This window comes from Pelophylax lessonae (genome assembly GCF_965119305.1).
Source record: "Pelophylax lessonae genome assembly, chromosome: 9".
NCBI classification, from domain to species: Eukaryota; Metazoa; Chordata; class Amphibia; order Anura; family Ranidae; genus Pelophylax; species Pelophylax lessonae.
In genome coordinates, this window is record NC_138776.1 from 45,582,522 (window position 1) to 45,704,417 (window position 121,896).

At 45.1% G+C, this 121,896-nt stretch overlaps 1 protein-coding gene across 1 annotated transcript; it reads left to right on the forward strand.

Moving 5' to 3' along the window:
* Positions 1–12,432: 12,432 nt before the first annotated feature.
* On the forward strand, positions 12,433–121,163 carry PDCD4 (programmed cell death 4). Its single transcript, XM_082269248.1, has 12 exons — positions 12,433–12,560; positions 55,380–55,458; positions 64,598–64,888; positions 70,810–70,904; positions 75,850–75,963; positions 89,952–90,173; positions 91,750–91,847; positions 95,330–95,447; positions 99,090–99,197; positions 103,099–103,209; positions 114,538–114,677; positions 120,449–121,163. The coding sequence occupies exons 2-12, from the start codon at positions 55,416–55,418 to the stop codon at positions 120,507–120,509; spliced, it is 1,401 nt and encodes a 466-aa protein (XP_082125374.1). The 5' UTR covers positions 12,433–12,560; positions 55,380–55,415; the 3' UTR covers positions 120,510–121,163.
* The last annotated feature ends 733 nt before the right edge of the window (positions 121,164–121,896 follow it).

Here is a 121,896-nt window from a genome sequence, read left to right on the forward strand (position 1 = left end):
GTCAGTATGAAGAATGCCCCTTACATTGGTGGTCAGTGGGAAGAATGCTCCTTATATTAGTGGTCAGAGGGAAGAATGTTCCTTACATTGGTGATCAGTGGGAAGAATGCTCCTTACATTGGTGACCAGTGGGAAGAATGCTCCTTACATTGGTGATCAGTGGGAAGAATGTTCCTTACATTGGTGGTCAGTGGGAAGAATGTCCCTTACATTGGTGATCAGTGGGAAGAATGCTCCTTACATTGGTGGTCAGTGGGAAGAATGTCCCTTACATTGGTGATCAGTGGGAAGAATGCTCCTTATATTAGTGGTCAGTGGGAAGAATGCTCCTTACATTGGTGGTCAGTGGGAAGAATGTTCCTTACATTGGTGGTCAGTGGGAAGAATGTCCCTTACATTGGTGATCAGTGGGAAGAATGCTCCTTACATTGGTGGTCAGTGGGAAGAATGTCCCTTACATTGGTGATCAGTGGGAAGAATGCTCCTTATATTAGTGGTCAGTGGGAAGAATGCTCCTTACATTGCTTATCAGTGGGAAGAATGCTCCTTACATTGGTGATCAGTGGGAAGAATGCCCCTTACATTGGTGGTCAGTGGGAAGAATGCTCCTTACATTGGTGGTCAGTGGGAAGAATGCTCCTTACATTGGTGGTCAGTGGGAAGAATGTTCCTTACATTGGTGGTCAGTGGGAAGAATGTTCCTTACATTGGTGGTCAGTGGGAAGAATGCTCCTTACATTGGTGGTCAGTGGGAAGAATGTTCCTTACATTGGTGGTCAGTGGGAAGAATGCTCCTTACATTGGTGGTCAGTGGGAAGAATGCTCCTTACATTGGTGGTCAGTGGGAAGAATGTTCCTTACATTGGTGGTCAGTGGGAAGAATGCTCCTTACATTGGTGGTCAGTGGGAAGAATGTTCCTTACATTGGTTATCAGTGGGAAGAATGTTCCTTACATTGCTTATCAGTGGGAAGAATGCTCCTTACATTGCTTATCAGTGGGAAGAATGCTCCTTATATTAGTGGTCAGTGGGAAGAATGTCCCTTACATTGCTTATCAGTGGGAAGAATGCTCCTTACATTGGTGGTCAGTGGGAAGAATGTCCCTTACATTGCTTATCAGTGGGAAGAATGTCCCTTACATTGCTTATCAGTGGGAAGAATGTTCCTTACATTGGTTATCAGTGGGAAGAATGTTCCTTACATTGGTTATCAGTGGGAAGAATGCTCCTTACATTGGTGGTCAGTGGGAAGAATGTCCCTTACATTGGTGATTAGTGGGAAGAATGTCCCTTACATTGGTGGTCAGTGGGAAGAATGCCCCTTACATTGGTGGTCAGTGGGAAGAATGCTCCTTACATTGGTGATCAGTGGGAAGAATGTTCCTTACATTGCTTATCAGTGGGAAGAATGCTCCTTACAATGATAGTTAGTGGGAAGAATACTTATTACATTGGTAGTCAGGGGGAACAATGCCCCTTACATTGGTGGTCAGTGGGTAGAACGCTCCTTACATTGGTGATCAGTGGGAAGAACAGTCCTCAAATTAGAAGACTGCCCCCTACAGATAGCTAAAAAGATAATTGGCACCAGTGATTACCTATCTGAGAGGCAGAAATTGCTGATTACTCAAAGAACCCCTAACAACCCCTGAAGGAACCCTGGAGGAGAAAGGTCTTATGTTTAGCTGGGTATGCACATACCGAAAATGAACCAGTCCAGCAGTAACCGTTCAAATTTTGGTATGTGTGTAGCACTGTGTGGTCTAACAACTGGCTTCTGTCAAATGGTCTTGCTGGAAAATCAGCATTCGATCAGCATTTGCAGCCAATGTCTGCAGAGTTGATCTGTGTATTCTGATGGGGGGAGGAGTCTCCCCTATCATAATACAATAGAAAAGCAGGGGAAATCCCTGATCCCTGTACAGTACGTTAATGCAGGGGTCTGTAAATTGTTTTTTTTTTTTTTTCATTCCATCCGCCTGGTTGAATGAAAGAAAAAAAAAAAACTCAGTGTGCAGTGTACACCCTGCTTAAGTTTTACTGTGATGTTTACAATGGAATGTTTCTTTCATATCAAGTAAAACAATATGTAAATATTCCACTCCTTTGTTTGCATTTCTTATTGAGAGAAAGTAAAGGTGTGAGGAACTGGATCACTTTATTTAAGGTAAAAGCGCCTAACTGTTATGCTGGCCATACACGTATAGATTTTCGTCCGGAAATTTTCGTTTCAAGAAAATTCGTTTGATTTTCTAATCGTTAGTGGGGTTAAATCGATGTCCTTTTTCGACTGCAGCAACGGGAAAATTCGTAGGGGCAGAAGGGAAAACTTTTCTCGATCAACGAATTTTCGGGCAGTGTATGTGGTAATCGTTCAGAAATTACATTCATTTTAAAATGAAATGTTAAAAGCAAAAGACAATTTTCGAACGACATTCGTCTATTCAAAGAATGTTCAAAGAATGTTCAAAGAATGTTCAAAGAATTTTCAAAGAATATTCCCGGCCGAAATTCTGTGCGTGTATGGCTAGCATTACTGTTCTTACGTGTTCCATCTGATGTAATAAGCTGATGTAAGGCAGCACACTACAGAACAGGGACTTTTTGAAGTAAATCACCAAAGTGAAGTGTGTAGAATCAAGAATTCGTTATTGTACGTCACATCTAGTAAAAAGCCAGCCTGTTTCAGGGAAACAAAAGGCCCTCCTCATATACAGGTGCATCTCAGAAAATTAGAATATCATCAAAAACCTAATTTATTTCAGTATTTGAATTCAAAAAGTGAAACTCATTATTTTCAGTGGATATAGAAAGTCTACACTCCCCTGTTAAAATATGGGTTTTTTCCTACAACTTACCTGTAAAATCCATTTCTTGGAGTACATCACGGGACAAAGAGCAAGCCATATTCATTACTATCTGGGTTTTATGCCACCTATAGGTGAATGGACACTGGCAAACAATTAAGACAGGAAGTCCCCCTCTATATAACCCCTCCTATACAGGAAGTACCTCAGTTTTGTAGAAAGCAATAAACATCCCAGACAAGATGGGAGGGACCTCTGTGTCCCGTGATGTACTCCAAGAAATGGATTTTACAGATAAGTTGTAGGAAAAATCCATATTTTTTTATCATACATTAAGAGACATGGAGAAGCCATATTCCTTACTATCTGGGACGTCCCAAAGCAATGCACTTGAGGGGAGGGGGACACTATAAGAAAACACTGCAAAGGATCTACATAAATGGCAATATTGCTGAGCTAACACTTACAATAAATCATAACATAAATTTATAAAAGAGCGGAAAGCAGCCACACAAATCCGGAATAATATACAGATCCACATAGAAATATTATATATGACGCGGCGCTACTCCTATAAAAAAAGTCCCAAAGTGACTGGACCAAGCAGTCCTTTAATGTCCACTCCAAGCAGGAAAGGTGGAAAACTATAGACCCGGAGAACCGCCACCAAGCACACTGATCACACCGCCTCTTACCAAATGACGGTGACCTCCATTACAGAGATCCGATATGGCCAAATGTATAGAAGCAGAAAGCGATCCTCCTTCCAATGATGCAGGGCTCACATATTCCACCATATAAAAATGCATAAAACAAAGAGCAGGACACTTTCATAGCGCAGACTGTCTTTAACTTTTAATGGCACATCAGATTAAGAAAACTTACAAGATAGGTAATTAAAACAGGCATCTTAGCTGTTAGACGGTGTTCACCTCCGTGTGCCGTGCTGTGTTCCGAAAACCGCCAAAAGGATGGCCGCTGCGTCTCCTCCGTACCAGCGTGCGTCACCGTGAGCGCCACCAGACGTGTTTCGTCATCAACAGACGTCGTCTAGGGGTGTGGTCTCACGGCGTACAACGCTATAAATAGTGGTGGAGGAGGGAGGAACTCATAGAACAAACAGGAAACCGGACATGAACATATGCGTTCCAAGGACCGGAATTTCCCTACAACCGGATATAGCAAATTGTATCGAACAAACCAAAGATTGTTACCAACCAATGGGCTCTGTGATATACAAGTCAATTAAAACTTCAGATTATATAGCATGGCAAGATCCCTCCAACCATACTTTGGAGGACAATACTAAAAATACAGAAGACATTAATGCTGCCAGGACTTTGTGATTGTAATTTTATTTTTAGCTGTAGACTTTCTTGGTTTGGTCACTTTTGTTCCTAATAATAGAAATGGATTTACATAATGAGTATAAAGATTGTGTAATGCAGTAAATTGCCGTCTTTCATTTTAAGAGAGATTGCACACTTATTTTGTATATTCATTTTTTTTTCCTGTAGCCGGAACTATTTTTTGCTGCATTCCTTTTTTTTTTTTTTACACTAAGCGCAATTGTTTAGTTTAATGTCTGACAGGTAGTGAGGAGGCGTTATGTTGCCTCCTCACCGCCTGATTTAATCACTTGCCGCCCATAGGACGTCCTCAGGTTAGGCAGTGGTTATACCGGGATGATACCTGCACCTACAGCCTTCATCCTGGTTTCAATCTTTTCAGCTGGAGATTCCCAGTAATGCAGAAGTGACCTGAGTGGCCAATTAGCCACTCAATCACTCCTGCAGGTGGCAGAAGGGAGTCCCACCCCCCTCCCGCCTCTGCTGCCACCTTTCCCAGGCTCTCCTGTCCCATCGCGGAGCCCAGGAGTGCTGCGGCCGGTGGTGATGGCAGCACTGAACATAGAGGGAGGTACTGACATTGTTTCTCTTTGTAACCCTGGAAACCGCGAGCGACGAGTAATTTGTCACTTCAGGTTCCGCTTCTTTGTTCAATCAGACTGATCTGTGTTTGATCCGCTGCATGGGAGGCTAAAGGAGAGATTTGGAGTCTAATAGACCCCAGATCTCTCCATAAAGAGGACGTGTCACAGCCAATGCTTTCACAAGGGATGTTGTTCAAAGTGTATTGAATAAATAAATGTAAAAAAGATGTAAGCGCCCCCGTTGCACCGTGCTTACACGCAAATGCAAATGCATATGTAAACGGTAATCGCACCACACGTGAGGTATTGTCACGAACGTCAGAGCAAGAGCAATAATTCTAGCACCAGACCTCCTAACCTGTAAAGGCCTTTAAAGCATCACCTATGGAGGAGTTTAAGCTTGTAGTCAGTCGCCATTACACGAGCAGACGCAATTTTAAAGTGTGACATGTTAGGTATCTATTTACTCAGTGTAATTATATATATATATATATATATATATATATATATTGTATATATTATACAAAAAAATTGGGCTAACTGTACTGTTTTTTTTTTTTTAATTAATAAAGTGTTTTTTTTTTTTTAAAAACTTGCGTTTGAAGAACCACTGCACAAATACCGTGTGACATAAAAATTTCAACACCCACCAATTTATTCTATAGGGCCTCTGCTAAAAAATAAAAATAAAATAATGTTTGGGGGTTCTAAGTTATTTTCTAGCAAAAAAAGTAGATTTTTACATGTGGGAGAGAAGTGTCAGAATTGGCCCAGATGGGAAGTTGTTAACCTAGTAAATGTCCCACAATTGTGTGTGCTGTGATGCGGCCCCATAGATTTGCATTGGTTGCATTCAGCAGCAGTAATGCCCAGTGAATGCAACGTGCTATTTTATTTTGCTGCAGCCGTGGAGTGTGTACAGCCCTGAGCTGTAGCATGCTTGGGTACTGCAGGGTTATACCTCCCCCTAGCTGCATGCTTGGGTACTGCATGATTATACTGCCATCTAGCTACAATTGGGTACTGCACGGTTATACTGCCTCCTAGCTGCATGCTTGGGTACTGTACGGTTATACTGCCCCCTAGATGCATGCTTGGGTACTGCACGATTATACCTCCCCCTAGCTGCATGCTTGGGTACTGCGCGGTTATACTGCCCCCTAGCTGCATGCATGAACAAAGCCCTTAAGCGGAGCCCCACCCAAAAGGGGAAGCTCCTCTTGTTTGCATCCTCCCCGCCACATTTGGCACCTTTCGGGGGAGGGGGGGGGGGTGGAGGCAGAAACAGATACCTGTCAAAACCAGGCATCCGCTCCCAAGGTAAAGGGGCTCACTTTGATGTAAGGGAGGACGGGGAGATTCTTGACATCTGATGGAAGAGGGTTGCGTGGCTCCCAACCAGAAGCGTACCTAGGGTCTCCAGCACCCTTGGCGAGGGGCTGAGAGGGAGGGGGTGACAGAGAGAGAGAGAGAGAGAGGGAGGGGGTGACAGAGAGAGAGAGAGAGAGGGAGGGGTTGACAGAGAGAGAGAGGGAGGGAGGGGGTGACAGAAAGAGAGGGAGAGAGAGAGGGAGAGGGTGACAGAAAGAGAGGGAGGGAGGGGGTGACAGAGAGAGAGAGGGAGGGAGGGGGTGACAGAGAGCCAGAGGGAGGGAGGGGGTGACAGAGAGAGAGAGGGAGGGAGGGGGTGACAGACAAAGAGAGAGAGAGGGAGGGTGTGACAGAGAGAGAGAGAGAGAGAGAGAGAGAGAGGGGGGGGTGACAGAGAGAGAGAGGGGGTGACAGAGAGAGAGAGGGAGGGGGTGACAGAGAGAGGGAGAGAGAGAGGGAGGGGGTGACAGAGAGAGAGGGGGAGGGGGTGAGAGAGAGAGAGAGAGAGAGAGAGAGAGGGAGGGAGGGGGTGACAGACAAAGAGAGAGAGGGAGGGGGTGACAGACAGAGAGAGAGAGGGAGGGTGTGACAGAGAGAGAGAGGGGGTGACAGAGAGAGAGAGGGAGGGGGTGACAGAGAGAGGGAGAGAGAGAGGGAGGAGGTGACAGAGAGAGAGGGGGAGGGGGTGACAGAGAGAGAGAGAGAGAGAGAGAGGGAGGGGGTGACAGACAAAGAGAGAGAGGGAGGGGGTGACAGACAGAGAGAGAGAGGGAGGGGGTGACAGAGAGAGAGGGGGGGAGGGGGTGACAGAGAGAGAGAGAGGGGTGTGAGAGAGAGAGAGAGGGAGGGAGGGAGGGGGTGACAGAGAGAGAGAGAGAGGGAGGGAGAGGGTGACAGAGAGAGAGAGGGAGGGAGGGGGTGACAGAAAGAGAGGGAGAGAGAGAGGGAGGGGTGACAGAAAGAGAGGGAGGGAGGGGGTGACAGAGAGAGAGAGGGAGGGAGGGGGTGACAGACAAAAAGAGAGAGGGAGGGGGTGACAGACAAAGAGAGAGAGGGAGGGTGTGACAGAGAGAGAGAGAGAGAGAGAGAGAGAGGGGGTGACAGAGAGAGAGAGGGGGTGACAGAGAGAGAGAGGGAGGGGGTGACAGAGAGAGAGAGAGGGAGGGAGGGGGTGACAGAAATAGAGGGAGAGAGAGAGGGAGGGGGTGACAGAAAGAGAGGGAGGGAGGGGGTGACAGAGAGAGAGAGGGAGGGAGGGGGTGACAGAGAGAGAGAGGGAGGGAGGGGGTGACAGACAAAGAGAGAGAGGGAGGGTGTGACAGAGAGAGAGAGAGAGAGAGAGAGAGAGAGAGAGAGAGAGAGAGGGGGGTGACAGAGAGAGAGAGGGGGTGACAGAGAGAGAGGGAGGGGGTGACAGAGAGAGGGAGGGGGTGACAGAGAGAGGGAGGGGGTGACAGAGAGAGAGAGGGAGGGGGTGACAGAGAGAGAGAGAGAGAGAGAGAGAGAGAGGGAGGGAGGGAGTGACAGACAAAGAGAGAGAGGGAGGGGGTGACAGAGAGAGAGGGGGTGACAGAGAGAGAGGGGGGGGGAGGGGGGTGACAGAGAGAGAGGGGGTGTGACAGAGAGAGGGAGGGGGTGACAGAGAGAGAGAGAGGGAGGGAGGGGGTGACAGAGGGAGAGAGGGAGGGGGTGACAGAAAGAGAGGGAGGGAGGGGTGACAGAGAGAGAGAGGGAGGGAGGGGGTGACAGACAAAAAGAGAGAGGGAGGGGGTGACAGACAAAGAGAGAGAGGGAGGGTGTGACAAAGTGAGAGAGAGAGAGAGAGAGAGAGAGGGGGGGTGACAGAGAGAGAGAGGGAGGGGGTGACAGAGAGAGGGAGGGGGTGACAGAGAGAGAGAGGGAGGGGGTGACAGAGAGAGAGAGAGAGAGGGAGGGAGGGGGTGACAGACAAAGAGAGAGAGGGAGGGGGTGACAGACAGAGAGAGAGAGGGAGGGGGTGACAGAGAGAGAGGGGGGAGGGGGTGACAGAGAGAGAGGGGGGTGTGACAGAGAGAGAGAGGGAGGGGGGTGACATAGAGAGAGAGAGGGAGGGGGTGACAGAGAGAGAGAGAGAGAGAGAGAGAGGGAGGGGGTGACAGAGAGAGAAAGAGAGGGGGTGACAGAGTGAGAGAGGCGGTGACAGAGTGAGAGAGGGAGGGAGGGGGTGACAGAGTGAGAGAGAGGTAGGGGGTGACAGAGTGAGAGAGAGGGAGGGGGTGACAGAGAGAGGGAGGGGGTGACAGAGAGAGGGAGGGGGTGACAGAGTGAGAGAGAGGGAGGGGGTGACAGAGTGAGAGAGAGGGAGGGGGTGACAGAGTGAGAGAGAGGGAGGGGGTGACAGAGTGAGAGAGAGGGAGGGGGTGACAAAGTGAGAGAGAGGGAGGGGGTGACAGAGAGAGAGAGGGGGGTGACAGAGAGAGAGAGAGACAGAGAGAGAGAAGGGGGGTGACACAGAGAGAGAGAGACAGAGAGAGAAAGGGGGGGAGGGGGTGACAGAGAGAGAGAGAGAGGGGGGGGTGACAGAGAGAGAGAGGGAGGGGGTGACAGAGAGAGAGAGGGAGAGAGAGAGGGAGGGGGTGACAGAGAGAGAGGGAGTGGGGGGTGACAGAGAGAGAGAGGGGGTGACAGAGTGAGAGAGGCGGTGACAGAGTGAGAGAGAGGGAGGGAGGGGGTGACAGAGTGAGAGAGAGGGAGGGAGGGGGTGACAGAGTGAGAGAGAGGGAGGGAGGGGGTGACAGAGAGAGAGAGAGGGAGGGGGTGACAGAGAGAGAGAGAGGGAGGGGGTGACAGAGAGAGAGAGAGGGAGGGGGGTGACAGAGAGAGGGGGGTGACAGAGAGAGAGAGAGGGTGACAGAGAGAGAGAGAGAGGGGGTGACAGAGAGAGAGAGAGAGGGTGACAGAGAGAGAGAGAGGGGGGGTGACAGAGAGAGAGAGAGGGGGGGTGACAGAGAGAGAGAGAGAGAGGGGATGACAGAGAGAGAGAGAGAGAGGGGATGACAGAGAGAGAGAGAGGGGGTGACAGAGAGAGAGAGAGGGGGTGACAGAGAGAGAGAGAGAGAGGGGGTGACAGAGAGAGAGAGAGAGAGAGGGGGCGACATAGTGAGAGAGAGAGAGAGGGGGCGACAGAGTGAGAGAGAGAGAGGGGGCGACAGAGTGAGAGAGAGAGAGGGGGCGACAGAGTGAGAGAGAGGGAGGGGGCGACAGAGTGAGAGAGAGGGAGGGGGTGACAGAGTGAGAGAGAGGGAGGGGGTGACAGAGTGAGAGAGAGGGAGGGGGTGACAGAGTGAGAGAGAGGGAGGGGGTGACAGAGTGAGAGAGAGGGAGATAGAGAGGGGGGTGACGGAGAGAGGGAGTGAAAGAGAGAGGGGGGTTTCACAGAGAGAGAGAGGGGGAGGTGACAGAGAGAGGGGGGGGGGTGACAGAGAGAGAGGGAGGTGACAGGTCAGCCTGTCCTTCAGGCTAGGAGTGGAGAGGAGGTTGAAGGTGCTGAGAGGCGGTACAGGCTCCTCTGACAGCTCAGTGCAGTCCCCATCCCCAGCCGGCTGCCGATTAATGATGTCACGGTCATGTGACTGCTGACCGCCCATTTGTGTGGGCGGAGGCAGAGCTCCGGAGAGCCTGCACTTCCGCTGTTATGCCTGGAGTGGACATAGGGCTCCGGGATTGGAGCCACACACTGCCTGGGGGTGCAGGCCCTACGGAGGGTGCAAAAATCACTGCTAACACTGCCAATTTATGCGCCCCCCCCTCAGCCTGCGCCCCTGGCAGTCTGGCCAACCCCATGGTACACCCCTGCTCCCAACTGTCCCCGATTTTGAGGGACTGTCCCTGATTTGGAACAAACTCCCTCTGTCCCTCTTTGCTCCTCATTTGTCCCTCATTGTGTTCTGATCTGTAAAGTTTTATATAAAATGCTTTTTATTTTTCAAAAAGTGTTTCCCAGTGCTAAACCTTTCATCCAATTTCTAAATTGCTGCATTTGTAAATTTTAAAAGCCAATATACAGGAATCTGAGTGGTGGTAAAAAAAAAGCACTTGTGGTTTTAATTAATCATATTTTTTTTATAATTCTCCTATAAGGGGGTGTGTCCTATGCTTACATACTTTTGCTAATAGGTGTCCCTCGTTACCATCTCAAAAAAGTTGGGAGGTATGGGGTTGGGATACTCTGGATGTCTAGTATTGCAGACACAACCGGCCCTTTGCAGGCATTAATAATGCTGATGCGGCCCTCGATGACGTTGAGTTTGACACCCCTGGGTTAAAGTGGAGTTCCACCCTAATTTTATACTTACCTCCATCTTCTCGCTCCGGGTCACCTGAAAAACAAATGGATAATCGCAATTTTTTTTTTTTTTTTACTTGCCTTGTAGAGAAAATATACTTATCTTACTTTCTTCTTCCTCCCCTCGGCGGCCACGGCGATTCGTCACTTCCTGGCTTTTGCAATGATTCCTGGGAGCTGAACGTCCTCGCTCCCAGGAATCATTGCGCCTGCCCCGACGTCAGTTCTGGCACGCGTGCGTCATTCCCTTCTAAACAGCTTCTGGGCATGCCAGAATCTGTGGAGGGATGATGCCCGGAAGTGACGTCGGGGCCGGTGCAGTGCATCGTGGGACCGAAGAAGAAGGAAGAGGACGCCGAAGAGGATCGCGCTGGCTTCAAGCTGCCCACACCTGAGATGGCAGCGCTGGAGAATACTTTTTCAAGGTAAGTATTTCTCCTAAAAGGTAAGTGCAACCTGGGACAGATCAGAGGCTATCCATTGTGGAATGTACTAGCCCTGACTGTCCCGGGGGTATTTTTTTTTTTTAAAAATGTGCACTGGGTGGAACTCCGCTTTAAAGCATAACAAAAGGCAAAAACTTTTTTGGATAGAGTAGAGAAGGATTTGAGCCCCTGTCAGGCTTTATTGCCGTCTGTACCCCCGTTAGGGAGATTCACCCCATCTTTATTTGACCTGTTTACCATTATCAAAACTGAAAGTAAAAGAAAATCCCAAATTTTGGGGTGTCACCAGAACAGGAATAAAGTGTTAATCCTCCATTGGGGACACTAGTTCTGGTAACACACCAGGGATTTCCTCTCACTTTGGAGGGATTTCCTCCCACTTCCTGTTTGGATATGGGACAGGAAGTGAAGAGAAATCTCCCCCATTGGACCTTTTAAGGCCCCTTTCACACTAGTGGACCGTTCAGATCCGCCTGTCAGTTTTTTAGGCAGGTCTGAACGGCCCCCCCATGCATCTCTATGGGGCATCGGATGTCAGCGGACACGTCTGCTGACATCCGATCCGGTCCGTCAAATATGGACAGATGGAAACCCAATTTTCCATCCGTCCAATGGATCGGATCGGATGAGAACGGACAGGCGGTCCGTTCTCATCCAATTCCCCATAGAGGACAGCGGGGACCTGACAGCTCTGTCTACACAGCGCAGAGACAGAGCTGCCATCCGCCTGCTCAGTGGGGGATCGGTGGATCGATCCCCCGCTGAGAAAAACTGAGTCCGCCGACGGACTCCCATGTGTGAAAGGGGCCTAACAGGGGTTATCACCCTTACTTTATCTAAAATGATTAAAAAAAAAAAAAATTGTCCTTGTGAGCAGTGTCCCTGGGAACAAAGATGAGGGTAAATTCTGCATTTCTGGGTTGTCACCAGAACAGGAATAGAGGGGAAGTCTTCCAAGGGGGACACTAGTTCTGGTGACAGTGGCCTTTGAGGAGATTTTGTGCACTTCCTGTTGAGACTACATAACAGGAAATAAAGGGAAATGTCCTCAAGAGGACACAAAAGGCAAAAAAACCTCCCTGGACTGTTTTTTTTCCCAAAAAGCTTTATTGAACAAAGTACACATTAGCGAAGAGTACAACACGTTTTTTACCCCCTCCCACTTAACCCAAGGGTATAAAAAAAAAAATTGTGATTTGAATAATACTCAAATGATAGTTATAATACTCTCCTGAAAGTGAAAACATAAACACATTGATAAAGCCATAGCAGCACACACAAATAAGAGGGACATTTCCAGGGACAAGCCTCACACGTACCTGAGGTAAACAAAAAATGGCGCGCAGGGTCAGGTGACCACACGGAGGGGGCGGGGTCCGCGTAAATTGACATCTGTCAGAGTCATCGCAAAATGGCCGCGCCCGCCCCTCTCTCTCCACACGCATCGAACCCCGCCCCTTTTTCCTTCCCTCAGCGTATAGACACACCCTCATCTCCGCCCCGCCCACAGCCACACGCCTCTGCTTTGCTACTGGTCGGTGTGGGCTCACACCTTTTGTTTGCGGCCAATGGCGGGCGCCTCCCCTCTCGGGCACGTGATGCTGTTACTGGGCAGACGTGTTGAGGGAGGACTTGAGGGAGATCAAAATAAAAACAGAGTCCGGGCAGAGCGGAGTGAGGTGAGCGAGGACGGGGAGACACCAGGTGCCTGAGGGGGGTATAGGGGTACAGCTGCTGCGCATCCTCTGCAAAGTATAAGAAGGGGGTGTGTCTGGTTTTATTTTCTGTGGCACTAGAAGTCCCAGCATGCCCTCTTACCTCATAGGCTGGAGGTGAAGTTCATAAGTACCTGTCAGGGCATGCTGGGACTTGTAGTTCTAGCTGCTGTGTCCGGGGATATCTGGTTCTGCAGGAACAGGAGTATTCTGGGGCTTGTTCTGTAATGCAGGGTATATAAAGCATGCTGGGACTTGTAGTTCTACCACAGCTGGGAGCAGAGCATGCTTGTACTTGTAGTCCTCTGATTAGCACGTGCTGGGTATGCTGGGAGGTGTAGTACTGTCAGCACTAGGTGCTGGGCTTGCTAGAGCTTTTGCAGTACCCAGATGCAAGGATTGCTGGGACTTGTAGTTCTGCCTGGTGTGTCCTTGGATGTGTAGTTCTGCAGTATCTATGGTAACTGGGTGTCAGGGCATGCTGGGACTTGTAGTTCTATGGCAACTGGGTGTCAGGGCATGCTGGGACTCGTAGTTCTATGATAACTGGGTGTCAGGGCATGCTGGGACTTGTAGTTCTATGGTAACTGGATGTCAGGGCATGCTGGGACTTGTAGTTTCTATGGTGACTGGGTGTCGGGGCATGCTGGGACTTGTAGTTCTATGGTAACTGGGGGTCAGGGCCTGCTGTGACTTGTAGTTCTATGGTAACTGGGGGTCGGGGCATGCTGAGACTTGTAGTTCTATGGTAACTGGATGTCAGGGCATGCTGGGACTTGTAGTTCTATGGTAACTGGGTGTCAGGGCATGCTGGGACTTGTAGTTCTATGGTAACTGGGTGTCAGGACATGCTGGGACTTGTAGTTCTATGATAACTGGGTGTCAGGGCATGCTGGGACTTGTAGTTCTATGGTAACTGGGTGTCAGGGCATGCTGGGACTTGTAGTTCTATGGTAACGGTGTCAGAGCATGCTGGGACTTGTAGTTCTATGGTAACTGGGGTCAGGGCATGCTGGGACTTGTAGTTCTATGGTAACTGGGGGTCGGGGCATGCTGGGACTTGTAGTTCTATGGTAACTGGGTGCCAGGGCCTGCTGGGACTTGCAGAGATAGGATCCTGGCCCAGGTCTAGGCACTGAGGGTATATAATGTGACATGTATACTGGTAGTTGATGGGCACACTGGTTTGGATGACCCGTGTTGGACTCTTTGTTATACGCAGAGCACTGTGTGTGCAGGGGATGGGGTGTTGCACTCACTGGGGGATGACTGTGTGCTGTGCAGGGTTTTTCCATATGCTGAGGGGGCGTGTCTGTTATGATCTGTACTTGTTTCTGTATGAACCGGGTGCAAACCAAGACATGTCTGTATACAGCAGCCTTTCTCAACCTTTTTAACACAGAGGAACCCTTGAAATACATTTCTGGTCTCGGGGAAACCCCTGCTACAAAATGTAAAAATCTACAACCAATGACACCTTACTGTGACAGTCAGTGGGAAGAATGCTCCTTACTCTTCTCATCATTGGGAAGAATTACCCCCTTACAGATAGCTAAAAGGAACAATGGTGTCATTGGGAATTTATCTGAGAGGCAGAAATTGCCCATTGCTCGGGGAACCCCTAGCAACCTCAGGAGGAACCCTGGCCGAGAAACCCTGGTCTACAGTAACCAATCAGCTTGCAGCTGTCATTTTTGCCCTGCAAGTGTGAATGGAGGATTCTGACTGGTTGATGAGCAACATGTTTCTTTACACAATCCATAGACTGAGCGGGGATGTATGTTATGTGCAGTATGTGTTCTCAATACATTGTACAATTTGGGGGGGGGGGGGGGGGGAGGAATGTTATCTTGATGGCCTGATTGTCATGTGTTTTCTATACAGTGTACAGTAAACCCCCCTCCATTGCGGGGGTTACGTTCCGGACCCAGCCGCGAAAAGTGAAAATCCGTGAAATAGAAAAACCCTATTAAAATGCATTGTAGGCATGTTTACTGTCACTGTACGTGTAAAAGCATTTTAAGGTCTTTAAACACACTTTTAAAACAATAGAAACTCATTTAAACACATAAAAGATACTAAGAGACATCGCAAGAGCTATGAAAAACACAAAAATATTTCATTTTTAATGATTTATATAGTAAAATAACATTACAAAAAAAAAAAAACACGAATTACCAGGACCGCAAAAACTGAACCGCGATGGAGCGGGGGTTTACTGTATATTAGAAGGGGGGATGGGGGAGGGATTATCTGTTTATTGAATACATTGTAGAAGGACTGATTGTCATGTGCACTCTATACATAAGGGGGCGTGTCTGTAATTTTATTTTAATTTTATTATTATATAGGATTTATATAGCGCCGACAGTTTACACAGCGCTTTACAACTTGGGGGTAGACAGTACAAATACAATACACTTTTAATACAGTAGGAATCGGGGGGCCCTGCTTCGTTAGAGCTTACAATCTAAGAGTAATTTTATTTGTGTTTTTTTTTTTTTATTATACGTGGGGAGGATGTATGTTGTGTACAGTATAGGCTCGCTATACATTGAGAGGGGTTATCTATAGTGCATTCACTACATACATGTACAGTTCCCTTTCCATACAATGATGGGAAGGGGGGGGTGTCTGTATAATGTATAGTGTGTATTGCAGATGCTGAGTGTATATGCATGTGTGTGTGTGTGTATGTGTGTATATATATATATATATATATATATATATATATATATATAATGTTTGTGTGTGTGTTCTGTACATTACCAGTATGTGCTCCATACAATACCAGGTTGTCCTCCATAGTCTGCAAACTCAGTACCGTTAGTCTGCATTCACTCGTATCATTTTATGAATGCGCAGATCACGCTTGCCTTGTTAGGTATTATTAATGATGCCCCCAAACAAAAAAAATAACTGCGAATGCAGGCATAGAAAGGGGGCGTGTCTGTGTAATACATAACGTGTTCTGTGCTCTCTCTACATTAAGGGGGCGTGTCCTTGTAAGATCTGTACAGTGTGTTTGTTTCCATTCATTGAGGAAGGGGGCGTGTCTATGTAAAGTACTGCGTGTTTTTGTCCAGACTAAGTGGGTGTGTTTTATGTGCAGCATGTGCTCTCTATGAAGGGAGAGGGGCGGGGGCTGTTATCTATAGTGCTCCATACATTGTGTGTTGTGATCATTACAATGAGGGCAGTTCAGTAAGGCACTGACAACACTTTATTCTGGCGCTGTGGATGTTGTCAGAAGCCTTGTGCCAACTTAATAAAAACCTTGCAAAGTTTTCATTGTTGATACTGACGTGTACGGCGGACTCACACCACTTCCCTGAAGAGATGCATGGAACTGTTTATTATTATTATTATTATTATTATTATTATTCAGGCTGCATTCACATGTCAGCGTTTGGATCGCGGGCAGAATGCCGCGATTCCGCCCGCGATCCGGAGATTATTGCAAATCGCGGGATGCCTGTGCGTTGCCCGTGATTTGCAATGGCACCCCAAACGCTGAGCGATGTTGCCGCAATTTCCGCCTGCCGAATCGCGGTAACATCGCGCAAAAAAAAATTGCGGGACGCTTTACGCCCAAAAAAGTACAAGAGCTTCTTTGGAGCGTATTGCGTCCCGCGATTTTTTTTTTTTTTTTGCGCGATGTTACCGCGATTCGGCAGGCGGAAATCGCGGCAACATCGCTCAGCGTTTGGGGGGCTATTGCAAATCACGGGCAACGCACAGGCGTCCCGCGATTTGCAATAATCTCCGGATCGTGGCAATTATGCCCGCGATCCAAACGCTGACATGTGAATGCAGCCTCAGAATTTATATAGTGCCAGCAGTTTGCGCAGCGTTTTACAACAGGAGGGCAGACAGTGCAGTACAGATACAATTCAGTTACTTGAGAAATCAGAAGGCTCTGCCCATTAGAGCTTACAATCTAAAACCCCTCTGTCAGAACTGCAACAGAAACATATACACCTTACAATAAAGGGATTGTAAAGTCTCAAAGGTTTTCACCTTTACAATGATTGTAAAGTCTCTGATTTTTAAAAAAAAAAAAAAAAAAAAAAGCATGTCATACTTACCATAAGCCTCTGTGCAGTTGGTTTTGCACAGAGCAGCCCAGATCCTCCTCTTCTCAGGTCCCTCTTTGGCTCTTCGGGCCCCTCCCTCCTGTTGAGTGCCCCCACAGCAAGCAGCTTGCTATGGGGCACCCAAGCCGAGCTGCAACTCCGTGTATCCATTCAGACATGGAGCTGCCGTTCGGTCCTGCCTCCTCTCTCCTGATTGGCTAACTGACTTTGACAGCCGCTGGAGCCAATGGCGCCACGGCTCTGTCTCAGCCAATCAGGAGGGAGAGTCCTGAATAGCCAAGGGACTTGTGGATAGAGATGGTGCTGGGGAGGCTGCTGCACACAGAACACTTGTCTTAATGCATAAAATGCATTAGGATAAAAAAATCTTCTGAATTTACAACTCCTTTAATGCATTCTATGCATTAAGGTGAAAAACCTTTTTTTGCTGCTGCTGCGAATGAGCCCATTCGTTCCAGGCCGTGCACAAGCCCAGCAGCTCTAGCCACTGGCTCTCATCTCAATAGAAAGATTAATAGCAGCAGGTGCCATTGGCTCCCACTACTGTCAATCAAATCTGCGGGGGGCAGGGCCGAGTCCCGCTGTCTGTGTCAATAGATGCAGCAGCAGGACTCGGGGGGGCGTGACTGCATGGGTGCCCCCAGGAAAAGCAGCTTTCTGTGGGGGCACCCAATGAGGAGCCAGGAGTGTCGCCAGGGGAACCCTGGAGAGGAGGAAGGAGGCTGCTCTGTGCAAAACCCTTGCAGAGAGCTGGTTAGTATATAAGGTTTGTTTTATTTAAAAAATTCAAACCTTTACAGCCCCTATAATTTTTGCAAGTTCCACCCTGCCGCTGTCTTACAGGTTTTTTTTTTCTCCTTGTCCAGGGGTTTACAACCTCTTTAAGCTTTTCTTGCTCTAAAGGTGCCGATAATGGCTGACCATAAATTCATGTTAATTTAAATTCATGATATTAAAAAAGTTGAATATAATACAATTTCAAATATATATTTTTTAAAAAACATTTTTTTTCGGCCAAATGCATCCTGCATTTTCAGTTTCGCCACCAAAATTTCCATTTGGCGCACCTTCCCTTTTTTTTTTTTTTTTTTTTAAACTCGTGGAAAATGCATCTTGCCCTCCTGCCTTGTTTCTAGAATGTTGCTAAGACACTGACAGCGGTTAGGCTACATTCACACCTGAGCGTAGCGTTTTCACGCGTTTTTACCACAATTTTTTTTACCGCGATTTACAGGCGTTTTAACAGGCGTTTTTTGTGCAGGCGTTTTTGAAGAGAGACCAATCTGCCCAAAAAGAAGCTTATGTACTTTTTTGAGCATTGGGCGTTTTGCTCACAGCGTCAAAACGCTCAGATGTGAACAGGGGCCATTGAAATGAATAGGATTTGTCTTGTTGGGCGTTTTGAGAGCTGATCCTAGAGCAGAAAAACGCCCCAAAACGCCTACATGTGAACGGAGCCTCATTCACTAGGCTGCATTCACATGTCAGCGTATGCATCGCGGCGCAATTCCGCCCGCGATCCGGAGATTATTGCAAATCGCGGGATGCCTGTGCGTTGCCCGTGATTTGCAATAGCACCCCAAACGCTGAGCGACGTTGCCGCGATTTCCGCCTGCCGAAGTGGGAGTGTCTTAGCAATGCCCTAGCAACAAGGCAGGGTGGGATGTTGCCATCTCTGGGAGTTTTTCCGTCAGGCTTTGAGTTACATAAATAGCCTACATGTATAGCAAAGGCATTATTCAGCTTTGCTGAAATCTGCAGTTTGTTTTTATCCGGCACCCCATTACCTGCATCAGCTGTTGTGTTTTTTTTTTTTTTTTTTTTTGGTAAAGGTGAACTATGCCGTAAAGTGGGCTTGCTGTTTATGAACTGTACAGTATCAGTATGTTCTTTCCATACATTAATAAAGAGGGCTTGTTTGTGTAAGACATGGTTGTGTTTTTGCCTACAGTAGGAAGAAATGTATGTTATGTACAAAGTGTGCTCTCTATGAATGGCGGGAGCTGTTATCTATAGTGTGCTCCGTCCATAGATTGCAGGGGTGTGTCTGTTGTGAACAGTACAAGATGTTCTTTTCTGTGTAGTAAATGGTGTGTTTTCCCATAGGGAAGGGTATACGTTATGGAGAGGTGTGCCTTTTATGAACTGTCCTGTTCCATACACAGGAACAGACGTGTCTGCATCATATGACTTGTATTTACATAGACTGAGCTATGTTTATATGTACAGTATACATTAACCACTTGCCGACCGCCGCACGACTATCTACGTCGGCGGTCAGCCCCTCACAGGCAAACTAACGTAGGGCTACGTTGCTTGCTTGTGAGGGTCTAGGGAGCGAGCGCGCGCCCCCGGAGGCGCGCTCCCGCGTGGTCACGGACCCCCCCCCCCCCCCGCGCGTGTGACCAGCGGACCCGATGTCCGCCGGCCACTCGGCGATCGGCGGGGGAGAGGGAGAATGTCAGGCAGCTTGTGTAAACAAACTGCCTGTCATTCTCCTCGCTGCAAAGACACTGATCACTCGGATCTAGTATGTAGATCCGTTGATCAGTGTCCTTACAGCTAGAGCCACAGCCAATCACAGTAGAAACCACGCCCCTAGGGACACACACAGCCCCTCCCTTCCAAATAAAGTTAACCCCTTCACTACCAGTGTATTTTTACAGTAACAGTGCATATATATAGCACTGATTACTGTAGAAATGTCACTGGTAACCCCAAAAGTGTCAAAAATGTCAGTCAAGGGTCCGATCTGTCCGCCGCAATGTCGCAGTACCGCAAAAAAAATCGCAGATCGCCGCCATTACGCGTTAAAAAAAAAAACAACAAAAATTACAAAAATCTTTCCCTTTGTTAGTAAACGCGATAACTTTTGCGCAAACCACTCAAAATACGCTTTTTTCGATTTTTTTTTTTTTTTTTTCTACCAAACATAGGTAGCATAAAACAAATTGGCTGAAAATTTTTAAAAATTTTGATTTTTACATTTTTTTTTGGGGGAATTTCATATAAAAAAATGTGAAAAATATTGCTATTTTTGCAAAATTGACGCTCTTTTTTTGTTTATAGCGCGTGATCAAAAAATCGCACAGGTGATCAAATACCACTAAAATAAAGCTCTGTTTGTGGGGAAAAAAAGGACGTCAAATTCGTTTAGGTACAGCGTTGCACGACCGCGCAATTGTCCGTTAAAGTCACGCAGTGCCGAATCGCAAAATACCCCCTGGTCGGAATGGGGGTAAAATCTTCCGGGGCTTAAGTGGTTAAGGGGAGTTGGTGTTACCTGTCATTTCCTTTTTATTGAGGGAACATGTCATGTATTGTGTGAGTTTCCATAGGCTGAGCTGGTGTGTTTAGTTACAGTCTGCAGCGCCTTTTGTTTTCTTCCTATCTCTACATTGCGGGGGCAGGTATATGATGTGCAATATTTTCTCTCGAAGTATACTGTGAGTGTGTTTTTAGAACATCATATCCTTTTTTTATGGGGTTGGCTATAATGTACATGACTTGCATTTTTTGGAGGTGTGTTCCTGTGTCCCTCGCAGTGCATTGAGGAACACGGGTCCCACCGCTCTGTTTATGATCTTGCTCTCGGTACGGCTTTGCTACAACCTGAGGCTTATTATTAGTAGGAGGGGTGATCCTGGGTTGGTCTACAGCAGGGGTCTTCAAACTACGGCCCTCCTGTTTTTCAGGAACTGCAATTCCCATCATGCCCAGTCATGGCTGTGAATGTCAGCGTTTTACAATGCCTCATGGGATGTGCAGTTCCGCAACAGCAGGAGGGCCGTAGCTTGAGGATCCCTGGACAGGTTTCTTTTTATTTATTTGTCAGTAACCAACTGGCCTGCAGGTGGCAGTATAACCTAAAGGTTTAAAGTGACATTAAAGTGGTTGTAAACCCACTTTAACCACTTGCCGACCGCCGCAAGTAGATTTACTGCGGCGGTCAGCCCCTCACAGGCAAAGTGACGTATGGGTACATCACTAGCCTGTGAGGCTCTGGGGAGCGAGGGCGCAGTCACGGACCCCCCCCCCCCGCGCGTGTGACCGGCGGACACGATGTCCGCCGCTCACTCTGCGATCGGCGGGGGAGAAGCCGCCTGTCATTCTCCCCTGTGTAGAGACACCGATCATACGGTTCTACTATGTAGGACCGTTGATCAGTGTAACTACAGCTCAACAGACAGCCAATCACAGTTAGAATCACGCCCCTAGGGACACACACAGCCCCTCCCTCTCAAATAAAGTTAACCCCTTTACTGCCAGTGTATTTTTACAGTAACGGTGCATATATATAGCACTGATTACTGTAGAAATGTCACTGGTAACCCCAAAAGTGTCAAAAATGTCAGTCAAGGGTCCGATCTGTCCGCCACAATGTCGCAGTACCGCAAAAAAAATCGCAGATTGCCGCCATTACGCGTTAAAAAAAAAAAACACCAAAAATGACAAAAATCTTTCCCTTTGTTAGTAAACGCGATAACTTTTGCGCAAACCAATCAAAATACTCCTTTTGCGTTTTTTGTTTTTTTTTTACCAAACATAGGTAGCATAAAACAAATTGGCCGAAAATGTTAAAAATTTTGATTTTTACTTTTTTTTTTTTTTTGGGGAATTTCATATAAAAAAATGTGAAAAATATTGTTATTTTTGCAAAATTGACGCTCTTTTTTGTTTATAGCACGTGATCAAAAAATCGCACAGGTGATCAAATACCACCAAAAGAAAGCTCTGTTTGTGGGAAAAAAAGGACGTCAAATTCGTTTAGGTACAGCGTCGCACGACCGCGCAATTGTCCGTTAAATTCACGCAGTGCCGAATCGCAAAATACCCCCTGGTCGTTTAGCAGCCAAATCCTCCGGGGCTTAAGTGGTTAAAGACTTTTACCTATAGGTAGGCCTATATTAAGGCTTACCTATAGGTGCTATAAATATCTCCTATCATGCACAGTTTAGGAGATATTTACAGTGCATGCAGCCGATGATGTCACCGGCCACCCATGCCGTTTCTTCAGAGCCCTATGCTGTGAACAGTGGCGCATGCGCGGGAGTGATGTAATCGCGCTTCTGGCCAATCAGATGGCCGGAGGACGTGAACAAGGAAGCAGGACGGCCGGACATGTTGGCCGCCCTGTCGCTGAGCGGGCGGCACTGCGAGGGCTTCGTTTTAAGGTAAGTATTTCATAATGAGCTAGTTTGCGATGCATACTAGCTCATTATGCCTTTGTAATCCTTTACAGGATTTTTTTTTTTTTTTTTATGAGGGTTTACTTCCTCTTTAAGGCCCTGTTCACACCTGAGCGTATTTCGGCTAGTAAAACGCTCCTCTCCTGAAGTCTCAAAATGCCCAACAAGCAAAATCCCATTCTTTTCAATGGCCCCTGTTCACATCTGAGCGTTTTGTCTTTAGAAGAAAAATGCCTGAAGCTCAAAAAAGTACATGAGCTTCTTTTTTGGCTGATTACAAGCATTTTTGTTAGATGTCAATGCCTGCCTCCAAACACCTGTAAAAAGCCCAAAAAATGCCTGAAAACGATACGCTCAGGTGTGAATGGAGCCTAAAGGTATTTTTTGAAAATAACAAACATGTTCTACTTGCCTGCTCTGTGCAGTGGTTTTATACAGAGCAGCCCAGATCCTCCATTTTTCTCAGGTCCTCCTCCTGTGTTTCTCCTCAGAGTGCCCCCATAGCAATCTGCTTGCTATGGGGGCATTTGTGTGTGCTCCATCCTGAGCCCCGCTCTGTGTGTTTTTTTTTAAAGATGCACAGACTGGGGCTTAGCCTTGTCCCCAGCTCCCTTCTCACTGGCTGTGAGCAGTGATTGATAGCAACAGCAACCAATGGCTCCTGCTGCTGTCTTATCCAACCAGGAGTTGGAGACCAGGGAGAGGCAGCCACTCTAATGCACTTTGCTGGCTTGGGTAAGTATTTGGGGGGGGGGGCATACTAAAGTAGTATGTATAGAATGAATGAAGGTAAATAACCTTCGACATTCAGAACCCCGTTTAAAGCTGAACTGGGGAATGAGGCTAAATCTATCCTTGCAGTTGCCCCCCCCCCCCCCCGCACGGGTTACATGCTTGTTTAGTGTAGAGGTACATAGATACTTGCCTTATTCTCCACTCTGCCATGCATCTTCCATCCATGTGACTGGTGGTCCCCCACAGCATCCTCCTGTAAGCAGTTTCAGGCCAAGGTCACCTCACTTGCAATGCAGAGTTAATAACTAATTATTAATGATTAATGACTCTAAGAGACCCACCCAGCGCTGGAGTCTAACCTTTGCACCCCTGGACCAAACAAGCATTAATCCCTTGCAGTGTGGGGTTGGGGGGCCTCTACAGGGGTAGAGCTTGTCTTATTCCCAAAGTTTAGCTTTAAGATTTCATGTGTCCTTCAGTGGATTCCAAAAAAGGATTTTATGGTGAGTATAAAAATTCTATTTCTCTCTTGAGAAAAAAACCCTCCAACACATTGCCACATGTGCTGCACTTTTATGACATGACGCATGCCTGGGAGTCCGCCATGAACTCCCAGCAGCAGTTTGATTTCTGTTGGCACTAATAGTTAACTCCTGTTTGTCACTTTTTTCATTATTCAAAAATGTCGGTTAGGCATGTTGCATAACCAGGAACGACCTGACCGCACTGTTTCTAGCAAGAGGAAAAAGCATTGGAATAGGTCCAAGTTGGGAGAAGAAAATATCTTGAGGCACTAAATAAACTCGCTTCTGACATCTATTGACTTCAGTTTCCCATTCCATTTACAACATTTTGATCTTTTTCACGTCTTTGTAAAATGCCAATTATAATATTAGACAGGAGACCATGCAGGAAGAAAGCCATTTTAATTAGGGTAGCCCATCCTTGCAAGTGATGTTTTAGATCTGAAAATTGCTTGAGGTGATTGAGTGAGGATCGAACCATCTGAATTTTCTCTACTAGGGAATACACCTAATTGTTTGAATTGTGCATCAACCTTTTTAACCACTTTACGACCGCTCACAGTAATATTACTGCGGCAAAGTGGCTCGTTATCGTCTGACGACGTAGTACTACGTCGTCAGAACTCCCCCTTCTGGGCGTCGCTTTCGCGCCGCCGGAGGCTCGCTCCCGCTGTTTTCATTCACAGTGGGAGTCGGGCCAGGGGAGGAGCAGCAGTGATCGCCGCTGCTCTTACACGATCGTCGGGATCGAGTCTGGAGATCCGCCCGCTGTGTGTAAACACAGCGGGCGGATCTCCATAGTGACAGGGAGTGACAGATCGGACTGTTCAGCATAGCTGGACATCCGATCTGTCCATGACTCACTCAGTCACCTCCCCCCCCTACACGTCAGTAAGCACCAGGCATACATTAACCCCTCCCTCTCCAATAAAATTAACCCCTTCCCTGCCAGTGTCATTTTTACAGTAACAGTGCATATATATAGCACTGATTACTGCAGTAATGTCACTGGTACCCCCAAAAGTGTCAAAAATGTCAGTCAAGGGTCCGATCTGTCCGCCGCAATGTCGCAGTCCCGCAAAAAAAATCGCAGATCGCCGCCATTACGCGTTAAAAAAAAAACCCCCAAAAATGACAGAAATCTTTCCCTTTGTTAGTAAACGCAATAACTTTTGCGCAAACCAATCAAAATACGCTTTTTTTTTTTTTTTTTTTTTTTTTTTACCAAACATAGGTAGCAGAAAACAAATTGGCCAAAAATTTTTTAAAAAAATTGGTTTTTACATCTTTTTTGGGGGGAATTTCATATAAAAAAAATGTTAAAAATATTGTTGTTTTTTCAAAATAAACGCTCTTTTTTGTTTATAGCGCAAAAAGTAAAAATCGCACAGGTGATCAAATACCACCAAAAGAAAGCTCTGTTTGTGGGAAAAAAAGGACGTAAATTTCGTTTGGGTACCGCGTTGCACGACCGCGCAATTGTCAGTTGAAGTCGCACAGCGCCGAATCGCAAAAAGTGGCCTGGACGGAAGACAGCAAAATCCTCCGGTGGTTAAAGGAGAAGTCTGGTCTAAACCTACTACCATCTTCATTCTAAGCCCTGTACTGTCTACCCTTTAAAGGAAAGATGTCTATACTTGCCTAATCGAAGGCCGGCCATACACGGTTCGAGTCTCTGCCAGTTCAGCAGCAACCGGCCGAGATTCCAACCATTATTGGACAGGCTGAATTGATTGATCAACTTGGGTACAACCAGCCTGCCAGATTCACTTGCGATTATTGCAAGCGGCTGCTATAGCCCCTAATGATAATTATTCTCCTCCCGGTTGGGGTGGGGGGGAGAAGACAGTTGCTGGGCAGGAGATTCCCCTGTCGACACTGTGTTGATGGGGGAATCGTACGACTTTCTTTTCTGCAACCCATATTTGCAGGAAAGAAGTTCGCTCAGTCTATGGACTGCCTAAGGGTGCTCTGGTCCGGTTATGCGATTGTCTCCCAGCACTGGCTTTAAGGGAGAGGAGGGACAGTGGACAATGGATGCCCTATAGTGTTTATGGGTAATGTCACTATGGCGTCCAGGCTCTGCAGCCGTTGTTGCATCTCTACTCTATACAGAAGCCAGACGCTGGGAAGATCATTTGACCGGACTGCGATCGGCGGGGTAGAGGGAGAAAGTCAGGCGGCTTGTGTAAACAAGCTGCCGGTCATTCTCCCCTGTGTATGAATGATGATCATACGGTTCTACTATGTAGAACCGTTGATCACCGTTCATACATCTGAAGCCACAGCCAATCACAGTAGAAAGCACGCCCCTAGGGACACACATAGCCCCTCCCTTTCAAAAAAAAGTTAACCCCTTCACTGCCAGTGTATTTTTACAGTAACCATGCATATGTATAGCACTGATTAATGTAGAAATGTCACTGGTAACCCCAAAAGTGTCAAAAATGTCAGTCAAGGTGTCCGATCTGTCCATCGCAATGTCGCAGTACCGCAAAAAAATCGCAGATCGCCGCCATTACGCGTTAAAAAAAACAAACACCAAAAATGACAAAAATCTTTCCCTTTTGTTAGTAAACGCGATAACTTTTGCGCAAACCAATCAAAATACGCTTTTTGCGATTTTTTTTTTTTTTTTTTTTCTTTTCCTCCCCCCCCCCCCCCCCCAAACATAGGTAGCATAAAACAAATTGGCCGAAAATGTTAAAACATTTTGATTTTTACATTTTTTTGGGGGAAATTTCATATAAAAAAATGTGAAAAATATTGTTATTTTTGCAAAATTGACGCTCTTTTTTTTGTTTATAGTGCATGATCAAAAAATTGCACAGGTGATCAAATACCACCAAAAGAAAGCTCTGTTTGTGGGAAAAAAAGGACGCCAAATTCGTTTAGATACAGCGTCGCACGACCGCGCAATTGTCCGTAGTGCCGAATCGCAAAATACCCCCTGGTCAGGAAGGGGGTAAAATCTTCCGGGGCTTAAGTGGTTAAAGCGTTTTGTTACCCCCAACACTTTTATATTTCTGATATGTCTGCTGTACCATGTACTTGTATGAGACTGTCTCCTGTTCTTTGTATTGTTTCCTTTATGTGAAATCCCTGATGTTCCTGCCAGTCCCTAAGGACCACACTAAGCAGGAGAGCACAAAAGTGTCAGTGTCCTAACTGTCCGTCGCAATATTGCAATTGCTGATAGCTGCCATTACCAGGGCCATCTTACCGAATGGGCACGCTGGGCAGTTGCCCGGGGGGGGGGGCCCCCATCTGCCCAGTGACCCAGCCCCAGTCAAGCATTAGTCCAGATTCCTGTGTGCATTCCCGCTGCCGAACTTAGCAGAAGGCAAGCGCCTGTCGGCCCTGCGCTGCTGTCAGGCCACTTGGGCCGTGGAGGGGGAGCCCACAACTGCAGGAATGCCTGTCCACCTCCCCGGGAACAGGAACACACAGGACAGTAGAGTCTGACTCCCGTCCGTGTGTGTTCACCAGACCCAGTCGCCAAACTTATAAGCTGGCATTAGCCTGGCACTGCTGTACCAATAAATATCACCTTTATCCATAATTTGCATTTTTATTCTTGTAAATGATTGAGTAGGCAGGGCCCTAGTGCATTGCATTGCCCAGGGTCCTTTAATGCTCTGAAGGTGGCACTGGCCATTACTAGTAAAAAAAAAATCAAAAAAAAAATCACATAGTTTGTAGACGCTATAACTTTTGCGCAAACCAATTAATATATGCCAAAATAAAATAAAAAATAAAATGTCATACTCTGTGTAGTGGTTTTGTACAGAGCAACCCTGATCCATTTTTCTTGTGTCCCCCGCCAGTGCTCCTGGCTCCCCCCCCCCCCCCCCCTTGACCAGTACCCCCAATGGCAAGCTGATTGTTATTGGGGCACTAGTAAGTGCTCACTCCCAAGCCTTCTCTATGCGACCATAAGACACAGAGCAGCGGCTCAGCTCAGCCCCGCCCCCTGCTCTCTCATTGGTTCACTGGCTGTTATTGACAGCCACTGGAGCCATGGGCTGTGTCTCAGCCAATGAAGGGAGAAAGACCCAGACTATCCAGTGCACATCACTGGATAGAGATAGGGCTCAGGTAAGTATTAGGGGGACTGTGTGGGGGGGGGGAAGCATACATAAAATGCATGAAGGTTAAAAAAAACCTTTAGCCTTTACATTATGAAGTGAAGACTAATACTTCAGACAATTTGAGGGGACTCAGGGAGTGTACCCGTTTTCCAACAGTGACTTTTAGGCTCCTTTCACACTTGTGCGAATTGGGTCTACAAAGTCGCATGACAAGTCGTACTCCATGTATACCGTTCATATCTGCGTGCTTTCACGTCGCAACGACTTCAAAGTAGTTCCTGCACTACTTTGGTCCGACTTTGATGCATTTTGAGGTCCATAGACCTCAAGATTACCCAGGTATCGCTTCAAGTCCAGTCAAAATCGTGTAAAATTAAAAAAAAAAAAAAAAAAAAAAATTGCGTGACTTTTAGGGCGTATAATTTTGAAAGGGGCCTTAGGCTGAGCAGATGACTTGCTGCCTGTGACTAGTTTTACTTAAAGCTATTGTAAGTCTTGTGTTTTTTTTTTTTTTCTTTTTTTTTTTTTGTGTATTTTTTGGAAAAAAAATACACTTTTTTTTTTATTAAAAAAAAAAAAATAAGAAAACGGTAAAGTAAGCCCAATTGTGTTCTAAAATGTGAAAGATAATGTTACGCCAAGTAAAAAGAAACCCAACATGTCATGCTTCAAAATTGCGCACGCTCGTGGAATGGCGACAAACATTAGTACATAAAAATCTCCATAGGAGATGCTTTAAAATTTTATGCAGGTTACCAGTTTAGAGTTAGAGGAGGCGATACCTCACATGTGGTTTGAACGCCGTTTACATGTGGGCGCGATTTGCGCATGCGTTCACTTCTGCGTGCAAGCTCGGAGAAACTGGGTGCTTTTTACATTTTTTTTAATTTATTTATTTTACACCTTTAAATTTTTATTTAATTTTTTTATCACCTTTTATTTCTTTTAGGCCCCGTTCACATAGGGGCGACGCGACCTCGGAGCGGCCGCCACAGACTTCATAACATTGAAGTCTATGGCGGTCGCCCCAAAGAAGCTCCGGACCCTTTTTCTAAGTCGGAGCGACTTGTGTCGCTCCTATTGGAACGGGTCCGCAGCTTCCCTATGGGAGGCGACCTACGGCGACCTGTGAGGCGACCAGGTCGCTTCACAGGTCACCTTAGTGTGAACGGGGACTTACAAGGAAAGCCAAAAAAAAAAAAACAAATGTGTTTTTTTTTTTTTTTTTCAGCAAGAGAAAAAATGGGCCCTTTAAGTCCATTGGGCGGAAACGACTTATGACGTCGCTCCGGTCCTCCAAGGCCATAGAGTTGGGTGGGGGCCATCTTACCCTCACTAGACTTCCTGCCTGGGACTGCAATGGATCTGAACAACCGAGAAGCGGTGGGGGGGGCACCTCTCCCGCCGCCCATAAGTGATCCTGTGGTGAATATGCTGCTGGGACCACTTTTTTGTGAAAGGACCGCTGGCCGAGAGAATGCCAGGGTTATGGCAGCTGTCTATTGCCATAACACTGCAGCCGGTGGTCCAGAGGTGGTTAACAAATGCTCCAGAGGCTGTAAATGCTGCAGAGGATTTAGTTCTGCATTAGAAAAGAAGAACATGTTTTGTTTATCCTGCTCTTGTTTATCTATAAATGTTTTCAGACCATAATCTAAGTAGAAAGTATCAAAGTTGTTTCCAGCCCTGGAATAAATGTTGCAATCTGGGGAATGGTTTCAGTACAAAGTTACTGTTCTGTACATCAGCACTGCCCCCTTCAGGTCTTTGTTATAAAGCAAGCCATCTGTGTTCCAGGCGTTTGTCCCAGGATGCATACTGCCCTAAACAGAAGTACTGCAGGGTGCACTGCCTGTCCCCCATCCTCTCATAGTTTGACAGGTTGCCTGTTCCCCTCCATCTACAGCTAAACATCAGAGCCCCATGCCTTGGGGCAAGTCCACCTTTTAAAATCTAAAAATAAAGATGAATTACTAACATCCTCCCCGCTGCTCCTGCCTCTGATGCCCTTATCTTCACATGGTGATCATTATCTGTTACTAATGTTTGGTGGTGTACTTCTCCGTACACAGCCCCGGAGCTTGTGTAGCAGCACAATCAATATGGGCACTGGCTCATGGTCATGTGACAGTGCTAACCAATGACCACGAGGTAAAATAGTCCTCTGATATCTGACTACACTTTAAAAGAGAAGTATGGGATTTCGGGTCTTCTTCTTTTAAATTATACTTGCCCAGCTGAATGCAGCATTGCCCCTACCCCCCCCCCCCCCGTCTCGATCACTGAGAACCGAGCGATCAAAAACCACTCATTTCTCTCAGCTCTCACAGCTCAGTGAGCAGAGAGCTGGTGATTGTCAGTCACCGGCTTTCTGCTCTGTTCCCCCCCCCCCCCCCACGCTCACTGGAGCGCTGGGCTGTGGAGGGGGCGGGAGCAGCCGGCTAAGACTCTCAGGTGGAGTTGGGTGCCTGTTCCCGGATTGTGGGCAGATCCCAACCATATGGTCGCAATCTTTCCCGAGCCTGGACCGGCTCTGTAAATTACCCGACAGCAGGCTGAATACGGGTCACAGGAGTGCAATGTGAACTTTGGCTGTACTTCTCTAAAGAGGAAGTAAAGTCTTGGGTTTTCTTTTTTCTCTTCCCTGCAAAGTAAATAAATGCATAATGGGATAGTATGCATCTCATACTAGCATATTATGTGACACTTGCCTGCAAACGAAGCTCGCGTTGTCCCTGCTGGTGGCCGCATCCATCTTCGCCCGTCTTCCTTTCGGGTCTGCAGACTCTGGCTGTATTACTGGACGGATTCGCGTGACGTCACTCCTGCACATGCACATGGGAGCCACTGGTCATGGCACAGGGCTCTGAAGAAACGGCACGGGTAGCGGTTTCTTCAGATCGCATGTGTGATGACATCATCGGCTGCATGCAATGTAAATATCTCCTAAACGGTGCAAGTTTAGGAGATATTTACAGTACCTATAGGTAAGCCTTAGGCTTTTACCTATAGGTAAAAGTTGTAAAGGTGGCTTTACAACCACTTTAACCGCTTCCATACAGAGCAGTTAGACCCCCTTCCTGCCCAGACCAATTTTCAGCTTTCAGCACTCTCACACTTTGAATGACAATTGCTCAGTCATGCTACACTGTAACCAAACAAAATTTTTATCATTTTTTTCACACAAATAGAGCTTTCTTTTGGTGGTATTTGATCACAACTGGGGGTTTTTTTTTTCGTGATATAAGCAAAAAAAGAGCAAAAATTTTGCAAAAAAAACACTTTTTTTTAGTTTCTATTATAAAATTTTGCAAAAAATTAATTAATTTTTCTTCATACATTTGGGCCAAAATTTATACTGCTACATATCTCTGGTAAAATTAACCCAAATTAGTGTATATTATTTAGTCTGTGTGAAAGTTATTGAGTCTAGAAGCTATGGTACCAATTACTGAAAATTTATCACACCAGATGTACTGATGGCCTATCTCCTTTCTTGAGGCCCTGAAATGTCAGGACAGTACAAATACCCCCCAAATGACCCCTTTTTGTAAAGTAGACAGTCCAAGGTATTTAGTAAGAGGCATGGTGAGTTTTTTGAAGTTATAATTTTTTCCCACAATTCTTGGGAAAATGAAGAAAACATTTTTTTTTCTTTTTTTTTTCCCAAAACGTTGTCAATTTATAAGCTATTTCTAACACATAGCATGTACACAGCAAAAATGACACCCCAAAATTCATTCTGCTACTCCTTCTGAGTATGGTGATACCACATGTGTGAGACTTTTACACAGCCTGGCCACAAAAAGAGACTCCACGTCCAAGTAGCACCATAAGGCGTTTTAGGAGCATAAATACACATAAAACTTTCTTACTACCTATCACACTTTTAAAGGCCCTAGAGCACCAATACAATGGAAAAGTCCACAAAATGACCCCATTTTGGAAAGCAAACACTCCAACGTATATTCTATGAGGCATTATGGGTCCTTTGAACATGTCATTTTTTTTCCACAAGTTTTTGGAAAATGTGGGAAAAAAATGAAAAAAATTTTTTTTTACACAAAGTTGTACATTTATAGAATATTCTTAACACATAGCATGTACATAGCAAAAATGACACCCCAAAATACATTCTGCCACTCCTCCTGAGTATAGCAATACCACATGTGTGAGACTTTTTCACAGCCTAGCCATATAGAGGGGCCTAAACATCCAAGGAGCATCATCATGCATCCTAGCCACTTGCCTAGGCCTATTTTTGACATTTGGTGTTTACAAGCTAAAATCAGTTGTTTTTGCTAGAAAGCTACTTAGAACCCCAAAACATTATATATTTTTTTTAGCAGAGACCCTAGAGAATAAAATGGAGATTATTGCAATATTTTTTATCACACCGTATTTGCGCAGCGGTCTTCCAAACGCATTTTTTTGGGAAAAAAATCACTTTTTTTAATTAAAAAATAAGAAAACAGTAAAGTTAGCCCAATTGTTTTCCATAATGTGAAAGATAATGTTACGCCGAGTAAATAGATACCCAACATGTCATGCTTCAAAATTGCGCACGCTCACAGAATGGTGACAAACTTTGGTACTTAAAAATCCCCATAGGCGACATTTTAAAAATTTCTACAGGTTGCTATCTTAGAGTTACAGAGGAGGTCTAGGGCTCAAATTATTGCTCTTGCTCTAACGATCGCGACGATACCTCACATGTGTAGTTTGAACACTGTTTACATATGTGGGCGGGGTTTCCGTATGCGTTCGCTTCTGCGCGCGCGCTCGCGGGGACAGGGCGCTTTCATTTTTTTTTTTTTTTTTTACTATTTTATTTATTATTTTTTATTTTTACACTGTTTTTTAAAAAAAAAAAAATTGATCATTTTTATTTCTATTACAAGAAATGTAAACATTACTTGTAATAGAAATAGGCACGACAGGACCTCTTTTTTGTGAGATCTGGGGTCAAAAAGTCCTCAGATCTCCTCAGTTTGGGTTACGTTGCAGTTTGCTAATCATGCAGTAACTCGTGTAGGTGTGATATATAGACCACCTGGTCAAGTTAAAGAACTAGATGATCTACTAGTTGAAGAAATAGCTAAAATGACAATGAAAGGAGAAGTTATCATTATGGGAGATTTCAATCTTCCAGATATAAACTGGAAAACCAAAATAGCAAGTTCTACCAGGAGTACAGATATTCTAAATTCCCTACTGGGGTTGTCTCTGCAACAAGTGGTTGAGGAGCCAACCCGGAGGGAGGCCATTTTGGATCTGGTATTCACAAATGGGGATTCGGTATATGATGTCATTGTAGGCGAAACCTTGGGATCCAGTGATCACCAGTCAGTGTGGTTTAATATAAGAACTGTGAAAGAGTCGCACCACACAAAAACAAAAGTTTTAGATTTTAGAAAAACAGACTTTTCAAAAATGAAATTAGTCATAAATGAGTCCTTATCAGACTGGAACGGATTACATGGAGTCCAGGAGAAATGGGACTACTTAAAAGGTGCATTATTGAAGGCAACAGAAAAGTGCATTAGACTTGTCAGTAAAAGCAAAAAAAGGAAGAGACCACTGTGGTACTCAGCAGAAGTGGCCCAAATCATTAAAAATAAAAAGCTAGCATTTTGTAATTATAAAAAAACCCAGAGCAATGAAGATAAGGAAATCTACAAGATTAGGCAGAAAGAGGCCAAGCAAGTTATAAGAACTTCTAAAGCGCAGGCAGAAGAAAAACTAGCTCAGTCTATGAAAAAGGGGGATAAGACATTCTTCAGATATATAAATGAAAAAAGGAAATTAAAACAAGGAATAACTAAATTAAAAACAAAGGACGGAAGGTATGTAGAAGAGAATAAAGGGCTAGCCGACTGCCTTAATGAATACTTCTGTTCAGTTTTTACAGAAGAAAAAGAAGGAGAAGGACCTCCACTTGAAAGGATGACTAATGAATCGTTTGATGCATGTGTCTTTACAGAGGAAGACGTTCTAAGATTGCTGTCTAAAGTGAAGACAAATAAGTCACAGGGTCCTGATGAGATACACCCAAAATTATTAAAAGAGCTTAGTGGTGAGCTGGCAAAACCATTAACAGATTTATTTAACCAATCATTAGCAACAGGAGTCGTCCCGGAAGATTGGAAATTGGCAAATGTCGTGCCCATTCACAAGAAAGGTAGTAGGGAGGAATCGAGCAACTATAGACCAGTGAGTCTGACATCAATAGTAGGCAAATTAATGGAAACCCTATTAAAGGATAGGATTGTGGAACATCTTAAATCCCATGGATTGCAAGATGAAAAACAACATGGGTTTACTTCAGGGAGATCATGTCAAACAAATCTTATAGACTTTTTTGACTGGGTGACTAAAATAATAGACGGTGGAGGTGCAGTAGACATTGCATATCTAGATTTTAGTAAGGCTTTTGACACTGTCCCACATAGAAGACTTATCAATAAACTGCAGTCATTGAGCATGGACTCCCATATTGTTGAGTGGATAAGGCAGTGGCTGAGTGACAGACAACAGAGGGTTGTAGTCAATGGAGAACATTCAGAACAAGGTCATGTTACCAGTGGGGTACCTCAGGGATCTGTACTGGGACCAATTTTGTTTAATATCTTCATAAGTGATATTGCAAAAGGCCTCGATGGTAAGGTTTGTCTTTTTGCTGATGACACAAAGATATGTAACAGGGTTGATGTTCCTGGAGGGAAAAGCCAAATGGAAAAGGATTTAGGAAAACTAGAAAAATGGTCAGAACTCTGGCAACTGAAATTTAATGTGGATAAGTGCAAGATAATGCACCTGGGACGTAAAAACCCAAGGGCAGAATATAGAATATTTGACACAGTCCTGACCTCAGTATCTGAGGAAAGGGATTTAGGAGTAATTATTTCAGAAGACTTAAAGGTGGGAGGACAATGTAATAGAGCAGCACGAAATGCCAGCAGAATGCTTGGATGTATAGGGAGAGGTATAAGCAGTAGAAATAGAGAAGTGCTTATGCCGCTGTACAGAACACTGGTGAGACCTCACTTGGAGTATTGTGCGCAGTACTGGAGGCCATATCTCTAGAAGGATATAGATACTCTAGAGAGAGTTCAGAGAAGAGCTACTAAACTAGTACATGGATTGCAGGAAAAAACTTACCAGGAAAGGTTAAAGGACCTTAACATGTATAGCTTGGAAGAAAGAAGAGACAGAGGGGATATGATAGAAACTTTTAAATACATAAAGGGAATCAACTCGGTAAAGGAGGAGAGCATATTTAAAAGAAGAAAAACTACCACAAGAGGACACAGTTTTAAATTAGAGGGGCAAAGGTTTAAAAGTAATATGAGGAAGTATTACTTTACTGAGAGAGTAGTGGATGCATGGAATAACCTTCCTGCAGAAGTGGTAGCTGCAAATACAGTGAAGGAGTTTAAGCATGCATGGGATAGGCATAAGGCTATCCTTCATATAAGATAGGGCCAGGGACTATTCATAGGATTCAGATATATTGGGCAGACTAGATGGGCCAAATGGTTCTTATCTGCCGACACATTCTATGTTTCTAAGTACACTAAAAGATAGAAAAAATAAAAAAAAAAAATTAAAAAAAAATTAAATAAAATGAAAAAAAAAAAGGGACCTTTAAACTGGTTGCTAGGCAATGACGTTTGCCGTAGCTCCGGTCCTCCAAGACCATAGAGTCAAGTGAGGGCAAGCTTGCCCTCACTCGACATCCTGTCTGTGAGGATCTGGGACCGGATCGTTTTCCCCGCTGCCGGCGGGTCCGGTAAACGGGGAAAAGGACCAGAATGCAGCGGGAGGGGGGGGGGGGCACCTCTTTCGCCACCCCGGAAGGGTGATCCCGCGGCGAATCCGCCGCTGGGACCACCCTTATCGGAAAGCCAACCGTCCACCGTTTAAAAAAATACCAGGGTTATGGCAGCTATCTGCTGCCATAACACCGGTATTTAGGTTTAAACGGACGACGTATATAAACCTTTTTGGACTTGGACATGGTGGCTGTATGAAGGGTGACAGGTACTCGGGTACTTTGCTGGGCAGGTGACAGGTACTCTGGTACTGATGAGCAAGTGGCAGGTACTCGGGTACTCCGATAGGCAGGTGACAGGTACTCGGGTACTCCGATAGGCAGGTGACAGGTACTCGGGTACTCTGATGGGCAGGTGACAGCCAGGTGATAGGTACTGATGAGTAGTACTGATACTGATAGGTGATACTGATACTGTACTGATGATGGGTACTGATGATCAGTACTGATACTAATAGGTGATAGGTACTGATGGGTACTGATGAGTACTGATGAGTAGTGATGGGTAATGATGAGCAGGTGGCAAGTACTCGGGTACTTCAGGTGTCAGGTACTCTGATGAGCAGGTGGAAGGTACTCGGGTACTCTGTTGGGTAGGTGACAGGTACTCGGGTACTCCGATGACGGGTACTCAAAGTACCCGAGTACCTGTCATCAGAGTATCCGAGTACCCATCATCAGAGTATCCGAGTACCCATCGTCAGCGTACCCGAGTACCCGTCGTCAGCGTACCCGAGTACCTGTCATCAGCGTACCCGAGTACCCGTCATCAGAGTACCCGAGTACCCGTCATCAGAGTACCCGAGTACCCGTCATCAGAGTACCCGAGTACCCATCATCAGAGTACCCGAGTACCCATCATCAGAGTACCCGAGTACCCATCATCAGAGTACCCGAGTACCCATCATCAGAGTACCCGAGTACCCGTCATCAGAGTACCCGAGTACCTGTCATCAGCGTACCCGAGTACCTGTCATCAGCGTACCCGAGTACCTGTCATCAGCGTACCCGAGTACCTGTCATCAGAGTACCCGAGTACCTGTCACCAGCCCATCAGAGTACCTGTCATCAGAGTACCCGAGTACCTGTCATCAGCCCATCAGAGTACCCGAGTACCTGTCATCAGAGTACCTGATGGGCTGGTGACAGGTACTCGGGTACTTTGATGGGCTAGTGACAGGTGCTCTTTATTGGGGGGGGGGGCAATCAGTGTGTTTGGGGTGCACTGTACTTGGTAACTAGCTGTTACCACAATCTCCTCCTCACACAGGATCAGTGTGTGAGGAGGAGAACACGGCTAGTTACCGTGTTCTCTGATGACATTTGTGACCGGCTGTGATTGGACACAGCCGGTCACGTGGTAAAGAGCCAATTTCATTGGCTCTTTACCTAGATCGGGGATCGACTCTGTCCGAGGGACGAGCCTCGTCCCCGATCGCCGCGCTGCGCGCCCCCGGGGGCGCGCATTAAGGAAGGAACGAGCGGCTCGCGCTGGAGCCGCTCATGTGATCGGCTGTGATTGACACGGCCGATCACGTGGTAAACAGCCAATTTCATTGGCTGTTTACCTTGATCGGGGTTGGGCTCAGTCCGAGGGACGAGCCTCACCCCCGATCGCCGCGCTTCGCGCCCCCGGGGGCGCGCAGTAGCGGGGAGATCCGGGCGCCGTCATATGACGTCCGCCCGGATCGAGAAAGGATTTGTGCCGACGTCATTTGACATGACGCGGTACGGAAGGGGTTAAGTTTATTATAATGGTAATTGTCATCTCTTCCATCCTAAATCTAAAATATGGGCAGTTATTCCTCATTTAAAGTGTATCTAAACCGAAGAACAAAATTGCAATCTATTGCAGCTTACTGGTCTTTGATGTGGTGCCTGCATTTATTTTTTTTTTTTCCCCAGACTTTTTTTTCCTTTTAGTTTACCTTGTGATCATGCAGGTCACACACACACGCCCCCACTCACACACACACACACGCCCCCACTCACACACACACACACGCCCCCACTCACACACACACACACGCCCCCACTCACACACACACACACGCCCCCACACACACACACACACACACGCCCCCACACACACGCCCCCACACACACGCCCCCACACACACGCCCCCACACACACGCCCCCACACACACGCCCCCACACACACGCCCCCACACACACGCCCCCACACACACGCCCCCACACACACGCCCCCACACACACGCCCCCACACACACGCCCCCACACACACGCCCCCACACACACACACACACACACACACACACACACACACACCAGTGTTAATTTTGGCAGCAAATTTCAATTTAGTTTTAGTCTTAGTCTTAGGACTAAAATGGCATTTTAGTTTTAAGCCCCGTACACACGTACCGATGGTCGGCATACAAATGTTCCTCTTTTCTCCCCGGGATGTCGGTGTCTGCTGAAAAGTGCAAAGACAGCACAAGGACAGCACAAGAATTTTGTCCGTCGACTGCAGAAGTGATGTCATGTAATGGTTAACTTTCCCTGTGTTTTCTATTTTCTGAGCATGCCCAGTCTTGCAAATCTGCGGTCTGTCGGCCGAATTGTGTACTGACAGGCGAACAATCGTCCGTTCTGGTGTCGGCATACAAAAATTTTCATGTTTGCAAGAAAGACTTTTGTCCGCGGATTGTGCGCAGACATCTGTCGGAGGCACCATACTAACACGCGTACAATCGGCAGATCCTTCGTCCACCGACGTTTGTATGCCGACGATCGGTACGTGTGTACGGGCCTTTAGTCCCATTTTAGTCTTCTGCAAGTGTTTTAGTTTTAGTCGTATTTAGTCAACTAAAACTCCAGTACATTTTAGTTGACTAAAACGTCCTACATTTTAGTCGACTAAAACGTCCTACATTTTAGTCGACTAAAACTCATTTTAGTCATCTATAATCGAATGGGTGTAGTTCAATTGTAATTTGTAATGCATTATTTAACCACTTGCCTACTTTGCACTTAAACCCCCTTCCCATCCAGACCAATTTTTAGCTTTCAGTGCTCTCACACTTTGAATGACAATTGCGCGGTCATGCAACACTCAACCCATATAAATTTTTCGTCCTTTTTTTTCATAGAAATAGAGCTTTCTTTTGATGGTATTTATTCACCGCTGGGCTTTTTATTTTGTGCGCTATAAATGAAAAAAGACCGCAAATTTAAAAAAAAAACGTTTTTTTTTAGTTTCTGTTATAAAATTTTGCAAATTAGTAATTTTTCTTCATAAATTTTGGCCAAAATGTATACTTCTACATATCTTTGGTAAAAATAACCCAAATAAGTGTACATTATTTGGTCTGCGTGAAAGTTAGAGAGTCTACAAGTTATGGTGCTAATCATTGAAAATTGATCACACCTAATGTACTGACAGCCTATCTCACTTCTTGAGACCCTAACAAGCCAGGAAAGTACAAATGACCTCCAAATGACCCCTTTTTGGAAAGTAGACATTCCAAGGTATTTAATAAGAGGCATGGTGAGTTTTTTGAAGTTGTCATTTTTTCCCACAATTCTTTGCAAAATAATTTTTTTTTTTTTTTTTTACAAAATTGTCATATTCAACAGGTTATTTCTCTCACATGGCATATGAATACTTACAACTACACCCCAAAACACATTCTGCTACTCCTCCTGAGTATGGCGATACCACATGTGTGAGACTTTTTTACAGCCAGGCCACATACAGAAGTCCAACATTGAAGTAGCACCTCCAGGCGTTCTCGGAGCATAAAATACACTTTTCATTTCTCAACCACCTATTACACTTTTGAAGGCCCTGGAGCACCAGCACAATGAAAAAGCCCACTAAATGACCCCATTTTGGAAAGCAAACACCCCAATGTATAATCTATGAGGCATAATGAGTCTTTTGAACATGTCATTTTTTTCCAGAATCTTTCGGAAAATGTGGAAAAAAAATGAAAACGCATTTTTTTTACACAAAGTTGTCCATTTATAAGATATTTCCAACACATAGCATGTACATAGCAAAAATGACACCCCAAAATACATTCTGCTACTCCTCCTGAGTATGGCGATACCACATGTGTGAGACTTTTACGCAGTCAGGTCACATACAGAGGCCCAACATGCAAAGATACATAGCATGCACATACCATGAATTACCATGAATTACACCCCACAATACATTCTGCTGAGCAAAGGGTAAACAAAAGCTTACCTGTAGTTTTAGAAGCGCAGTTGTCCACAGGAGTTGAGTCCAGGCAGCAGGCAGGGACTTGATCAGCAACAGTGCATGCAATTCTCCAGGCAAGGATACCAGTCCAGTGTCAGTGCATGCGGTAGGCAGAGGCATGATGGCAGTAAGTCCTGCAGGCAGAAGTAGGGCCTCTGTCGGGATAGAATGGGGACAGGGGTAGAGGCTTCTCCCACCCAAATCGCTTTGAAGCCTCCGGGATCCAGACCCTAATCTGAGAAGAAGAAAAACAAAAAAAATTGTTTTCTTCATCCAGAAAAACATTTCTGGTCCCCTCACATATGCGAGACCCCTGTGGTATGAATCCCACTACTTCCAGAGGCAGGCAAAAATCGTGGTCAAACAGTCCAGGGTCAGTTCCAGAGCAGGCAGAGGTAGGTACAAAATCGGCAGGCAAAGGCGTGGTCAAATAACAGTCCAGGGTCAGTTCCAGATCAGGCAGAGGTATGAACAGAATCAGCAGGCAGAAGCATGGTCAAAAAACAGGCCAGGGTCAGTTCCGGAGCAGGCAGACATAGGTACAAAATCAGCAGGCAAAGGCGTCGTTGTATAACAGTCCAGGGTCATTTCAGGAGTATACAGTGGCATAAGGGGTGAAAGCGGAGGACTACGTTTACCATACTAATAATTTAGACAAGTATGGTAACGGCGGAAACAGTCGTCTACACAGAGGCCTGGTTGGGAAGGACACTAGGGACAGTAATAGCGGGTGTCTTTTCGAATTCCTGCCTTGGTACACACCCTACATTTTTTCTGCCGTTTTTGGTCTCTTTGTGTGGGAGGGATTTTACTTGGAAAATGGCGTTCAGACAGTCTGCTTATTACGTCAGATCTAATGTTTTCTGGTGGGCCGTTTGGAAATATGAGGGTTGTGAAGATTTCCTCCAGGTAATAAAGGAAGGGTTGGGGGCTTTCGGTGGATTTGCGGTATAAAATGTAGGAATTGTATATGGCCAAATGAAAAATATAAATTGCTACTTTTTTGTACCAATGATAGGTACGTCTTGTGGGTAGATAGGGTTCCATCATTTGGTCGTTGAAATCCACTCCCCCCATGAATAAGTTGTACTCATGTACACATGTTGGCTTTCGGACTGGGCCATTCCTTCGTCGGGATTCCACATAGTTGTCATTGTGGATCGAAGACAACATGTAGACGTCTCTTCTGTCCCTCCACTTCACAGCCAGAACTTCCTCATTTCTCAGACTCGCCGTCTCCCCTCTTCTCAGCTTGGTGTTTACTAGCCTTTGAGGAAAGCCTTTCCGGTTTTTTCGGACCGTGCCACATGCAGGAGTCTTCTTTCTGTGAAGGTTTCGGAACAGGGGCAAACTGGTGTAGAAATTGTCTACGTACAGGTGGTAGCCTTTTTCAAGGAGGGGGTAAATTAGGTCCCAAACGACTTTCCCGCTTGATCCCATGTAGTCCGGACATTCAGGGGGATGCAGCTGGGTGTCCTTCCCTTCGTACACCCTGAAGGCATAGGTGTACCCTGTGGCTCGGTCACATAGTTTGTAAAGCTTCACCCCATAGCGGGCCCGTTTGCTGGGAATGAATTGTTTGATGCCCAGCCTGCCAGTAAATTTCACAAGGGACTCATCCACACATATATTTTGGTCTGGGGTAAATAATTGAGGGAATATTTCTGAAAAATAATTTAGAAGTGGCCGAATTTTGAACAGCTTGTCAAATGCTGGGGAATTTCGGGGAGGGCACTGGGTATTGTCGTTGAAATGTAGGAACCTCATGATCATCAGATACCTGGCCCTGGGCATTACTGCAGAGTAGATGGGCATATGGTAGATTGGTTTGGTTGACCAATATGCTTGCAGTTCGTTTTTTTTATTGAGTCCCATGTTGAGGGTGAGGCCTAAAAATATCTTGAACTCCTCCACCGTTAGGTCTCTCCACTCAAAGGGACGGGAATAAAAAGATGTGGGGTTACTCTGGATAAATTGATGTGCATACAGGTTGCACTGGGCCACAATGGACGTCAGCAGGTCCTCCGTAAAAATTAAACGGAAGTAGTCAATTGGGGCAAAGTTCTCAGTGTTGACCTGGACTCCTGGCTGGGCAGTGAAAGGGGGGATGATGGCTTCTCCTGAGTTGGGAGGAAGCCACAGGGGGTTCAGAAGGGCATAGGGAAGGCTGGCGTTGGTCCTAACCCTTTTGGGGCGAGGTGACACCCCACTTGAGCTTGGCCTTTCTTGCCGAGGCACTGTGGTGCTGGTGGATGGCACTGCGGAGCTGGTGGATGGCACTGCGGAGCTGGTGGATGGCACTGCGAAGCTGGTGGATGGCACCGCGGAGCTGGTGGATGGCACTGCCTCCTCCTCACCAGAACGCCTTTGTTTGGCAGGCGGGCAGTATTCCTCCTCGTCGGAGTCGGTCTGCGTCCCGCTGCTAATGACCGGCTCGTAATTTACTTCGGAGTCAGACTCTGACTCCGAAGATTCCGAAGCAGAAAGCTCCCTGTCCATGTCCTCACTAATTATATTGAAGGCCTTCTCGGCTGAGAAAAATTTTTTTGCCATCGTTGGTGACACTGATGGGCACGGTGACACTGATGAGCACTGGGCGGCACTGATGGGCACACTGGTGGGCACTGGGCGGCACTGATGAGCACTGGGCGGCACTGATGAGCACTGGGCGGCACTGATGGGCACTGGGCGGCACTGATGGGCACTGGGCGGCACTGATGAGCACTGGGCGGCACTGATGGGCACACTGGTGGGCACTGGGCGGCACTGATGAGCACTGGGCGGCACTGATGAGCACTGGGCGGCACTGATGGGCACACTGGTGGGCACTGGGCGGCACTGATGAGCACTGGGCGGCACTGATGAGCACTGGACGGCACTGATGAGCACTGGGCGGCACTGATGGGCACACTGGTGGGCACTGGGCGGCACTGATGAGCACTGGGCGGCACTGATGAGCACTGGGCGGCACTGATGAGCACTGGGCGGGCACTGATGGGCACTGGGCGGCACTGATGAGCACTGGGCGGCACTGATGGGCACACTGGTGGGCACTGGGCGGCACTGATGAGCACTGGGCGGCACTGATGAGCACTGGGCGGCACTGATGGGCACACTGGTGGGCACTGGGCGGCACTGATGAGCACTGGGCGGCACTGATGAGCACTGGGCGGCACTGATGAGCACTGGACGGCACTGATGAGCACTGGGCGGCACTGATGGGCACACTGATGCGCACTGGGCGGCACTGATGCGCACTGGGCAGGCACTGATGAGCACTGGGCAGGCACTGGTGGGCACACTGGTGGGCACTGGTGGGCACACTGGTGGGCACTGATGAGACTGGGCACACTGGTGGGCACACTGGTGGGCACTGGTGATCACTGGTGGGCAATGGTGGGCACTTTTTTTACCACTTACGATCTCTCCTCTCCTCACACTGCAGTCTGTGTGTGAGGAGGGAGAGCTGGCAATGAGTGATGATCTCAAATGTTTACATTTGAGATCATCTCTCATTGGATGCCTCGATCGTGACGAATGGCCGCTGTGATTGGCCATTCGTCACGATCTGTGATTGGCTGTGTCCAAGGGACACGGCCAACACAGATTATCCCCGGTGCGCGCTCGCGGGAGCGCGCGGGGAGTCTGTTACTACCGAGGCAATGACAGATGATCTCATATGTTTACATATGAGATCATCTCTCATTGGATGCCTCGATCGTGACGAATGGCCGCTGTGATTGGCCATTCGTCTCGATCTGTGATTGGCTCTGTCCAAGGGACACTGCCAACACAGCTTCTGCCCGATGCGCGCTCGCGGGAGCGCGCGGCGGGCGTGTTTATGGGAGGCCGTTTAAAAACGGCCTCCCGAAAATTCAAGTCCGCGCTGCAGCCGTATATAGGCTGTAGCGCGGATGTGAGCAGGTTAAGCATTTCTCTACAATTTCCAAACTTATTATATACTACTGCTGGTCCTGGAGTGAAAAATCTAATATGTTATTTATGGTACTAAGCTTTGAGCATGCACCAGTGTTAATTTTGGCAGCAAATTTCCATTTAGTTTTAGTTAATAGTCTTTTGACTAAAATGCCATTTTAGTTTTAGTCGTATTTTAGTCATCTGAATTATGTTAGTCGACGAAAACGTTTTAGTCGAAATTAACACTGACACACACGCCCCCACACACACACACACGCCCCCCCACACACACGCCCCCCCACACACACGCCCCCCCACACACACGCCCCCCCACACACACACACACGCCCCCCCACACACACACACACGCCCCCCCACACACACACACACGCCCCCACACACACACACACACGCCCCCACACACACACACACACACACGCCCCCACACACACACACACACGCCCCCACACACACACGCCCCCACACACACACGCCCCCCCACACACACGCCCCCACACACACACGCCCCCACACACACACGCCCCCACACACACACGCCCCCACACACACACGCCCCCACACACACACGCCCCCACACACACACGCCCCCACACACGCCCCCACACACACACACACACACGCCCCCACACACACACACACACGCCCCCACACGCCCCCACACACACACACACACGCCCCCACACACACACACACACACACACACACGCCCCCACACACACACACACACACACACGCCCCCACACACACACACACGCCCCCACACACACACACACACGCCCCCACACACACACGCCCCCACACACACACACACGCCCCCACACACACACACACACACGCCCCCACACACACACACGCCCCCACACACACACACGCCCCCCCCCCCCCACACACACACACACGCCCCCCCCCCCCCACACACACGCCCCCCCACACACACGCCCCCACACACACACACACACACGCCCCCCCCCCCACACACACACACACACACGCCCCCCCCCCCCACACACACACACGCCCCCCACACACACACACGCCCCCCCACACACGCCCCCCCACACACGCCCCCCCCACACACGCCCCCCCCACACACACACACACGCCCCCACACACGCCCCCCCACACACACACGCCCCCCCCCACACACACACGCCCCCCCACACACACACACACACGCCCCCCCGCGCCCCCACACGCCCCCACATGCCCCCGCGCCCCCACACGCCCCCGCGCCCCCACACGCCCCCGCGCCCCCACACGCCCCCGCGCCCCCACACACACACACGCGCCCCCACACACACACACACGCGCCCCCACACACACACGCGCCCCCACACACACACACGCGCCCCCACACACACACACGCGCCCCCACACACACACACGCGCCCCCACACACACACACACGCGCCCCCACACACACACACGCGCCCCCACACACACACACGCGCCCCCACACACACACACGCGCCCCCACACACACACACACACGCCCCCACACACACACACACACGCCCCCACACACACACACACACGCCCCCACACACACACACACACGCCCCCACACACACACGCCCCCACACACACACACACACGCCCCCACACACACACACACGCCCCCACACACACACACACGCCCCCACACACACACACACGCCCCCCCACACACACACACACGCCCCCCCACACACACACACACGCCCCCCCACACACACAGACACGCCCCCACACACACACACACACGCACGCCCCCACACACGCACGCCCCCACACACGCACGCCCCCACACACGCACACACACACACGCCCCCACACACGCGCGCACACACACACACGCCCCCCCCACACACACACGCCCCCACACACACACACACACACACACACACACACACTCTGTACTGTATTTGAGTAGCACCGAGGTCACCCTAGTACAGAGTTTTTTTTTTTTTTTTGTTTAGGAATAAACCCTTCTATCTCTGTAACACAAAATGGAGGTGTTCTGTAGTCCCACAGAGAGAGCTGGTAGCAGTATAACTGCTACCAGTGGGACAAAGGGCACTGGATTTCTGGTAGGATCCACAGATATGCTTTTGCACAAACAAATCTAAAAGAAAAAAAAAAAAAACACCTAAAAAGGAAGTCAATCAGAGGGTTGATTGATGGGGTTTATCTACACTTTTAAGAAACCCTGTCATGGTGACTCTTAACTACACTGCAAGGATTATCATCAGTGCCAGCAGTTTCCGGTTAAGGTTAGTGGGTGGAGGCATACACCTAATATATTTATTCCCTGCTGGCAAAATGCACATCCAGAATTTCTGCATTCTAGGACAAGGATAGCCTAGGGCTGCCCTAATAGAGGTGTGAGGAGTCATGATTACACCCCCAATCACGTGCACACTTTGACAGCTTACAGTTAGTTAGTTTGTTTTGGCTGATGCATGTGTTTACAGTGCCATGTGTGATTCCCTGAGAAATGACTCTGTTAGAAGTAATAGAAGAGGTCTGCTGACCGTTTCTGACTAGTGTCCATCCTTGTGTTGTCATAGACCTTGTTAGTTGCCCATCCATATCTAAACTAAAACCCCAAAATGTGATAAAATATCAGAGTACCAATTCTTAGATATGGTTGGTGCATAACTTTCTTCGTTTTTTTTTTTTAATTTTCCCTTTTTCACCTTCTGATCTGGCCCGTAACACCTTTCCTGTCTTTAGAGTGGCTACAGTCACTCATTCACTGTATCTATGGAGGGGCTAAGTGGTCATCCTTGGACAGCAGCATTGCCATCCTGTGGGGAGGTTAGTGTTAGATGAGCTAGTACATTGGATAGACATTGCATACAGGGCCATCTTACCGAATGGGCACGCTGGGCTGTTTTGACCCAGCCAAGCATTAGTCCCAATTCCCGTGTGCATCCCGCCACTGAACTTAGCAGGTGGCAAGCACCTGTCGGCCCTGTGCTGCTGTCGGGTCACTTGAGACATGGTGGGGGGGGCACAACTGCAGGAATGCCTGTCCACCTCCACAGAAACAGGCACACACAGGACAATCGAGTCTGACTACCATCCGTGTGTGTGTGTATTCACCGGACCCACCCGCCGAACTTGGAAGCATTATCTACACCTATGGGTAGTCCCAGGGGGTATACACACTCTCAACACAGGAGTTAAGACCTAGTTCCTTGCTGGGATATCTGGTCCTGGCGATTTTTGAATTTTTTTCCTATTTTTGTTATTTTGTTCCTGTGAGAATCTACAATTGATTGCAGGACTGGATAATCTATACTGAACAAAATTATAAATGCAACACTTTTGTTTTTGCCCCCATCTTTCATGAGCTGAACCCAAAGAGCTAAGACTTTTTCTATGTACACAAAAGGCCCATTTCTCTCAAATATTCTCAAATCTGTGTAAGGCCCCTTTCACACATGTGGACCGTTCAGATCCGCCTGTCAGTTTTTCAGGCGGATCTAAACGGATGCCCCATGCATCCCTATGGGGCAGCGGATGTCAGCGGAGACATGTCCGCTGACATCTGATCCTGTCCGTCAAATCCGGACGGATGGAAACCCTATTTTCCACCCGTCTGGCGAATCGGATGAGAACGGACAGGCGGTCCGTTCTCATCAGATTTCCCCATAGAGGACAGCAGGGATCTGACAGCTCCGTCTCCACACACAGAGCGGAGACAGAGCTGTCATCCGCCTGCTCAGCGGGGATCGGTGGATAGATCCCCCACTTAGAAAAACGGAATCCGGCGGAATGGACACATGTGAAAGGGGCCTTAGTGAGCACTTCTCCTTTGCTTAGATAATCGATCCACCTCACAGGTGTGGCATATCAAGATGCTGATTAGACAGCATGATTATTGCACAGGTGTGCCTTAGGCTGGCCGCAATAAAAGGCCACTCTAAAATGTGCAGTTTTATCACACAGCACAATGCCACGGATGTTGCAAGTTTTGAGGGAGCGTGCAATTGGCATGCTGACTGCAGGAATGTCCACCAGAGCCGTTGCCCGTGAATTGAATGTTCATTTCTCTACCATAAGCGTTTCAGAGAATTTGGCAGTACATCCAACCGGCCTCACAACCGCAGACCACGTGTAACCACACCAGCCCAGGACCTCCACATCCAGCATCTTCACCTCCAAAGAGCGTCTGAGACCGGCCACCCGGACAGCTGCTGCAACAATCGGTTTGCATAACCAAAGAATTTCTGCACAAACTGTCAGAAACCATCTCAGGGAAGCTCCTCTGCATGCTCATCCTCACGGGGTCTCCACCTGACTGCAGTTTGTCGTCATAACCGACTTGAGTGGGCAAATGCTCACATTCGATGGCGTCTGGAACTTATCAGAAGGATAAGGTGGTGCTTCGCCTCTGTCTGTCAATCCTTCCTGAGGTGGTCTCTGACTGTCATTTGAATGAAGACATTGTGTTGCCTTTCCTGTCCCAGGCAAAATCTCAGAAGGAAATTGCCTTGCATACCTTTGAATGTGGTCTGGGCAATTAGGGTGTACCTGGCAGCAACTTAGTATTTTAGGAAATCAGACTCTCTATTTGTGCTCCTGGACGGACCTCACAACGGATTGTCTGCTTCTTCTGCGACCATTTCCGGATGAATCAGACAGACTGTGTTTCAGGCCTATTGTATCAGGGGTCAGGTTTTTCCTTTCCCTGTCAAGGCACACTCTACTAGGGCGCTGAGTGTCTCCTGGGCTTACCGTCATCATGCATCAGTGACGCAGGTTTGCAAGGCGGCCACCTGGTCATCGGTGCACACTTTTACTACATTTTTATAAAGTGAATGTGTTGGCATCTGCGGAGGTTTCTTTTGGCCGCAAGGTTTTGCAGGCTGCTGTTTAAAGGACCTGGTCCTCTTTGAGGGTGTATTGTTTTTTTTTAAGGTGAACTCCAGTTGTTTATGGTTGAGCTCCTTGTTACCTGGTTAGCCTTGGGACTTTTATTTTTTGTTTTTTTTTCCACCTCTCATGTTTAACACTGCTTTGGGACCTCCCAAGGGTTAAGAAGAATCAGGAGCTGTGTCCGTCAATGAAAGAAAGCGAAAATGGGATTTTTGACTAAAGCCCCGTACACATGTACCGATCGTCGGCCGTAAATATTCGGCCGACGACCGATCGGCCGATTGTAGGCTTGTTAGTATGATGCTTCCGACAGCCGTGTAGGCATTAAAATTTTTGTTGGCCAACACCAGAACGGCCGATTGTTCGCCAGTCAGTACAGATTTCGGCCGACAGACAGCAGATTTGCAAGACTGGGCATGCTCAGAAAAGAAAAAAGACACGGAAAGTTAACCATCACATGACATCACTTCTGCAGTCGGCTGTTGTTGGCCGACAAAATTCGTGTGCAGTCTTTTGCAGTTTTCAACAGACACGACAGCCCTGGACAAAAGACGGCCGATTGTTCGGCCGACGATCAGTACGTGTGTACAGGGCTTTACCGTAAAATCCATCCCTCTGTAGTTGGCTTTCTTCTGACACTGCTTGTAACAAAACTGAGTGCCTATAGCTGGGAGTGGGAGTATACCCCCTGGGACTGCACATAGGCATAGTCAAGCTTTTTCCTGCCTAGTGTCCTACTCCTTTAGGGGGCGGTATAGCCCAATGGTTAAGAATAATCACGAGCTGTGTCTGTCAATGAACATCAGAGAAATGGATTTTACAGTAGGTCAAATATCCCATAATTTTTTTTTTTTGTGTGAGCTACTCCCTAAAGGAACATGGCTAATCCAGATCCAGCAGATGTCCTCATTAGTGCTCTGCAGCTGATAAATTATGAAACCACTCCCATTAGACTCACTGGGCACAGAGGAACAAATGGTGATCTTCAAAATACCAAAAGTTAAGAATCTGCAACAAAGGTTGTTTTTAATCCTTGCAATGTACATAGATCACCCAGAGGGGAATGTTTTTTTTTTTTTTTTCTCAACTAAAGTGGAGTTAAGTTTTTAAGGTAAAAAATGTTTAATCTTGTCACTTTAATGCTGTTTCCAATAGAAGGTTGCATCGCAGTTCCTTGTGCATGGGGCTGTGTATCAGATGATCTGTGCAGGCAACCAGGTGTGTCCAGGTAACCAGCAGCATTGAGGCTCCGTTCACATGTAGGCGTTTTGGGGCGTTTTTCTGCTCTAGGATCAGCTCTCAAAACGCCCAACAAGACAAACCCTATTCATTTCAATGGCCCCTGTTCACATCTGAGCGTTTTGACGCTGTATACAAAACGCCCAACGCTCAAAAAAGTACATGAGCTTCTTTTTGGGCAGATTACAGGCGTTTTCCATTGATCTCTATTGAATCTAAAAACGCCTGCACAAAAATCGCGGTTAAAATCGCGGTAAAAAACGCGCGAAAAACGCTACGCTCAGGTGTGAATGTAGCCTAAATGAAAATGTGAAGGGTTGCCGCACAGAAAGCTGAATATATGGCTGTGTAACAGCAAAAAAGTTAGTGTTTCAAGCCTGATAAAGGGCTAGTTCACACCAGAATGCGTTGCAGGAAACCCGCGTTCCCTGCACATTTATTGCACCACTTTAAAAGCAAACTGCACTTGCGATCTGCAGAGAGTATCGGCGCAATGCTTATGACACCCCAAACACAGGTTGTAAATGCAGTGCGCTTGCCTGCATGGGATCGCGTGGTACCATGTTCTGTGCGCTTGTCTGCACGGGATCGCGTGGTACCATGTTCTGTGCGCTTGTCTGCACGGGATCGCATGGTACCATGCTCTGTGCGCTTGTCTGCACGGGATCGCATGGTACCATGCTCTGTGCGCTTGCCTGCATGGGATCGCATGGTACCATGCTCTGTGCGCTTGTCTGCACGGGATCGCATGGTACCATGCTCTGTGCGCCTGTCTGCACGGGATCGCATGGTACCATGTTCTGTGCGCTTGTCTGCACGGGATCGCATGGTACCATGTTCTGTGCGCTTGTCTGCACGGGATCGCATGGTACCATGCTCTGTGCGCTTGTCTGCACGGGATCGCATGGTACCATGCTCTGTGCGCTTGTCTGCACGGGATCGCATGGTACCATGCTCTGTGCGCTTGCCTGCATGGGATCGCATGGTACCATGCTCTGTGCGCTTGCCTGCATGGGATCGCATGGTACCATGCTCTGTGCGCTTGTCTGCATGGGATCGCATGGTACCATGCTCTGTGCGCTTGCCTGCATGGGATCGCATGGTACCATGCTCTGTGCGCTTGCCTGCATGGGATCGCATGGTACCATGTTCTGTGCGCTTGTCTGCACGGGATCGCATGGTACCATGCTCTGTGCGCTTGTCTGCACGGGATCGCATGGTACCATGCTCTGTGCGCTTGCCTGCATGGGATCGCATGGTACCATACTCTGTGTTTTGTAAAGTATTGCTGTAGTCCGGTGCGATTTCAGCTCATACAAGTGAATGGGCTGAAATCGCACTGCATCCGGATCAGGTCTGTAACTTCAACACAACACAACACGATGAAACACACGCATTCGTGTGAACATATATTGAAAACGAGGTTCTTTTTTTTTTCTCCTCCATACAACCTGCTGCATTTTTAAGGTGTGGCAAAATGCATGGCAACATATCCAGTGAACAAGCTCTAACAGATGCTTGAGAGAGAGTGAGAGGTGCTGGGAAACTTGTAAGATAATAAATACAAGCTTTCAGACACAGCCAAGGTCATAAGGAGTTTCCTGGTATAATTAGTGTGTGGAACACAACAATTAGTAATTCTGTTACCCTGATAACCAGTAAAGCAGAGACATATGGTAAAGAATCTCAGGGTTAGCCTACATGTGCAGAGCTCCCGGCAGGAGGTAAGCTGTTCATTGCTAGACAAGTCCGATACTTATCACTGATGTCATATAGGATTCTGCTTCCGTTCTTTTAATGTCGTATATTTCCCTGGTATTCTTTTTATATTTCTGCTTTCCTTGAAGGTCATGAGCTGGTGTCTAAAAGGAAAACTCCCTGCCTCCCCCTTACATAATTAATCGCTTTCATTTTCAATAATGCACTGGGAAAGTGAAAGATTTTGTATGCTTAAAGTGGAATTATGGTAAAATAAGTGTTGGTATGCTTGCGTTTCTTGCGAAAATGCTGCTCCTTCATTGTCAGTCACATTGTTTAATGATACCTACTAAAGAAGTGTGAACTCTGATCCTCGCCTTCAGCAAGGAGTCGGTTTTATCTCAGTGGAGGATTGATCCGCCGATCCCCCGCTGAGCAGGAGGACACAGCTGTCAGTTCCCCATACATCTCTATGGGAGAATCGGATGGGAACGGACCGTCGGTCCGCTCTCATCTGATCCGATCCGCTGGATGGATGGAAAATAGGGTTTCCATCCGTTCAGATTTGACAGATCGGATCCGATGTCAGCAGACATGTCTCCACTGACATCTGATGCCCCATAGAGATGCATGGGGTGACCGTTCAGATCCACCTGAAAAACTGACAGGCGGGCGGATCTGAACGGTCCGCCTGTGTGAAAGGGGCCTTGCTTTTAAGGGCTCTTTCACACAGTCCGCCTCCGTAGGCGAATCCGTGCTGCTCAGCAGGGATCGATCCACGATCCACGATCCCCGCTGAGCTGGCGGATGACGGCTCCGTCTCCGCTTGCAGTGCGGAGAGGGAGGTGTCACAGCCCCCGTTAATCTCTATGGGGAATTGGATGAGAGCGGACCGCCTGTCCGCTCTCATCCGATCCCCAGGACGGATGGAAAATAGGATTTCCATCCGTCCGGATTTCACGGACAGGATCGGATGCGGATGGCAGCGGGTGTCAGCGGACATGTCACCGCTGACATCCGCTGCCCCATAGAGCTGCATGGAGGATCCGATCAGATCCGCCTAAAAAAACTGACCGGCGGATCTGATCGGACCGCCCGTGTGAAAGAGCCCTTAGTCTCAAAACGCCTAACAAGCAAAAACCCCATTAATTTCAATGGCCCCTGTTCACATATGAGCGTTTTGTCGCCTGAAGCTCAAAAACGTTAATGAGCTGATTACAAGTGTTTTTGTTAGATGTCAATGCCTGCCTCCAAACACCTGCAAAAAATGCCCAAACAAATGCCTGAAAATGATATGCTCAGGTGTGAATGGAGCCTAAACAAACTACAGCAGCATTTTCCCAGATAGTTTTTTTTTTTTTTTTTTTTTTTTTTTTTTTTTTTCCTCCCCACTCTGGTACACTTTTAGGTATCCACCCCAGCAAGAGTGCTAACAAAGCTTAGTATTACTAAACCCACAACCGTAAAATCTGTCTGTATTAGAGTAAAGCAGGCTTGTTATACTCCCTGTAGAACCTAAGGGGTTATTCCTCTGCATTGTGTAAAAAGGCTGTCTTCTCTGATCCTCCCCTTCTTCCACTGTGCCCAATCCATCTCCCGATGGAACAGAGCCTTGGAATCACCCTGCACATGCTCAGTTTGGTGTGTATTGCTAGATATTTTAATTTCAATTTTTTTATTTACGAGGGTGCATGTGATTGGCATGGGGCCAATCAGCACTGTCTAGACAGTCAGGGGTCCTGCTGCTTCATAGGACAGTCCAAGTAGAATGAAAACTCCTCCTACAAGCTTTAACCAGACACTGATGGAAGTCACAATACTGCTATATACTGATGAGAAAAGGTATTTAGCAGTTTATATTTACTAAAATAGATGCCTTTCCATGTACTGCGGGAGACCAGACATAGTGAATGCAGGCTCCTGGGTTTAGTAACACTTTAATAAACTTTAAACGGTAACTCGACTTTCACGGGGGGAAGAAAAATTTGCAAATATAAAAATGTAATATATAGTGGGGGGAAAAAGTGTGTGTGTGTGTGTGTATGTATGTGTATAGTATGTATATTGCGACACAAGCCATAAGATAATATAATGTCATTAAAAGTTACTTTTCTCTTACGTCCTCCGACAGTCGCCGCCACTTCATAATCTTCACTAATGGGGATTATGAAGTGGCGGCGACTGTCGGAGGACTCAGAGAAAGGAATTTTACGGTAAGATTTTACAAAAATTCAGTTTTTTCCTTTTCACTCTGCAGAGCTGTAAAATTCAATATGGCAAACAGGAAGTCTTTCGTACACAAATACGTTTTACGGAAAGTCCCCCAGAGTTGTCATTTTGTGCTAGGCTTACTGATTTTTCCAGAAATCTAATCTGAGTTTGGACTTTTTAAACCCCCTGCTCACCGGTGTTTCTCGGGCTTACCGTTTCCGCTGGCTCGCTCGACAAACGATCGGACGGTGCCGCCAGCTGGTCACACACAGTCACAAAGAGTAGATCGGCTTTGATCGCCTCTATGACCTTGGAGGATCAGAGCAACATCATGACGTCCATTTGAGGCCAGGGTGGAAGTAAAAATAATTTTTTTTTTTTTTTTTCTCTTGCTTTTTAGGCTCCATGTACACGGGACGCTGGAAATGGCCGTTTAGGAGCAGTTGGGCGTTTTTTTCAGAAGCCCCTGAACCCATCTACATTTTATCTTATCTGTCCATGTACACCAGGTCGTTTACAGTCATTTGCAGGCAGTTGCGTTCAGGGACTGTTTTTAGAACGCAATTATTTGCGTTCGAACGTGTGTTTCCCGGCGTTTCAAACGCACAAACGCGTCCGAACGCGATGACACGCGTTTAGCGTTCGCGTTTTTCCATTTTAAAGGGGAATAATTTTTTTGACCTCCTAGGAACGTTTCTAAACGCAAACGCCGCTAAACGCGGGTACAAACGCGACTGAACGGACGTTTCAAACGTCCTAAAAATTCCAGCATTCAAAGGGACTTTTAACAACGTCCCGTGTACATGGAGCCTAAAGGTAAAGAGATTTGGAGGTCTTTTTGATCCCCAGATTTCTCCATAAAGAGGGCCTGCCATCCTTATTTCTATTACAATGATGTTTACATTCCTTGTAATAGAATTAAAAAAATTGTAAACTATGTTCACACCACACATGTGAGGTATTGCTGTTAACGTTCGAGCAAGAGCAATAATTCTAGCCCTAGGCCTTCTCTGTAACTCTAAACAGGTAACTAAGTAGTGTAGTTTGTCGCCATTCCACGAGCGTGCAGAATTTTAAAGCATGACATGTTGGGTATCTATTTACTCGGTGTAACAACATCTTTCATGTTCTACCGAAAATTCGGGAATGTATTGTCTCATATTCTACAAAAAAAATGGGGTATTTATTGTGTGGTGTGTGTTTGTTCCATTTAAAAAAAAAAAAAATCGCCATTGTATTCCCTAGGGTCTCTGCTAGTGTGTGTGTGTGTGTGTGTGTGTGTGTGTGTGTGTATGTATATATATATATATATATATATATATATATATATATATATATATATATATATATATATATATATATATATATATATATATATATATATATATATATATATATATATATATATATATATACACACATGTCTCTCTAACGTTTGGGGGTTATAAAGTCATTTTCTAGCAAAAAATACTACTTTAAACTTGTAAACAAAAAGTGCCAGAAAAGGCCTGGTCTTCCAAGTGGTTAATGCTGCGACGTTATAAGAAATACTGCAACAGTATGAATGGCACTGTAATGCACCTCAGGTGGGAATGGGCCCTACAAATTTTTAATATCTTTGTAGAGGGAATAGTTGCTTTGCCCGGCTGTCAGTTCAGGCTGCTCATTATTGATAACTCAGTACGTGGCTGAAATTTTCCAAGCTATTTTGCAGTCGTTACTCTTCTATTGTTGGGAGAGGCAGCTGAACACAGCCTAGTAATTGTTTCCGATCTTCGCACAATGCTCCTCATTGCTGTGTGAGGACTGTGTCCTAAATCCATGCTGACAGTATGGGCTGTATATCTTCCACAAGTCTGGGATCCTAATCCCGCAGCAGAGGCAGGGACCTTTTTAGGCACAGCGATAAGGGACTAGGTTTACAAACTGTTGGCTGAGCTCAGTCTGGTCAGTGCTGAGGCACCCGTGGCCGTACCGTATGTATGGTTTATTCTTCCTCATTTGTTTGTTAAGGACTGAGTGATCTGTGTGCCTTTTTTGCAAAAGAAACGTGATAACATGTCATTGGGGGTTTTTTGTACTTTTTTTTTTTTTTTTTTTTGATTTCTAAATCTGTATGTATTTTTTACAGGTTACTGTGTCAAATTAGAAATACCAATAAGTCACCATGGAAGTAGAAAACCCAAGTGAAATAAATGCTAATCTAATAGGTAAGCGATTGCCAATAGAAATTACATTATTTTAAGTCTACAAAACACCCTAATATTTGTTTTTGTATGTGTGTTTTTTTTGTTTTTATCAGTGCCTGTCAGTAAGGCTACATTCACATGTCAGCTTATAATCGCGGGCTGAACCGCCGCGGTTCCGCCCGCGATTCGGAGATTTATTGCAAATCGCGGGACGCCTAGCGTTGCCCGTTGATTTGCAATAGCCCCCCAAACGCCGAGCGATGTTGCCGCGATTTACGCCCGCCGAATCGCGGCAACATCGCGCAAACAAAATCGCGGGACGCAATACGCTCCAAAGAAGCTCTTGTACTTTTTTGGAGCGTATTGCGTCCCGCGATTTTGTTTGCGTGATGTTGCCGCGATTCGGCGGGCGTAAATCGCGGCAACATCGCTTGGCGTTTGGGGGGCTATTGCAAATCAACGGGCAACGCTAGGCGTCCCGCGATTTGCAATAAATCTCCGAATCGCGGGCGGAACCGCGGCGGTTCTGCCCGCGATTATAAGCTGACATGTGAATGCAGCCTTAAGAACAGTGTTTGAGGTATCGTAAGCGTATCGTTAATTTTTTATATATATAATATTTATTGTTTTTAATTTTTTTTTATTTTTTTTTTTTTTTAAATAAGCAACTTTAGTTGAACGTTTAACACCCATCCGCTGGCTGATTTTCAGATTTTCTGTTTTTGTTTTCTGTTTTTTTTCTGATCTTTTATGTCCTCTTTTGATGTGCAGTGTGGGGCATTGCTGTTTTTTGAAGTTATTTCAGCTCACACAAGTTACATCACATATTTATTGCTTTTGTTGCACATAATTATCCCTTCTGGGTGCTCAATAATCTCGCATTACACGTTCTAATCTGATTGTACAATTATGTAGTGCCAGGGACTGTTTTGATATGAAGTAAATTGTGTGGATTGCATAATTTAGGTAGGTTCCCATGTTACAAAGTTTTTGTAAAGCTTGACTGTGCAAAGATTTTATGGTCAGATTATAATGTTTATGGTAAGCCTCATAGAGCAATACTGATCTCTCTTTTTTTTTTTTTTTTTTCCTGCACATCTTATCATTAAAGAACATCTAAGCTTTCAGTAAAGATCAGATTGATCTGTTGTTCTGCAAATAATGGGCAGTACCTTTTCAACTTCATGTCTTAAATGCCATTGAGGGGACTTTTATCAAAACTGGAGCAAACAGAATCTAGAGCAGCTGTGTGTGTGTCAACCAATCAGCTTCTGTGTTTTATCTTCAATGCTTAATGCAGAACTCCAGGTTTCAGCGAATGCTAAAGTGAGGTATAAAGCTTTATTTCTCTATCGTTCATTGACGGAAGCAGTTTCTGTTCTTCATAGCAGTAGGGTTATACTGCCCCCTACAGGAGTAGGACACTAGGCAGAAAAACCTCTAAACCTCTCTCCCTGCTATAGGATGTCGGTTTTAATCTGCCTAGTCAGGAGTAAGGACCTAGTTCCTTTGCTGGGATCTCTGGTCCTGGCAAAAAGTTTTTTTTTTTTTTTTTTTTTTTTTTTTTTTTTTTTTTTTCTAGATCGTTTATTTTTTTCACCAGATTTTTTTTCCTTTCCTTTTTTTTTTTTTTAAATCGTTGTTTGGACCAAGCCGGTGTAGATAAACAATTCATTTCTCTAATGCAGTGGCTATGAGCACTGTAAAAACTGTATGTAGCCTCAGCTGTATACAGTACAGCACTGTATTTCAGTGGCAGAACAGGGACTTCCCATCCCGTTCCCAAGACAAAAGTGAGTCGGGCTGAGTGCCACTCAGCCATTCCCAGGGAGCTTTGTATCCTTTGAATACAAAGCTTCCTCTAAATGGCTGCGGCAGAGAGGCCATCAAATTGCATTACAATCTCCACTTCAGCCAATCAGAGGAAGCTTTGTATTCGTTCATAGGATACAAAGCTCCCTGGGAATGGCTGAGCAGCATTCAGCTCGACTTGTTTATGTTCCGGGCGGGGGGACAGGAAGCTTCTGCATCCAGTTTGGCCCAAATAAACTGTTTTAAACTTCACTAAAACCTGTAGATCAGCTTTAAAGTATATGTAAACCATCACCAACCCATTTGGTTTAAAATGGAAAAGAAAGGCAAAACAATTTTTATACATGCATGCATGCATGCATGCATGCATACATACACTGCTCAAAAAAAATTAAAGGAACACTAGAGGTGTTCTATTGGTTTTGGGGTCAGGCGAGCATGGAGGACATTCAATGGTATCAATTCCTTCATCCTCCAGGAACTGGCTCCATACTCTCACCACATGAGGCCAGCATTGTCCTGCACCAGGAGGAACCCAGGACCCACTGCGACAGCGTAGGGTCTGACAGTGGGTCCAAGGATTTTATCCCGATATCATGTCTGTCACGTGCTCAGGGTGAACCTGTTCTCATCTGTGAAAAGCACAGGGCGCAAGTGGTGGACCTGCCAATTAGGATGTTCAATGGCAAATGCCAATCTATCTCCACAGTGCTGCGCAGTGAGCACAGGGCCCACCAGAGGATGTCGGCCCTCAGGCCACCCTCCATTAATTAAGTCTTTTTTTTTCTGATTGTTTGGTCAGAGACATTCACACCGGTGGCCTGCTGGAGGTCATTTTGTATGGCTCTGGCAGTGCTCCACCTGTTTCTCCTTGCACAAAGGAACAGATACCGGTCCTGCTGATGAGTTAAGGACCTTCTACAGCCCTGTCCAGCTCTCCTAGAGTAACTGCCTGTCTCCTGGAATCTCCATCATGCTTTTGAGACTGTGGTAGGAGACACAGCAAACCTTCTGGCAATGGCACTTATTGATGTGCCATCCTGGAGGAGTTGGACTGCCTGTGCAACCTTGATAGGGTCCAAGTATCTCCTCATGCTACCAGTAGTGACACTGACCCTAGCCAAATGCAAAACTAGTGAAAAACAGTCACAAAAGAGGTGTAGGGTAAAAAATATGTCAGTGGCTTCCACCTGTAAAACCATTTCGGTTTTGAAGGTTCGCTCATTGTTTCCCATCTAGTGCACCTGCTATTTCATTAACACCAAAGCAGCTAAAACTGATTAACAACCCCCTCTGCTACTTAACTGACCAGATCAATATCCCAGGAGTTTAAATGACTTGATGCTGTACTCTGATTAAAAAGTGTTCCTTTAATTTTTCGAGGTGTGTGTGTATATAGACATCTCTATCCTCTGTTCTCAGCTGCATAAGGAGCTCAGAGAGCTGGGGGAGGAGAAACGGCAGGACACTGGACTTCCCAGTGAATGACTGGTGCAGCTGGGGGGGGGGGGATTGAGTGAGTGTCCGGAAAAATCTGATCATTGGAGGAAAGCAGCTAGAAAACTGACCAAGCTGTGCTCTCCTCATGTGCTCAGTTTTTAATAGGAAAGCAGACGGACTGGCAGGAACCGGGGATTTCATACAAAGGAAGCAATACAAAAAGAACAGGATAGTTTTTTATACAAGTACATGGTACAGCAGGCACATATCGGGGATATGAAATGTTTGGTTTACCTATTGTCTAACTGAATAAACTTGAAAACAGAAGCTGATTGGTTGACATGCATAGCTAGTCCCCTCAATGGCATTTAGGAAATGAAGTTGAAAGGTGCAGAAAACAGAATTACATGATCTCTGCTAAGATTTTCTCAAATAACAAAAAGACTTGCGTGGAAGTAAAGACCATTTTATTTATTTTTATTTTTTTCCTTTTGGTTTAGGAAAGGGTGAGACCATTTTCGCTGTATGTGTCCAGGCTGGGGAGATTGAACCCTCTTTGTGCTGGAGAGCCCAAAGAAAGATTTTTAGTTCTCGTTCGAGCAAAAATCATGCAAATTTCATTCCTGCAGCCTGTGGTCGCAGGAAAGAAATTTTCAGTGTATGACCGACCTTTAAATTTAACACCTTCCTCCTCTGGCTGCCAGTGCTTTCCTCTTCTCTCTGATACTCGTTGTGATCCCCCGACATTCTTTCTTATAATGAAGCATTGCTGGTCATGCATTGTATAGGAGGACACCAGAGTGCTTGAGGGATAGATCTTATGGAGAGGAGGAACTTGCGCGAACAAGGAATAAGGTAAGTAAAAGCACTTTTTATGCTACCCATGGCAAAAATGAGAATTTAACCCTCTCAGTGAGGGGGGAGCTCCACTGCAAAGGTAGTTTTATAATTTCCCCGGAGTACAGCTTTAGCAGCAGTTATAGTCATTCCCTACTCTATCCAAAAAGAAAAGGAATCTTTGGCTTAAGGCAGGCAAATGGATGGAACAATTTGGTTGTAGGAAAGAAAATCGTTAGGTTCCCCCATCAACAGTGACAGGATTTCCTCCTGCGAAGCTACTGTGTTCTCCCAGAGGGGGGGCACGGAGCCATTCCTGATGGTGGGAACCCAGTGATTATTGCTAATGGCTAACCCTGCTGGCAATAATTGCATTGAGAAAATACGACCTGCTGGTATTACCCAAGTCGATTGATGGATTGAGTTGGGTGAATTCAGCCTGCCCCATAAATGGTTTGAATCTCGGCTGGTCCCTGCTAAACCAACCGAGGATTCAAACCATCTATGGCCAACATTTTAGTTTTGCATGTTTGCAGGACCGTTAACAAGCTGAAATCTTCGGTCTCTCAAAGACTACAAGGAAGTGAATTTGAGGGTGATTCCATCCACCGATGCCCATCGGAAACTGAAATATCAATTCTTCTTTCTTTCTTTTTTCTTTTTTTCTTCTTTCCTTAATGGTTAGAGACCCTGCACCCAGGCCATTTTTATTTAAAAAAAAAAAATCTTCCTATAAAATGAATGCATTAAGTTGTTTTTATGTATGATGTTTATCTTGTGTAGACTTCCAAAGACCCTGAGACTGCTGCTGGGCTTTGCCATCTTGAATGTGATGACAGCAGATTTAAAGCTGTCACTCAAGTGACACACTATAGCAGGGATATGCAAACGTTGGCCCTCCAGATGTTGCAGAACGTACAGGTCCCATGAGGCATAGCAAGACTAACAGCATGACACCCAGAGGCAAAGGCATGATGGGACTTGTAGTTTTGCAACAGCTGGAGGGCCACAGTTTGAAAATCTCTGCTCTATAGTATTCCCTTTTGCTCCTGCCCTGGCAGGTACATATAGGGAGGTGAGAGGGGTGGAAGAGCTGGGCCAGCACATACAGTGATTGGATGCTTCCAGAGGAGGAGAGGGCTATGACGTGCAAGGAGAGAGGGGGATGTGCTAGGAAATCAATGTCATTTTTTTTCTAGCAATATCTAAATCCTATGGCAAATGAAGAAAAAAATATTTTATACAATAGGAAAAAAATGCAAGTAAGCATTTAAAATACTCGCTTTTTCGGTGTTATTTACATGCAATTTTTTTTTTTTTTTTTAAGGTGAGGACGGGGGTCATTGATCGCACTAGTAGGACGCCCCTCCCATTTTTTGATTTTTTTTTTTTTTTTTTTTTTTTTTAAATCGTATACCCTGCTTGCCTTTACATAAGCTTAATTAAGCCTACCTGACACTGCAAATCTTCTTATCCTTGCACCACATTTCTTGCACATACGGGACCCAAACTCTATTAATATCAGTTAAAACTATTAAGGACTGAGAACAAGTTTGCTCGACAGCATGACCCAGAAGGAATCTATACTTATCCTACACTCCCCTGCTGCTGCACCCAAGGTTTGACTTTCATAAAATTTAAACTTGCTCCGGGCCCTATTGCTGCTATTACTGCTTCTTTGTATGACAATTTGAAAACTTTTCTAAGAATACTGATATTTGTAGCAGTAAACAATATTTTCCCCTTTACAGTCTCATGCCTTTGGACATTGCCAGTACTCTATACCCTTTTATGTTTTGTGATTACTATAATGCTGAGCTCCAGACAAACCACTAAATACTAAAAAAGAATAGCGCGCAAATGCAAAAGAAATTACTACCAAATCTGAAGAGAGTCCATAAATAAAAATGGGGGTTTGGTCCCACCATATGGCCATATCGTGCTCAAGCCCACCACTGCGTCAAAGTACCCCATTATCAGTGGGTCCTACACTATCCATGAAAAAGAGATGAATCCAGCCTTTCTAACCCTTGGAGATGCCTGTTTATTAAATAAACCACTAAATACGCCACTGGAAAGCAAATAAGGAAGCTGTTTTCCCTGTCGAAAGATGTGTATTTTTTGCCCATCCAGTCCTGAGAATTACACAGCCATGTGGAGACACTACAGTTAGACTGTAGAAAAAAAATACAGTAAAACCTTGGGTTGCGAGCATAGTTCGTTCCAGGAACATGCTTGTAATCCAAAGCACTCTTATATCAAAGCAAATTTCCCCATAAGAAATAATAAACTCAGATGATCCGTTCCACAGCCATTTATTCATAAATCCTTCAGTTTATAGTCCATATGAAAAGATTATAGCAATGTGGTAGGTTGTATACCCATAAAATGTCCATCCACAAATGGCGCCTCCACAAGCGGCTTAGAAGCAAAATCCAGCAAGCGCTACAGAGTATAAAAGAGGAGAGGCGCCTCTAAGTGTAGCAATACGGTTACTCCTAATGAAGGTTCAACATTTAGCAACTCAAAAAGTTGATGATTAAAAGAGGCACATCTAAGAATGCAGGCATCCGGGATAAAGCTGTCCACGTAGACTTTCCTCCTCACCGCCGGCTCTCACCACTGTCACTCTGCAATTGTGACCAAGAAGACCACCCTGCAGTAGAGCGATCTGAAAGCGAGGCTTTAATGCTCATGGAAGGGATGACGTCAATGGCAGTGCGAAGGACGGTCTATGTGGACAGCTTTACCCCGGATGCCTGCATACTTAAATGTGCCTGTTTAATTATCAACCAGCTAATAAATGTTGTGCCTTCATTAAATGTAAACGTATTGCTACACTTAGAGGCGCCTCTCTTCTCTTTTATACTCAGTTGTGACATGACACTACTTGTATATCAAGACATCGCTTGTTTCTTAAGTCAAAATTTATTAAAAAATTTTGCTTGTCTTCCAAATGCTCTAAAAACCAAGTTACTCTCAATCCAAGTTTTACTGTACAGTGGTAGGAAAAAAAAAATGCATCCCTCTGTTTGCTCAGCTCTCTTCTCTTAAAAGTATGCTACTAGTCAACCCATTTCCATGCAGCTTACCTGCTCTCAATCCTGTCCTTCCCTCTCACAGTCTGAGTGCGGCTATGTAGGAGATTTTAAAAGGCTGAAATACAAATTTCAGGTACTTACACTCCTCACATTTACACCTGAGGGTCACATTTTTTTGAGCGTTTATATGTGCGCTTTTAAAGCGTTTGTGTACAGCGCCTCTCTAAAGTGTTTTTGAGCTTTTGGCTTTTTTTTTTTTTAATTAACCAATGGAGGAAAAATACCATTGGTTTCATTATTTGTTGCTTTTTAATCTGCTTTTATTATTATTTATTTTACTTTTTTTTGTAAGGTCTTAGGGGTTAATTTATTATTTAGTTGTTTTGTTAGGGTTGGGGTTTAGGATTAGGGGTAATATTTAGTGTTAGTGCCGGTTCACACTTGTGCGGCTGCGGCGATCCTTCATTACATGCGATCTCATGTGCGGTGCGAATTTCAGCCATACACTTTGTATGGCTGAATTCGCACTGCATCCGCACCAAAGACGCACAGGAGACTTTTTTGAGCCGCATCAAAATCGGATCGCACAGTGGTTCACACTTGTGCGATCCGATTCTGTGCGTACTTGCAGATCGCACTGCGATATGCAATCAAACTGGGGGTGTCGTTAACTTTTAATTGACACCCCGTGCATATGGCAGTGTGAACTGCCAGATGTGCGGATGCGATGCTGGAACAGGCTGCATATTCGCAGCGTTCCCGCATCGCACAAGTGTGAACCAAGCCTCACGGTTTAATATTAGGGTTAGGGGTTAATATTGGGGTTAGGGTTTTTATTTTTATTATTTACTTTTATTAATTATTGCATTTGAGCAGAAAAAAGCACTCAAACGCGCAACTAACATGCTCGAATCAAGCTTTTCCATGCATTTCTATAGAACAAAAAAACACGTCAATCTGCCCGACTCTCCATACAAATAAAGCTCCAGAACGTTTTTGAGCTTCAGGCAACTTGTAGTGGAGTCCAATGTTTTGGAGTTTTGAGCTTCGGGCTACAAAATGCTGAAGTGTGAATGGGGCCTTGCTCATGAAGTGTGCATGGCAATCCAAACATGTAGGTTTTAGGCTGGGTTCACACTTATGCGAATTTGGATGTGGGTTTCCCCCGGATCCAATTCGCATGACAGGAGAGTGTGACTGGCTCTCAATGGAGCCGGCTCACACACCTTGGGGGCAGCTGCGGGCCGCATTTGGAAAGGGTCCTGTGTCCCTTTTGGCTCTGAATCTGGTATGAATTCAGGCAGAAATTTGAACCTGATTTGCACCTGAATCGGTGAACAGGGACGCACCGGACCCCCTGCTGTGAGCCGCAGCATATGTGAACCCGGCGTTAATGGGCCAGTAAAGCGACCTATTGTCTAACACTAAACTGCAGTGCCTAGGTTTAAATACATAGGGTAGAATTGGATTTCTACGTGTCATGCATTTTCATGCAGCAAAATGCAAGAGTTGTGTTGCACCAACAGGGACGATGAAAGATAGACCCGGAAGCTGCAATAATTTGTGTATTGTATAACTGCCTGGAGTTCAGCTTTAACGTATTTCTAAAATCAAAACCTTTTTTTTTTGTTTTGGATAAAGGATAGGATTAAAACATGTGCTAGGTGTTTTGCTGTCTGTAACCCATTTGGGAGCCTTTTCCTTCACTTCCTGTCTTGTAAACCAAAACAGGAAGTAAGACTGAATCCCTAAGGCCCTCGCTCAGACAGTTGTCAATTGAATAGGTGCCCCCATTGGAAGATTAAGATTTTCCCTCTTTTTTTCTGTTCCAGTGACAATTCAAAATCTTAACTTGTCCCTCACATTCATTTCCACATCTCAGTGGTCACCTTTACAGACAGAGGGTGAATCTCTCCTTTGGGGACAGCACTGTAAACCCGAGAGTTTATACCCCTCTATCCTAAACAAAAAAATGGCTTTAGATACTCTTAAAGTTCAATTATTCCATTACCATTTTGCCATTTCCCCAGATGCGGAGAACCTGAACGATTCCCTGTTTGATGGAGATGAAGAGAACACTGGAGCAGAGCTAATCAGGAATGAAATAAATGGAAACTGTCCAGCTTCTTCAATTAATGAGGCTAAACTTCATGCCAAAGCCAAGAGACGCCTGCGCAAAAATTCCTCACGAGACTCGGGGAGAGGGGACTCTGTCAGCGATAATGGGGAGAACGCTAGGGGGGTCCTACCCACCAGTCCAAAAATCAAGCTTATGGACCGCAAATCACGGAGCGGGAAAGGGAGGGGGCTGCCAAAGAAAGGTTTGTCAAGCACTGTCTCTTGTTTTATCTTTCATTTTATATAATTGGTTTATTTACTTTCTGCGCAGTGATCAGAGAACCAATGTTTTTGCAGCATTTTTTCGTTCACTTGACGGACACAGCTCCATATCTTAGACCCTTTGGGCTTATACTGCTCCCTTAACAGGAGTAGGACTAGGCGGAAATAATTTTGGGTACGCTCCTGGGGCACTCCCAGGGGTATACTCCCCCCTTCCTGCTTATAGGACTTCAGTTTTTTTCTGCCTAGTCAGGAATAAGGACCTGGTTCCTTGCTGGGATCTGCGGTCCTGGCATTTTTTCCCTTTTTTTTAAATGGAATTTTTTCTTTTATTTTCTCGTCCTGTGCGAACTACAATCAATTTGGTTCCTGTGAGCACTACAATCAACTGCCGGACTGGGTGATGCACTGGATATCCCAGATCCTTACGGTCTTCCCAGTCTGGCCAGCGAGCGCGACCCAACTATTCACTCTGCGCTAGGTTGGCTCGGCGACATAGCCCCACTGGACGGGGGCTGGCCGGCGAGTGAAACACCCCATGAGGACGCATAGCCCTGGTCACAACAATGGTCACGGCCAGAGTCACAGCGTACCTCTGGCCCACAGCACCCCCATTCAGATGGCATGATGGACTACCAGGAGTGGTGCCCACTGGGTTCCCAGGTGTGGTGAGTAGTGTCCCCCTTCTCCTCTGGGGAAATACTGGGGTGGACGTGGGCTCTTCCTCGGGTTAGTAGGCCCCTTCTGTGCCCTTCCTTCCCTCATGGTTCTCCCCCCCCCCTTACTAGCTGGGTTCCCCTGTACTGGTCGCCCTCACCTATCCCCCCACACTTAGTCCCTCTCGGGTTGCACGGGCTGTTGTGTTGTATGGGGTGTCATTTGGTGATTAGGAGGTGGGAGCACGCCGCCGGCAGGTCTTTTTCAGATGCTCCTGCGGTAAATGGCTGCGCAGGGGGTCCCTGTGAGGGGCCCCCCCCCCCCTGGTGGACTACAAGTACCTGTAGAGCCAGTCTGGGTCCTGGGTGCCGCTTGGAGCCGCCATTTTGTTGTGGGTGGCTGTATACAGCCTTGGCGCCATGTTTATGGAGTTTCCCTTTGAAGTCAATGCAGCGGCCATTTTCTTGTAGCCGGTGGAGAGGTGATGCAGCGGTGGGCCTCTAGTGGCAGTGACAGCACTTCCTCTTACTCTCTGATCACAGCATGGCACGCAGCTTGGCGCTCTGAATCCAGCTCTGAATAGGTGGTGGTGAGTCCCTGCGAGTATACAGCTCCTTCTGCTATAGCAGCGCTGGGTCTTGCGGTAGCGGTGTGAGGGGGTGTTTTGTAAATTGACTCCATGGTCAATACGGAGGCGGCCCCTGAATTGACCATGGAGTCCTGTAGCAGGTAATACCACCTGACCCACTCTCAGAAGCTGCAGGACCCTCTGGGTCTCAGTCTGCCCTGGCAGCCATGACAGCAGTCCTGCAGTCACTTGTGTCAAAAGTTTATATGGCCCTGCAAAAGCGGCCTGGCAAGAAGCACCCCTCGTCTTTACCTGTATCCTCTGCCTCCCTCCTCAGTCTGAGGTGGATTTCGCCACTGCGGACCCGAGTCAACCCACTGGGTCTGCACCCTGAGTTCTGACAGTGAGGATGAATCCTCTTCCACTACGGCTGTGGATGAAAAGGCGGTTGTGGAGGCACTGATTGTATCAGTGCGGGAAATGTTAAAGTTGGAGGACACAGCTGCTGCTGCCCCGTTGCAATTTGGCACCCGTAGGCCATCCAAGGTGACTTGGGTGTTCCCCCTTTCCTGCCTATTTCAACGAGATTGTCGCTAGTCATTGGGGGTCCCCGAAACGCATGGTTAGAATACCTAAGCATTTCGCTAGGAGATATCCCTTTGAGTAGTCTCTCTTTTTGAAGCAGCGGACGGTTCCACCAGCCATGGACTCTCAGGTCTCCAGATTAAATAAAGCCACGCTTCTTCCGGTGGAAGATTCCCGGTCCTTTAGGGACCCTGTGGAGAAGAGAGCTGAGGCTCTGGTCCGATGTCTCTTCCCCATGACGGGTTCAATTTTGAGGCTGGTGTTTGCCATCACCTTGGTTTCCCAGACCTTAACGGAATGGGCGAAGCTCCTACACCAGGATCTGGAAGGGGGTCAACATCCTCCTGAGCTGGCGGATCAGTTGATACAGGGGCAACAGTATATCTGTCATGCATCCTAGGATGTGGCCCCTTTGGCTTGCAAGAGTATCTGTGACTGCGGTGACTCTGCACCCCATGATATGGTTGAAGTACTGTTCCGCTGACCAGGCTTCCAAAAAGGTGCTGACTGACCTTCCCTTTGCAGGAGACCATTTGTTCGGTGCTTCTATGGAAGAGATTGTTAAATCTACGGGAGGTAAGTGCTAAGCGCAAGGAGCCTCGCCGTAAATTTGGTCCTTTTTTTTTGGCTCACAAGCAGCCCTTTCATCCAGCAGGCTCACAGGACAAGGGTTCGAGATCCACCCTTACCTTCGCAGGAGGCTCCCAGAGACCCTGGGTCAGTAATACAAAAGCAAGTTCCGCTGGCCCCGCAGACAAGCCTTCCTCTGCCTGAAGGGGCGCCCTCACCCATATGTGGGAGGGGGGGGGGGGGGTCTTTGTTTTTTTCCGGACCCGTGGACCTTGCTCGTTCAAGACAAATGGGTCCACTAGTTAATTCAGTTCGGTTACAAGATCGAGTTTCGGTCCTTTCCTCCGGCAAGGTTCTTCCCTTCCAACTTGCGCTTGTCCCTGGATCGGCTGCAAGGTCTTTATGGGGCAGTGCAGGATCTGTTATCACAGGGAGTGATTGTGCTGGTTCCAGAGTTAGAACGTTTTCAGGAACTTTATTCAAATCTGTTTACTGTTACCAGGAAGGAATGCATGGTCTGTCCGATCTTGAACCTCTGAAATGCTTTGTGCGAGTTCAGAAATTTCAGATGGAGTCCATTTGCACGGTAGTGGCATTTCTTCATCAAGGGAATTTTCTGGCCTCTATCAAGGACGCTTCCCGTAATATCCCAATATATGTTGGGCATCAGCGTTTCCTTAGCTTTGCTGTTGGAGAGGAGCATTATCAATTTGTGGCGTTACCTTTTTGCCTCAGCTCCGCGGGTGCTCACAAAAGTGTTGACCCCGGTGCTAGCCTTGCTCAGGCAAGAGGATTACAGTACTGGGGTACCTTGACGACCACCTTCTGCAAGCAGAGTCTTCGTCGGCTCTAAAGGTCGATCTGGATATCACTGTGGGGCTGGATGCTGAATTTTCAGACATCAGCTCTGACTCCGTCCACCAAACTGGCCTACCTGGGCCTACTCTATATTCTGCCTCAGCCCAGGTGTTTCTTCCAGAGGCGAAACTGCTGCAGGAGGCGATTCGGCTCCTGTTGTCCAACAGTTGGTCATCTCTCAGGACTTGCATGCAAGTGCTGGGTTTGATGGTCACCACTTTCGAGGCGGTTTCGTTTGTTCAGTTTCATACCAGACCTCTGCAGAGATTCTTGCCACGTGGGATGAGAATTCTCAATCATTGGACAACCTGATTCAGTTGAGCCGAGATGTGAGGGGATCTCTGATTTGGTGGCTCCATTCCCCGGCGCTTTGGCAAGGGATGTCCTTTCACCCCCTGTATTGGACAGTGCTTTTCACGGATGCCAGTCTGTCTGGGTGGGGCAGTGTTCTGGGCACAAACTCCGCTCAAGGTGTTTGGACTCGGGAGGAGTCCAGTCTTCCAATCAACATCCTGGAGATTTGGGCGATCAGGCTTTGCCTGTCCCTGTGGACAGATCTGCATGGGTGCATGGTAAGGGTTCAATCGGACAATGCCACAGCTGTGGCATATGTCAATCAAGGATCCACAAGAAGGGCCCTAGCAGGCCAGGAAGAAGCATTCTAAGGTGGGCAGAACGATATGTTCCAGCCCTCTCTGCGGTGCACATTCCAGGGGTTGAAAATTGGCAGGTGGACTACCTCAGTCGTCAGGCGTTGCAGCCGAGCGAATGGTCTCTTCACCCGGAGGTGTTTACAACTGTGTCTCCGGTGGGGGACCCCTGATGCGGACCGGTTGGCCTCTCATTTCAAGGTTTAGAGGTTTGTGGCAAGGTCTCAGGATCCTCTGACCGACGCTCTTGTGGCCTCTTTGGGTCAGTATCGCTCAATTTACGCTTTTCCTCCACTACAACTTCTGCTGAGACTGCTGCGCAGAATCGAGGTGGAAGGGATTCCAGTCATTCTGGTAGCACCAGACTGGCCTTGCTGGTTGTCTTACCATAAAATCTTTCTCTGAGGTTCACTGACAGACACAGCACCCACCCCTCTGAGTTTGTTTATGTATTCTTCTGACACTGCTTGTTACAAACTGAAGTCCTAGAGTGGGTAGCGGGAGTATACCCCCTTGGACTGCCCCAGGGGCATACCCAAAATTATTTCCACCTAGTCCTACTCCTGTGGAGAGAGCTGTATAAGCCCAAGGGTCTAAGAAGGTATGGAGCTGTGTCTATCAGTAAACCTCAGAGAAAAAGATTTTATGGTAAGACAAAAATCCCATTTGTTTTTTTTTGTTTTTTTTGTGTTTGCAATCTTTTGTGCTGGTCAGTGTGAGTGATGTTTACAATGGAAGCGTTAACCTTTGACATTTGCTGAAGTCACTTTTATACCATGCACAATGATTGGGCTGATCAACCGCAATATTTCTGCTCAGAAGGAACAGCCCTTGGATATCCTGGGCAGCTGGACATGCATACATGATTAACCACCCTTAGACACCCTCTTGGGGACTCAAGCATGACAGCTGGGTGTGCTAGGTCATTAAGCTACATTCATACGGGCGACTAGTGCTGGTGCGTATGACAGTGGCAGGAATCTGCTGATTCCTGCAGCTGTTTCAGCCACCTGTGATCGACTAGCTGCGGCTGCTGAGCTCTGTACCCTTTAATGACAGGTCCGCGGCTGTTGCAGCTTGCCGTGCATGTCTGCAGGGCTGTCAATTTACCTGTGGTGATTTTTGCACAAAGTACATCAAGCAGTGGTCACTGCAGGTAATTGCTGGCTGGGCGGACAGCCTCGGATAGCTGCGGCCACCACCAACCTGTCATGGAAGTGTACAGGGCTCAGCAGCCGCAGCTAGCCGTTCACAGATGGCTAAAATAGCTGCAGAAATCGTCAGGTTTCTACCGATGTTGTTCGCACTGACTCTAGTCACCCATGTGAATGTAGTCTTTTAGTTTTTTTTTTTTTGAGTGGCCTGTCTGGTTAACCCATAGACCACAACCAGAGATTTAACTTGATTCAGCTTTTTGAACATAACTTTTGGTATTTGAACTGTGGCCAGATGCCTCTGAGTGCACTCAGCTGAGCCCAGTAGAGACCCTATTGCTGGCTGCTTTTAGAGCCTATTGACCTCTGTAGTAACACTACTAGGGTATACATTTGTGTGTGCTGTGAAGATCATCATTTGTAAGTGCAGCCAGGAGCTGCATCCTTTTTTTGCCATCCTTTTATTGTGATTCCATCAGACCGCTGCTAGAATCTTCAGGAACCTATTAGGACCCCGCAGATAGACAGGCAGTCAACGGGAAGGGTCTTCATCAGCAGACAGCGACCTGGACATCTGAAGACGGACCCTCTTACAGTGCAGTCTAGGAGAAAGCAGACCGGGGATCTAACAGTTTGTGACCATGGGTTCAGGTAAGTATTTGGGGCATTCATGTTTTGTTTCATTCACACGGAGATTAGCTAGAGTGGGATGTGATGGGTACATTTTAGTGGGTCACTGGCTAAAGGTACATTTTAAATCTGCCCATAAGATGCAAATAGATGTCACTGCAACATTTTAAAAGAATAACAAATCATTGTAACTTTGTCCTCTGTTTATTTTTTATTTTTTTATCCCTTAGGTGGAGCTGGTGGCAAAGGGGTATGGGGGACACCAGGGCAAGTTTATGATGTAGAAGAAGTTGATGTCCGAGATCCAAATTACGATGAAGATCCGGTAAGCTCTGGCAGCTTCAAATGTAAAAAAACAAATTAAAAAGTTTATAGTAAACTAGTTGAGTAAAGGTCATATTTATCACCCATACAGTCTGGGGCCATGACCCTGCACACCGGTCATGTGCGGGTTTTTAAAAAAAAAAAAAAAATACACTTAATCTGAAAATCGTACACACCAAAAAGTGCAAGATGATTCTACTATCTATGCAGTCATCCTGTTCCTATGCTAATACTGACCTTCTGAAAGTCTTTGTTTGTATGCACTCAAGCACATTCCACACCTCTCCCAAACCCCATGGCAATTCTTGAGCTTATCTATAGGCCACTGAGGCCTATAGTGAGGTCACACCCACTACTCTGCTGAAAGAAAGCCTGTTTACAAAGCTGAATAGGTCAAGTTCAAATAGTAAAGCTATAAAAAAATTCAGAGAAGTGACCTCTCCCCTCTCCGTGTTTTTTAGCAATTTCTACACACTTTCAGTAAGCGAGAAGACAGTCTAAATTCAAACAGCTACAGGTGCATCTCAGGAAATTAGAATATCAGTAAAAAATTAATTTCTTTCAGTAATTCAGGAAGTTAAACTGGTATATTATATAGATTCATTACACACAGAGTGATATATTTAAAGCCTTTCCCTTTTTCATTTTAATGATTATGGCTTACAGCTAATAAAAACCCAAAATTCAGTACCTCAGAAAATTTTAATATTGTAAAAAAAAAAAATTTTAATATTGTAAACCGGTTCACACATATGCGATGTCAGACATCGCATGTGATTTGCACCACACTGCTCTGCAAATCACATGCAATGTCTGTGCGTTGAAAATTTAGCCATACAGATTGCATGGCTGAATTTGCATTGCATTCAGACCAAAGTTGCCCAGGACCCTTTTTTTGGTCTGCACCAGAATCCGATCACATGGGTGTTCACACTCATGTGATCCAATTCATGTCCGAATTGACAGTTCACACTGCGATATGCAAACTGATCTGGGGGTGTCATTAACTTTGTATTGACACCCCCAGCGATTTGGATATGGCAGTGTGAACTGCATGTGAGTCGAGTGTGATGTGGGAACCCGCAGTGGATTTGCAGGGTTCCTGCATTGAATATGTGTGAACCGGCACTTAGTGGTTGCATGATGTCAGTGCGGTGGCCATTTTCTTGTAGCCTGTGGGGCAGTGATGCGGTGGTGGGGCTCTAGTGGCAGTGACAGCGCTTCCTCTTCCTCTCTGATCACAGCATGGCAAACAGCTTGGCGCTCTCAGCTCTGAGAAGGTGGTGGCGAGTCCCTGTGGGTATACAGCTCCCTCGTCGTCTGCTATAGCAGCGCTGCTGGTGCGCTGGAACTTACAGTTCCACAGCGGTAGCGGTCTGAGGGGTTTGTTTTTTTTTTTTTTTTTTTGTTTTTTTTTAAGAAAGTGTGTGTGTGTGTGTGTGTGTGTGTGTGTGTGTGTGTGTGTGTGTGTTGAATCTATATAATATATGAGTTTCACATTTTGAATTGAAATAATGAAATTACCTTTTTGATGACATTCTAATTTTTTGAGACTCACCTGTACTATGCTTTCCTTTTAGAAAATGCACTTTGACCGTTTTTGATGTTGTACCCTGTATTAACTGTTTCTTTGTAAAATAAATATTTCATATTCATAGCTAAAGCATTGGTCTAAAAACATATAATTTAAACAAAAGTTGAAACATTTTAAAGTTTATGAAATGCATTAACCCCTTCACGCTGACGGAACACAAATATGCTGCTTTGGCTTCATGGGATTGTACCTGGGTGATACCTGCAGCTAGAGGCATCACCCTGGTACCGTTGTTTAGAAAAGATGGTCGGCTTTCTTATAATGACAACCAATGCAGCTGAGCAATGGCTCGATTGTTATTTCAAGGAGCGGGAAGGTTTGGGGGTTCTAAGTAAATTTCTAGCAAAAAATACGGATTTTAACTTGTAAGCAACATATGTCAGAGAAGGGCTTGGGCTCCAACGGGTTAAAAATCATACTGGATCACTCTTAACCACATGCCAGTCCACAGAGCTGGATTGATGAGGACTTGGATAAGTATAAAGATTGGGTGGGGATGGGGGGGCGGTTGAGGAGGCGATAATAATGCCTAAACATTTTTTACCCTAATGCAGGAATTCATTGAGGTAAAAAATGTTTAGGCTTTAGAACCACTTTAAGCATGATCTGTGTTTGATTAAATGCAGTAGAGAGCAGGGGAGATATCAGGGGTCTAATTGACCCATGATGTCTCTATAAATAGGACCCGTCACCTGCCCATGCTATCACATAGGGGGTTTGTTAGTAGCCCCCTTGTGATAGAAATAAAGATAGATGAGAAAAGTGTTAAAAAGTTTAAACTCATCCCCATCACCCCGTCCATACATGGAAATACAAGTAAAAGATCTGTTGCCAGCACCCCTTAATCTTCTGTGAAAAGAACCATCTTTAGTCACGTTTAGCATGTCATAGAGCATAGGTTCAAGGTATCACTTTTGCCTGATGAAGGGATCCCCTGTGGTTCTGAGATGTTGCTCTTGTGCTGTGTGACATGCTGAACAAATATCAATAAAAATTATTATTTTCACAGAAGCTTGTGTGCTGGCAGTATATCTTTTACTTGATTGCTGTGGCGCCATCCATCAGTCTGCCATTGGGTGTATATCTGTCTGGTGTGCAGATACCTTTTATGATCCTGCGAATGCAAACACAAGCATAGGGTGCACATGTGTACATAAACAGCAAACATCAGAGAAAGCGAATTCTGAGGCTGTAAATCACAGTTGCCTCTAAACTGATAATCTGGAAAGCTTTTGAAGCTTTTTCTTTGGACAATTTTGTGTACCGTAGTTTTTTGGCATTTCATGGACACGTAATTTTGAGACTTGAAATGTTTTGTAGCAATATGACACAACCCCATATTCTACCAAAAACTGGGTATTCCATTGTGTTTATGTGCAACTTTGCAACTGCCAACATTTAATTCTACAGGGCCTCTGCCTTTTAAAAAATATATAACTGTGGGTTCTAAGTAATTTTATTTTTATTCTTTTAACATGTCGGAAACTACAAAATAAAATACTGCTTCAAATTTGACTTTTAAACTTGGGGTTAAATAATCGGTTTCCTAGGGAATGTGGTTTGAAAACTTCTGCTCTGCTGCTGTTTGGGAGAAAAAAACAAAACAAAAAAACAGAAATGAAACAACATGTTTCCCCCTTCTTTGATTTTGCAAGAAAAAGTTCTGTTAAAAGTGATTTTAGGATTCCAGTTTTAACAAAAAATAATCTAAATGGTAAGAAAATGTTTCAAAGGCATCAAATCAAATTTCTTCTTACAAATGTACATTTTACCAATATAAAACTTAGCAGTCAGTGTGCATTGTTGCAGAACATATCCTGTAAGAAAACCGCTGACTAAACCACTTTATGTACAGATACAGCTGTACCGGTTACCTCACTCATAACAGTGGCTGGTTTGTCCCTTGCACATCACATACAGAATAAAGATACAAAGCGAAGAGGATGCTGTGAGTTAGAGGTTGTAAACCCAAATTTTTTTTTAATTTTTTTTTTCAACCTGAAAGAGAAACACATGAGCTAGTATGCATTGCATACTAGCTCATTATGAAATACTTACCTTAGAACGAACCCGTCTTCCGGGATCGCGGCATCCGGCCATCCGATTGGCCGGAGCCGCGGTGACGTCACTCCCGCGCACGCGCGCGGGAGCCAACGGTCACGGCACGAGGCTCTGAAGTAACGGCACCAGCGGCCGTTCCTTCAGAGCACATGCGCCAGTGATGTCACTGGCTGCATGTAAGATAAATATCTCCTAAACGGTACATGTTTAGGAGATATTTACAGTACCTATAGGTAAGCCTATGATAAGGCTTACCTATAGGTACAACTTGCAGAGGAGGGTTTACTTCCTCTTTTAAAAAAAAAAAAAAATGGGGGAGTAGTCTTGCTAATGCCGGCCATAGACGGTTCGAATCTCGGCCGGTTCAGCAGGGGCCCGCCTAAGATTCGAACTATGTATATGGTTGGGCTGATTGTACCCAAGTTGATTGATCAGGCGCTACAGCCTCTAGCAGTAACCATTGCATTTGTCTGCCTGGGAATGCTCCCTGAGGTTTGGTCTCCAATGTGATAAATGGCAGTTCTGTTGAAATAATCCCATCGATCAACTTGGGTGCAACCAGCCTGTCTGATTTTTCATGCCATTTATTGCCATTGGCTATACCTGCTAGCAATAATCACTGTGTGTTCTCCTTGCCTCTGCCCATAACCCCCTCCCCCCCCCCCCCCCCCCAATGACGCTGGGAGAACACAATCGCTCTGCAGTGTTGATGGGGAAGTCTAACATTTTTCTTGGAACACGAGGCAGTAAGAATAAGCCAAATCATAGATGTACATTAGAATTGAATTATTCAAATGAGGCATACAGGAAACGCGTAATACAGGAAACGCGCAAAGTTACAATAGGCAGAGCAGTCAGAGAGGCTAAAGGGTCCCTTCCCATAGTTTTGGGGTAAGGTTGTATGTCCTTCTCAAGGGAGACCTGCTCTGCTAATGGTAATTTACTTTGCACTCCATGTATTACGTCATGTACCATTTGTATAGGCCAGTGATGGCGAACCTTGGCATCCCAGATGTTTTGGAACCACATTTCCCATGATGCTCATGCAATGTAGTTGAGGATTACCTCGCACATCTCCTGACCAGGACTGCTTGTGCGGCTGTTTTTCTTTTGCTCATTTTGTTGTGTGTTGCAGATCCCGGTACCAGTGGAAGTGCTGAAGGGATTGAGCTTTTGTATTATTTCATGTTTAATAGTTCAGCAGTCTGAGAGAAAAGGCAGGGGTCCCGCTTTGTTTGCTCTGCTGCGTTTGCTGATTATGCATTTTTTCCCCTCCCCTGAATTTTTATAGGAGAGCTGTGTTTACGAGACGACTGTGCTTCCCCTGGATGAAAACGCATTTGAAAAGTCTGTCACACCGATCGTTCAGGAGTATTTTGAACACGGCGACACCAATGAAGTTGCAGTACGTTACCCTAGTTTTTATTTTCAGTTATGAGTATTACAGGGCCAATGAACAAAATTTCATAGTGAGTTTCTGCTACGTGTTTATGAAGTAAAGGTTTAGTTTTGCAAAAGTTACTGTATTCTGATAACTGCATGAGGTCAAAGTGAAACCTAAGACCAAAAATGTAATCTGTTGCATGCGGTTTACCGATCATTCGATGTGGTGGATGCATTTGTTTCTTTTTTTAGGCTTTTTTTTTTCACCTGGTGATCTGGCCAGTAACACACCTCCCTGGATGAATGAGGAGGCACAGCAGACATTAGCATTGTCAGTCTTAGGAGGGGAGTGTTAAATGTACTAGCAGATTTAAATCCCTAAAAAATTGAAGCTGAATACCAGCTCACACTTCATAATCTATTATTATTATTATTATTTTACAGGATTTTTATAGCGCCAACAGTTTGCGCAGCGCTTAACAAAATGAAGGCAGATATTACAGTTACAATACAATTTGGAACAACAGGAATCAGAGGGCTCTGCTCGTTAGAGCTTACAATCTAAAAGGGAGGGTCAATTGATACCAAAGGCAATAGCTGTGGGGGATGAGCTGATGGAGCAAGTGAAACAGTGTTATTAGTTAGTAGCCGGGTAGGCTTCTTTAAAAGAAGGGTTTTCAGGGAACGTCTAAAGATGGATAGATTAGGGGACAGTCGGACAGATTGGGGTAGAGAGTTCCAAAGAATGGGAGAAGCTCTGGAGAAATCCTGGATGCGAGCATGAGAAGAGGTGACAAGGGAGCTAGAGAGCAGGAGGTCTTGGGAGGACCGAAGAGAGCGGCTGGGTTGATGAATTTTATTCATTGGGTGAGTGGAAGCCAGTGAAGGGATTGGCAGAGAGGGGTGGAGGACACTGAATGGTTGGTAAGGTGGATAAGTCTTGCCGCAGCATTCATTATGGATTGAAGGGGGGATAATCTATGTAAGGGTAATCCAATGAGGAGGGAGTTGCAATAGTCGAGGCGAGAGATAACCAGGGCGTGAATTAAAATTTTACAGCAACAGTTCATTTTTTTTTTTTTCTTTTTGGGATAAAGGCTTTACATAAAAGCTGGTCATTGTGAGCACCCCTGTCAGTGTTAAATGGTTTGCCTCATTGTCTCATCCCTTTAAACTGATACTTTTGGAAGAGCGCTTGTGCTTTTGAAAAACAGACTTACTGACTGGATCGCCAAGGGAAAATAGAAGAAAGAAAGCCTAAAAAGAAAAACAAATGCAGACCTCACACCTAACAATTGGTAAGATGAATATAATGTCTGCTTTTGGGTTTAATACCACTATAAAGTGTAAGTAAACCCATAATAAACATTTTCAGATATTTTGTATTTATCTACAATCGTTATCAAGGTTCCCATTCTTCTTATTCCTTCCCCTTGGTGATCCAAGCAGCAGCTTCTAATTTCTTCCTCACGGCAACAAAGAGAAGACCTGTGTACCTTCTGGTTTCTCTTCGTTGAGCCATCCTGTGCTTTGTGCAGTGTTGGTGTACTGGTTGCCATGTGGATGGCAAACCTATCTCCTGGCCCGTCTCCAGCTGAATAATGACAACCACTTCTGTATTGCTTTCGAAATAACAGGAGTGTACAGAGCTCCCAATATGTGTGATGTCGGTGCAAGGGGCCAAGAGTTATTGTGGTTTTTTTTTTTATTAAGAAATCTTTAGCATTTTACAACCGTACAAAAGATAAATTTGTCAGGTGCACGTATAAACTCCAGCATTTCAGTGAATGCAAAACATGGTGAGTTTACCAAGGCCCACTAACCATTTATAATGGGGAATTACACTGGTTTAGAAGACCTGCCTCTGTTGCACCTGGGAGAATACACAGGACGGAAATAATATAACATGGTATACGCTCACTCCAAGGAAACCCCCTTACAATGGAACAAGTGCTGAGACTGCCTCAGGTTAGGCGGGTGGGCATGAAAATTCCTGCAGGGGTGTTATTGTGCATCCCAACATAGAACAGGATCCTATATTACCAGAGATGTATAGTAACTAAGTAGAACTACTGTACTTAAGTACCGAAAGGTGGTATCTGTACTTTCCTGGAGTAGAATTTTTTTTCTCCTACTTCCACTTTTACTTCACTACATTTTTCCGATGATTTCAATACTTCTACTCCAATATATTTTTTTTTGTGCTGCATAGTTACTCGTTACAATTATAAAAATTACCACTGCCAGAACAGTAGATGGCAGGTTTCATGAAGTTCAAAAAATGTGTATAATGTCATGTGTAAATTAGCGCATAAGAAAATAAATGCTACTTTATGTATAAATGTTCTACATATCTGCTGTTAAAGGGAAAGAGAACCTCCCCCAAACAAGGAGAGTCACAAGCGTACACAGACCTTTTTTCTGGTAAGAGGCTGATTTTGCTTTTTTCACTGGAAGTTGAGAGCACAGGTTTTGCAGTTTTGTTTCACTGGAAGAGTCTATTTGGATATTATTTTGCACTTACCTTCATCCGCCGGGTAAGGGGGAAATCCACAAGGTGGTGGGAGGAGTCTGCACCTATTATTTGGAATAGGTCCTGTTTGATTCCTGCACCTTTGAAAATATATTCATCTTGTTTTGTCACATATATACGGTATTATGGCATTATATATATATATATATATATATATATGGACTTTTTATTGACTTTGATTTCATACACTCTTCCTTTATTTCATTATTGGAATATATTGTATATCACATTGGTTTATATATGATTTTGCGCACCAATAAGCTGTGGAGAAAAAAAAACATGCAGGGAAGAGAAGGAGGGATGCTTTAAAGGGGAAAGGGAGGGACATACTTTATCTGTTTTTGTTTACAAAAAGTTACAGCCAAAGGAATTGTGATTTTCCTTTAGAGCCCATTCACATTAGCGCGACTTGTCAGCCTGACAAGTTGCGCTCCCTCGCGGTCCATTGATTAGCACAGGACCCGTTCTAATAGGAGCGACACAAGTCGCTCCGACTTAGAAAAAGGGTCCTGTACTACTTTGGGGCGACCTGGAGGCGACTTGCATAGACTTCCATTATGTGAAGTCTCTGCAAGTCGCGGTACACGCGACTTCACAGGTCGCCCCCCAAAGCCGTGTCGCGCTAGTCTGAATGGGCTCTTAGGTTAATCATTTGAAATAATAAAAAACAATATGCTTTATTGAGTAAAGAAACTCAGTCAGTTTACCTGTTCAGGACAAAGTGCCAAGGTCTCCTTTTAAATCCCACCCCCTGAGCTGCCTATGTTCATCATGGAGGGTTTCTGTGCTGTCCCTGTCTATGCTGCACAGCATAGAGCTTACACAGGGTTCACTTTTTTATTCCCTCTGCCATGTGACAATGTTCAGGCCTGGGGATTAGCTGCTATGCCAGCGCACTGCATCAAGGTAATAGATTGCATGATCCTCCATTTGTGCGCACACCCTGCCTCCGCTCGGTAAAACTGCTATACGTTCGGCTATTCCCGGCCTGTCCCGAGCGGTGGCAGCGCATGCGCGGTGACATGTATACGCCGGGCAGCGCCATTTTTAAAACTTAAACACGTCGGAGCGGCCAGGAACTTTTTTTTTTATTTGGCTCGAGTATAAGCCGAGGGGGACATTTTCAGCACAAAAAAATGCGCTGAAAAACTCGGCTTATACTCGAGTATATACGGTATGTGTCATAGTTGTATAATGTAAAGTGCCAATAAAAATAAAAAAACACAAAAAACAAAAGTTAACATTAGAAAGTAATGGGTTGGAGTATTTCGTTAGAAAAAGAGAATATAACTAAGGTACGATATGGTAATATATAGGCGTGTAGTCTATGCATCTGGTGAATTTATGTAAATAAACCATGGATTCCATTTTAGATCAAAAAGTTTCTTTGTGTTATTCAATATGTGAAAAATATTTTCCATGAGTCCAATTTCTTCAATTCTTGATAAGATCTGTGAGAATGGTACAGAATTTTTCTTCCAATGGAAAGCTATAGTACAAAGTGAGGCAACACATATGGTGTGAATTAACGGCATAAGGGGGGTTGTATGTCTGGGATATTATAAAATAAAAGACAATTGAGAAGTGAGAGTGTAATGTCTTTAGCAGCTAATTTATTAATCAGAGTGAATACCTCTTTCTATGTATGAGAAAGCTTGTCACAGCTCCAGAATATATGTGAGAGAGTACCTGGGGATGCACAACCTCTAAAGCAGTCCGGAGAAGCATCAGGATAGAATGTATTTTAACCACTTTACCACCGGAGGATTTTGCTGTCTTCCGTCCAGGCCACTTTTTGCGATTCGGCGCTGTGCGAATTCAACTGAAAATTGCGCGGTCGTGCGACGCCGTACCCAAACGAAATTTACGTCCTTTTTTTTCCCACAAACAGAGCTTTCTTTTGGTGGTATTTGATCACCTGTGCGATTTTTACTTTTTGCGCTATAAACAAAAAAAGAGCGTTTATTTTGAAAAAATAACTATTTTTAACATTTTTTTATATGAAATTCCCCCCAAAAAAGATGTAAAAACCAATTTTTTAAAAAATTTTTGGCCAATTTGTTTTATGCTACATATGTTTGGTAAAAAAAATCGCAATAAGCGTATTGTGATTGGTTTGCGCAAAAGTTATTGCGTTTACTAACAAAGGGAAAGATTTCTGTCATTTTTGGTGTTTTTTTTTTTAACGTGTAATGGCGGCGATCTGCGATTTTTTTTTTTTTTTTTTTGCGGGATTGCGGCGGACAGACCGGACCCCTGACTGACATTTTTGACACTTTTGGGGGTACCAGTGACATTACTACAGTAATCAGTGCTATAAATATGCACTGTTACTGTAAAAATGACACTGGCAGGGAAGGGGTTAATTTTATTGGAGAGGGAGGGGTTAATGTATGCCTGGTGCTTACTGACGTGTAGGGGGGGAGGTGACTATGTGATTCATGGACAGATCGGATGTCCAGCTATGCTGAACAGTCCGATCTGTCACTTCCTGTCACTATGGAGATCCGCCCGCTGTGTTTACACACAGCGGGCGGATCTCCAGACTCGATCCCCGACGATCGGGTAAGAGCAGCGGCGATCGCCGCTGCTCCTCCCCTGGCCCGACTCCCGCTGTGAATGAAAACAGCGGGAGCGAGCCTCCGGCGGCGCGCAAGCGCCGCCCAGAAGGGGGAGTGTCCAGTCACGTTAATACTACGTGGCTGGACGATAACGAACCACTCTGCCGCAGTAGTATTACTGTGAGCGGTCGTAGAGTGGTTAAATGAGCCGGTGTATAATACTACCTAGCAAAAAGTTTCACCGCTATCTCTCTGACGTTCAGAGACTTAGTGCACCTTCTCAGGTTGGTCCACATTGTATAAATAATATTGCTGCGCTAAGTGAATAAAAAACAATAAATGGCAAATAATCGCTTAGTGAAAATAGTACTAAATAATGTGACCGTAATCTCAAATAGTACAATAAAACAATAATGAATATTCAAAAAAATCGGTGATATTGAAAGTCCCAATACACAGTGCAAATAAAATGACACAATATTATTGCGATAAATAAGTCCCAATGCACAGTGCAATCAAGTGACACAATAATAAATAATAAATAATCTTCATCTGTGATTAAAGTGCTGCATGCTTCACTCCAAGTGATCCATGTGTCAATGGTAAGATTAGCAGCTCACCTCAAAGTAAGACTCATAAGAGTCAAAATGCGCATAGGGTAAAATCGCAGTCGCCTGGTAAGCCCTCCTGCCACCGCCTCCAAACAATCTTTCAGGTGGTATATGGCATCAGGAAAGAAATAAAAAGGAGATCTAGTGCTCTCTGTCTCAGTGAAAGGCTATTTATTGCATATACTGAAATCGCACTTAGCTTGCACTGCTCAAGTGCTGTACAATGTATCTTGGCATTCAAACACTCAAACACTTCCTGGTACCTCCGGGACCGGCGTGATGACGTGCAGGCTCCTCCCCTGTACGTGTTGCGTCATCGACTTCGTCAGCAGGGTGGAGCCTAACGTCAACAGTGATCCTATATATTGCAGTTGCGGCCGTCGTCCCGCCCCACTACTGGCGTGGAGACCGCACCGCCCAGCGCCATTACAGGGATCTGCCAGCACCCTTGTCAGAGATAACTGACCCGCTCTGTCTGCATTTTAAAAGGACTCCCGATCGGTGTCCATACACTGATCGATCCTCCAATCCAAAAAATTATTTTTAAGAAATGTCTTTCTTTGGGAGCCTGCTCGCATCACGCCCCCCCGGTGGTCCAGCATAAATGTTTATACATTAAATGTCAATGCAACCCTAATCCCATCCTTTAATGCTAAAAATAAAAAATTATACTTTAATGTTTTAACATACCAATATGACACCATACTCCATAATTACAATTAATAATTAGATTACGATCAATAAATTGTTTAGACGGGGATTGCGCTGATTTATTTTTATTTTCTACTGTTCCACATTGTAGACCACTCAGAGGGGGATAATTGGGTATTAAAGCGGTAGTATACTAATTTTCGGTACTTTGCACAATATAAATCATATTTGTCCGTATGACATGATTAACCTTTTCTCCTGCCTCTCACTTCTGCCGTTCTCTTTCTATTTAGTTCGGGTCAATGACCTCACCCTCGCATGCTCATTTTACCCTGATTTTCCGGCAAGCTAATGATGCTGCCGGAATAATGCAGGGTCTATGCAGGGGCTGTGTCATTTCCTCTGCTGGACGTCAGCCCCGTGCTCATGCGAGACTCCGAGGGAGGTGAGCAATTGTGAAGAAGGGCGATGGTGGACAGCCTCCTATTGGCTGTCAAAATGGTTATGAACCCAAAACGAGGCTTGGTTTCGGCGTCTACTGAGCATGCGTGGGATTTCCGAACGCTAGACATAATGTGGGCGGAAATACCGCAATGCTCAGCAGACGGAAACCACAGCAAGGATGGAGGCGCACAACACGACAAAATACAGACCGGAACGGAAGAAATTAGAATTGTAAGGAAAACTTATAATAGATTGTTTACATGATATTTGATTGCAAATTACATGTTACTGGCTTTGATTGGATTTACAGAGATCGAAGTGCTGAGTATACTACCGCTTTAAGTTCTGTTTCCCATTTTTGCATATAGGAAAGTTTATCAACATGAGGACAGGTATTCAGCATAACACATATTAGTGAGATGAGACCTTTTCCTCTGGGGTTTTTGAGGCAGATGTGTTCGAATACGGTCATTGAAGAACTAGAGGGTTTAGGATAGGGTTTCTCATAAAAAGTTTTTATGTAGTCAAAATTTTGTTGCTCAGAGATAGGAATGTTAGGAGATGACTGCAGAGTGTTAAATGATGTGTTCTTTAGAAAGACTAGAGATGCTGAACCAAAGAAAAAAAGACCAGTGTATTTAAAGATCCGTCTTTGCTATAAACAGATGGACATTGTTCAGACTTGTAAACAGTAGTCTGAAAAGTATTGGCTTCAGCAAGCATTTGCATAGCATTTAACACCATTGTGGTCAACCTGCAGTCATTTGGCACTTATTGTGTGGCCTTTGGGGCCCTTGCAGACCGCAGCATGTGTTTTTTATTTTCCTAGGCTCATTTCAGTGAAGGAAAAATACTCTTTAGACTGGCTTCTAGTAAGTAAATAGCTTGCTGATTTAATTTTTACAATATCTTCCTTGTTTTGTGTCATCCATCCCTTTTTTTCTCTTAGGTTTTCCTCCCTTTTTTTTTTTTTTTTTTCTTTTTGTAGTGAATATTTCTGAGAAATAGAAGACGTGGCACAAGTAATTTTAGGAGGATCTTTAGAGAGCAAAAATGTGGAAGCGTTGATTTGTAAAGAGGCTGTGATTGCAGTGATCTCTGGCAGTCCCCTGTAGTGTTTCTCCTGTGTTTCATGAAGCTTGTTCCCAGTCTCCAACAACTTCTGTAGCATATCCTAAGGCAGATCATAGAGGACTAGAATTTCTTTTCTGCAAGCACGGTTGCAAAAAAGAAAATTGCTTGATTTCCTCGTCAACACGGACTCTCTCCTGTGGCGTTTTTGTGTTCTCCTGGCTGGGGAAAGCAGGTAGCCGTCCTTGCAGGGAGGACACAGTGATGATTGCTAGTGGCTACAGGCACTGGTAATAATCGCATGATGATAATCCTACATGCTGGTTGTACCCATGTATTCATTAATCAGCTTGGGTACAATCAGTCTGCCCATATATATATGGAATCTTGGCCAGTCCCTGCTGAACTGGCTGAGATTCTAACCATCTTAAGTCCTCTGCACGGCTGAGATTCTAACCATCTTAAGTCCTCTGCACGGCTGAGATTCTAACCATCTTAAGTCCTCTGCACGGCTGAGATTCTAACCATCTTAAGTCCTCTGCAGCATGGCTGAGGTCTTTGACCATCTCTTGTAGCATGACTGTAGTCTGACCATCTCCTGTTGCAGGTTTCATTTCTTGCCAGTTTCTTTATCATTACATTTACAGAATAGTATGTGCAGGCTTTTGATGACATCTGGGGTTGCACCGGAGACCCCCTATATCAAGAAAGTTGACCTCCGATTTGACAAATCTTGGTTATCCGCTAAAAAAAATATTGTATAACAGCAGCTGTTTTCAGTTAGTTTTTATCCCCAGTATTCATCGGTGAAAACTAGGTTTTCTAATGGGCACCACATCCTTTTTATGGTTTTTGTTCTTGCATTCCTTTTCCTCACGATTCTGAGTATTCAGTGATGCGTTATCTCTGTTAACAGGCGATGGTCTTTTTCCTCGGTGTACAGATGGAACAGTGGAATTCTATGGCATCTTGGTTACATAATTTATAGGCTGCTTGAGCATGCTACCTTTCAGATGCCCCGCAGCTTTCTTGAGCAGATCTGGTCCGGTCATGTCAGTCTTTTTGGATAGAAAAGACTAAAGTAGGGTTCCAGCCAACTTCCCTAAATTTTTTTTTTTCTCTTTTTCTTTGATTATGTGGCTCCTTTCCCTTTTACTGCACCCAGCAAGAATTACAAATCTTTACTAATATTCTATGTTTTCTTGGAATTCTTAAACCTAATACCTATTGTACAACCCCTGAGGAAGGACTTTAGCTAGTCTGAAACATGTCTGGTCACGAGAGACAGCCCTGAACCTAATATTAGTAGCTCTTTGGTAGGCATATCTTTTGTGTTGTGGGTAGCTCATGTTGTAACATGTCAATGTTTGTTGTATGTACAAGCCTACTGTGTTAATCCTCTCTCTTTTAAAGTGATTTTGTAATTTACTATTATTATTATTTTTTTTTTTTTTAATTAAAAACAAACCTTTATACTTGCTCTGTTGCAGTGGATTTGCACAGAGCTGCCCAGAGCCTCACCTTCTCAGGTCCCTCTTCGGCTCTCCTGGCCCCTCGCTCCTGTTCGGTGCCCCCACAGCAAGCAGCTTGCTTTTGGGGCACCTGAGCCAAGCCACAGCTCCATGTGTCCATTCAGACATGGAGCTGTGGCCCGGCCCTGCCACCTTTCTATTCTCATTGGCTGGCTGGCTGACTGACTTTGACAACGGCGCTGCTGTCTCAGCCAATGAGAAGGGGAGTCCCGGACGGCCGAGACATTCCTACAACATCAGAGGAGCTTAAAGGACGTCAGGTAAGTATTAGGGGGGCTGCTGCACACATAAAGGCTTTTTATCCTAATGAATAGAATTCATGAATATAAAAAAAACCTGTCTTTACAACTCCTTTTATTGATATAGTGTCAAAGTAAAAATATATTGTTTTACTTCACAATACGAGTCTTCCTCACAGCCCATGAGGGGTCCAATGTGCACCTTATGCACTGTATTTTGTACATATCTTACAGTGGACAGGGCCAGTCTTTTTTGGTACACTCTGTCCTCCCTTACAAAATTAACTTGCATGCCCTCTGTGTTTTTAAGGTGACCCATTCTATCCCATTTACCCATTTTATACATTTATACAACTTCTGTATGTAGAGACCATTATAAGCTCTTAGCACTTTACATACTCTCACTTTCCATCCTGTATCCTTCCTTTCCCGACTGACTGGAATTTTTTTTTTTGCTGACAATCGAAGCCTAGCAGATACTAGATATGAGAAAAAGTATAAATGTTTGATTCAGTGCTAAAGTTTTTCAATGAGTCCTTGGATCTCCTAAAGTATTGTAATAGGCTGCCACTGGGGTTTTTTTTACATTTCTGAAATCTTTTCATCCTGTAGGAAAGACCGCAATGGTGTTTATAGGACCCTCATGTGATTTGTGATGAAGTGTATTCCAGTAGCGAGGGAAGGAAAAGACTCTTATCTGCTGCACAGTTTCTGCTGGGGAACAATTCCCGGCGGGGTGTAGCCATAGATTCCAGAGCTCGCAGCCTTTTCTGCACCAGTTTGTGGCTGGTCCTTCTGCCAGCTGTTATGTTCACATACCCAGCCTCGCTCGGCACGGTTTAGAATAAAGGAGCCAAATGCGGCAGGGAAGGATCTCGCATGTTCTGCAAACCCAAAGTGATCTGATTACAAAGCAAATATTTAAGATCCTAACACGTGTTCCTTTTTTCCTGCGTGCACAAGGAGTGTTACAGATAACAACCTGGCACTTGTGTAATTAGTCTGTTGGATTTCTCAGATTAGGGCCTCTTGTTCTGTGCCATATTTATGCTTTTACAGCTGTTTTTATGTTATGTTCATAGTTCCTAGTGTGTTGGGGTACTCCTAATAGAAAGATCTGTCGTGTATTAATGCTGTTGGGAGGTACAAACAAAGTCTCTATAATGGCAAACCTTTAAGACCAGAACAAACCCTAGTGCAGTGATGGCAAACCTTGGCACCCCAGATGTTTTGGAACTACATTTCCCATGATGCTCATGCACTCTGCAGTGTTGCTGAGCATCATGGGAAATGTAGTTTCAAAACATCTGGGGTGCCAAGGTTCGCCATGACTGCCTAGTGCAATAAAAACAAAAATGTTTGCTCCGCCCCTAGGACAATAAACACCTAATCTGAGTATGAAGATAAAAATGTTTTAAGTTGTACTTAGAAAGGCAGGTGGTGACACAGGAGTATCAGGCTGGGTTCACACTGGTGCGATGTGGGAAACCCTGCAAATCCTGTGGAGGTTCCCGCATCACATCTGAATCGCAGACGGTTCACACTGACATCTGCTAACCGCTGCAGGTGTCAATGTAAAGTTAATTACACCCCTAGATCCGATCCCTGTGGAAACTGTCAAATGGTACAGGAATCGGATCACATGAGTGTGAACACCCATGTGATCCGATTCTAGTGCGGAACCAAAAAAGGGTCCTGCACCATTTTGACCGGCATGCGATGAGAATTCAGTATGGCTGAATTTGCATCGCACAGACATTGCATGTGATCTGCACACCAATGCGATGCAAATCACATGCGATGTCTGTGTTTGCACCAGTATGAACCCAGCCTCAGTGTCCATAAAGCCATATCGGTCCAGGAAGTGCAGTGAAGAATGGGACTTGTAAGATGTTGAGGAGTGGCATCCTTGTTTCTCAGTGACTGCTAAGGAAGCTCCTCCTTCTTCCTGGCTGTGTCACTGCACAATCCTAGCGCATTACATACATATTGTGCTTATAATTTTTATCTACAATGGCTTTGTTCAGTAAGAAAAAATGGCGCTATAGGTTGCTGAAGCTATATGCACATTTCTGCTTTAAAGGAGAAGTTTACTTTTTTGGAAAAAAAATGAATGCTAATTTTTGTAAAAAATTTTTTATTTGTTTTGCAGGTAAAAAAATTTACATTTTATTTTTTTCTAAGCAACCTACAAAGTATTGAACCCCGTGATCAGCAGATGGCGGGTGCAATCTTCAGGCTCCTGCAGACTCTCATGATAGCTGTCTGCCCGTACCGCGTATGGGCAGGCAGTTACCTGAGAGCAGGAAGAACAATGGAGTATGAACAGCTCCCTTGTAGTTGCATAGTTACATAGTTAGTCAGGTTGAAAAAAGACACAAGTCCATCTGGCTCAACTAATAAAAAAAACAAACCGTAATGAAAACCCAACCATACAATCCCATATACACAATCCTATACCCGCAGTTGATCCAGAGGAAGGCGAAAAAAAACTCAGCAAAGCATGATACAATTTGCTACAGCAGGAGAAAAAAAAATCCTTCCTGGTCCCCCAGAGGCAATCTGATATTCCCTGGATCACTTTACCTATAAATATTAGTACCCACTCATATTAGGTCCACCCAGGAAAGAATCCAGGCCTTTTTAAAAGCAATCTAGTGAGCTGGCCAGAACCACCTCTGGAGGGAGTCTATTCCACATTTTCACAGCTCTTACGGTGAAGAATCCTTTCTGTAGTTGGAGACTAAATCTGTTTTCCTCTAGGTGTAAAGAGTGCCCCCTTGTCCTCTGTGTTGACCTTACAGTGAACAACTCAACACCAAGTTCACTATATGGACCCCTTATGTATTTATACATGTTGATCATATCCCCCTTAATCTCTTCTCAAGAGAGAATAAATTCAGTTCCTCTAATCTTTCCTCATAGCTGAGCTCCTCCATGCCTCTTATCAGTTTGGTTGCCCTTCTCTGCACTTTCTCCAGTTCCCCGATATCCTTTTTAAGAACGGGTGCCCAAAACTGAACTGCATATTCCAGATGAGGTCTTAATTTGTACAGGGGCAAAATGATATCTCTCTCTCTCTCTGGAGTCCATGCCTCTGTCAATACAAGAAAGGACTTTGCTTGCTTTGGAAACCGCAGCTTGGCATCGCATGCTATTATTAAGCTTATGATCTACCAGAACACCCAGATCCTTCTCCGCAATGGATTCCCCCAGTTCTACTCCATTGAGTTCATGGAGAACTTCAAGCCATCAGCTGCAATTGCTGGTGGGCATTCATTCACAGGAAACTGTGTATGAATGATGTGGCCATGTGGGAGCGGTTTTCAAATTGTGACAGTGGGTGTGGGGAGAAGATGCCCTGCCTGTCCTGTTAGGGAGGGGGGGGGAGAGATTGCGAATGCTGGAACTTAACATTTTCTAAAAACGGATGAGACAAGTAACCTGTATCCTTTCAAAACTGGGATTTAGGCAAGCTTTAGTTTCTCAGAAAAAGTTAAGAGACCCTGTTGTCAGACCATTTATTTAATCAAATGCAGTGTCTTCCCTGTACATTTCCCTTGTGTAGACATCCAAAAGCCCTGAGACTGCTGCTGGGTGCTGCCATCTTGGATGTGATGTTAGCAGCCCTAGCAGAGGCAGAGCTGTCACTCAAGTGACACTCTGGCATTCCTCTTCACCCTTCCTCTGGCAGCTGCATTAAGGGTATTTAGGGAGGGGAAAGGATGGAGGAGCTGGGCCAGCAGAGACAGTATTCAGATACTCCCAGAGAGCCATGACGATCAAGGAAAAATAGCTGTACTAGAAAATTGACTAGAAACAGAGGTGAAGATGGGAGGTTAATAGCAAGCACCTGAATCCCTGTTTACTGTGACGGTTTCCTATATTTTGGGTAGTGGGATTGCGGCACACCCGCTGTGTCCATTACAAGGGCTTTCTGTTCTCCCGCCTGAACATTTTAACTGGGTTTATATTATGGAGAATGCAGCAGGTGGGGCTGGGATCCACAAAAGTGAGCTGGAACACCCAGAAGTCTAAGGTGGGTAATAAAATAACTGGATATCGGGGATCGGAAAGCTCTTATTGCTGGAGTCCCCAGGATACATAAAAAGCAGGCACTGATTCCATTCTAGATTGTAAGCTCTAACAAGCAGGACCCTCTAGTTCCTCCTGTTTTGAATTGTAATACAACTGTATTGTCTTCCCTCACATTGTAAAGCGCTGCGCAAACTGTTGGCTCTAAATAAATCCTGTATAATATAATAATAATAATTAGTATAAGAACACATTTTTGGGGGAAGTGTGACCTTAAAAATTCTGTATATGGCTATATGTCATCCTTTTTCGCAATTTACATTTTGTCTGCAGGAGATGTTGAAGGATTTAAACCTTGGGGAAATGAAGAGCGGTCTCCCAGTTCTGGCGGTGTCCCTGGCCCTGGAAGGAAAAGCTAGCCATCGTGAGATGACATCGAAGTTGCTGCATGATCTGTGCGGCACGGTGCTCAGCGCAGAAGATCTGACAGCCTCATTCGACAAACTGCTTCAAGAGCTGCCTGAACTCGTCCTGGACACGCCCAAGGCACCGCAGGTTCGTATGCACCTTGCGTCAGCTGAAGAGAAATTCCACTTTGAGTTGTTTTATTATGTCAGCTGGGTGTGGAGGGAATCAAAATAAGACACTGGTTTGTCTCGTATTTAAGACTTAAAAACAAAACCGAGTGACAGGCTAGAAAATAGAGCCAGCTTCATATACATGCCTCTCTCGTTGTGTATTTTGGTTTGAGCCCTAGTAGAGACCAGTAAGAACCGCTAACACAACTCAGGGAAGAAATCAATAGAGCATTCAGTCCAATCATGGAGCCAGTAGGCATGCTTAAGAGACACGGTCACTTTGCCTATTTAGGGTATAAAGTGGCACCGCTTCCTGATAATGAGTAAGGATAGCTATAGATGACAGAATTTTTCAATTCTTCCCACCACGGAAGGTGCGCTATTGCATTCTGCCAGCAATGATTGCGGGGAGGATTCTGGCCGGCAGAATACAGTGGTTACTGCTAGTGGCGATAGCCACTGGCAGTACCCGTATGTAGAACAATCCAACAGGCTGGTAGTACACAAGTTGATCGATCACTTGTGTACAGTCTGCCCATACATGGTTTGAATCTCGGCTGGTCCCTGCTGAACCAGCCAAGATTCGAACAGTCTATGGCTGGCTTTAGTGTGTAAAGTGCTCAGGTCCCAGGCAGTCAAGCACATTTCAAAGTATTTTGAAAATGAGATCCAATGTGTGGTCATGCCCTCTCCTCCGCAAGCCACCGCCATACAGTGAGGAACATCCTATGTAAGCTGTGCTGTTGTTAAGTGCATATACATAATAATGCAGGATGTCAAGGTTTGGTCTTTGCATTAGCTGCTCTATTAATATGTGAAAAATGTATGTGAAATTGGCTGTGTTTTAGTTTTTTAATTAGCTGGTGTTTTTAAAATGTACATTTTGTCTTTAGTAAAATAGTTTATCTACAAGGAGTCGGGTGACGTGTGAAACCTTTAACACTAGAAAAAACTTGGCACCAGATTGTTTTGAACATATCCACAACCGAATTCCTGGGTTTTGTCCTGGCCTAAATCTCCTTTAAAAAATGTTTTGAATAGTTAGTCCCCTTTTTTATGCTGCCTGGCAAAATGAGTCGGCAATGTACACTATATAACCAAATGTTTGTGGACTACTGACCATCACCTACTATATGTATGTGGACACCCCTCCAAATGCGTGAGTTCAGGTATTTCCATTAAAGGGCACTGTTAATCCTACACCATACAAAGACACACATTCTAGATGTTACACATCCTTTTGTGTGGTAACCGTTTGGGGAAGGCCCATTTCTGTTTTAGCATGACTGCCCCCCTTGTGTACAAGGCTAGCTCCATAACAACCTGGTTTGGCCAGTTTGGTGTGGAGGAGTGGTTGTTGAACACCTTTGGGATGAACTTGCCAGGTCTTCGCATCCAACATCAGTACCTGACCCCGCAAATTGCCTTTTGGCTGAATGGGCATAAGTTCCCAAAATCTTGTGGAAAGCCTTCCCAGAAGAATTGAGGATGTCATAGCTGCCTTTTTTTCTTAAAGTATGAAAACATAAAAAATCTTAATCTGGTCTTTGCAGCTGGTGGGTCAGTTTATTGCCAGGGCAGTTGGCGATGGGATTCTGAAAAGGAGCTACATGGAGAGTTATAAAGGCACGGTGGACTGTGATCATGCCCGGTAGGATTGATCTTTTTACTTTTTTTTTTTTTTTTTTATAAAAGTATAATGTATAATATGTTAACAAAATATATCCTAATCAACGCAATTCAATATAAAAAAAAAATATATTTTGAATGTATAATAAAAATGTGGATTGATTGCTGCCAGTGCTCTACAAGTGTTTTCACCTCACTTTCAACAATATACATATAAAATTAGTACAGCGCTGTCGCCTATTTGAAAATAGTGGTCTGTGTGCACAAAAATCGCTACACATGTGAAAACATTTATATAAACGTGAATCCTCTGTGTTGAATTGTAACTAAGGCCCCTTTCACACGGCTCTGTTCTGTTGACGGAGCCGTTCTGCTCAGCGGGGGATTGTTCCGCCGATCCCCGCTGAGCAGACAGATGACAGCTCCGTCTCCGCTCTGTGTGCAGAGACGGAGGTGTTAGATCCCTGCTGTCCTCTATGGGGAATCGGATGAGAACGGATCTCATCGAATCCTATCCGCCAGACGGATGGAAAATGGGGTTTCCATCCGTCCGGATTTGACGGACAGGATCAGGTCAGATGTCAGCGGACGTGCCTCCGCTGACAACCGCTGCCCCATAGAGATGCATGGGGCATCCGTTCAGATCCGCCTGAAAAACTGACAGGTGGATCTGAACTGACCATATGTGTGAAAGGGGCCTAAATCACAGAAAAAAAAAAAAAAACTCAAGTTCAATCATCAAGAAACATTAATATACACAATGTGTCTATTCAAAAATAAACGAATATAAAAAAAAAAAAAAAATTCCAAAAACAAATAAAATCCTTGTGACAGTCAATCAATCCCTAACCAATGAATAATCTTGCCACCTCTGTGTGTAGTAATCAACTGAGAAACCGGTGCTCAAATAATCCACTATCGGTATTCACTAGCAGCTCGCCTCCAAGTTTGACTCCTGTTTACCAGGGAGTCAAAATACGCAGTTCTCCCTTAGGGATAAGGGAGCTCTGTATGGATGGATGGATGTCCCTGAATATGTGATGACAAAGTAAAAATCACCGCAACCTCGTGAACAAATACAGTATAAGATAAATATGTGCACACCTAAAGTGCAAGAGGAATCTCAAAAAATATTACAATATTATTAAAACAGCTGCTATCACCAGGTATGCGTCTACTGCATACAATGTTCAAATAAGTGATCAAAAAAGGTGCTGCGCCATAAATATACAAATAAGCGTGAATGAATATAAATATAAGTGATAATTTACTATACAATTAAAAACCTCCCATCAAATGTAAACGTGACCTTTATAAAATAGTAAAAAAACTCCCATCATATAGAATAATATCCAATAAAGTACAAATTAAATTGTGCAAATGCCAGTCCGATCCAGATTGGAAAAAGTGCCAGTGCTTTGAAGATCACTCCTCTATCGTGCATACCTCCACCAAGTTTAAGATGGCTGCTCACCTCAAGTTCTGACCCGTGTGTTACCAGTGGTTCAGAACAAGCGATTCCCTTAACAGGATACACTCCTGTAGGCAATAATCAGCAAGCTCTCCAGTAACCGGCAGACACTTATTCCCGCGTTTGACTCAGATATGACCCAAACAAATAAGAGAACTGGGCAGATCTAATGCTCTCCATTTACAAGTTTTTTATTAAAAATTATGTAAAAAAAAAAAACATTGGTTAGCACATCAAGCCAAGCTAGCAGTATTCAGTGATCCGTTCTATGACGGTATACACTATGAAATGGCATCCGACAGCAGGCTCCATCCCCTATATGCTTTGCGTCATCTGTTGACTATGTCAGTAGATATTATTCTATATGATGGGACATTTTTCACTATTTTATAAATGTCACGTTTACATTTGATGGGATGTTTTTAACCACTTTAAGACCGAAGATTTTCCTGCTTAATGACCAGGCCCTATTTTGCGATTCAGCACTGCGTTACTTTAACGGACAATTGCTTGCGCGGTCGTGCGATGCTGTACCCAAATAAAATTTACATCCTTTTTTCCCCACGAATAGAGCTTCTTTTGATGGTATTTGATCACTTGTGCGTTTTTTTTTTTTTTTGTGCTATAAACAAAAAAAGAGTGACAATTTTGAAAAAAAAAAAGAAAACCAATATTTTTCACATTCTGCTATATAACATTCCCCCAAAAAAATCGCAATAAGCGTATTTTGATTGGTTTGCGCAAAATTTATTGCGTCTACTAACTACGGGAAAGATTTGTCATTTTTATTGTTGGGTTTTTTTTTTTGTCAGGATTGCGACATTGCGGCGGACAGATCGGACCCCTGACTGACATTTTTGGGGGTACCAGTGACATTACTAGAGGAATCGGTGCTAAAAATATGCACTGTTACTGTAATAATGCCATTGGCAGGGAAGGGGTTAATGTTGGTGATCAAGGGGTTAAATGTAAGCCTAGGGGAGTGATTCTAAAGGGGGGGGGGGGGGTTGGGCTTGTGAGAGGACCATAGAGACATGCGATCCTATATAGCAGGATAACATGGTCTCTGTGATCATCTCATGGAGAAGGAGGGATGGCTGTGTTTACGTCAGCGGGGGGAGATCGCCGGTGTCAGGCGGCAATCGAAGCTGCCTGACACCCCCGCTGACGATCGGGAGCGTGGCGGCGCGCGCTCACCCCCCCTAGCCTCCTGAGAGCGAGCAACATATACCTACGTTGATTCGCCCAGGAGCGGCTGCCTGCCGCAATATATCTGCGGAGGGCGGTCGTCAAGTGGTTAATTATATAGTGAATTATCACTTCTATTTATATTCATTCACACTTATTTGTATATTTATGGCGCAGCACCTTTTTTGATCACTTATGTCCCTGGATATATCTGGATCCCACGCTTTCCTCATTCAAGTGCTTGCATAATAATCGGCCATATAAAACGAAAACAAAATATCTAGTGCTCTCTGTAAAAGCAAATTTATTATGACAAAAAATATTAAAATAGGCTCACTCACAATGAGCAGCACTACCAGCCGTGCCAGCTGTATGAAGCATGTAGCAAAATCCACCGGCGGCTCTCAGCCGTTAATTCGGTAAGAGTCAGATGTCAGCTGCTGCAAGATTATTCGTTTGGGATTGACTGACTGTCACTGGAAGATTTTATTGTAGACACATTGTATGTATGTGTAGGTTTCTTGATTATTTCACTTGAGTTTTTTCTGTGATTTAGTTACAATTTGACACAAATGATTCATGTTTTATATAAATGTTTTTACATGTGTCGCGATTTTTGTGCACATAGACCACTATTTTCAAATAGATGACTGCGCTTTACTAATTTTATATTTTAACAAGCTTTTGTGAGGTGGTCAAAAATCTCCCAAAAGAGGTTTGTCCTGACTTGTTGCTCCCCAAACCCGTCACGGGGCCAAAAGTAGTAAAAGCCACTGAAGTTATTTGGGGATAACTTGGCATCACGGCTAACCATTTTACCAATGTACTGTATATTCCATCTCCAGAGCTGCCTTAAACCGGGCAACAATTCTGCTGACCATGAGCAGAGGAGGTAGAAGAAGAATTGACAGTGTTTGGGGGACTGGCGGAGGTCAACAGCCTGTCAAAAATCTGGTTAAAGAGGCAAGTATGCATTTTTGCTTATTGGATATGAAATAATCACGGTTAGTGCTTGCAAAATGTAGCAGATTAGATAATATAGTTAAGGCATCTATACAGGTTTCATTTTTAGGTCAAATTCAGGAGGGGGCATACCTGAACCTCTGCAGAGAGACCACTGCTTCAACAGAGCAAGGGTCCTTCTCTGCAGCATGCTGGGAGGGGACAGTGTGTTTTTGCAGGCTGTGACTCTGCTTTCTAAAGAGAACCAACCGTAAGCCTTTGTACACCTTTTTTAATTTGATGACCCTGGAACGTATTTTAAGATCAAAAATTTATTTAAAGCCCAACTGAACTTTAATTTTTAATGACTTTCAATTTATTACATCACTTAACAGCACCTGCTTTATATGTATTTTTGTTTAGTGATTTTCACTTAAAGGGGCAGCAGTTGAGGGAACTCACTATATGGATGAGGCACCCTTCATGGATATTTTTAATTTATTACAACATCCTTTTTTCCTTCTTTTTGTCATTTGAGAAAAGTAGATAAGCCACTAAGGGAAGCTCTCCGTACTACTGTTTATCCTAGGACGACACTGGGGATTAACCACTTTACCTCAGTGATTTACCCCCCCTTCATGACCAGGCTATTTGCGATATGGCACTGCGTTACGTTAACTGACAATTGCGCGGTTGTGCGACGCTGTACCCAAATAAAAAGAGCTTTATTTTGGTGGCATTTGATCACCTCTGCATTTTATTTTTTATTTTTTGCGCACTAAACAAAAAGACGGCCATTTTTGGGGGAAAAAAAACTGTATTTTGTTACTTTCTGCTCTAAAACCTATCCAATAAAGAAAATTGAAAAAAAAAAAAATCAAATTTCTTCATAAATTTAGGCCAATAAGAAGTATTCTGCTACATATTTTTGGTAAAAAAAAAATCCCAATAAGAGTATATTGTTTTTTTTTTTTTTTATATAGCGTCTACAAACTATGCAATATTTTTTTATTCATTTTTAATTCTAAAATGTATTTTTTATACTAGTAATGGCGGCGATCAGCGACTTATAGTGGGACTGGTTTATTACGGCAGACATTTGGACACTGACAGTTTTTGGGGACCAGTGACACTAATACAGTGATCAGTGCTACAAAAAAAATATGCACTGGTCACTGTACTAATGACATTGGCTGGGAAGTGGGCGATCAAAGGGTTAACTGTGTGCCTAGCCTGTGTTTTTACTACAGTTTGGGAGGTGGTTTTACTAGGGGAAGACATGAATCGATGTCCCTGCTTTGCAAAGATACAGAATCCATGCCTTCCCTCCTGTCAGAATGGCAATCTGCCTTGTTTACATAGACTGCCATTCTGTGTCTCTGCGGGATGATTGGCGGATGCCAGCGGACATCGAGTCCACGGTACCCGCTGTGTATAATTACAGCGGGAGCGAGCCGCCGGTTGCGCGCATTCGCACCCGCTACCTGGAGGAGTCAGATCACGTATAGCTACACGATCCGGTGCACAGCTGCCGTCCTGTAGCAGTAAAACTGCTATAGGGCGGTCAGCAAGTGGTTAAATCAGTTTGCTGCTCACAGATTTAACTATTTTTGTTGACAGTTGTCTCATTATAATCATATTAATTTCTGCGTGCAGCAACCGTGATGACTGTCAATGAGTAGTTACATTTCCCAGTAGCAAAAAAGGTTTAATTGCCAATGTGGCTTTAGCTTTATCACTTACGTTCTGTAAAGATAAGGTATTGGAGGTGCAGGTAGTGAGGTGTTTTCAGAGTTCGTCAACTCATAGACTTGCATTGTGAGGAGAGCAGTGTAGCACAACCACTGTGTAGCTCTGTAAAGTAGGGGGCAGAATGTGTCTATGTATTTAGCATATGGCTGCCCCTCATATACATACAGTATTTAATTATAAACTATACATAGAAAAGGAACAAGGTTTATAACCTTCTCCTACCGACCGCAGTCAGCCTAAGACAGAACTCATGCACACAGGCGTACACTTTCTGCATACAAATCTGTAATTTTATACGGACTTGAACCCAGCAGTATTTAATGCTTTCGGCCTATTTTCAATTAGTGGTTTATACTAAAACTAGAAGAATCTGCTTTCACAGTCCTGGGTAGGGACTGTATTTTGGCTATTTATATATATATATATATATATATATATATATATATATATATATATATATATATATATATATATATATATATATATATATATATATATATATATATACACACACACATATAAACATACATACATATATATATAATATATGTGTATGTTTATATATATATATATATATATATATATATATATATATATATATAAACATTTTTTTTTTTTATAATATATACTAACGTTTACATGCATACAGTGTACAATGGCCAGCAAGCAAGAATCCGCAATGTGTATCTGTTGCTTACACACTGTGGTAGTTTATACCTACCCCTGAATGAGTGATTCATGTGGCGGCAGCATAAGTGCAGAATGACATCAGCTTCACCCTTTCAGAATCTGCAAAGGGCATTCGCTGCATGCACTGCCACATTAAAGCAGAGCTTTACCCACAACAAACCTGATAAAGAAATGTTCTTTAGCAAGGAACATACGTTCCACGTTTATAATTATGCTTTCAAAATGAATATGTGCTGTAAATTGCCTCCAGCAATATTCCTGTTTCTTCTTGCTGGAGGCTGCCATTTTGCTGAAACCCAGAGCCCCTGAACAGCAGTAAATCCTAAAGGGGAACTAAACCCATCGAATTAATGGTTTCAAAAAAGTTACATTCCTGGAATGCTGGGATTGCCAACTGCCGCATTTGCTTGTTTCCTCAACCGAACTGTCAAACCATCAAATGGCTGGTGTTCTAACTGATCACGTAGGCGGCATCATGGCAGTTGCAGATGAAGTGGAAGCAGATTCCTTGGCTGTAAAGGATCCGAGGGTTTAATTCTGCTTAATGCCTCGTACACACGCATCGATTATTGGCCGGGAATTTTCGGCCAACGTCCGATCGGCCGATTTTTCGGCTTGTTAGTATGATGCTTTCGACAACCGACTCCGACTTTTCGGCCGAATAAAATCTGGTGTGCAGGCTATAAAATTTTTGTTGGCCGTCAACACAACGGCCGATTTTCCGTCAGTCAGTACAGATTTCGGCAGACAAAAACCTGATGAGCAAGACTGGGCATGCTCAGAGAAGAAAAAACACACGGAAAGTAAACCAACACATGACATCACTTCTGAAGTAGATTTTTGTTGGCCAAGAAAATTTGTGTGCAGTCTAGAGCACATTCCAACCAACAAAACACCACTCTGGACAAAAGTCGGACGATCGGTCGGCCGATAATCGTTGCATGTGTACGAGGCATTAGTCTTTCAGCAGATCGACCTCTAGAAAATTTGTCAGTGCCTACAAATGGAAAGAGACTGAGCATGTGCAGAGCAGAGTGAGACATTTTATTACTGGGTTCTAAACAGTATAGGCACATAATTTTTTTTTTTGTTTTACATAGCTATACCTGAAAAAGGGGCCAGCCTGAAGTGATCTAGCAGGACTTGATTTTCTGCCAAAAGTTCAACTTTAATGACCCATTCAGGGGGAGTAATTGTTGTTTTCTGTCTCCCTTGTATTAGATTGACATGCTGCTGAAAGAATTTGTGTTATCTGGGGAAGTATCTGAAGCCGAAAGATGTCTTCAGGAGCTGGAAGTACCTCATTTTCACCATGAACTTGTATATGAAGTAAGAATCTCTTTACACCTTTCCCTGGCTATTTATTTACCACATTACCATTCACCTTGATTTCTTTACAATGAATATTAATCTCTTTACGACCGCCAAACACCTATGTGATACAGCAAAAGGATGGGCTTTAATGCTCACATGCCACACACATTCGTCACTGGGTGGCCGATGTTTATGTGCTTAGAGCATGCTCATTGAATGCTCCCAGCACAAAGACTGAGCTGTGAAAGACAATTAAAGGGAAAGATAGGTAGCTGACGAGACCAGCTTCTGATCATGTGACCACTGTGACAGGGGTTGCATTAGTGCAGATCCTTCATGCCTCCCAGCTTCTGATCATGTGACCACTGTGACAGGGGTTGCATTAGTGCAGATCCTTCATGTCTCCCAGCTTCTGATCATGTGACCACTGTGACCGGGGTTGCATTAGTGCAGATCATTCATACCTCCCAAGCTCTCAGAACTATTTGAAGGAATGCCAGGTCAAATGGGAAGGGTTTAAAGTGTATCTCAGGACAAAAAAAAACTTCCGTCAGATATGTATCGTTTTTTGTGTCCCCCCGCTGGGGAGACTCATCCTCCTATTTGCCATTATTGTCTCCAACTTAGAAATCGATGGGAAATCCCACAAGGCAGAGTTTTCACTGAAACAGGAGGTAATGGGAAATTTTGCAATGGTGACAACTGTTTTGCTCTCTGAAAAGTGACCCGTATTGCATCGCTCTACAGAGAGCATTTGACAGGCTGTGGGGTGCCTTCTCATTGCCTGCTTTAACCCCATGATCCCCACACTAGTGTGCTGCAAACCACGTGCTTTGCACACTTTTGTGGGGCACTTGCAGAGCAGCCCCATTTGCTTTAATCAGCCACGTTTGGAACAACCAAGAAAAGGCTAAACTTTTAGTGCCGGTTCACATTAGTGCGATCACAGAGATTTTTGTGAGATGCAAACTTCAGCCATAAAGTTTGTATGGCTGAATTTGCACCGCAATCGCACTAAACACGCACAGGACCCTTTTTTTTTATCCGCAGCAGAATCAGATCCATGGTGGTTAACACTAATGCAATCCAATTCTGTGCGAACATGCGATCTCAACTGGGGGTGTCGTTACTTTTAATTGACACCCCCTGCGTATCGCATATGGCAGTGTGAACTGCCAGGGGTGCGGATGCGATGCGGGATCACGCTGCATATTCGCAGCGTTCCCACATTGCAGAAGTGTGAACTGGGTCTAAATCCTTTTTTTTACCCAGGGGTGTATCTACCACAAGGTATACAAGGTGTTTGCCTTTGGGGTGGCATTTTACAGGGAGGCAGCTCCGCCCCCCAGGCAGAAGGGGTCTATACATACATACATACATACATACATACATACATACATACATACATACATACATACAGTCAAACAAGAGTGTTAACTCTAGGGGAGCTGGATTGTTTCTTGGGCGAACTGGCAGAATGCACTAAGCCCAAGAAACCTCGAAAGCCGGCCACCTGCTGGAAAAAAAAATGGTATCAGGGCTATGGCTGATATCTTCAGCCATAATCCCAGTAAACCACTTGCAGACTGCAATACACACACACACACACACACACACACACACACACACACACACACACACACACTTACACACACACGCTATATATATATATATATATATATATATATATATATATATATATATATATATATATACACACACTTACACACACACACACACTTACACACACACACACACTTACACACACACGCTATATATATATATATATATATATACACACACACACACCTGCTCACCACTGTCACAAGAGTCCCACTTCTGTGATTTACCAGTAATAGCTCATCTCCCAGTGGCTCCAGCAGATTCCCACTCAATAAAGGATGGGGACAACGGAGATGCAGTTGCCCTGGGTGCATTGTGGATGCTGACACTCCCACTAGATCTCCCTGCACACTAGAGGAGGAGCCACCTACAGCGCGCGGGGAGGTGCTATAGCCAGCTGGGTGCTTCAGCTTAATATAGCAACAAACCTAAGACATGGGGAAGATTGTGGGGCTTTTAGAAAGGGGGGAGAAGATGGAGGGGGGTTGCATGCAGAGATCGGAGTTGAAAAAGGGTGAAAGTTGAGATGTGGATGGGGAATGCAGAGGTAAGCAGCTGTGGAAGAAGGCTGAACTCTTCACTCTGTATGAACCCCCCCGCCCACGAACTCTGGGCTCTGTACGTAATGCACTCCTGGTATTTAACCGGTTGCCGACCGCCGCACGACTATATACTGCGGCGGTCAGCCCCGGCCAGGCAGAGTGACGTATCGGTACGTCACTCGCCTGTCACTGACTTGCGAGCCTATAGCGAGCGGGCGCGCGCCCGCCGAGGCGCGCGCCCGCCGCGGCTCGTTCACAGGCAAGTCAGTGCGTGTGACCGGCGGACTCGATGTCCGCCGGCCACACTACGATCGCTCCTGTGAAGGGAGAAAGACAGAGCAGCTTGTGTAAACAAGCTGCCTGTCAGTTCTCCCTGTGTAAAAGTAAAGATCTGACCGTTCTACTATGTAGAACGGTTGATCTTTGCTTTTACACCAATAGCAATGTCCCTACACAGTAGAAAGCACGCCCCTAGGACACACTTAACCCCTCCCTTCCCAATAAAGTTAACCCCTTCCCTGCCAGTGTCATTTTTGCAGTAACAGTGCATATGTATTGCACTGATTACTGCAGTAATGTCACTGGTAACCCCAAAAGTGTCAAAAATGTCAGTCAAGGGTCCGATCTGTCCGCCGCAATGTCGCAGTACCGAAAAAAAAATCGCAGATCGCCGCCATTACGCGTTAAAAAAAAAAACACCAAAAATGACAAAAATCTTTCTCTTTGTTAGTAAACGCGATAACTTTTGCGCAAACCAATCAAAATACGCTTTTTGCGATTTTTTTTACCAAACATAGGTAGCATAAAACAAATTGGCCGAAAAATGTTAAAAAATTTTGATTTTTACTTTTTTTTTTGGGGAATTTCATATAAAAAAATGTGAAAAATATTGTTATTTTTGCAAAATTTACGCTCTTTTTTTGTTTATAGCGCGTGATCAAAAAATCGCACAGGTGATCAAATACCACCAAAAGAAAGCTCTGTTTGTGGGAAAAAAAGGACGTCAAATTCGTTTAGGTACAGCGTCGCACGACCGCGCAATTGTCCGTTAAAGTCACGCAGTAAAAAATCGCAAAAAAACCCCTGGTCCTTTAGCAGCCAAATCCTCCGGGGCTTAAGTGGTTAATGCCCCTTTAAGACCCTCCCACTGTTAGTGGATTTGACCACACCCACTATTTGATGCTGTTTGGAGGGTGTATGTATGGGGGAGGGTTGTGGTTGAGTTCCTGTGCCTGTTTGCTAGAAAAAAAATGGACAGTGCAAAAATAAAAAGTAAAATAAATTAATTAAAGCGACTCCCCCCCCCCCCCCCCCCCCCATTTTACCATGCTCACGCACAGAATTGCACTCATATATAATCTGTATTTGAACCGCACGTGTAAGGTATTGCTGCGAACGGCAGAGCGAGAGCAATAATTCTAGCATAGCTCCTCTGTAACTCTAAACATGTAACCTGTAAAGGTGTGTAAAGCCTCGCCTATAGAGCTTTTTAGGTAATGTAGTTTGTAGCCTCATTAAAGTGAATTTTTTTTTTTTTTTTGACAAATGCTGCACAAATACCATGTGACGTAAAAAATTGGACCGATCGCCATTTATTTCCCTAGGGTCCTGGCTACAAAATATATAATGTTTAGGGGTTATAAGTAATTTTCTAGCAAAAAATACTGATTTTAAACTTGTAAACAAAAAGTACCAGAAAAAGCCGGGTCGGCAAGTGGTTAAAAGCTCCAATTTTATTACTTTCTTTACAGGCTGTATTAATGGTTTTGGAAGCAAATGGTGACACCACCTACAAGATGATGCTGCAATTATTAGAATCGCTGTGGAAATCAGGAATTATTACATTGGATCAAATGAAAAGGGTAAGTCTGCCCTCTAGTGGCAAAACCTAGATACTGCAATGAAAGGCACAGTGGCTGGTTAGAGACAGATGATGATGATTATATTATTATTATTATACAGGATTTTTATAGCACCAACAGTTTGCGCATTGCTTTACAACATGAAGACAGACATTACAGTTACAATACAATTTGGTGAACACATTACTGCTTCCCAAAGTGCAGAATTAACTCACTGTCTCTTTATGTAAAATGACTGCCCTAGCATTTACGGCAAGAGATTTGATTGGATTTTTAAAACATTTTTTTTTTTTTTTTTATAGATTTCTGAACTTGGCTTAGTTAGCAAGTAGTGTTGGGTTACTTGGTTCAGTTTCCACCAGGAGTCAAGGGAATTTCTCTGCTTGCAGGGGTAGCCCAAAAACATACTATTGGCATATTTCTGTACTGCTCCTGCTGAGTGTGTGTCTGTTGAAGAGATTATAATGTATGCTCATTCCAGGGGGCAGCAGTTTGGTGGGAATCGTTTTGTGCCCTGTGTATGGCCCTGAGAAATAGGATAGCCCTTTTTATGAATAGTACATTTATAGACCATATTTAATAATTGTGTTCCATAGGACCGAACCAGATCTTAAGTGGGGCCTAAAGTCTCTTCTAACACTTGCCTATTTCCGATGACCTGCAATGACCCGGTGTGCTATTCTATTAGCCTTGACGAACAAAAAAAAAAAATTTCTGTTGTGCCTGACATCAGCTCTGGACTCCCAAAATGCAAAACCCCAGGGGGAAAGGGGGTGTGGGTGTTGGGTGTGTGTGTGTGTGTGTGTGTGCGGGCATGAGTTGTCATGTGGTTTTTGTCATACACTAGATTACCAAAAGGTTTGAGACGCCTGCCTTTACCTGCACATTATCTTTCATGGCATTCCAGTCTTAGTCTGTAGGGTTCATTATTGAGTTGGCCCACCCTTTGCAGCTATAACGGCTTCAACTCTTCTGGGAAGGCTGTCCACAAGGTTTAGGAGTGTGTCTATGGGAATGTTTGACCATTCTTCCAGAAGCGCATTTGTAAGGTCAGGCACTGATTTTGGACTAGAAGGCCTGGCTCCCAGTCTCCACTCTGCCATGTCAAAGGTGTTCTATCGCAGGGCTTGACGAACCCCAGGCGCCAGGTCACATTGGCGACTAGAATTTGCGACCTTGCGCCCAGGGTACACTGCGACATGTCTTGTCACCAGACATCCCAAGTCTCCTGCAAGGTGCGGGAGTCTTCCTCATGCAGGCTGCGGCAACCTGACACCAGCAAGTGCCGCGCCCACATGCCGGAGACTCCTGCACCTTGCAGGAGACTTGGGATGTCTGGCTACAGAACGGGGTCTGTCAGCTGACCGAACAGAGCCGAGGCCTCCTGTATAGTTCCCGCTCCGTCCTGTCACAGGCAGAGTGATACCAAATGCATTACGTCTGTGAGAGGAGAGATGCAGGAAGCATCAGCTCTCAGCCAGCAGTAAGTCAGATGTGCTAGGGGTGCAACTAGCCCCCAGCACATAATTATAAATATCCCAGCATGTGCAGTGTTTTACTCCTACCACCATGACCACTTCAAAGCACTGAAGTGATTTTGGTGGTTGGAGTGTTCCTTTAATATCTCTCAGAAGTAAACAAAGTACACACTGGTTGAATGCCAGGCAACATCAGCCCGTTCATTAAAAACTGGCTGTCGTTGGTATGGCAGCCGGTCCAACAGAAGCTGGCCATTTGGCATGCACGAAAAAAACTGGCTCCTATATTTTTTAGCTTGCTCCTAGATTTCAAGCAAATTTGTCAAGCCTTGTTTTATTGGGTTGAGGTCAGGACTCTGTGCAGGCCAGTCAAGTTCCTCCACCCCAAACTCTCTCATCCATGTCTTTATGCACTGGTGCGCAGTCATGTTGGAACAGGAAGCGGCCATCCTCAAACTGTTCCCACAAAGTTGAGAGCATGAAATTGTCCAAAATGTCTTGGTATTCTGATGCCTTAAAAGTTCCCCTCCATTGGAACGAAGGGGACAAGCCTAATCCCTGGAAAACAACTCCGCACCATAATCCCCTTCCACCAAATGATTTGGACCAGTGCACAAAGCAAGGTCCATAAAGACATGGATGAGCGAGTTTGGGGTGGAGGAACTTGACTGGCCTGCACAGAGTCCTGACTTCCACCCGATGGAACACCTTTTGGATGAATTGGAGCGGAGACTGTCTGCCAGGCCTTCTCCTCCACCACCAGTGCCTGGCCTCACATGCGCTTATGGAAGACTGGTCAAACATTCCCATAGAAACACTACTAAACCTTGTGGACAGCCTTCCCAGAAGAGTTGAAGCTGTTATAGCTGCAAAGCGTGGGACAACTTTATATTAAACCCTACGGACCAAGACTGGGATGCGTGTAAAGGCAAGCGGCCCAATACGTTTTGTAATCTAGTGAAGTGATGTTCTGGCAGTGCCAATGATAGGTTCCCATGAACACAGATTCCACTCTTTGACAGAGCCCATGTGACCGCCTTTTTTTCCTCAGACATGGCTGTATCCGAACACCAGCAGCCTGATGTAGCTAGAGCCACCAATGGTCCAATAGGCATATTAGGTTAGAGGACAGATAGGTTGGAAGATGGGTTCATGGTTCAATGGGTTCATGTACAATTTTTTAAAGAGGGACTGAAGTATGGCAGCTTTGTCCAACAAAAAGGCAGGTAGAGAGCAAAGAACTATTTACCAGTATTGCTTGTGGTCTCCCTGCAGCTGATCCTTTCCCTATTACAGAACTACCATGCCTTTCTCCACACTGGCCGTCCTATTTAACTGAATTTGAGCAAAAGTGTTCTATCGCAGGGCTCGACAAACCCCAGGTGCCAGGTCACATTGGCGACTAGAATTAGCGGCCTTGCGCTTGGGGTACACTGCGGCATGTGTTTTGTCGCCAGACATCCCAAAGTTCTGCAAAGATTATTGCAAGGTCTAGATGTGCAAAGATAATAGAGACTTATCCCAACAGAATAAAGGCTGAAATGAAGAAAAAGGTGGTTAAACAAAATACTGACCCAAGGGGGGGGGGGGGGGGGTCTTTTTTCCAACTCAGTGATTCTTGTTTTTTATTTTTTTTCTGACATGTTGGTGTTCTCTTTCACTTGGATGTTATAAGTTGCACTGAGTAAATACAGCTGGTTAAAACAAAAACAATGTCTGTCTTCATTAAATGCTGCAAAGAAACATGATTATTTTAAATGGGGGGGGGGGGGATTCTTTTTATTTACCCACTGTATGTCATTTTCATAGAAGTAAAGTCAAAATACTGATTTATCCTGCCAGTCTCCACTTCCTATTACATTCTTTCAACACGGTCTACGAGTTCAGACCTGTAATGGCATTGACAGACATATATACAGTTTGATCTGTGAAAAAATTGTTGTGCTGGGCAGGGAGTGTCTAGGAATGTTGTCTCCATCTACAGCATTGGGCAACTTCCTAGGTCTCCTTGGTGCAAGATAGTTCTGTGATGTCAGAAGGAGCATCATTTTAGGCCTGTTGCACACGGGAGTAAAAAATGTTTTTTACTAATCTGAAATTCGATGCATTGTTGTCTATGGGACATTGCACACAGCTGAGTAAAGATTAGTAATAGTGTTGAGTACAGAGTAGTAAAACAAAAATAGAAAATTTTACATTTAAGTGCAGTAATCTACTTGTGTTTACTCGTTTAATGTTTACGCACGTATGTTTGATTATATATTACATTACTGGCTATGAAGAAGAATTTTACTTGTCTGTACTCCGTCTATACACTTGCACACCTTTACTCGCCTATACTCAACAATACTCAGGTGATTACACACTGTTTTTTGGCCCCTTGCACACAGGCGTCACAAGTTCCTCAGTAAACTATGGCGCCCATGTGCAAAGGGACCTTAGTCTCCACACCCTTTCCCATACAGCTGGTGTGAGGGAGCTTTCCCATACAGCTAGTGTGACCTAGAAGTCATGTGACTGCAGAACGCAAAGGAAAAGGGGATTTAAATCTTCAAATTTTTTTAAACCTTTATTTCTCTATCGCTCATTGACAGACGTAGTCTTCTTGATTCTCAAGAGCTGGGTTATGTTGTCTCCGCAGGAGTAGGACTAGGCAGAAAGACAAAACGTTCTGGCTCCACCTTAGGGGCAGTCCCTGAGGGTATATCCTCCCCCTCTCTGCTACAGGGAATCAGTTTTTTTCTGTCTAGTCAGGAGTAAGGACCTAAGTTCCTTGCTGGGATCTTTTGGTCCTGGCAAGACTTTTTTCTTTAAGAAAAAGACATTTTTTAGGTAGTTTTTCTCCAGTGTTTTTCCTGTGAGATCTTCAAGCTTCTACCCGGGAAAAAGCAACAGCTCCTTCCAGTCTGTAAAAGACAGACGCTGACTGCAGTTGGTTGGAAACTTCACTGCATCGGTTGGTGAGCCTTGGGGGTCCCTCTCTCTCTCTCTGTGGGATCGAGAAGCAGGTACTCTGAGGGGCGCTATTGCGCTAGGGGGAGACACACAAAAAAAAAAAAAAAAAAAGTTTTTTTTGGTTTGCTGGCAAAGGTGTCCTGAATTAACATGGACCCTGCCACTCATGTATCTCCTCCGGATCCCCTCGAGGGGTCTGCAGGATCCTCCAGCACCCCACTGACAATTGAATCATTGTCAGCTATTATGGAAACTTTTGTGTCCCGGGTGGAAGTGGCTTGTCAGGGACAGGGCGCAAGAAAGCGACCCCCGCCTAACCCCTTATTATCTGAAACCTCGGATTCAGACTCTGAGCCTATTTCTGCAGTTGCAGGTACTTCATCTGGGATTTGGTGTCTCGGGTCCTGTCTCTTCAGACAGCGAGGAGGATGTTTCGGCATCCGCCATAGCCCGAGAGGAAGCGTTGGTAAACGCACTCATTGTATCTGTTCAAGAAACCTTAAGGTTACAGGGTATTCCATCGGAAATAGCTGAAACTGAAATCCCTTTTGGGACTAAAAAACGCATCAAAGTGGCGAAGGTTTTTCCATTGCCCAAATGTTTTGGCAATCCAATCGAAGAAGAATGGCGTCTGCCAAAACGCACTTTTACTATTTCTAAACGCATTGACAGGCGTTATCCGTTTGAGGAAACCCTCATTAAGAAATGGACAGAACCACCTGTGGTGGATTCACCAATTGCTAGATTGAATAAAGCCACGGTTATTCCTCTAGAAGACGCTCCGTCTTTTAAAGATCCAGTGGATCGCAAGATAGAAGCTATGTCTCGCACCATGTTTTCCTTGATTGGATCAGCTTTCAGACCTATAATAGCTATTGGTCTGGTTTCGCAGGCTGTAACTGAATGGACCAAGTGGTTACGCCGGGACTTAGAAGAGGTCCCTCAGGCGGTATCAGATTTGTTGGAACAAATGATACAGGGGTTACAGTTTGTGTGTGATGCGGCGTTAGACGCCACTCCATTATTGGCGCGAGCATCAGTCTCAGCAGTGGTTCTCAGGCGTACACTGTGGCTAAAAGGTTGGTTAGCCGACCAAGGTTCCAAAAAAGCATTAGCTAATATCCCCTTTTTAGGAGAGCGTCTATTTGGAGCCAACTTAGATGAGATCATTAAGGATCTCACGGGTGGAAAGAGCACCTTTTTACCGCAAAATTTTAAAGGTAAAGGAACTCGTCAAAGACGAGGGCCTTCTTTTTCTGCTCACAAGAGGTTTTTTCGTCCCGCGGGTGAAAAAATTAAGTCCTCCAAAGCTCCTGCAGGAGGCGTCAGGGGACGTTGGTCGGGCAAGCAAAAGCCCGCCCCCTCCAGACCTGAAGATAAACCGTCCAAAGCCTGAAGGTGCGCCCCCACCCATAACTGGGGTGGGGGGACGTCTTCGCCGGTTCCCGGATCCATGGCTTTCCAGAATCCTGGACAAATGGGTTTGCGAAGTCATAAGGTCAGGGTACAAGATCGAGTTTCGAGCTCTCCCACCGGCGCGATTCTTCCCTTCCAATATCCGACTATCCCCGGATCGTTTAGAAGATCTGCGGAGAGCAGTCACAGATTTACTACAACAAGGAGTGGTAGTCCACGTTCCTTGGACAGAACGGTTTCAAGGGTTTTATTCAAACCTATTTACAATACCCAGGAAAGAGGGCAAAGTGCGTCCAATTCTGGACTTGGGGGCACTCAATTCTTTTGTCAACATAAGAAGATTCAGAATGGAGTCCATTCGCACAGTAGCAGCCTTCCTGCATCCAGGGGATGTCCTAGCGTCCATAGACATCAAGGACGCATATCTTCACATTCCCATTTTCGCAGGACATCAGCGGTTTCTACGCTTTTCCGTAGAAGAGAACCACTATCAGTTTGTGGCGTTACCTTTCGGTCTCGCCACGGCTCCGCGGGTCTTCACAAAGGTGTTGGCCCCAATGTTGGCACTTCTGCGCCAAAGAGGCATATCGATCCTTGGTTACCTAGACGATCTTCTGCTTCATGCAGAGTCTCCTCAGACCTTGCTACAAAACATAGAAATTACTATGATTTCTTTACAGGAATTCGGGTGGCTGGTGAACCAGCAAAAGTCATTTCTGGTTCCCACCCAGAGGCTCGAATATCTGGGTCTAATTCTAGACACAGTCAGGACAAGAGTTTTTCTTCCGGTAGGGAAACTCCGAAAGATTCAATCAGCAGTCCAGTTGTTACTGTCCAACAGCTGGTCTTCCCTTCGGACTTGCATAGGGTTCTGGGGTTGATGGTGGCTTCGTTCGAAGCAGTCCCATTTGCCCAGTCCCATACCCGAATTCTTCAGCAAGAGATTCTTCTCAGATGGAATCGGAATCCGGAATCCCTGGACAATCAGATCCGATTGAGCAAACAGACCAGAGAGTCTCTGGTCTGGTGGCTTCGGTCTCCGATGCTCAGCCAGGGAAAGTCATTTCTGCCAATATATTGGACGATAGTGACCACGGATGCCAGTCTATCCGGATGGGGAGGAATTCTCGGTCAGTTATCTGTCCAGGGACTTTGGACCCCGGAAGAATCCAGGTTACCGATAAATGTATTGGAACTGAGAGCGATCAGACTTTGTCTGATTCACTGGACCGAGCAGCTCCAGGGCAGCCCGGTTCGGATCCAGTCGGACAATGCCACGGCCGTGGCTTATGTCAATCACCAGGGGGGCACCAAGAGTGTCCGAGCGGCCAAAGAAGTGGCTTGCATTCTTCGCTGGGCGGAACGATTTGTTCCAGCAATCTCTGCGGTGTTCATTCCGGGGGTGGAGAATTGGCAGGCAGATTATCTCAGCCGTCAGACTCTGGATCAGGGGGAATGGTCCCTCCATCCAGACGTTTTCCACCAGTTGTGCCTACGGTGGGGCACCCCGGATGTGGATCTGTTGGCATCACGATTCAACAGGAAAGTTCAGAGATTCGTGGCTCGCTCCCGCGATCCTCTAGCAGAAACCGCAGACGCACTGATCGCCCCGTGGGGGCAATACCAGCTAATGTATGCCTTCCCTCCTCTCGCGTTACTGCCAAGACTTCTTCGCAGGATAGAGGAGGAAGGAATTCCAGTAATTCTGGTAGCTCCGGACTGGCCTCGTCGAACTTGGTACGCCGACGTGGTCAGACTGGTGGCGGACGTCCCGTGGAGACTTCCTCTCAGGGAGGACCTACTGTCTCAGGGACCGATCTTCCATCCTGCTTTACGATCGCTGGCTTTAACGGCCTGGCTATTGAGACCCAGGTGCTGAAGGACAAGGGATTGTCAGCTTCAGTTATTCCTACTCTAGTTGAAGCAAGGAAAGCGACTTCCAGAAAGATTTATCATCGCACATGGAAGTCCTACATTGCATGGTGTGAACCTTTGGGGTTCCGTCCTCGGTCTTATTCGATTAGTCGAATATTAGCTTTTCTGCAACAAGGGGTTGAGCAGAAACTGGCCTTGAGTACTATCAAGGGTCAGGTCTCAGCATTAGCTATCTTCTTTCAGAAGCCTTTGGCTACTCATTCCTTGGTGCGGAATTTCATCCAGGGGGTGCGACATCTGGCTCCGCCAGTGCACGCGCCGTTACCCCCCTGGGATCTTAATTTAGTGTTGTCGGTTCTTTAGAAACCTCCCTTTGAAGATATTAGGGAGATTCCTCTACCTACGTTGTCCCAGAAGGTGGCCTTCTTGGTGGCTATTACTTCTGCACGCAGGGTGTCAGAACTGGCCGCGTTATCTTGTCGTTCCCCATATCTGGTGGTTCATAGAGATAAGGTGGTTCTTCGTCCGAATCCATCCTTCCTACCAAAAGTAGTTTCAGAATTTCATCTGAATGAAGAAATTGTGTTACCTTCCCTGTGTCCTAAGCCCAGTCATCCTCGGGAGGTTGTTTTACACTCCTTGGATGTGGTCCGGGTGATCAGGGTATACTTGAAAACGACAGACTCGTTTCGCAAGACGGATTCACTTTTTGTGATCCCAGATGGACCCAAAAAGGGGTTGCCTGCATCTGCCGCGACCATTTCCAGATGGATCAGACAGACGGTAGTACAGGCTTATTCTATTAAGGGTCGGGAGCCCCCGTTCCCTGTTAAGGCGCACTCCACTCGGGCGCTTAGTGCGTCATGGGCCTTTCGCCATCAGGCGTCAGTGGTCCAGGTGTGCAAGGCGGCTACCTGGTCGTCGGTGCATACCTTTACAAAACATTATAAAGTTGATGTAATGGCATCGTCTGATGCCTCGTTTGGCCGCAAGGTTTTGCAGGCCGCAATTTGAGGAGACCAGTGGTCTACCTCGAGGGTTTTTTTCCGTTGGAAATTTTTCTTTAGTCTCATTCTTTGTTTATAATGAGCCTTTAAAACTTCTAGTTTGCTACCGGTTGGGCCTTCTAGATTGGATTTGATTTTGTCAATCCCACCCCTCATTTGTGGCACTGCTTCTGGATGTCCCAGCTCTTGAGAATCAAGAAGACTACGTCTGTCAATGAGCGATAGAGAAAAATGGATTTTTGTAAGATCTTACCGTAAAATCCTTTTCTCTTAAGCTCATTGACAGACGTAGTACCCGCCCCTCTATCATTGAGTTGGGTTGGGTTAAATTCTCTGTTACTGCTTTAGAACAGAACTGATTCCCTGTAGCAGAGAGAGGGAGGATATACCCTCAGGGACTGCCCCTAAGGTGGAGCCAGAACGTTTTGTCTTTCTGCCTAGTCCTACTCCTGCGGAGACAACATAACCCAGCTCTTGAGAATCAAGAAGACTACGTCTGTCAATGAGCTTAAGAGAAAAGGATTTTACGGTAAGATCTTACAAAAATCAATTTTTAAAAATAATGTTGCTATACTCTGTTCATAGGTTCAAGGCTTTACAGATACTTTTAAGGCCGGTTTTATTTTTCCCAGCCTGTAACATGGGCTTACCAATTGATCCTGCCAGTAGATCCATTGTTTTTCCACTTCCTGGATAATAGTTTTTTCTGTAGTGAAAACTCATAACAGCATTGTCAGCCCGGGGACATGGTAGTCTTAGATGGACTTGGACTTTTAATTTTAAATTAACTTTAAGTAAAAGAAAACAAATTATACACTAACACTTTTTAAGCCGTTACAGTAAGTTATACATTTTTTTTTTCTCTTTTTGGAATGGGGGTTTAAGCCTTATGAAAAATTGCTGAACATCGTAAGCACCCTTTAGCCGTGTTTTATATGGTTTGTACCAAGCCCTGTAACTGTGCCGTTTGCTGGACAGCTTGGCTTATTACAGGAAGTGGAAAAATAACTGATCTATTGGCAGCATCCACCGGCGATGACTTGTTCACATGTGCTTTGATCTCTGAAGAGTGACCCATGTTTGGATTGCTCTTAACCACTTAAGCCCCGTAAGATTTTACCCCCTTCCTGACCAGGGGGTTTTTTGCGATTTTTTTTTTTTTTTTTTTTTTTTTTTTCTTTTTTTGATCATGCGCTATAAAAAAAAAAAAAAAAAAAAAAAAAGAGCGTAAATTTTGCAATAACAATATTTTTTGCATATTTTTATATGAAATTCCCCAAAAAAAAATGTAAAAATCAAAATTTTTTAACATTTTCGGCCAATTTGTTTTATGCTAGATATGTTTGGTAAAAAAAATCGCAAAAAGCGTATTTTGATTGGTTTGCGCAAAAGTTATTGCGTTTACTAACAAAGGGAAAGATTTTTGTCATTTTTGGTGGTTTTTTTTTTTTTTTTTAACGCGTAATGGCGGCGATCTGCAATTTTTTTTTTTTTTTTCGCAGGACTGCGACATTGCGGCGGACAACTCGGATCCTTGACTGACATTTTTGACACTTTTGGGGTTACCAGTGACATTACTGCAGCAATCAGTGCTATACATATGCACTGTTACTGTAAAAATGACACTGGCAGGGAAGGGGTTAACTGTATTGGAGAGGGAGGGGTTAAGTGTGTCCTAGGGGCGTGTTTCTAACTGTGATTGGACATGGCTACTAGTGTAAAAACAGAGATCAACGGTTCTACATAGTAGAACCGTCTGATCTCCATTTTTACACAGGGGAGACTGACAGGCGGCTTGTTTACATTAGCCACCTGCCTTTCTCCCTTCCCGGCGAACGATCGCGAGTGACCGGCAGACATCGGGTCCGCCGGTCACACACACTGACTTGTTAGGGATCGAGCCGGGGCGGGCGCGCGCTCGCCTGCTATTTGCTCACAAGCCAGTGACAGGCTAGTGACGTACCGGTAAGCCACTTTGCCTGGCCGGGGCTGACCGCCGCAGTATATGTACTTGCGGCGGTCGGCAAGTGGTCAAAGTATTTGATAGGTGGTGAGAAGGCATTGTATTGCCGCCTCACCCCCTGCTTTAACCCCATGAACCCTTCACTAGAACGCCACAACTGCGTGCATTGCACATGTTTGCATGCCGCTTGCAGAGCGGCCCTATTCACTTGAATGGGTTGTGCTCTGCAGGCGCTATGCCAAACTGAAAGCCACAGGGTATAATTCCTGGCTTGGCTGCAAAGCAATACATCGCAGCCACAGCATGTGTACACCCCTAGCCACTGCCACTGCAGCTAAAGGTGAAGGAAGCAGTTGGAGGTTAGCAAAACTCGGCCTAACTACGGGGTTTTACTGCCCCTTAGCTGCTAATGTGAAGGAGCCCTAAAACTATGGTTACAGCAGGGACTCAGGAAAACAAAAACACCTGAACTAATGCTGCTACTGATGGACTGCATCAATGATGTTATTTTTGGTTTTGCCAGCAGTTCAGTTTTACATTTAAACCTACTAAAACTATTTACAGTAGGGAAGGTTCACATTTGCTTGTTTGTTGTCCCCCATCTGATCGGATGCTGCTTTGTGTTTTCTTCCAGGGTTATGACAGAATTTACCTTGAGATTCCAGACATAAATCTGGATGTACCGCATGCGTACTCTGTACTGGAACGCTTTGTGGAAGACTGCTTTAAAGCTGGAATCATATCCAAACCGATCAGGGATCTGTGTCCTTCAAGGTGAATGTTTTTTTCCTCAAGCAGGACTTTAATCTGTAAACAAAGTGTCATCTGTGCCTAGTCCAGAATATTGTGCTAAGCTGCATTTTTTTATTTTTCTGCCTGCTGCCCACACCTCCTTTAGCAGCAGAGTGGGGTGTACATATGCTGCAATGCTTTCTGGCACAGCCAAATGTATCCCTGTTTTTGCATTTACCATTCAAGCGGTGTGCTGGTGTGGGGTTTAAGGGATTAAAATTGGCAGTGAGGAGGCGATTATATTGCCACCTGTCAAATGCCCTCTGAAAAGCGATCCAGCGTGGATCATTTTACACATAGCAAAGCAATTATAAATGAGCCCTAAAGAAGAACTTTAGCTCTAGGTCTTTCCTACTTTTTTTTTTTTTTTTATAGTTTGGTGACATCACAGGCTCCACTTTCATCGCAGGTGGTGGATGGCAGTCCATCCTCTCGGACTTAAAGCGGTTCTAAAGCCTCAAGATTTTTCACCTTCATGCACCCTCTGCATTAAGGTAAAAAACTTTTTGTGCCACAGTCTTGCCCCCTCACTCCCCCTTTACTTAACTGAACCCCATCGCGATGCAGCGCTGTGCATGAGAGCTGCGTGTCTCCTGGACTTGTCCCTCCTTCTCTGGGCAGATCAATAGCAGCAGGAGCCATTGTCAATCCACTCCAGTGACAATGGACACAGCAGCAGGGCTCGGGAGCGAGCCCGCACCAGTGCCCTCCATGGGAATCTGTTTTATTGGGGGCACTCGCAACAGAGAACGAGCCAGGAGGACCGGTGGGGGACCCGAGAAGAGAAGGATCTGGGCCACTCTGTGCAATTCTATTGCACAGAGCAGGTAAGTAAAGAATATATATATATATATATATATATATATATATATATATATATATATATATATATATATATATATATATATATATATATATATATTATAATTTTTTTAAATAACTTTAATGCATTCTCTGCAATAAATACTCAACTGAACCCGAACTTGGTCCAGCGCTGTGCACTTCCCCTCTCCTGGCTCTCACAGGCTTGGCTGAGAACAGTGGGAACCATTGGCTCCTGCTCCTGTCAATAAAAGCCTGAAGGTGGGGGGGGGGGGTTTAGTTGCAGGGCCAAGCTGGGCTGTGTGTCTGAAAGGACAAACAGCCCAGCTCGAGGTCGAACCTCCACCAGTGTTCCAATGGGACGCAGCTTCCTATGGGGGCACTTACGGTGGAGGGAGGAGCCAGAAGCGTCGGCGATGGACCAGAGAAGAGGAGAATCCAGGCTGCTCTGTGCAAAACCACTGCACAGAGCAGGGAAGTAGAACATGCTTGTTGTTTAAAAAAAATAAATAAATAAATTAGCTTTACAATCACTTTAAGCTGGCCATACTCTAATTGAAATTTGGCAACTTCACCAGGGGCCGGGCAGATTTCGATCAGTTTGGTCATTCCTGCTTGACAGAAATTGTTTGTTCTCCTTTTGTCAAAGGGACGTGTTGGATAATGTTTATCGATCAGCTGCTGCAGCCAGTCATCTGCTGATCAGTGTATTCTGACTGGTGGGAGGCACTGTTGGAATACAACGTACCAGGGGGATGCCTTCATCCACTTTTTTTGTGTGGATGGAGGAATCTTTACTGGCAGAGAAAGCAAACACAAACCGTGTATGGCCAGCTTCTTTAGTGGCACGTGTGAGCAAGAGTACTGTGAGCCCAGACTGTTAAAACCTGCAGAGGGTGTGTCCATGCCAGCCTGGGCTCACAGAAAGTGGATGGAATGACTTGGCAGTCTTCCAGCCCAGAAGACTGAGGATATCAAGTGGCAGATAAGGGGACAGCTTTGTAATCAGGGTAAAGATTTGCATGAAAACCTGCTGGTTTATTCTAACAGATGCAGGGGAGAAAAAAAAATCCGCTTCTGATCCTGCAATATTTAAAAATACATTAAGGACATAGACCTTCAAAGCACTCAGCAATGGGTTGGGTGAAGCTGGAATAAATCTTCACTCTTGATCTTCCTTGTGGAAACAATGAGTTTTATGTATGATTTTACATGGGATTTGGCTTCGCTTTGGGTGCAGTAACACAAGCACTTGCTGTACGCTTGTAAACATTTTATAGAACCTTAATCCTTGGAAGCAAGGACGTGTTTTTGGCTCAGTAAAAAGGGTCAGTTTGTTTTCTGTACAGCAGTCTTTAGCAATCTGCCGCTTCCCAGCTATTATGGACCTCCGGGTCCCTGCATGTCCTCCCACCAGAAACAGATTGCTATTTAAAAGGGGTGCTTGTAAAAAGGAAATATGCAGGATGCTATGGCTAACCAGGTTTTACAGTTTCAGGCTCCTAATCTTTTAAAGCTTGATGAGTCACTGACTTGGAAGAAGCGTGTAGCCAATGAAATGCCTTGTCTTTTATATACTGGGATCAGGCTGACGGCTGCGGAACCAGCAAGTCAATGGGAGCCTTATAAATGCAACTCTCATGGTTCCCCTTTAAAGGCGCACTTCAAGTATAACTAAAGGCTAACTAAACTTTTGGTTTTTGATTCAGATGGACTGGTAAGGGGTTATAACCCCTGTCAGGTTTAATGCTTTTTGCATCCTCATTAGGGACATTCACTATATTATCATCCTGATCAACAAAGAGGGGCTTTCTATGTATTTTTAAAGACAGGGCTCGACTAAACCCAGGCACCAGGTCGCATTGGCGACTAGAATTAGCGGCCTGGTGCCTTGGTTACACTGCAGTAGGTGTCTTGTCGCCAGACATCCCAAGTCTCCTGTGAGGTGCAGGAGTCTCCCGCATGCGGGCTACGGCTCCGACACCCGCAAGTGCCATGCCAGCATGCAGGAGACTCCTGCACCTCGCAGGAGACTTAAGATGTCTGGCGACAGAACGGTGTCTGTCAGCTGTGACCGAATGGAGCCGATGCTTCCTGTATAGTTCCGGCTTCGTCCTTTCACAGGCAGAGTGATACCAAATGCACTCTGCCTGTGACAAGTGAGATACAGGAAGCATCGGCTCTGCATGCTTCCTCCAGCGCTGCTCCGTGATCTCCGCCAGCAGTGTTTTGCTCCTACTGTCATGACCACTTCAAATCACTGAAGTGGTCATGCTGATTGGAGTGTTCCTTTAATATCTCTCAGAAGAAGTAAACAAAGTACACACGGGCCGAATACCGGGCAACATCAGCCAGTTCATTAAAAACTGGCAGCCATTGGGCCTGTGTGTATGGCAGCCGGTCTGACAGAAGCCGGCCATTCGGCATGCGTGAAAAAAAAATGGCTCCTAACTTTTTTAGCTGGCTCCTAGATTTCAAGCAAATTTGTCAAGCCCTGCTTAAAGAAGTTGTATACCCAGATAAGGAAATTGGTATTACCTGATCTAAGTTAACCACCTGTAACATACTTCACTGACTAATCCATGCACTCTGACCTTGTGTTTTGCAAAAAGCTGATTTATCTGCAAGGGAATCAAATCGGAGGAGGGGCTCAAAGCGTCGACACATACTTCGGAACTGAAAACACAGACGCGCTGCTTTTGCCCAGTGGGTCTCTTAAACAGAGTGGCCCGAAGATAGACTTAAACTAACCACGCTGTCATGACTGCTGTGGTGAGCTTACTCGGGGGGACAGAGGTGCAGGCAGGATCAGCCAGGTGTTGCATTATACTGAAAGGATTATATCAAGTGTAAACAGCACAGTGCAAGTTATATTGGGCCAGGAACAGCAACTTAGATTTTAAGGTTTACGAACACTTTAAAGCTGTTAAGTGTATTTTTTTTAAAAGGGCACCAGGGTTGCTGCTTACCAGTAGCAATGCAAAGTGTTGATTGGAGGAGCTGGATCTTTTATTCATCTGCCCATCCTCCAATCACAGAATGTTTTGCATACATACTATAGTATGAGTGCTATAAATGGAGCACATGGGTGGGAATGGAAGGCATAGTCTGCACCCTTGAGTGTCTTGTCACAGGTTCAGCTGCTGCTATTAACCCCTGCAGCACCAGATGATCACTGCTATGGGGGCATCCAGGGGCAAAGAACTGAGAATTTCCTACTGTAAACAGCAGCCCCCAGTATACAGGACACACTTCATTGCTGTTAAAGCAGAACTTTGAACTTTACCCATAATAGTTTGAAAATGTAATGTTCCTTAACATAAGCACATACATTCCACATTAATAACTATGTTACCAAAATTATTGTGTGCTGCCTCCAGCATTGCTCTTGTTTCTCCTTGCTGGAGGCTGCTATTTTGTTGAAGCCCAGATTAGTCACTTCCTTATTGGAAACTCCCCCCCCTCTTCTTGGTCTCGAACTGTCACTTTTTGTAATTAAATTGGTTGTAAAAGCTCCCATATTTGTTACCTTTTATACATTCTATGTATGAAAGTAATAAAAAACCTGTGTGCTGCAGCCCACGTAATACTTATCCAAGCCCCATTGCGATCAAGTGATGCGCATGAGATTCTCGGCTCTCCGTGGACTCTCCCTCCTCATTGGCTGAGACAGCAGCAGGAGCCATTGGCCCCCCGCTGCTGTCAATCAGTCAGTGAGCCAACGAGAAGAGAGGGAGGTCAGGGCCCAGCCGCGGCTCTGCGTGTGAATAGGCATGCAGAGCAGCGGCTTGGGAGCAAGCCTGCTTGAATGCCCCTGCAGCCAGGGGCCAGGAGTGTCGGCGGGGGACCAGAGGAAGAGGAGGATCAGGGGGTGCTCTGTTCAAAACCAACTGCACAGAGCAGGTAAGTAATTTTTTTATTTAAAAAAAAAAAAAAAAGTGCTTTTTACCACTATAAAATGTGTATATTTCCTGCCTTGATTGTTTGTCTTGGCATAGCTAGAGAGGAAGGCTGATAGAAGCTTTTACAGCGCTGATGTTCATAGCACTGCCACTGCCTAGGGACAAAAGAGAGAATGTCAGGGAGATATGATAGGGTCGCCATACATGGATCGAACTGTGGTCAGTTCAGCAGGGCCAGGCGGAATTTCAAACCATGTATGTGTTGCAGAGTGCGATCACTGGGTGCAGCGGAGTCCATTCAGATCAGACATTGTGCAGTAAACGGGAACTGGCTTCTTTATTGGAACATAACACAGAAATCAAAGATGTCACCTCATTGTAATAAGAACAACAGACAGGAAGAGATAACCAACAAGTTCAGTACAGTGTACAGGATATTACAACACATCATAGAAATGCATAGCATATCACTGAGCATTAGCGACATCTAGTGTCCTATTTGTGAACTGCAGTTAATCTGCTAAGCTGAAAGCTGTTGTATCTCCAACAGTATGGGCACGCTGGTTATACGCACGTTTATCCTGCGCGGCCTGGTATAGCTGGCAGCACTGATCACTGTATTCTGATAGCGGGGAAGTGGCCTCACCATCAGAACACAGCACAGTGGGAGTAATTCCCTCATCCATCTACAATGTGGGGAAAACCTACTGGTTGAACAAAAAAGAAAAAAAAAAGATCAATGTATGGCCAGCCTTTAGATTTAACTTTTTTATTTTTGGGGGGGGGGGCTCCTTGTCCAATGCATAGAGCAGGTAAGTATTATAACATGTTATAAAAAATAAAATAGTTTTTGCAACCTTTTTAAGAATACTGCTCCCCACTTCCACCATTACTTAGTCTCTTGAATCAACTTTATAAAAAGCTCTCCTACATAGCAGCCAACCAGCAGCTTGTGTCTGTTGTCGCTTTATGGTGTTGACGATCTTTATATTACCTGAAAATTAATCTTGTCCTTTTCTCTCATTGCAGGGGCAGAAAACGTTTTGTGAGTGAAGGGGACGGAGGGCGTCTGAAATTTGAGAGTTACTAAAAGTGAAAAACGACACAACCAGCATCGCCGAGCACCGTTAATGTTTTCTAAATCTCTCTAAAACTTGTTATGGGTACAGAGCCTTTGTAAAATAGTTTTCTAAGCTAAACCTTTGCAGAAGTAAATGTTTGGGATAGGTAGATGTACAGCAAAAGATGATATAAGCTACGAATCTTGAAGTGCCATTTGTTTGAGTTCATTCCACGTTATTGGTCACTCCTCTCTTACAAGGTCTGTTTTTTTGGGCAGTCTTCAGTCTTGAACCTATTTTCATTGTAGGGAGGGTGTGTCATGACTCCATGTTTGCTGCTGCTCATTCATACAGTTCTTCTTCTCTTTTTTTTTTTTTTTTCGTTTCGGAGGTGGAAATGAAGAACTGACTTGCTCTAAATCGTTTTCCACTTGTGCCAGAGGCGCAAAAACATTGCTTTTTTTTTTGTAAAAAGCATGATGGTAAGGGATAGGGGCAATGGGGAAAAAAAATATTTTTATTCAGCTTTCCAAAGGAAAATACATTTTGATGTGAAAGTACAGAGTATGGTGGCTGGAACATCTATTTTTCTACAAAAAAAAGAAAAAAAAATGGATTATAAGCTGAGTTCTGCTAAAATGTGTGTGTACATATAAAAAAAAACAAAAATAAATATGTTTAGTGGAGCACAGATGGTGTCAGCGTTTTGTATTTTATTTGTCACTGGTTTTGGGGATGTTCCTTCTATAACATAGTCAGGTGGAAAAAAAGACCCGAGTCCACCTAGTTCAACTAATAAAAGGGAAAAAAAATAATCCTCCAATCCCATATACACAATGCTATACCCACAGTTGATCCAGATGAAGGCAGGTAAAAAAAAAACAGCAAAGCGTGATCTAATTTGCTCCAGCAGGGGAAAAAAAAATCCTTCCTGATCCCCTGAGAGGCAATCTGATATTCCCTGGATCAACTTTACCTATAAATGTTAGTATCCAGTTACAATGGGGAAAATAATTATTTGATCCCCTGCAGATTTTGTAAGTTAGCCCACTTACAAAAAAAGGAAGGGTCTATAATTTTTATCATAGGTGTATTTTAAATGATAAAGAGAGAATATCAACCAAAAATCCAGAAAAAACACACGATACAAATTTTATTAATTGAGTTTCAGTTCAGTGAGTAAAATAAGTATTTGATCCCCCTACCAATCAACAATAATTCTGGCTCCCACAGACTGGCTACAGTATTTGCTCATGTGGTATACAGATTAGTCTTGTCAATTTAAGAAGGTACTCTTAACGACAATTTGTATAAAAGACACCTGTCCACAGAATCTTTCTTCTGATCAAATCCACCATCATGGGCAAGACCAAAGAGCTATCAAAGGATGTCAGGGACAAGATTGTAGACCTGTAC

Coding starts and splice junctions, on each gene's coding strand:
- PDCD4 (XM_082269248.1), top strand. CDS start 55,416: ATGGAAGTAGAAAACCCAAGTGAAATAAATGCTAATCTAATAG. Junction 91,848..95,329: donor GTGGACTGTGATCATGCCCG/GTAGGATTGATC, acceptor TTCCATCTCCAG/AGCTGCCTTAAACCGGGCAA. Junction 99,198..103,098: donor ACCATGAACTTGTATATGAA/GTAAGAATCTCT, acceptor CTTTCTTTACAG/GCTGTATTAATGGTTTTGGA.